This window comes from Bacillus rossius, chromosome 3 (assembly GCF_032445375.1).
Source record: "Bacillus rossius redtenbacheri isolate Brsri chromosome 3, Brsri_v3, whole genome shotgun sequence".
Lineage (NCBI taxonomy): Eukaryota > Metazoa > Arthropoda > Insecta > Phasmatodea > Bacillidae > Bacillus > Bacillus rossius.
This window is the reverse complement of record NC_086332.1, coordinates 59,925,729-60,069,907: the sequence shown is the minus strand read 5'-3', so window position 1 is coordinate 60,069,907 and position 144,179 is coordinate 59,925,729. Positions and strand designations below refer to the sequence as shown.

General features: G+C 40.7%; 1 protein-coding gene across 2 annotated transcripts; it reads right to left on the bottom strand.

Annotated features, from left to right (window-relative positions):
* Positions 1-46,812: 46,812 nt before the first annotated feature.
* LOC134530759 (gametogenetin-binding protein 2) lies at positions 46,813-126,260 on the bottom strand. 2 transcript variants are annotated; one of them, XM_063365905.1, is made up of 10 exons: positions 126,005-126,260; positions 119,909-120,099; positions 117,106-117,249; positions 111,439-111,648; positions 94,105-94,308; positions 87,616-87,790; positions 79,511-79,681; positions 70,994-71,459; positions 69,916-70,016; positions 46,813-48,200 (listed from the first exon to the last, which is right to left on the bottom strand). In XM_063365905.1, the coding sequence occupies exons 1-10, from the start codon at positions 126,092-126,094 to the stop codon at positions 48,003-48,005; spliced, it is 1,950 nt and encodes a 649-aa protein (XP_063221975.1). In that variant the 5' UTR covers positions 126,095-126,260; the 3' UTR covers positions 46,813-48,002. The 2 variants fall into 2 exon arrangements, with proteins under 2 accessions (XP_063221975.1, XP_063221976.1); XM_063365906.1 differs by having other exon boundaries at positions 87,616-87,787; positions 126,005-126,238.
* Positions 126,261-144,179: the final 17,919 nt, after the last annotated feature.

The window sequence follows — 144,179 nt, the reverse complement described above, 5'->3', positions numbered from 1 at the left end:
CTTGGTATGCACTGGCCAATCAACACAGCACTTATTAATTGACCATATAATCACAAATTATTTTATTCCAAAATTACAGTCAGCTTGCCCTACCTCCCCCAGTTGGCTAGCCCTTTTACCCTTCCTCCTTCCTAGCAGATTAGCCCTTTTGCCCTCCCTCTCCCAGCATGCCAGAAAGCCTGCATTCCCTCCCCGAGCAGACCATCTGCTTGCTCTTCCTCCCTGCCAGAATGACCCACCTTACTTTCCTCCCAGCAGGCCAGCCCTCTTGCCCACCTTCCCACCCAGCTGGCTGGTTTACTTAATCTTCCTCACTTCAGAAGGTTGGCCCGCTTGCCCTTTCTCCTCCCAGAAATCTGGCCAGATTGCCATCCCTTCTACTCAGCAGGCTAGCATGCTTACCTTCCCTCCTTCCCGCAGGTGGCTGGTCTGCTTCCTCTTCCTCTTCCTCGCCAGTAGGGGGAGCGTGCCACTCTGGTGGCACAGTAAACAAAGAACAGCTGATTGTCTGAGCACATGGGGGGCGTGGCACCACGTGGCCGGGTGGGCGTTGCCGGGAGCCACGTGGAGGGGATCCGCAGGGGGTTGTTGACGTCACATGGAGGGGTGTGTGTATGTTTCTAAATGAGGAAGGTAGGTAGCGCTAGTGTCGCGCGCGCCGGAATTATTTTTACAAGTATAAAAATGTGAGGGCGGGTGGCGGGGATTCGAACCTTCGTTTCTGGATCATTAGTCCGTCACGCTAACCACAGGACCATGAGACCATGTTGGAGCAAATTATTTCAGATGTTGTATCTATGCTTATAAATCATTTTTTTAAAGAAAATGTATATTTTTTAAAGTGCTAAGCGGGAAATTTTAAATATATAGTGTCGGCTGCTATGCGGCCGCCATGTTAATTTTTTTATAGTGGTAAGTGGTAAATTTAAAAAAGGCGCATCGGCTGCTAGTCGGCCGCCATGTTTTTTTTATAGTGATAAGCGGGAAATTTAAAAAATATATAGTGTTAGCTGCTAGTCGGCCGCCATGTTTTTTTTTTTTTTTTTTAGTGGTAAGCGGTAAATTTAAACGAGTCGCATTGGTTGCTATGTGGCCGCCATGTTTATTATTTTTATAGTGCTAGGCAAGAAAATTTAAAAATGTGCCGGCCGCCATGTTTATTTCAACATTGGAAAAAAATAATAATTTCGGCTGCTAGGAAGTAACCATTACAGCCAACTTTGAAAAAATAAATAATATTATATGTATGACAATCGATTGCTGAAAGTCGCCATCTTGTAGTACAGCATACCAGACCACCGTCTTGTAGCATAGCACACCAGGCCGCCTTTTTTTTGTTCCCCATTTATAGTCATTGTTTTTTCATTTCTCAAGTTTGAATAGAAAAAGTATTATTTCGGCAGCCACTACTCTATGACTAAAGTAGTAGTAGTAGTAGTAGTAGTACTAGATGCCAAATTTCAAAACACACATGAAGTGTAGCCATGTTTTCTTATAGTACTAGACCAGTATAGTCATATTATGCTTAATTTGTTGTGTAGCATGTCTGTCTATAATAATAAAAAAGCTATAGGCATTACTTATGCTTATAGCGTGTTAATAAAAAAATTATACTTTACGTATTTCAGCGAATTCAAACACCGTTTTTTTTTTATGTGTTAAATGTTCTCTTGTAGTGTGTATTGTGGAAATGAAATATACAGTAGGATTAATTACTTAAAAAAATAATATTATTTATAATATATCACCAATTTTATTTTAAAAAAAGTATTCTTATTACATCACTTGTCATTTAAAAGAAATGTATTGTGCATATAAAGTCATTATATATTTTTAAAAAAAAATTCCCAAGGGCTGTAGTCGCGAGGGAGTATGCGCCTTTCGCAGACGTGTCGGCGACGGAAACGTTCCCCACCCCTCTGCCTTGTTAATTTTAATAATAACCCAGACACTGTCCGCCCGCATAGGGAAGCCGCTCGCAGAGGGTTGGAGTCGCAGACGTGTCGGCGACAGAAACGTTCCCCACCCCTCTGCCTTGTTAATTTTAATAATAATAACCCTGCCAGATGTCCACCCGCATAGGGAAGCCGCTCGCAGAAGGGTGGGGGGTGCAGTAGTCTACACCCTAACCCTTCAAAAGGACTCCAGACATCCGCGATTAGAGTCTGTTAAGGCCGGTTCACTCCATCAGTCTTCCACATCGGTTCTAGAAATCCATGTTTTTACTGATTCTGGGAATCCATTCCAGCTGACTAGAAGACGTGTAGGAAGTTGCTTGTGGACTTTATAAATTAAATAAGTGTCTATATACTTCGTCACTTGAATTTCTTGATAGTAAAAACCGCCCTTGATTTCATTTCCATCTAGATCAGACAAGTAGTATGTTCTAGGGTAAGTGTTGCGTATTTGTATCACCTTAAAATTCTCGTGGGACCTATTTACGGAATAACCTTTTGCAAATAAATCCTTATTTCTTGAGATACGTACATGATCTCCGACACTAGCTTTAAGTCGCCTGTGGTCTATTTTTTTCACAACATTGTAAACCGTTGGGGCTCATACCGATAGTCCTATGAAATCTGCCATTGTATATTTCCATAACTTTTGGTAAGAGCGGTAGCCATTTATAGTTTCCCTGAGCGGTCATTTCCGTAAACAAAAGCGATTTTAAACTTCTAATGAAGCGTTCAACTACCGAGGCCTTCAGCTCGCTGTTGGTTGAATAATGGTTAATTCCATGTTCTTTCATCAATGTCTGAAATCTTCTGTAATAAAATTCGGTACCGCGGTCTGAGTGCACGTGAGTGAAACCTCCAGAATCCTTTAGAATATGTTTCATAGCTAAAGCCACAAGCTCCGCAGTTTTTTTCAGTACCGGAACCGCGTAAGCCCGCTTGGAGTAAACATCAATCGCAACCAATATATATCTGAATCCTTTATTCGCATGGTGATAAGGTTGCATTTCCACCAAATCAATCTGTAAAAGATCGCCGAGACCATTAGTGATTACACGTCTCCGAGGAAAGACTTTGCGTGCGCTTTTGTGGAGTTCAAGCGCAATACCGCATCTGGCAGTCATTTTCATTTTTTTTTTTACTTAATTTTTTTAAAGTAGCCAGATTCAATGAGTTCTTCTAGTATGGCCAACACTTCATTTGAATGACTCGTGTTCCCGGATTGTTGGGATGCAAGTAATAATCTAAGCCGATCACATAATTCATTTACCGAATTCCAGTAAACATATTCCTTTCGACGATTTAAATCTAGTTTTTCAACTAAACCACTGCCTTCATGGGAAGCAATGACAGGACAAAGATCCTTAATGAGCTCGAACTTTTCATGATCGGTGTTTTTATAACGTTTGGATGACGCATCATTTCTTTTATAACACGCTCTAGTAGACCGCAGCAAGTGTGTGTATTGACGCAATGCAGCTTCTGAATACACCTTAGGTTCTTTCGAAAACAATAGCTCATATAATCCCGGCGAAGGTTGTATTAGTTCATCATCTATGCGAAGTAAATTATTAGGTAGGAAAAAAACTTCCTTATTTCCCAAGAACCAGCGATTGTTGCGTTTGTAAATTCCGTAGGTCATATCATTTATTTTAGAATTGAATCCAGTTAGGTAGGACCGGGCTTCCTCACCCAACGGCTCACGTGACCCAGCCGAGCGTTTACGGGAATGAACAATCAGTGGTAAATCATCATCATCTTCTTCACCTTCGCTAGAGAAAGTCTTAATCTAAGGTTTAGCGATAGGTGTAGCGGATTCTTTTTTCACCTCAGCCGATAAATTATCTGCGGCAGCAGAAGAACTCTCGAGACGCGATGTGATCGGTTTGAATACTGGTTCATTAACTGCATCCTGCGCCAGGCACGCGCGTTTGGCTAGCAAATATTTTTCACGAACGTTTTGTATGACGTGATGGAGCTTTCTTGCTTCTGAAGCCATGACTGACTCATGTTAGCGTAAATAGAGGCTTTTATACATTAAGGATGCCTTTTAAGCGTAGTAGCTGTAGTTGGTATAATGGGAAGCTCAACCGGTATGGTAATACGCGGAAGCGGAGTTTAAGATGGTCTTACACCAGACAAATTCACCGACGGACTTCTTAAAACCGGAAGCGATACAGATGGTGACTGTGCTGGCTGGTTTTCAGGTCTGTCCGCTAGCTTCCTTCCCAATAGGTTATACAATAGGTCTAGACAATTTCTCATTGCATTCAAGGTTTGATTAACGATATGTGGAAACTGAGAACATGAAGTAGCTCCACTAACGAGACTATCAACTTTATCCTCAATACTCGATAGAGACTCCTTAATAAATTTAGCATTATCTTCGCATAGAGAACTCATCAAAGTATTAAATTGAAATTCCATTCCGGACACTATTTCCTTACTTACAAGCTTCGGTTGCTCGCCCACGAGTGTTAAAAGCTTTGTAAATGTCGCGCGATCCGTGGCATCAACCTGCCGTAGGTACGCAGTCGTATCAGATTGTTTTTCGTTTGTAGACACCAAAGCATTTTTGATTGCTTCAAAGTGTTGTTTGTGTATACATAAAGCCTCGTTGTGTTTAGTCAGAAAAATATTCTTTAGCTCGCTAAAGTTCCTATTGCAACCGCCACTTGACAGAGCCTTCAACAGCTCTAGAATCTTGGCAAATGACTCGCGTGTATCGCTATCTGCCTGACGCAAGTAACTTCCCAAACCACGTTGCAAGTCACGTGACGAGCTAACGAGATCCTTCACATCCGTAAAAATCACTTTCAGCTCATCACTACTGACAGATAAAAGATTTTTCAACTCGTGTAAAACTTCCTTCTCGGGTAAATTTGCTCGAATTTTATCTAAAATATCTGTACTCTTCTTTTCAAACTGATGTAGATACGTTAGCAAATTGTTATTAAGATCCTGTGCGTATGAGAGACTGTTTTTTAGTAGACCAAAGTCTTTTTCTAAATTATTCGCCATTGTACTAATTGCAAGTGCGGTGGCACCGGAAGCTACATCTACGTAATTCTTTGTGGCAGCATCCGTCGCGTCACGTGGATCGGCTACACCGCGCAACCGTTTCCCGCCAACCTGACAGTGCCCATCTTCCGTAAGAGTCAGACATGACTGTCGCCGACGTTTATTACCGCCGCTCCCAAATTTGGAGATGTCCAAGTTCATTCTTCACGAAGGTAACACTATGAAGTGATCGAAGCCACAGCGATAACGACCTTTTTGTAGAGGAAAATCTTTACCTATTACTAGGAAACCATAACCATCATTGCTATTCCAACAGCGAGCACAAACATCTTTAAATTTATCGAATGACATGTCGGTTGTGACGTGCTCGTGGTAAACATGTTGAAGATTTAGAAGATCCATTTTTAATAAAATTATCAAATTAGCATTATCCCCAACCAACTGTTTTCGGGTTTGACTATACGTTTGAATTAAATAAAAACAATCGCACAAGAAATGTCGCCCCATGGAAAAATACTGTTGAACTATTGCCTGTTTTTCACACCCGATATCATCGAAAATTATAATCGAATTTGGTAGAACTTTGCTTGGTGGCACTACCTCTTCATTTTCACGAAATTGGAAACATTTAATACCTTGAACATGAGACAACACCTGCGCTAAACATTTATATTTTGGTTGTTCTATGCTCTTGCTATACAAATAAATATTCTCGAAACGCACTCCGTTAGGATGCTGTATAAGCGAAAGTAAAATACATGTTTTCCCGCTGTTTGAAGGTCCGGCAATTAAACATCTTATGGTATTCGGCAACAGCGGTCCGTGACGTTGTTCTCGTTTGCTTATCAAATCATCGTGAATAATTTCGATCGGAAGACTGTCATGTTGCGGGATTACTTCCATCGTTACAACTGAAGCGTAAAAAGTATAAAATCGTAATATTTATACCCCCCAAAGTCATTACGCTGATATGCATCGTGCTGGAAGGAGGGTGAAGGATAAAGGTCTTATTAACTCTGCCATAAATAAATTACCTTTCGAGCTACATTTGCAAACTTATCAGTACTGTGGGCTCGGTACAAAACTTGAAAAACGTTTAGCACGCGGAGACCCAGGCAAAAATCAATTAGATAGAGCGTGCAAAGAACACGATATTTCATACGCAAAGAGTAACGATTTGGAGAACAAACATCAAGCGGACCGCATTTTAGCACTTAAAGCTAAACAAATTGCACAGAACCCTCAAACAAAGCTAGGTGAAAAGATCGCGGCTTGGAGCGTAAGTAAAATAATGAGTGTTAAGCGTAAACTAGGAGCCGGCATAAGAGTCGCAAAGAAAAAAAATAAGAAAAATAAACGTGATAAAAAGGGCGGTGTTATACCATTTCTATTTCCAGCTCTGGCAGCGCTCGGTTCTTTGATCGGAGGCGCAGCCGGAATCGCAAAGAGCGTGACAACCACTAATAATCAGACAAAACTGTTGCAACAAAATCCACAGCATCACAGACGTATTCAGGCCTTAACAAATCGAAGCAAAAATGGTGCGGGGCTTTTTTTTAAGACCATTCAAAGCCGTGGGAGGAGGCGTCTGAGGACGCCGCCGCCGCCGGAAGCGGAAGGGGGGACAGGGAAGGGTGGGACGCTTTTAACCCTGCCACATGGCCTCACGCGGGGAAGGGGCGCTCTCGCCGCAGCGACTAAGAAAGCAGTAAAAAAAAAATGAGGAAAGGGTGATTTTAGCCTTGCCTCACAGACCGATAACTACAACGGATTTAGAAAATGCGGTATTCAAGTTGAAAATCAAAAATTTCCGAGGCGTTTTCATGAGAAATAACTTACCTTTAAAACCGAAACAGTACGAGTGTGGGATAATTAATCTAGACGTATCGACAGGAAAAGGAACTCACTGGGTTGCATATAAAAAGTCTGGCAGCACTGCGCTGTATAATGACAGCTATGGCGACCTCAGACCGCCTCCGGAAGTAAGAAAATACCTGAAAGGCACAATGTTAAGTAAGAATTACGATAGACAACAGACGATCAAATCGTGGAATTGCGGTCATTTATGTTTAAGGTTTCTCGTGTCCGCGTATAAGAAGCAAAAGAAATAATTTCAAACAGCACAGATACACCAGCCATTGACGTGTCCAGTCTATACCAGAGTGCAACCTATCCTGGTGATCCATACTATAGTGCAAGTTAACCTGAAATGTCAATTTCACTTATATTAACGGGGAAAAATTCGGAATTGCGGTCTGTATATTTTCCACCCCTTGACCTTACGAATGGAGTGGCAGATTGGGCTAATCGACTTTCAAACATACCATTCCATTCCGAACGTTGACGAAAAAACAAAAAAAAAAAAAAACAAATTCCGTTTTTCGAAAAACAATGGTCCTGTGTCTCAAATTATTCTTCCCGTAGGAAGTTATGAAATTTCAGATTCGGAAAGTTACATCGGAGATCTGTTACCACACGATGCGACATTTATTTTGAGAGGCAATCCTAATACATTGCAATGTAATATGCATTGTAATTACGATATCCATTTTACAGGAAGCGATACAATCGGAAAAATGCTCGATTTTGAACCTAAAATTTACGTGGCAGGTCGAATGCATAAGTCAACACAACCGGTCAATATTTTCCCTGTATCGGTCATACGTATAGATACAAATATCGTGGGCTCCAGCTATTTAAATGGACAACCTAGCTTGAGCATATACGAGTTTTACCCCAGCATCCCGCCTGGTTATAAGGTCATCGAAGTACCTAAATCTGTCATATACGTTCCGGTGATCGTTAAACGAATACACGAGTTGTCTGTGAGGATAGTCGACCAAAACGGAAAGCTCATAGATTTTAGAGGCGAAGAAATAACGTTACGTCTGCGTTTAAAAAAATATGGGAGTGAAATACTTTGGCATTCATAAAGGCTCCGGCGGTTTCGAAGGCAGCACCAGTAGTCAGCGAGACGCCAAGCGGTTAACACGTAAAAATATACGTTTTCTCAAGAAACTAGGATTCAAAGTATTACAAAATGGATTCCAGCATTCTCCAAGTCGACCAGCCAATTCAATTTGAAAATGATATCACGAAAACGGAAATACATAGCTACCGGCCATTCATTTCGGGTCCTTATGATTTAAATTCCGAGATACGTATTGCAATCCAGAATTCTGATATTTATTGTCTGCCGTGCAAAAGCCTGTTAAGAATCCGTGGAAAATTCGTCAAACCGGATGGCCAGACCGCTACATACGCAAAAATTGTTAGAAATGGAATTTTACACATGTTTAACAGAATTGCGTACGAGGTAAATAATTTACAGATAGATGAATGTCGCGACGTTGGATTAGTCACTACGATTAAAAACTATCTTTCGCTAACGCCCAGTGAAAAAGCCGTTTCCAAGATGGCCGGCTGGGGGTTGTCTGAAGACTATAGTGTACCCATTAATGCAAACGGCGAGTTTGAAATATGCATGCCTTTGAGTCAGCTCATGGGATTTTTCGAAGATTATAAACACGTTTTAGTTAACGTTCGACAAGAATTAGTGTTACTGGTGTCAAACTCTCAGAACAACGCGGTGTTAGACACGGCAGCGCAACCGTTTCCTGTGAAACTAACACTCACGAGCATCGATTGGCTACCTAATGCCTCATGTAACCGTTTCTACCGCACAGATGATTCGTTTGCTTAAAATGGTTGAAAAAGGAAAAAACATAGACATTGCTTTCCGATCCTGGAGCCTCGAAACATATCCGGCCCTGCCGCAATCTCAATCGGTACATTGGTCCGTGAAAACATCATTTAATACGGAAAAGCCTAGATATATAATAGTCGCATTTCTAACAGGTAGGCAAAACAACGTCGCCCGTGATAAATCAAAGTTTGATCATGAGGACATTAAGAATGTGAAAGTTTTTTTGAATTTGGAATCCTATCCGTACACAAACCTGGATAGTAATTTTCCTAATGGTAGCTATCTGCTGGTGTATAACATGTATGCGGAATTTCAATACTTGTATTACGGCCGTCAATCATCACCCCTTCTCGACCCGGAGAAATTTAAAGATATGGCTCCTCTCTTTGTGTTTGATGTGTCTAAACAGATCGATAAGATGATTGGAGGAGTCGTGGATTGTAGAATAGAAATTACCACAATGAGAAATATTCCCGTTGGCACTCAAGCATTCGCACTAATTCTGCACGATCGATTGGTTTCGTATAACCCGAGAGACAAGTCTACTAAAATTCTAATGTAATGTAAGTGATAACGCAGTTTTCCCTAGGACATCATGCTGTATGCCAACCTCCAAAGATGCTATTCTCAGCACGGTTTCGTCTTAAAAGAGATAAGCCTGGCTAATGACGAAGGGGAGATAATTACGAGAACATTTCAGCCGCCATACTTGTGGAAATACCTCCACATAAATTACCAGAGAACAAATTCTTGGTTAACTAGACATTTCCACTGCATCCATTGGGATGACAGACTGTTTCCGTATACTTCATTGCAAAACATCCTGTCAGGACATATTAGCGGAACCGTAATGGTGGCAGGCGTAGAGCAAAAAAGGTGGCTTGCAAAGTTGTGTAAAAAAACATGTTAATATTCAGGATGCTCAGACCGAGCTCGGATGTCCGTCACTGAAAGAATTGAATAAAATGTATACGCACGATAATAGCCGTGCACGGCCCGTTACGTCACGACATAACGCCGCGCTGCTTAGGGCTTGGGCGTTGGAGCATTGCCAATCGACGCCAGACACTGGTTGGTCCCCCGATGCTATAAATGGAACGCGTCGCTCGTAGGGGGGAGCCTGGTGGGTTCCCACCCTCGGTGCTATAAATGGAACGCGTCTTTCCTAGGGGAGCCTAGTCACTCTCCAAGTCACTCTTCGCGCCAGTGTTCACATCCCGATGCAGTTTAATCCGGCAACTTTGTATCGGGATGTGTCGCTCGGCTATGGTCGGGTGATATTCGAGACGGCGGACGGTCGGCAGTGGTTGCACATGTGCACAACGTTGGGACACCTGGTTCGCGATGTCGCAGACGACGATCTGATAGAGCTGCCTTTCACTCAGCAAAACTGCAGCGTAAGCCTCCTATGGCCGGACACACATCTCCCATGCTCTCCGAAAGCTCTGCTCGTCGAGGCCGCAGATGAGGTGGTGCAGGTGTGGTCCGGCCAGGAGCAAGGTTTTGTTGAGTGCGAGCTGCAACATCCCAACGGCACGGTGGTTGCCTGGAGTGAATCGTGTGATTTGTTCACACATTCAACATTCCTCGACGGGGGCAACCACTCGTGGAGTGTGCCGTGCAACTCGGACATCTGCCACCTCCAAACCGCGGTCGACTCCGACGAGGAGGAGGAGGAGGAGGAGGACGCAGAGGACGCCGACCAGGTTGCCCACCTGTGGTCCCGCCGTCGCGGCTAGACATCAGCCGCCAGCCGCCAGCTGCCACCCGCCCGCCAGCTGCCACCTGCCCGTCTTCGCCAGTAACAGCTCCGGTGAGTGATGTCCACCATGTTTCCACCCGTCTGGGGTCGAAACCCCATCAAGACCAAGAGGGAAAAGTCTAGACACATCCGCAGGCCGTATCCCGCAGGCTTAAGACTAGCTTCCGGTGAACATTTGGACGTTCCCATGCCGCTGTTCGAGGATGTTCGTTATTTAGATACGAACCCAGAACAATTGTCAGATGATGGTTTTAGTGATAATCAAAGTGTCCGAAACTTCTATGACATTTCTATTTCTTTGGCTTCGCGCCGATGGCGAGAAAAAGCGAAGTAACACAGAATAGCGGATCCTAGGTTAACTGACACTTTACCGCAGATAATGTACGACTGTCAAGAAACTAGATATCTTTACGTGCATTCTAGCCTGTACTGTGTCGAATACCGTGTTAGATATTACGACATTGAGAATGATTGTGAACGACTGCCTGTATACTTTGAATCGTGTCGCAATAATATCCATTATCGCATGTGTTGGGATAAATCATTCCCATATACTACCGTGAGACTGTTAACATCGTTTCACTGTGAATATAAGAACTGTTACGTGCACTTATGCCATCCGCTGGCTAAACATCCAACATCCGTTGATGAACTCAGGACCTCTAGAGTTAAAAATGATGAAACTTTCATAGAGCGCTGTACCGGAACCAATCATTGTCGGAAGAAAACGTACGATGTTTTGTTGGGAGACGATGACGACCTGAACACACCGTGTGTAGGACACCTTTGTCCTATTTACCGTGCAAAAGTAATAAAAGAGTCAAACTTTTCAATGTCTAAATCATTACCTCTTGCGCCATATGTCGGATTCAAGCTATCGACGAAACGTAAACTTTTCTAAAAATAAAAATAAAAATCATGAACTGTTGTGAGTCAGCGTGTTGTAACACCCTCTGTGAATACATTACAAGTTTATTTATGGAATTCATACGTATAATTGCTAAAAGACAATCAGAGTCTCAGCTCAGTGTGGACTGAGCCTCGGTCGAGTAAACATGTCGTTTAATCCAGGTAACCAGTATGAAAACCTGGCTCGTGGTTTATCTATGGTGGAGTACTCAATCTGGAATAATGGCATCCTGAAGAACTAGTATGTGGAGAGTTGTGACGGTCACTTTCACACTGTTCAGATTATAAACCCGGACACTAACGATCTACCCCTGGAAGTTAATCAGTGCAAGCCGTACGGACGTTGTGCAGTTAATTACATGCGAAAAGACATTCCATTACCTTGCAGTGTCGACGAAGTCTACAATCACGCCTTGCAAATGCCAGAACTGCATTCACCCGACTGTGCATCAGCAATCATCGAGCCTGCGAAACCAGCGCGCATGAAATGTCAGCGGAGAATCCCCGCAACGTATGCACCGCGCAAGACTCGAACCCGAGAACTCAGCAATCTGGGACCCGTTAGTCAAGATGGTGATCACAACGTTCAGCAGAACCAGCACGAAAGAGACCTAAGCAATGCCAAAATAGCCCTACGTACTGTACTCATAGAAATGTATAACAAACTGTAAGTTTTATGACTTGTGTTTTTTTCAGTTAATACATCGTTTTGTGAAAAAAGTCATAATGTAATTTTTTTTGTTGTAATTTAAAACACACATAAGTGTGGTCTAATATCAAAAGTATTCTACGTAATTATGTAATTTTGGACTCTGATTAAAGAGTCATAATTTTTTATGTGTTTTTCAGTTTATACGTCGTTTTGTGAAAAAACGTCATAATGTAATTTTTTGTTGTAATTTAAAACACACATAAGTGTGGTCTAATATCAGAAGTATTCTACGTAATTATGTAATTTTGGACTCTGATTATAGAGTAATAAAATTTTTATGTGTGTAATTTATTTATTTTATGAGGAGTGGTTTAAAGAGTGACTTTTGAATAAAAACTGTAAATATTATTACTTGTTAGATTATTTGAATACTAGCCTGTTCATTGTGTTTCTGGGGTGACTTCCATCTGGGGTGAGATCCGTCTGAAGGGAGAGGTGGTAAGTTGTAAAAATAACCAGACACAACGCGCTGCGATGTGAGCGCTCGCAGAGTAAAAAAATACACTGGCAGCCATTTTGAAACATTCTTGTAATATATACTGACGCCGACCGCCGGTGCTCCCTCTTGTTCGCACAGGCCGTTATGTCACAACAACACCTCTTAAGTGCATCGAACACGCCCGAGCGTGATTTCCGCCGAGTGTGTAAAAGTGCGCCGCGATGAACACCAAAGCGATGACAGTGCCCGGCCGGGTGTGGCAATGCGCCGAATTAAATACGTATTATTATGTTCAATTGAAAAAAACCAATTTAATAACAATTTAAAACATAATTAATTTAAGGGAAATCATGTCCAATTATTGTATAATCATATATTGTGTAACATGTCTTTTAAACCCAAAACTGGCCGGATCTGTTTTCCCGCGCTCCACGCGTTTAGGCGCGAGGCCGCAGGGCGGTCTCGAACTCAGTTACCATCGGGAGCTCGCAGGGGTCGAACGCTCCGCGAACGCAGAGCCATCAACTTTCGCGCTACATCCACATATCAGCAATAGTGTAAGTTTTAAAATCCTTTTACCAGTTCTGCGCCGACCCAACCCAGTCGTACGATATTTCGTGCGACTCGTAACTAATTAATTTTTATCCCAACAGGGAATTTTACATATTTTACGTAATTCCATGTCCAGTTTAAGGACAGCGTAATTGAGGTACGCAGCTTTTCGGCTTCAAAGCCAATTAATTGTTATCATCAAAGACTCTTAGCAACGTGTGTCGAGTTCTTACTCGTGAATTTACGTATCTTAACTTTCATCGTCTGTAAATGTGTAACTTGTAACGTGCAGACTGTGAGGGAACACAGTCTCTGATCAGTCACCGCACTGCTGCTGCCTCACTGCTACCTCGACGAGCAGTGCTGCGCCTCCAGTGTTTTCCAGCAAAGGTAAGATAGATAGATACATTTTACTGTAAATTTATTTACTAAGCTGTTTGTAATGTTAGGAAGATCTTATTATCATTTTGAATGGAAACATTCTCTTTTTTTCATTTAACATGAAAATAATATTAAACTTAAACTTTCTTCACCTTTTACTACCACACATTTTTCGCATTTACCATCTATAATTTATTATCGTTTCCTATTCATTAATACGTAAATGTTTTTTAGAAAATATTTCCATCTAGAGATATTCTCTAAAAAAATTTTTTTTTCATATCTTGAAAACGGATGGGAGATTTCGTGTACAATCTAACATTGTTTTTGAAGCAAATAAAAAAAAATTAATTTTAAAATATTATGTCAAACCCATACTCCATAAATATGTCTACTAAATTTTATTCTTTTCTTTTTGTTTTAGCTTTGTGCTCACTGTTGAACGTAATTTCCCTCTCTCTCTCTTTCTTTCTCTTCTCTCTCTTCTCTCTAACTATGTCTTCCCGTTCTTCTTCCCCCGAGGCAAAGCGATTCCGTCTTAATGAAGCTGAGTCTTCTATCTCTGCCTCTCGCGGTGGTGGGCGGGGGTCAGGGGTGGAGTTGGCGCAGGGGCCCGACGTCTTGCCTTGCCTGGAGGGTGTTACCTTGAACACTGCATTTGCTAACAAGATAGTGGACTTTCGAATTGGAAATGATAATGAAAATGTCGATCCGGACTTGGACCGGTTTCTACAGAGATGTAGGGTTCCCTTTCTGGACTTAACTAACGAATTAATTCGCCCCTTTAAAGTTTACGTTTCACTCTCGGCTTCATTTGTTAAGGAATCTGCGGAGGGAAACGAGAGTGAAACTTTTCATTTCACAACTCACTCAACCGCGATACTGCACTCTGATGAGGTAGGGGAAATCTACGATTCAAATTCATTCCGGAAATCAATAAACACGTTAGTGATTTCGGTGCGCCTGGCAGTGGCTGGGCTCTAAAAGGATTGATAAACATGGATGTACATGTTTCAAGCTATAGAGTTTTCACGGTTGGTGCAGCGCACACGAAATTGCCGGCGTTTTTGTCCAAAAGGAGAGCTTGTGTTAACATTGAGAGTCCCGAGCAGCACTGTTTCCTGTATGCCATCATGGCAGGTGTGTCGACGGTGGAAGGCAAAGTTACTCAAGCCACTTCGTATCCAAATCCACTCGTGTATTATAATACGAATGGCTTGACGTTTCCCTCCACTCTGCATCAGATTAAAACATTTGAGAGGAACAATGATATTTCCATTAATGTTTACGCTTGCGTAGATTCTAAGGGGAATATCGTTGACGAATGTTTTAGTGGCAAATCTGAATCCTCGATCCAGCCTCTTCACGTATCCTCTGAGCGAAGAGAGAGACATGTAAATATCTTGGTGATTCGTTCGAGTGGCGCGACAGAGCACCTACATTTTGTTTACATAAAATCAATGTCCAGATTATTGCATTCACAATTGACCAAGACACAACATAAGAAATGGATTTGCGAGCGCTGTCTTCAGTATTTTAGAAGCGAAGACAGATTAAATTCACACACTGTTCTCTGCAGCCAGCATCAAGCAGTGCGGACCTGTTTCTCTACAGAAGAGAACAAGTATTTGCAATTTACAAACTTTTCAAAACAGGACCGCCTAGGCTTTATTGCGTACTGTGACACTGAGTGTTACCTTAAGTCTTTCTCCACCTGTTTGCCCGGTGACGAGTCTTCTAGCACTACACGGGTAAACGAACACGTGCCTTATGCATGTAGCATTTTGTTAGTATGTGGGTACGATAGCTCTTTGACCAAGTATGTGCAATTCGAGGGTGATAATTGTATTGCTGAAATGATCGCAGAATTAGTTTCAATGACACAGTGGGTTTGCGATATTTATTCAAAGACCATTACTATTAAGACACCGACCCCGTCCGTCTCTGCAAGGCTTGCGAGTCAAACACATTGCCATATCTGTCAGAAGGTATTGGCTGGGCAGACGGTGCTCGATCACTGCCATTTGACTGGTGAAATACGTGGTTATGCTCATTCTAAATGCAACCTGGCTTTCAGGTTGCAAAAGAATCAACTCGTCGCGGTTTTTCATAATTTGCAAAATTACGATGCCCACTTTTTAATGCAACATTTAATTTAGATTGCAAAGCCGGACGGCTCCTTCGTTGTGGAGAACCCCGGCAGTGTCAAAGTCCTTGGAGTTACAATGGAGAGCTACAAGTGCATTACAAAATACATACCCATTTCAGATAATGCGCAAGGAGGCATGCACACTGTGCGTCTTAGGTTCAAAAATTCACTTAACTTTTTTCATTCATCTCTGGAAACTCTCGCTGGCAATCTTACGCCAGATAAATTGAAAGTCACCCGTTCAATGTTTCCAGATGACACACAGTTTCAGTTAGCTACTCGTAAAGGTGTGTTTCCCTATGATTTTGTTAAATCTCGTGAACAATTGCAGACTGCCTCGCTACCCCCTAAGGAAGCGTTCCATAACGTAATGAGTGGCATGGACGTGAGTGATCTGGACTATACTCACGCTCAAAATGCTTGGGATGTCTTCCATTGTGCCACATTGAAAGAGTACGCACTTAGTTATCTTAAGTAAGGTGGATACTTGTTTGCTGGCCGACATATTCGAGTCGTTTCGTTTGCTTACAATATTATTCATTAGATCCTACCCATTACATTACCGCTCCCTCGCTCGCATGGGATGCACTTTTATTTAAAACCGGTGCGCGTCTTGAGCTGATAACCGACCCGGATATATACCTCTTCCTAGAGTCAGCCGTTCGTGGAGGTATAACAAACGTAAGTCGACGTCACGCGAAAGCCAATAATGTTCACATGTCCACTCACGACCCGAGCCTTCCGTCTTCGTACATCTGCTATTTCGATGTAAACGCTTTGTATGCTCACACAATGTTAGATAAACTTCCTGTGGGCAAATTTGAGTGGGTTCCCAGGGATGAGTATGCGAGTTGGGATTTCAACGCCATTGACATAGATGGCAATACTTCATATTTCGTGGAAGTTGATTTGACCTTTCCCGATGATTGTCATGACTGCCTATCAGATCTGCCTCTGGTCCCTGTGAATGGCGTTCCGCCAAACGGGCGAATGAGTAAATTATTGTTAACTCTCGCGCCGCGTAATAATTATGTTGTCCATGCTAAAACACTGCGGCACTACGTTCAGTATGGGGCAGTCATCAGCCAGGTTCACCGCGTGCTGCGGTTAGAACAGGCGGCCTAGATGAAAGAATACGTAACCTTTAATGCTGAGCGTCGTGCCCAGGCTGCGAATCCCTTCGAAAAATCGTTTTTTAAGTTACTTTCGAACGCAGTGTACGGTAAAAGTTTAGAGGATTCTTGAAAACACAGAGATATTCGCATCGCTTTGTGTTACAAAACTATTTATGGGGCAGCCGAGCTGATTGGTCGTCCGACATTCAAGGCTCGGCAAATCGTCGATGAAAATTTAGTTCTCATAGAGTTGCAGAAAGGTTCGATAACCTTCGATAAACCTTTGTACTGTCGCCATTTTAGATTTGTCAAAATTGATTTTATACGACTTTCATTATAACTACATGCAAAAAAAATCCCTCCCCAGTCTCTGCATCTCTTGTACTCGGACACTGATTTGTTGATTTACCACGTTCAGTGTGATAACATTTATGATTCAATTCGACCCGAATTAGCTTCACGTTTCGACACATCAAATTATGCGCCTGGTAATGATCAATGCTTCCCCTTAGTCAACAAGGGTGTAACAGGGGTGATGAAAGATGAGGCCGCTGGCAAGATCATTACAGAATACGCAGGTCTTCGCCCGAAACTCTACGCATACAAGATGGAGGATGGTTCTTGTATGCGTAAAGCGAAAGGAGTTAAGGCCAACATAATCCAATCACTTCTGTTCCCTCAATACCTGGATTGCTTGCTTAAAAATTCCCGGATTCTAGGCAGTCAATACCATTTCCGTTCGCGAGGCCACGCCGTGTTTACGGAGGGAGTGAACAAGGTAGCACTGTCTTCAGGAAACGATAAGCGTTGGCTTTCTGAAGACGGTGTCAGCACATTACCTTGGGGGCATAAAGATCTGTGTCCTTCTAAAACTCGTGCCTCGCCCGATACCTCCTAATAATTGTACATATTTCCATTTTTTTTCCCTCTGATTACGTTCACCAGTGAGACGAACACTGCTGACGTAACCTCCGAGCAGTGGTTGCAGGAACACAACAGCGCTCACCACTCCTCCCCTGCTCGGAGGGAGCTTCAAGTGTATATATGTGTGTGTGGGGGGGTTGAAGGCAAACAACAGCGCTTCTTTCGCCTCCCCCCACACACAAAAGAAAAAAGAATTATCCTGAGAGGGGTGTGTTCACCTCCCCCCACTGCGCCGCGCCATGTCATGACAACTGATCCTTTCCATTATGCATGTGGAGAGAAAAACTGTCGGTATGTTAAAGAAAATGTTTAGAGATGTTTGAAAAAATATTCCACTGTTACCATGATAGCTTCCATATTATACATGCTAAGCTGATTTAACGTTAAAAAAATACTAGTTTGTTTCAAGTTGCCTCTCAAAGTATATAAATTTACATGCTATCCTGAATTAACGTAAATAAAATACAAGTTTGTTTCAAGTTGCAGCGTCACGAATATTCAATCTATCATGATTTAACGTAAAAAAATACTAGTTTGTTTCAAGTTGCCTCTCAAAGTATATTAATTTACATGCTATCCTGATTAAATGTAAAAATTTATTCCACTGTTTTTTTTTTAAATTTATATAAATAGTCCTCTTGATAGGATGCCTAAAATTTGTGTGACGTTATACAGATCCCCCCAACCCAGACAATGGAACGTATCCCATCAGCGTTGGCGGCCTATTTCTTCGAGAAAGAGGTGGAGGAGGGGACGAGTATTCCAGCCGACATTGCGGCGGCCTTCTTCGCAGAAGACCTGCAGGGAGGGCCGTCGTCTCCCCCTCCTCCTCCAACACCGCCGGCCAAGACTTCACCGCTGCTGTTAGCGGCCGGCCCCTCTGGGACATGTCCCTGGGGTCGGCCGCTAACAGCCGACGAAAAAATAGGGTTCCGGCTACCTGCTACACACCAGCAGGTGCCGGCTATGCCTAGCGGCAAAGTCGTGGCCAAGCTGATAGCGATGGACGCCCAGCGTGGTAGGGGTGGATAATAAATAGTTTTTTTTAACTAAGTAATATCGATGTGTTGACTACATTATTTCAATATCCATTATGTGTTACTTGTGGCTGGTAACTTAGGATGCAGAAAATTGGTAATACGTGTAAAGAACTATGCGGTCATGGTAGCTGGCCTGCTGTAGACTGGTGTTAAGGTTTAAAACTCGTTTTGTTTGGAAAAATACACATAATATTTAATATAATTTTGTAGCAATGCGCTACTCGTAAAAAAAAATGCTGTGAGAAAACAAATATATACATACATTATATTTTAACAGAAACATTACGTAAACGAGACTATCGCAAAAGATTATTATTACAAGTTACTTTTACCTGGTATTAATCAAATGGCAGGTACAGGTAACTAACACAACAGGTAGACGTAATATATATTTTTTTTAAGTATTGGGGAAATATATATTTCAACTTTGGAAGAAATTACATTTGTATACAGTTCTCTGCGGTTGCACCCCCCACCCCTCTGCGAGCGGCTTCCCTATGCGGGCGGACAGTGTCTGGGTTATTATTAAAATTAACAAGGCAGAGGGGTGGGGAATGTTTCCGTCGCCGACACGTCTGCGACGGCGCGTACTCCCTCGCGACTACAGCCCTTGGGAAATTCTTTTTTTAAATATATAATGACTATAAATGCACAATACATTTATTTTAAATGACAAGTGACATAATAAGAATACTTTTTTTGAAATAAAATTGGTGATATATTATAAATAATATAATTTTTTAAAGTAATTAATCCTACTGTATATTTCATTTCCACAATACACACTACAAGAGAACATTATGTCTTTAACACATAAAAAAAAACGGAGTTTGAATTCGCTGAAATACGTAAAGTATATTTTTTTTTATTAACACGCTATAAGTATAAGTAATGCCATTAGCTTTTTTTTATTATTATAGACAGACATGCTACACAACAAATTAAGCATAATATGACTATACTGGTCTAGTACTATAAGAAAACATGGCTACACTTCATGTGTGTTTTGAAATTTGGCATCTAGTACTACTACTACTACTACTACTACTACTACTACTATAGTCATAGAGTAGTGGCTGCCGAAATAATACTTTTTATATTCAAACTTGAGAAATGAAAAAACAATGACTATAAATGGGGAACAAAAAAAAGATGGCAGCCTGGTATGCTGTGCTACAAGATGGCGGCCTGGTGTGCTATGCTACAAGACGGTGGTCTGGTATGCTGTACTACAAGATGGCGACTTTCAGCAATAGATTGTCATACATATAATATTATTTATTTTTTCAAAGTTGGCTGTTCTGGTTACTTCCTAGCAGCCAAAATTATTTTTTTTTCCAATGTTGAAATAAACATGGCGGCCGGTATGTTTTTAAATTTTCCCGCCTAGCACTATAAAAAAATAAACATGGCGGCCGACTAGCAGCCGACACTATATATTTTTAAATTTCCCGCTTAGCACTATAAAAAAAACATGGCGGCCGACTAGCAGCCGATGCGCCTTGTTTAAATTTACCACTTACCACTATAAAAAAATAAACATGGCGGCCGCATAGCAGCCGACACTATATATTTAAAATTTCCCGCTTAGCACTTTAAAAAATATACATTTTCTTTAAAAAAATGATTTATAAGCATAGATACAACATCTGAAATAATTTACTCCAACATGGTCTCATGGTCCTGTGGTTAGCGTGACGGACTAATGATCCAGAAACGAAGGTTCGAATCCCCGCCACCCGCCCTCACATTTTTATACTTGTAAAAATAATTCCGGCGCGCGCGACACTAGCGCTACCTACCTTCCTCATTTAGAAACATACACACACCCCTCCATGTGACGTCAACAACCCCCTGCGGATCCCCTCCACGTGGCTCCTGGCAACGCCCACCCGGCCACGTGGTGCCACGCCCCCCCGGCCACGTGGTGCCATTGCCCCCCACTTGCTCAGACAATCAGCTCTTCTTTGTTTACTGTGCCACCAGAGCGGCATGCTCCCCCTACTCTCACCCACTGTAAGCAAACCCCCTAGGCCTCACTCCCTCCAGCAGGCTGGCTCTCTTGCCCTCCTTCTCCCTACACCACAAAAGGCCAGCCTGCCTTCCCTCTCTCCCCCAGCAGGATGGCCTGCTTCCCTCCCCCCACCTAGTAGGCTGAACCGCTCACTCTATCCCGTTACCCCAGCACGTCAGCTGTATTGCCCACCCTCACTCCCTCCAAGCAGGCTAATTATTTTGTACTACTCCCACCCAGAAGGCCAGCTTGTTTGCTTCCCTCTCTCCTACAGTCCAGCCCACTTGCCCTTACCCTCCACTAATGTCAGGCTGCAGGCAAACTTGCTTCATACCATTTTCTTGACATAATCCCCTACCTCAGCACATCGCATGGCAAGTGCTTCATTTCCCTGATCCCAGACAATTTCACACTGTGTTCAGAGGTGTTTGCAGTCACCAATGTTCATGCTGGGACAATGGCAAAGCTACCCTAAAACAAGGTGTCTCCCAAGTATGGGTTTCCGAAGAAGCTACTCAATGATATCAAGATGCAGTTCACAGGATGGTGCTGGCAGGCAGAGTGCTGCTGCTGGGATGTAGATTATCACACCAACCCAACATATCGCCCTTGGGTGAAACTTATGAAGCATCGCAACAGAACATAAAAATTAAAATGCACCTTCTTCTAGGGAAATGAGATATTTATCTCCAAATTAGATATTTATCTCCAAATGAGATATTTATCTCCTTAAGTTACTCAAATTTTCTGCTGATGCGGACTAACACTGTCACAGATTATACCATTACTTAAATGCTCCAAAGCTAAAACCTCACTCTGCCAGGGGAAATGTGCATCGCAAAGGAAGAGTGGTAGTTATCCGAGCTCAAAACATTGACCACCAGGAAGAGGCAAGATGCCACCAGGCCCAATTCCTAGCCACCCGAACCCCTCAGGCATAGAACATACCATCTTTCTTTAGGCTGGCCAGATGGTATGTGCCCAGTTAGATCACCTGTCTTCTATCATTTGGAGCTACTGTGCGGATCTAATTTCCATTTGGGTCGAATGTATGAGGTTCTGTTGTAGCTTGATCCCACACACTAATCAGACTACTGAACAGCAAGTCAGCAAAAACACACTCGGACGACTTACATCTCGTATTGTCCATTAGCACTCTGAACACCCTATTTGGGGACTTCGAACACCCAAGTCACCCCAATCCAAATAAATAAAATCCATGGAGAAAACACCTGACCTGCAGACAATGACAACATTCGTGCTCAGTTGTTCAGTCGGTTTCAGACCAAAGCGATGAAAAAGAAATCAAACAATATACTTTGGCTTCTGAAAAACTAATTGAAGCAGACAAAAAAAAAGACAAAGATTCTCTTACTGTATGTCAAGAAAGTAATGAAATTTGTGCTAATCTATAAATCTTAGTATGAGTACTCATGACAGCAACAGTTGTATTTTGGACGATCCTGGTACTTAGACTCCAGTGATGAGTGATAAACTGCGTCAGGAAATAGCATCTTCTTACGCTGGTTTCCCAGCTTTTCAGACCAGATCCAAGTCTTTTCCAACAGAACTTTCAGGGAAACGTTTTCATGAGACACTGATGTACATGAAAACAGCAAACAACAGATCAAGTAAACAATTTCCATGTGAATGGTTTATGCGGAGCGAGTCTAAAAACCGTATTCTTTGTTAACCCTGCAGCATTTTGAAATCAAATCAGAGTAAACTTGCAACAGAAGGGTTTTCGCCAAAAAAAAAAACCTCCCTACAAAAGACTAAACAGGTTATTACCGATCATTTATTACCTCCATGTTACCGATGCATTAAAAAAAGCTCTGAGCATCGAAAACACTACAGAGTCTTCAAACATAATTGAAAGGATGATGTGTCGACAGTAACCTTTAACATATGATTTAACTGTGAAGCAACGAGTTGGAAAGCTATATTACAAAAAAATCTGAACAAAATTTTATTCTTTAATAGTGAGGTTTGGCTTTCCAAAGGAAAAATTCTCATATTGATGTTCATAATGGAAATCTTTTGGGAATATTGACGAAATTGAAATGGGGCGGAGATAAGTAGTTCAAGTAACCGTGAATATCTAACCAAAGTAAAAGAAAACCAACTGATGAACAAAAGTATATGATAGGTCAAGTTCACTATCTATCATGGTTTTCACAGAATGAGTTTATTTCTCTAAGGGCGCGGTTACACGGGACCCTGAACTACTTCAGGTGAACATGTTTAAGTAAACACGTTTACAAACGCGAAAGTGTACGGTTACACGGTAGTTGCTGAAAAGTGTGTTTAGCTCTAAAACCGATTTTCTACTGTCAACGAATGACTGTGTTGTTGATCTCTATTTTGTAATTGTATCCAGAAAACGCGGGATTTTCTCACTTGTTTATACAGCATTATCAGCAGAAATAGAATGTGTTTACATATTGTTCAATATTTTTTTACAAATCGGGAATTCAAACAACATGCACAGTAAAATTTTTAAACTTATTTTTTATTATTTTTTGAGCGAGAGTACCTATCTCAGTTTTAAGAAAATTAAGGTCAGGATCAATTAAAAAATATATATATAATTATCTGTTGATTTTTTTTTGTTGCATTCGGTGAAATATTACTCGAACTTGTGCCAAGGACTGTTTATATTTTAACAGCCAATCAGAGGCTAATGTAGAAGATATGTCGATCTGAACTACTTTGCCAACCTGTTTAAGTTAAATGGGAAATGGCCTCGAACGAAACATGTTCAGACTGTGTGTAACCGCACTCAACAGCTGAACATGTTCACCTGAACTAGTTCAGACTCCCGTGTAACCGCACCCTAAGTGGTGAAAAATGTTTTAAAACCAATTTACATCAAAGAGAAGAGTCTGTCTTCTATGGAATTATTGTTGATGCAACTCTTGATATTTCCCACCAGCAGCAGAATGTACTTATTCTGCACTATGTATTTCAAAATACGTATATATAAAATTAATTCAAAGTTTGTGAAAGATTCATTGAATTTATGAATTTTAGCGGGGAAACAGGCGAGGCAATAACTGATAAAATACTATCCACATTAGAAACTCTTCGAGTATCACTTTAGTGGTGTTCAATAAAGAATACTTGAAAAAAACAAGTCTGCTAATTTTTCTCACTGTGGAGCAATACTCTGAACAGTTAGTGCCAATGCTGCTAAACTGAATCATTAAGTTCTGACATTTTTTGAAAACATTAAAAGTTTTTATTTTTGGTTCTCTAGCAGCCCTGGTTGTTGGGAATTGTTAAAACAGCATGTCCCTTTGTCTTTGCAAAGCATATCTGAAACTTGATGGAGTGAAAGACTACAAGCTGTGCACCCGATTGTGAAGCATTATCCTTCGATCCTCAAAGTTTTAGACCTGCTCCTGAAGGATAAGGTTGACGTCGAACCAAGTGCCTACCTAGCTCCCTACAGGCCGTTATGACGGGGCAATGCCCCTCCTGCCAGTTATGCATGTGTGGTGCAGTGTAGTGCTAAGGGGAGTGGGGGTGTAGGGGCCAGTTAGGCGCAGTGGTACCAACAAGTACGACAGTACTTCTCGGCGACAAGGGCGATGTTTTTTTTTTAGCAGACAATTTATGTATCACAGAAGAGACTGAATATGTATATATTTTTTACTTTTATTAGAAGGGTCTTCTTCTGATTGTGCACTGGGCGACTTAGGTCCCGCCCTGCCAGCGACACGTCACGAGCTCCGTGGGAGACGGTGAGGGGAGGGGGAAACACGTCAGGAGGGGTAGCGCCGCGCGCGGATGGCGGTACGCGGCAGTCGGGAGCGAGTCACGGGCCCGGTCGGTCACGGGAGTTGAGAGGACGCAGTTTTATCCCCAGTGCGGGTAAGCATAGTCATTCAGCGTCGCTGGTCAGGACGAGGACAGGCCTTTTGCTAGACGCGCGGAACTTTGTGGCATCGCCAGTAAAATCTCGGCTGTCGTAATTAATTTTGTATATAAATATAGGTTGTGAGAACCGCGATTGGCCCTCGTGGCGCGAGCGTCCAAACAGACAGTCACGAGTCAGACGCGAGAGACACGTCTCGCTACCCACAGAGATTTGGAGTAAATCCTGAACATCGTGTAGCCAGTAGACTTCATGTCAGAGCCAGTAACGCATTGACTTGCATTGCGGCACAGATCGGCGTGGCACAGCTCACGGAGCCGGGCTTCCCCCTTAGACGTGCACAGGCGGGGACGGGGTCAGCCTCATGTATCAGGGTCGGTGTGTCAATAAACCAGCAGTCGCTTATTGAACTTGGATGTTGTGATTACGAGCACCAGGTTAGCTTTCCCCGGAGGCCACGAGGCCTGAACCCCCCTCTACCTCGAGCAGTCGGGCAGCTGCACCCTTCCCGGGGAATAGCCTGGACGATGATACGTGGCGCTCAACTTGTGTGGCTACGAACTTTACACAGGGCAACGAACAGTAGTGCGTAATTTCAGTGACGTGCAGAAACGTAGGACGGGCTATGAAAGTACGCAGGGAAGCAAGAGATATGGGGAGCGGAAGCAGGCGCGCCAGTGTGGCGCGACAGCGGGCGATAGCATGTCGCGTCCCACGCCGGGATCGGATCGCGTGGCGAGATAGCGAGCTGCGGGCGATAGCATCTCGCGACCCACGCCGGGATCAGATCGCGCGGCGAGATAGCGAGCTGCGGTCGAAGTGTCGCACGGCGGTGTTGAATGTCTGCGCGTATTCGCGCACAAAGCTTATCGCGCGAGCGATAATGGACGGGCCTGCCAGCTCAGCCGGGTCGGAGGGACGCAGTGGCGGCATGGATTCAGACGCAACAAAGACGGAAGGGGGAGATAGGTGCGCGTGGTGCTAGCTAGTTTTTACCGCGAAACTGAGCGGTGTAAAAATGGAGGACAGTGAAGTGTGCACCTGTTTGTGGAACAAGACAGGGAATCCGGGAGTGACGCGGGAGAGTGGCGGACAGAATCACGGACATTCACCTATAGTGATGCGAGTTACAGAGGTCGCCGTCGTGTTGCCGGAGTTTTCGGGAGAATTACAGGAATGTCCGCGGGCGTTCCTAGCCGCATGTCGGGACAGATTGGCGAGTGTGCCGAGGGACAGTTGGGTGCCCAAGGTCAGCGGGCAGCTACGGGGCCGTGCACGAACTTGGTAAACGAACACCGGCTATTACCTCACAGGATGGGAGGAGTTTGTGCGGACATTCGAGAGGCGCTATAACGGGCCAAAGGCGCGGGCCAGCTGTCATCGGCAGCTGTACTGCACGATGCAGGCGGACAGTGAAAGCGTCGAGGCATTTGTGCACATGAAAATGCGACTCTATCGCCGTTTGGACACTGGGAGGCCGACGAGCGAGATCCTCCCACTCATCTGCGAGCAGCTGTTACCGGACTTGAGACCATTCATGCGGGGCACGACCGGATTGGAGCTGTCCGAGTTTGTCGAGCGGGCAAGGGAGGTGGAAGGCGACTTGCGTGCCAACCGGGAGGATAGGACGCTGTTGCGCCCGAGGCGCGAGACTCGTGTTCAGGGACAGGTGGCGCCAGGGGACGCTATGGCCTTGGTGCCAGACTCCCCCACGTCACTCAAGACTGCAACTCAAGGCCAGACCGGAACAAGCAGCCAGGCGGGACGGGCGATGCGCGGACAGAAGGGCGAGTGACAGCAGGCCTCCGCAGTGTCAATATTGCACCTCTGAGCAATACCACTGGCACGTGGACTGTCCGACATGGGAACAAGTGTGGCGGAAGATGTAGGCCGAGGGACACCGGCCGGGAAACTTCCAGTAGGGGGCAGCGATCCAGTCGGCCACTGTCCCCAACGCTCCCGCCCGACGATCACGAATCAGTCACTGCCGGCGAACAGAGAGAGAGGTCGCCGGCAGGAATCTTCAGCCAGATTCACGGGGAACTGGACGAACGGGCAAACGTCATCAGAGGTCGCGACGTCATCCGCAGCACATCAGGGCATACCAGCACAGCTGGCACCACCAGAAGACGTCAGCGGCGTGCTGGTACTAGCAGCCACCGGCATCACCTCACCGGCCGGCGCGGCCGAACCCACCCGGCCGCCAGGCACCCCGGCAGCCCCTGCAGCGAGCTGGGCCGCACCTGACTGCCTAGGATGGCTGGGGGACTACGAGGCTACTCAGGTCCGGGTCCCGGTGCTCCTAAACGGGCACCCCGTCCATGCTCTGGTGGACACGGCGGCGAGCCACTCGTACGTCGCTTCCCACCTGGTGCCGGAGGGGGACCTGGAGCAGTACGAGGGGACCGTCCTACTGGCCACTGAGGGGACCAGCGCGCCCACCTCTGAGCGCGCCCAGGTAACCATTGGCATATGTGACCAGTCTAGTCAGACGAGCGCCCTAGTCGTCCAAGGACTCCGAGATGACCTGATCCTGGTCCTACCCTGTTTGGTCCATGAGGACGCCACCATCGACATCAGACAAGGTAGGCTGCACGTGGGTCAATGGGGCCGTTGCACGGTGTACGGCGTGGGTCGAGCACTTCCTGCCCCTCCAGCCAACCCAGTCCGACTGGTGGACATTTCCAATGATGTGCCCCCTGAGTATGTCACCCTGTTCGAGGACGTGTTGTCACAACACCCTCAAGTCTTCGCAGCCACAGACATGCTAAGACGTACGACAATGGCGGAGCATTCTATACCTACCCGGCCCCACCAACCCATTTTTGTAAAGCCCCATGGTTTTGGACCAGTCGAGCGGGTGGCCATACAGGAGCAGATTACAGAGATGCTCAGGGACGGGGTGATCGAGCCAACCAAGTCCCCATACAACAGCCAAGTGGTTATGGCAACCAAGAAGGACAGGTCTCTTCGTTTTTGTGTGAACTTTAAGCCGGTGAACTCAGTAACAATCCCTGCAGCCCACCCCTCATAAACATTGCAGATTCCTTCGAGGGGCTGGGGGACGCCACTATTTTCACATCACTATAGACCTAAAGAGCGGGTACTGTTAGGTCCCTGTTAAACCTGAGGACCGCCCCAAGACAGCCTTCGCCGCCCCGGATGGCCGCCGATTCCAGTTCTGCCCCCAGTAGCGGATCCAGAGGGGGGGCTAAGGGGCTCAAGCCCCCTCCAAAAGCATCTGGGTCCACTATTGTTTCAGTGTTTGCCTTGATAAAGCCTAGCTTCAGCTGGGTCAAGCCCCTCCCAAACCAAAATCCTGGATCCACCACTGTCTGCCCCATGCCGTTCGGGCTGATGGACGCCCCCACGACGTTTCAGACCATGATAGTCCGCGTTTGGATGGGTTCATGGGCGAATTCGTCACTGCCTATCTGGACGACGTGATCGTCTGGTCCAGGACGTGGGAGGACCATGCACAACACTTTGCCTTGGTCCTCGAACGGGTGGCCAGGCACGGCCTCACATGCGCGCCACGTAAATAACGCATCGGGGCGATGGAGCTCGAATACCTTGGGCATATTGTTGATGCCGAGGGCTGCCGACCACTGCCAAAGGACTTAGACCTGATTGAAACAAAGCCAGCACCACGCACGTGGAAGGAGTTGCAGTGCCTAATGGGAGTCTTGAATTGGTTACGCTCCTTCGTTCCGGATTTCGCGACGGTGACTGCTCCTATCACAGACTTGCTCTCGCCCAAGACGAAGTACAGGTGGACAGCCGAGTCAGACGGCGCCCTGGCTGCCGTCAAGCGCCTGTTCCGGAGAAGTCATGTCCTCGCCTGCATTGCACCAGGGGAGCCTCTGTACCTGCAGACGGATGCCAGCAAGGTGGGTATGGGGGCGGTGCTATACCAGGTCGGCCCCGACGGCGAGCGGAGAGTGTTGGAGTATGCCAGCTCCAAATTCAGGCCGGCCGCGAGTAACTATGACGTAAATGAGCAGGAGTGCTTGGTGGTAGTGTGGGCAGTCAGTCGCTACCGGTACTACCTTGAGGGCAAAGAGTTCACCCTGAGGACAGACAGTCAATGCCTCAAATGGCTAAACACGATGCAGGGCTGCAAGTCTAAGTTTACCAGGGAGGCCATGACGTTCCAGAACTATGCCTTCCAAGTCGAGCATGTGCCAGGGAAGGTGAACCAGCTCGCGGACGAACTTTCCCGGCACCCTGACCTGACAAACGCCTACGAGGACGGAGGATCCTGGGAGGACCTGGTTCCTCCACAATGCCACTCCTCTGCCATAGGGGAGTCATCCGGACATGCTGCCCTGTACACTGTGACCCACCAGCCCCAGAGCACCAGTCCCGAAGTCGTAGACACTCTAGCCGACCTCATCAGTGCTATCAAGCAGGTACAGCTGAGAGATGCCACCACCAGGGCTGTTGTAACGCTGTACCAGAGAGTAGTAGATGGGGTCCCGCAGGGTAGGGCACCTGGGGATATGGCGTCATGGCGAATCTACGCCCCGGAGGGAGCTCGAGCCGCCATCCTCACCTACTTCCATGACCACCAGCTAGCGGGTCACCCCGGCGCAGAGCAGACGGCGGAGGCGCTGCGCACCACATTTCACTGGCTGGGGGTAACCAGGGACGTCCGGGAATATGTGAGGAATTGTCTCCGCTGTCAACACTGCAAGGCGAGGAGGGCAGATGGCGAGGAGCAGCAGCGACCCAGGCGGCCCCAGTACCCCTTCCGCACCATAGCGCTGGACATCATGGGCCCTTATCCTCGGTGCAGCAGAAGGAAAGGGTTCCTCGTGGTAGTTACAGACCTGTTCACCAGGTGGGTGGAGGCCTACTCTGTCTCCAATGTCCATTCGGGTACACTAGTCGCCCTGTTGGACGGGGAGGTTTTTCCCCGATTTGGAAACCCGGCAGTGATCTTGAGTGATAATGGATGCCAGTTCACGGGGGCCAGGTGGAAGCAGGCGCGTCGGAGGGTGGTAGGTGTACCATCATACTACCCCCACATACCACCCAAGGGCAAACCCAACCGAGAGACGGAACCAGGAAATCAAGGCGCAGTTCCGTCTCCGGTTGGGCGAAGACCATAGCAAGTGGGACATGCATATTCCAGCCCTCCTGTACAGTCTGAGACGAAGGGCGAGCGCGGTCACGGGGTACACACCGGCAGAACTAGTCCAGGGGCAGAACTTGGCGCTGCCGGGCGAGTGTCGCGTGGTGGCGGCCGAGTGGGGCGAGTCGCTGCGGGCGGAATTATCAGAGAAGCGGGAGCAGGCCAGGCAACATCAAGAAACCTACCTCCGCAAGCACAAGCCACAGACGGACAGACCGCCGCCCACGCTGGCGCCCGGAGAGCAGGTGTTTGTGAGCCAACATCACCTGTCATCCGGAGCCAAGAAGTTCTGCGCGGGGTTAACGCCGAAATGGGCGGGGCCCCGGCTAATTCTGCGTCAGGCTGGACCATCTTACATAGTACGGACGCCCAAGGGAGGCCGCGCCAAAATTCACAGGGACGACCTCAGACGTGCAACGGACGTGGAGACGGACACAGGGCAGCACAGGAGTCGGGACGGGCCGCCAGCATTGCCGGCGACTACACCCCCGGGAGCATTCCGGACATCAGAGCCACGTGGTCCAGTACGCCCACAGGCCCCAGGGGAGGCAAGGGGCAATGTGTCAGACGCTACACCCACAGACGTTACTCCAGCACCAACTTCCATGGACATAAAAGACACTAGGCTGACAGACGCGACAGAGGACATGACCCCAGGTCACGTGGCACGAGACATGACTCCTGCGGCTGCGGGGGACAGAACACCAGGCAGGGACGAATGGGAGGAGGCAGAGCAGTGGCCTTATAGACGGGAGCTGTGGCAGTACTTGGAGACAATGTTGGACTCTCTGGAGAGGGGATGGAAGGGGTGGCCCGCCCTTGACACGGGACGGCAGGTGTACCGGGGGCAGTCAGTGGTGGTGCCCAACGACAGGAAGTGGGAGGGTCGGAAGGGGCGGGTAGCTCAAGCGCCTCTTCGACCTGGGAGCCCCAGGCCGGGGGCGGATGGGTCACGGAAAATTGTCACGGAACCGGATTCGGAGGATTGATGGGAGGTCAGTGAGGAGCAGGGCCTTCCCCACCAGATCTCTGGGGTCGGTTGCAACATATCTGAGTGTCTTGGGTCTGATGTCAAGGCGGACACAGGGGACGAGGAGGAGCGCTGCCCGCGCCAACAAAGGTGGTTGACCGGGAGTGAGTGCTGTTCGAACGACACAACCCCCACCCTGTTCGACATATTCCCACAGGCGGCATCCACACCTAAGGCGAGTCCGCCCATAGCTGCCACCCCCCCCCCCCCCACCCCCTCAGGCAGACCCGGCGACGCTCGTGGTGAGCAAACCCGCTACCTCAATTCGCCCCTCCAGGACCCGCAGGGCCCCTGAGTATCTGAACGACTATGTGTGCCCCACCCTGACCATGCCAGTGCGCCGCGACGTGCCCAGACCCAGGTGCAGCGCGAGGATGATGGCCTCCCAGATTTGACCACACAGTGTTCGACTTGTCCCCAAGTACGTCGAGTGGGGCCTAACTGAGACATGTTACCGTGCATAACGGCCTCATGGGAGGGGGGGCATTTGACCACGAACCAAGTGCCTACCTAGCTCCCTACAGGCCGTTATGACGGGGCAACGCCCCTCCTGCCAGTTATGCATGTGTGGTGCAGTGTAGTGCTAAGGGGAGGGGGGGTGTAGGGGCCAGTTAGGCGCAGTGGTACCAACAAGTACGACAGTACTTCCCGGCGACAAGGGCGATGTGTTTTTTTTCAGCAGACAATTTATGTATCACAGAAGAGACTGAATTTGTATATTTTTTTACTTTTATTTGAAGGGTCTTGTTCTGATTGTGCACTGGGCGACTTAGGTCCTGCCCCGCCTGCGACACGTCACGAGCTCCGTGGGAGACGGTGGGGGGAGGGGGAGACGCGTCAGGAGGGGTAGCGCCGCGCGCGAATGGCGGCACGTGGCAGTCGCGAGCGAGTCACGGGCCCTGTCGGTCACGGGAGTGGAGAGGTCGCGGTTTTTTTCCCAGTGCGGGTAAGCATAGTCATTCAGCGTCGCTGGTCAGGACGAGGACAGGCCTTTTGCTAGACGTGCGGAACTTCGTGGCATCGCCAGTAAAATCTCGGCTGTCGTAATTAATTTTGTATTTAAATATAGGTTGTGAGAACCGCGATTGGCCCTCGTGGTGCGGGCATCCTAACATACAGTCACGAGTCAGACGCGAGAGACACGTCTCGCTACCCACAGAGATTTGGAGTATATCCTGAACATCGTATAGCCAGTAAACTTCGTGTCAGAGCCAGTAACGCATTGACTTGCATTGCGGCACAGATCGGCGTGGCACAGCTCACGGAGCCGGGCTTCCCCCTTAGACGTGCACAGGTGGGGACGGGGTCAGCCTCATGTATCAGCAGTCGCTCATTGAACTTGGACGTTGTGATTACGAGCACCAGGTTAGCTTTCCCCGGAGGCCACGAAGCCTGAACCCCCCTCTACCTCGAGCAGTCATGCAGCTGCACCCTTCCCGGGGAATAGACTGGATGACGACAAGGTACCCACATTAACTCCTTCAGCAAGAAATACTGTTTTAAGACTAAAGTATTTTGGATCTTTCAAAAGCCTCTCGATATCATCATTTTGGTACAAGATCTTGGCCACTTTTGATCAGAAAAACATCATTATACAGAGCAAAGCAAATTCCCTCAATATAGAGATGCAACTAATTAAAGACTTACTTAATGTGATGCAGGTGTTACTAGATTTATGGGAAACCACTTTAAATGAAGCTAAAGTTGTTGCCGAATTAGTTGGCATTTCACCAGAATTTGTTATCAAAAGGAAACCCAGTGCAGATGAAAAGTTGACTGAACAACTTCAGCTAGAAGCATCATTAATTCAAATCTTCTGTTCTTCCTGTTTTGGATTTTTCATAGCAGATTTGAAAATAAGATTTACGAGCTTTGAATGAATTTGTGATCAGTTTTCACCAGTTTTGGCTTTAATGGGCCAAGAAAATTTTGAACTGAAATTTTAAACTACCAATCTTGTCTCAAAGCATCCTTCAGACATGGCAGATATAGACAGTTTAGTTTAAGAAATTCTACACATAAAGAGTGTATATAGTAGAGTCTTCCAATCAGAAAAGGACCCAATGAAACTTCTCAACTCCATATATGAGAAAAGCCTTAAAGCAATTTTTGTACCCATTTACTGCAATTAGACTTTTTTTGTACAATTCCAGTAATAGTGTCCATGGCTGAAAGGTTTTTTAGTAAGCTGGCGAACTCTTTAAAAACTTGGCAAAGGAGCACAATGGGCCAAGAATCTTGACTTTTCCAATGTAATTGATGATTTTAGTCAAAAGAAAGCTTGAAAAACTGTTATTAATAAAGTAGTGTTATTTTGTAGCCAGTGTCTATGATTTACATAGATCCTAATTTTATTTTTCTGTAAATATTTTCAATTTTATCTCAGTGTGTGAAATAAATATACATACTCACTGTGGTTATTTTAAAGTAAAATAATTTTATAAATAAAGCTTAGTTTGGAAATAGCCTGTATTTTCAGGTTAAATAACATTCTATAAAGTGTGTCCGTAAGCAATAACCATGCAATTATAATGTAACACGTGACTAAAATTGGGGTGGAGGGCCTGTCACCGACCATGGGTCCAGGGCCTGTAATCGAATGTGGGGGCCATGACATCACGGACAAAATGACCACGATCCAACCATAAAAAAAAAAATCAAACAAATCACACAAACACATAATATTTTTATGGTATCACACTACTCTGTAGGTATAGAGCTGATATTCCTTTGTATTGTATGGTGTGTCTGCTACACACTGAAATTTAAATATTTGTGGTACGCAGCCAACAGAACTGGCACAATGGCCCTGACCTATAAGAAACAAAATATTGTGCACTAATGGATAATATAACAACTTTAAGATTTAAATATACTATGTTCTATGTAGGACTGGCAAAATTCCCCTTAAACTTAAGGAACCACAATATTTTGTTTCATTAGTTAAAATAATATTTTTAATATACACCTATCCCTCACTTAGCACGTCTTCAGATTGCGCGGATTCATTAAGCGCAATGTGAATTTTACTGCCCGTCTTGAATAGCACGTCTGTACATTTCAGTTAGCACAAAATCTCGGCAGGCAAAGAAAAAAAAAATGTTGAGCACGACGCCACAAAGTCTGTTTCATTTTCTGTAAACAACAGATGTACCGTGGGATACAGATAGCCAAACAAAGGGGGAAGAGATGCAAGCGTAGGTCTGTCTACGCTGTCGGCTGTTGTACAAACATCAGCTATGGTAAGTTAAATAGCGGCTATGAAGTGTACAGGACCAAATATTTTTACGTCCGCGCGTATACCGCCGTGCTGTACCGTTGTCGCCTGGCCACAACCGGGCCGTGAACTCAGTCTAGCCAGTGGCAAGGAATTCACTCAAACAAAAGCAACGTCTGCCCATTCAGCTGCTGGTAACTGTGCCGTCGTCCGGGGTCTCGGGCTCGAGTCCCGGTGCGGTTCCTAGCGGGGGTGGCTGCTGTGAATGTAATGTTTCCGGGTGGGCGCCAGACTAGCTCTGGTTCTAGTTGATAGGTGGGTCGTGGGGTCGATTGCCCTGCGTGGCCCACTAGGACCGTCGGCGATGTTGCGTGGGTTTAAGGAATTCCCTACTCGGCGGTGGTTGGGAATCGAAGGGTTAAGTAATCATACGCTGACATGAGGCAATAAATGACGTGCGTCATTTATTCAGGCGACTGTGGTCTAGGTGTAACGCCGTTGGTTACACGCCACGTCGTACAACAGGTGACGTCACAAATACAAAAACTACACAATTACACAAAACTGAGTCTGAGGGTTACTTAATAAACGTGGCACAAGTTTACAAAGAAATGTTACACGAGGGTGCGTTACACAAGTTTATGAATGTTACGTGGAGTTGCGTTGCACAAGTTTACAAAAGAAATGTTGCACGAGGGTGCGTTACACAAGTTCATGAATGTTACGTGGGGTTGCGTTGCACAAGTTTACAAAAGAAAAACGCTCAGTTCCAAGGCGTCGTACAAAATCACTAAATATTCCGTATTAGCGTGGCACTAGGCGTTTCTGAGCCTGGTTACTCAAACGAGGGGTGAGGGTGATTGGAGGCGGCCAATCCCGTAAATCTACGTATCGAGGCAGTGCTCGCGTCCACGGTCGTGGAGCGCGGACCGCGGCTAAATTCGCTCAAAGTTTCCTTACGGGGTGGTGTCAGTGCCGGAGCGACTGATTTTAACTAAAGTCCTGTTCCTCGGGAGACGGCCCGTGCCGGATGCTTAACCTACCCCGCGGACAAAGTGTGGTGCAGGGGGGGGTTTTAGATTTGGACCGGGTACGCACGGAGAGATTAATAAAAAAGAGGTTTTAAGAAGTGACTATATTTACCAGAAGTGAACTCCGTGTGGACAAAGGATGATGTCTCTCCGTGGGACGTGCGTCCGCCCCGGTCTACGAGTCGTGCTGTACTGGCGTCATGTCATGGCGCCCGGCCGAGGCTCGGTGGCCCTCGCGCCAGGGTTGACCTCATTACGTTAGTTTCTGATATGATATGTTAATAATAGAATATAAGGGCGTTAAATTCTTACGTTAATTATTAAAGCTGAATCAAGATCATTCGTCCCTTCTACAAATTGAAGTTATTATGTTTAGAAATTATTTCATTTAAATTTTACGTCACACCAGCGACTGTTCGTCTCTTGCCGGATTGCTCTGGTGGAGGTAATAACGTAACACGAGGGGTGAATAATTATGTCATATGGTTTCATTGACTAATTCAGGCAGAAGGCCGCCAGGGGAACACTCACACACGTATCGACGTATTACACACGTGAGTGCCCGGGCACTTCTACGTCGCACTTTCGTCAACCAACTTCAAATTAATATTCAATACTGTTTAATAATCCGTGTTTGTTTTTAAACGTGGTTGGTTGAAATGACGGTCTGTTTATTTGGGGGGGGGGGGGGGGGGGGCCGGGTTCTACCTTGGTTGCTGGTGCCTCGCCTGACTCGGGTGGGCCATAGCTAGGGGCGCGTTCCGTTAGCAGGGTTGAATACTGGCGGTTGCAGGTCGGGCTTTAGGGTGGCCTTCGGTCGGACGACGTCAACTGTACGTGCTTGATCACTCATAATGCATCATGTTCAAGTATTTGAGACAAAACTAGAAGCATTATGGCGCACAGATTGTCATGAATGCCACGCTTTGTTGGTCACATTTTAGTTTTAAGCACGTCAACTGCGCGTACGAAATAAGTACTCTTACCAAAAGTTTATATACATAAGTCTACTAGCGGGAATATATTTGACATTAGATACCAGAACAGAAATGAACAGATGATTCACGTGGAAGAGGTTGTTTAATGAATGTTGCAATGAAAAAAATAATCTTTGGCCTGACCGGATTGGTGTGAACGAGGTGGTGATATGCGAATAAGCACATTAATTTTTGAAAAATTAAAATGTAATTATCCAGACAGTAATGTCAGTTTCACTGTCAGTAAAGGATGGTTTGGAAAGTATGCGACGTGAGTTGAAGGTCACGCCCAGGCGGGCAAGTCAGCCAGCCGACTGACGATAAAGTACATAACCACGTATCTCCCGTTACACGGTGTCATATTTATCATACAACGTGCGATGGGAGGCATATAAAGATAAATGGTGTGACATATTTATAGTTGAGTGTTATTCAACGCATTTATATTATGTAAAGTATATTTTCCTACATAATTTTGGAACACATTAAATAAATTATTTTTGCTATTTATGGAAACTAATGCTTGAGAATATGTGATTTCAAATAACACAAGCAGTTTTAGGAACAAATTAGTCGTGCTAAGTGGGGGATAGGTGTATAATAATAATCTATAGGTATAAAACTGATATGCCCTTGTATTTTGCAACGTGCCTTTTACATATAGAAATTAAAAAATTTGTGGTTCGCAGCACCCAGTACTGGCAAAATGGTCCTGAACCCCAAGGAAAATTTTTTTTTAGCAATAATGTTAAATATAATATTTTTAAGGTATAACAACAATACTTTGTAGGTATAGAGCTGAGATGCCATTGATTCATGCGACAGATCTGCCACACAATAAAATATATTTTTACGTACCTAGCGTAAATTACAGGCAAAATGAGGCTGAACCTTAAGGAAAAACATTTCACACTAGTGGTTAATATAATATATTTAATGTACAACAATACTCTGTAGGTATAATGCTGATATGCCCTTGTGTTTTATGACGTCTGCAAAAACATAAATTTAAATTTTTTAAGGTATCACAATACTTTGTAGTCTGCTATATTGAGTGTTGTGTTGTGTGACGTGTCTACTACATACAGATATTTAAAAATTTGTAATACACAGCATATAGCACTGGCAAAATGGCCCTGAGCCATAAAAAAAACAGTATTCCGCATAAATATAAAATATTTTTAAGGTATAAAATTACTGTGTAGGTATAGAGCTGTTATGCCTTTGTGTTGTACGACGTGTCTCTTACACACTGAAATTTAAAATTGGTGGTTTGCAGCATACAGCAGAGGAAAAATGGCTCTGAAAATAAAGGAAACACTATTTCGCTCTAATGTATAAAATATTTAAGGTATGAAAATACGTTCCAAGTATAGAGCTGATATTACCTAGAATTTCTCAACGTTTCTGCTACATACTAAAATTTAAATGTTCGTGGTCCACAGCGTACAGTACTGGCAAAGTGGCCCAGAACCATAAGTAAACCAAATATTTCGTACTAAATTATAAATAATAATACTCATGTAAGTATAGAGCTGAAATTCCATTGTGTTGTGATCCCTGTGTGATACACAATTAAATTAAAATATTTGTAGTACGCAGTGACTGCACTGGCTAAAAGACACTGAACCATATGGAAACATAAAATTAGGAAATAAATGTTAATTTATAATATTAAAGGCATAACAAAACTCTATAGGTATCAAGCTAATATGCCTTTGTGTTGTGCAACGTGTCTGCTAAACATTTAAATTTAAAAAATTTGTGGTAAGCAGCATACAGCACTGGCAAAATGGCCTTGAACCTTAACGAAAAACAATATTTCACACTAGTGAGTAATATAATATTTTTTATGTATAACAATACTCTGTAGGTCAGTGGCGAGGCGTGAGGTTTACATGAGGGAAAGCAACAACTCCGTTCACCCCAAAACATCGGGGAGGGGGTGGGGGGTCCGGGGGCCCTCCCCCGGGAAAATATTGATTTCAAGGTACAAAAGGGTGCTATTTAAGTCGTTTTCTTAACTGAAAATTGACTATTCCACAGGTAGAAAAATTGACATTTTTTTAAAATTATAAACTATTTTTGAAAAATAATAATGTTTGGCATACATTATTCTGATAATAAAATACCTACTCTACATTATTTATATACTAAGTGGGAGTGTAGTATCATCGATATCTGGTACAAAATATATAAACAGACAACACATGGCAAAGTAAGTACTTAAAATAAAGAGAAGAAGCTCATAAAAATGTACTAGAATAGTAAAAATTAAATGTTGGTATTTTTTGTACCAACACGAAAGAAACTATCTTCATACGTATTCAGAAACACTGTTAACTGGTACGTGGTTATTCACAGTCACTCCAGCGAGATTGCAACTCTCGAGCTGGGCTCCCGTATCTGCCACCCGCGGGACGCGGTCGGTAGCAGTTGGCACTGCTAGGCCGCCTCCCGTACGCCCACAAATCCCCCACGCACTGCCAGCCTTTGGTTACCCAATAGGGCGCAGGGAACTCCCAGCCAACAGCCCGCGAGAGAGATGCGCGCGCCCCGAGAGACGACCGCCGACTGAAACGCGACCTCGCCACCTGCCCTGCCGAACTGTGGCAGACATAGCCGAAGCAGTCGGCGGAAGAATTCCACCGTCTGCTTCGGCCATGTTCGCTTCAGTTCGGCATGAAAGCGCTACCTTCGTAGCTTCTACCACGTGTTTTTACAGCCAATCCCCTCCTCGAACCTTTGTACCATGCCACCCCCCTTCCGAAAGGAAAGTACTGCGACAGCTTTCTTGCTGAAAGCGGTCCTACCAGCGCTTCTAAACCTAGCAACGCTTCTAAAACAGCATGTTTTGTGTGTCAACAAGTTCTTTTCTTATAGCGCACAGCGCACAGTATTGGGTCCCAAGAAGATAATGTAAAAAATACATACACCTAACTGCACGAGCCAAAGTAAAATACTATTCTGAATAAAATATTTATTTAAAAAATACATTGTCTGCAAACTGCCTGGGCAAGCACTGCTTGCCTTGCTTGCCCTGACGAGACGCCACTGCTGTAGGTATAATGCTGATATGCCCTTGTGTTGTCCAACATGTCAGCTATAGAATGAAATTTAATAATTTGTGGTATGCAAAGTACACCACTGGCAAAATAGCTCTGAATGATAATGAAAACAATATTTTGTACTAGTGGATAATATTTTTAAGGTATTACAATGCTCTACATGTATAGAACTGAAACTCTTGTAGGACATGTCTGCTGCACACTGAAATTTAAATATTTTTGGTCCAAATCACACAGCACTAGCAAATTGGCAATGAAACAAAAAAAACCCCAAGATTTTGCACTAATAACTAGTATAAATATTTTTAAGGTGTAACAATATTCTCTAGGTATAGAGCTGATATGCCATTGAACTTTTCGTCATTTCTGCTACATACTGAAATAAAAATATTTGAGTTATGCAGCGTACAGCACTGACAAATGGCCGTGAACCATAAGGAAAAACAATATTTTGCTCTAATGTATTAAATAATAATTTTAAGTATAACAATACTTTGAAGGTATAGAGCTGATTGATATGTCTTTGTGTTGTGTCACGTGCCTGCTACACACTAAAATAATTTTTCATGGAATGCAGTATATATGGTACTGGCCAAAAGTTCCTGAACCATAAATAATCACAACATTTTTCATTAACGTACAATAATACTCTGAAGGTGTAGAGTTGAAATGCCTTTGTGTTGTTGTACGTGTCTGCTACACACTTAAATTAAAACATTATGGTAGACAGTGTAGAGCACTTACAAAAAAGCCCTGAACCATAAGGTAATACAATATTTTGCAGTAATGGTTAATAAAATATGTTTAAAGTATAACAAAACACTGTAGGTATAGAACTGATATGCCCTTTTTTGTGCAATGTGTCTACTACACACAAAAGTTAAAAAAGGTGTGGTATGCAGCTTACAGTACTGACAAAATGGCCTTGAACCATAAGGAAAAACTATATTTGGCTCTAATGTATAATATATTTTTAAGGTATAAAAATACTCTCGGTATAGAGCTTATATTCATATTATCGTAAACCTTGATATTAGTACAAACATTTTACATTTTTAATCGTCTACAATAATTTTTTATTTGGTAAAATGTATTTTGATAAATATTAGTTGACAAAAACAGAACTCTACTTCCCTTCTAAATAACACAGACCAATGTAGATCGTTCTGTAAATATAAGTGACTGTAAATATAATTTAAAAGAAATATTTAGCTCAGTTTCATCTTTTAAAACCACCCATTTTTAGAAATTTTTCTGAATCCAACTGTACAAACCTATATGTATTTGAAGCATATTAACTAAATTAAGAACAATAATCTAATGGTTAAACATTTGAGTGTTTCACATTACTGAAAAACTTTTTCACAAAACTTTTTAACTGCTATCAAAATTTATTTTAAAATATTATAAATCACACGCAGACAGTACATATCACCTTAGACAACCCATACTATTAACACTGAATTAAATCATGTTCATTTAGTTTTAGTTTAAAAATCGTCTACTCAGAAAGCAGAGGAATTTGTATTAATTTATTCTACAAGTATTATCGTTTTACCTAAATGAAATGACGAGATTTAACACTAACGTAAATTAATAACAAATATTTTCTCACACACTTTACAATGTGGTTTACCGTGGTGCGTTTTGTCTGTTGTAAAATAAAAATATAATATTACTATGTAGCATTTTACAAGATATAGTAATATGTACTAGTATTTTCTATTTATTAGTGGTACTAATTCTCATCAGGAATAAACATTAAGTAGCATTATTCAAATTAAAAATAAGAGTTTAATTTTTCTTCGTATTCTTAATAGGTTCTACAATTCAAAATTGTGGATTCATGTGAGCTTAAAAATTAAAAACATCAATTCATCATTTTGATAGGCTTGTTTATGTGAATGTGGGTTTTCTAAATAATTTAATTTCAAAAGCACAGTTACAATTTATAGTAATACCATAAGTGAGATAAGGTACCCCACAGTAAACCAAACATTGGAATATACTGCTTTTTGCTTATATCTGATACTGAGAACAGAAACTAAATATTTTTCAAAACTTTTCTCCGATAATAATTTATCTTGTGCAATTGCACTACAAATATTTAAATAGAACACTTATCGTCAATTTATTACATTTGAAAAAATAAATATTACTGATGTTAAAATAGTGTGTACTTAAAAACTAAAATTTAAGACTTACTCATGACCATGGATTTTTTTTTTAAATTTTCCCAGAGATATCTATAAGTCATTTCTTTTTAGCCCCAACATCTTGAACATGTGCACTGTTTGTACGTTCATATAATTTTCTCCGCAGTTTGGAACACACTTTTGTACAACATAATTATAAAAATATATATCTTTGTAATATAGTATTGACAAAAATGCACATTAAAAACAGCTAAAAACTAAAATACAAACTGCCGACTGCCACAGAAATCATAACAACACGTCTAGGTAAGGACAAGATGACTGCCTTACTAAGGGCTAAGGGTCTGACCAGGAATGTCGGGTTGGCCTACAATGTGTGACTTTACACCTTCAACTTTCACCAGTGCTCAGACCTTCTATTGAGTCGGTGTTGGTTTAATGCATTCATTGCCACACCCAACTCAGATACCACCTGGCCTAAGAAGATATCACAGCCCAACGTAACCCAGGATTCAGCAATGAAGTTAAAACAATAGAAATGGTTCAGATTTAGAATAATAGTAATTAAAACTCACATGTTAAAGAGTTTAAACTTATTGATGTAGAGGGTCAATTGTAAATGTTGTCCTTTCTAATATTGCATTTTTATACAAGATCTCGAGAATGATTGCCAGTATTCTAAACTGTTATTATAAAAGAATTACGTATTAAATGTGGGGCTTTAAAATGTTACGAAAAGTTTCAAGTTTTATACTTGTCTAAGTACACTTCAACATGACCATCATTTAAGCTCTGGTGATGTCTAAATGATATTCAATCTCATGCCACGTTTTCTTCATTGTGTCTACAGTTAAGAGTTGCACTTTCTGCAGCGACCCTCTCTTTAATGTGTTACAGGTACCCGTGTACCCAAACATAAATTGTGTGAGCTCGTAATAAATGTGATACTGTCCTGCTGCACACGGAGCATATGGGCTATTTGATTGTCGCGACAACTGCCTCGTAGGGTTCGGGGAACTTCGGAAATCTTTGAACTCCCGACCAATGGTCAGAAGCAAAAATGATGCTCATCGAAGCCAGCTATCCAAACTGAAGGTATCTCAATCATCTGAAGGGATATATAAACCCATGCTTGCTCGTTCAGCATGAGCCCAGCGGACGACACCGAAGACTGCCACACTGCTCGAATACCTCACGAACTACACTGTCAACAAGCTGCCCCCACTGTTGCCGCCCCGCCAATGACATCAGGAGAAGATAGACTTAATCAATGGTGAGCCTCATCAACTACACTTTGCGTGAGTTAAAGCAATAGACTGGTTACTGTAAGTTGCAGAAAAGACTCAGTAATTTGGAGCCAGTGGCAGGAGTAACGAGTGGTAATTTATACTTGTTTACTAAAGTTGAGCACTCAAGCTACTACGTGGTTAAGGTCACGAGGGCAGGTGGTGGTGGTGAAGTTTGCAAGGTGCCAGCCAGCAAACCCTAAAACACTTACCAGACTTAACATTGTTCCCAGTGGAGTTGCAGACAACAAGAAATACGTTGTACATATTCTGTTACGTTTACGTCTTTGTATAGTCGCAGACATCGAATTGAAGTTGCGAAAGGACAGACACTTTGTAGTTACAAGACTTAAGACATAGAGAGTTTTGCTAAACTAAAGGAAGGTGCTGTTTCAAGGAACGTGTGTAGCAGCGTCGCTGGTTACCAAGATCCAGTATTTGCGAGTGGCGAACTGGTTCCGCTACTTGCAGGAAGCATCGTGATTAGCAGAGGCCGCCATCAGCAAGTTCACGGCAGAGAGTCGAGGTCCTGTCGCTGAAAATTTGCTGCAAAAGTCATCCCCTGGAATGGACAAGGCTTCGAGCTATGTGTGGCACCCAGGAGAGGACGTCGACAACCCGGAGGACTTTGCTGCAATATTCCAAGGCGAGTATTATTTAGATTTCAACCACTTTGGCTGGCGGTGTACTCCGTTGACAACTTTTTAGACTTACCACGGCAGATTTTGGGTCGCCTACAGTCACAAGAAATTTTGTATTTTTTGTAAATAATAGTCTATAAATTTGTAAATAATCAATGTTAGATAATATTTAGTATAACATGTTAAATAGTACTGTAAATTCTAGTTTGCCAAGCTCTCAGGTTGCTGTGGAATTTAATGTTAACTTGTTAATAGCCCTATGTTTTCTCAAGTATGCTAGCATAGCTGTTTTCTCTTATACCATAAAATAATATTTTTGGAGTATATAAATTTATGTGAATATTGTTTTACATGAGAGCTTTAATTTTTCATTTGTTAAAGAATCATTCGCTGATTAAGTTTTCAGCAGTCAATACCAGGATGATAAAATGAGTAGTTTACTTTTATGAAATAATCATCCACACATTTATACAGATTGGTAGTTCTTGTTACAGCGTGGTCTTTAGTAGAGGCAGTAGCAGGGCAAAAGCCAGAGCATTAAGGCTCTTGCTTGCCTTGATATTCAGGCCCTTGCAGTTTAATATTTCTCTAAAATTGCATTTGTTATGTTTCCAGACCTGGTGCCGTAAGGGAGGCAAGCATATACGGAAGCCTAAAATTTCAGATTACAATCTTTTATCATGCGACCTCGTGTAACCAACAGGCATAGAACACCACATATGCAGGGAGAGGTAGTAGGGCTGCGGAACTACTCTGTTCAATCCACTTTAGTGTGAAGTAGCGCGTGACAGGATGTGGACTATTTGACTGGAGGCTCAGTTTGGGTTGTGGTATGTCAAACTGAAACTGGTTGTCACTTTGTGACAAAAATAGAAAAAAACCAGAAAAACCTCCATATGACAAAGCTTTTAATCTTGCCACACGCCACCTCATACTAAAGTTGAGTGAACAGGGTAGTCTCGTAGCCCCACTCCCACTCTTACATGTGAAGTGTTAAGCCCAGTGTTGTTAAAAGTACTCGGAAAAAGTAATTGGGCTCAATTACAATTACTGTGGTGATAATGTAACTAATTACAAGTAAAAATTACTTTACATAGAAGTAATCAGTAAAATTACAATTACAATTACTTTCCGCTACCAATTTAAAACTGACCTACGATTCAATTTTTTTACACTTTGTTACATTAATAAACATACATACATACATACATACATACATACATACATACATACATACATACATACATACATACATACATACATACATACATATATGTTTGGTTAAAAAATGATTTCATGTAATGATTAAATTTATTATCTTTAATTAAATGAATAATATTTGAGGACAAACTTGTTTGAATAACATCAAAAGACTTCATACAAGTAGCTACCTGTAATAAAAGTAACACTATTTAAATTTTGGAATTGACCTTACAAAACAATTGCATTTTAAAGTTCTCATCAGATAGATTCCCTCTCTTGATGGCAAAAACATCTTTACCAACACTAAAAAGACGCTCAACGGGAGCACTTGATGGCAGCGATGTGTTAAATTCTAAAAATGCAGATTTTAGGATAGGGTAATGTTGGAGACACTGCAAGTCACTTTGGCTCTTCATTTTTGATCATAGATGTTGTGCATACGATCGTAGCACTACAAGCGTAAAATTATAAACTTTACTAATACAAAAGTGTATGATCTTCTTGTTCTTAATTGTATTCATTATACGTTCCGAGAATAAAAGTAACGGCAAGTAAATATAAAGTATCGATTACCTTAATGTATCGATTACAATTAATGTTATGTATTCCGATTACAAGTACGAATTACATTTTTTAAATGTAATTCGTTACAAGTATAAATTACTTGGTAATCGTTACAAGTAATCCGATTACTTGTAATTCGTTACTTAACAACACTGGTTATGCCTCATGGTCACACAAGGTCACACGTAGCTTTTTCCTTTCTTTGTGTATGCTGAAAAGATAAAGAACACCTAGCAGCTTAAAGAGAAAGTCGCTGCAGAAATTCCAATTGTAACTATGGACACGATGCAAAATACATGCCAGGAAGACTGAATACAGTCTAGACATCACCAGAGCTAAAATGGCCTCCATATTGAGGTTTACAAAGCTAAGTCTGAAACTTTACACTTTTCTGAACCTTAGATGCCACACATGTATATCCATTAAATACTTCTTATAACAATTTAGAATCCTGGTAATCATTCTCAAATTTCTTTTATAATATTAATAATGACTTTTATTTTTATAATCTTGCTTATCAACTCCTTTAGTCATCACAACCTTATTTAAAATAAAATTAAATAAATATGTAAAACATATAAATAGTCTGGTGTTCATGAAGGTTTATTAGTTCTAAGAGCGTTTTAAAAATTGAAATTCCTTGCAAACAACATTGTTTAACATTTATTACAGAAATGTACCTACACCATTCACAGGCAAGTAACATAACACAGAATAAAAATACCTTTTCATAACTTCAGTCAACTTTTCAGCAAAACAAAATTGTTTATAACTGTTCAGCTTAACATTATCAACTCTTTTTCTTTACATTAATTTCCCTCCTCTCTTTCTCTTTGGAATGAAATTCTCAAATAATACAAAATTATTATTTACAGTATAACTATCAATAATACAAATATTTTCCTTACAGTAGGAATATTTAACCTTCACTGTACTTTATCTTTATATTTCATAACTGTCACCAAATTCTAAAAAAAAAAAAAAAACCTTACATACTTTTAGGAATGTATCAGTACAATGATAGAAGCATTGCCTTAATAAGACCATATTACTGGGATTACTGACAGTCAAAAAATCATGACAAAATAATTTTTCATATGCATACTATTAAAAAACATTATTATAACCATTCATATATTTGAAATCTTCATGAATGCCAATCCTTCAGCATTCAGGCCAATATGACTCAATTTATTTTCTTGCACAAGTTTATTGATTTATCCAAATTGAACAAATTCCTTTTAAAATACCACTTTCATGTTTCAAATACAACTAAAAATAAAACTAAGTATATATATATATATATTTTAAGGATTGGACATTTTTTAAGTGTAATTTTGAATCGAACATAGCCAGTATAAAAGAGACTAAATGGAATGATTTCAAGTATCTAAACATATATTTTCTTGTAAAATAAAATACTGAGGGATCATTTAGCTAGATCTGAAAACAATCAAAGTGAAATTTTTGAAAGTGTATTGAAAAAATTTCCATAATGTCTCTTAAGCTCATAAAATTTTTTCTTCAAACTACCAAATTTACTCTACAAAACTGTGACATTAACTTGGAAAAATTTATGAGTTGTTAATGGAAAGCAAAACATGCAAAAAAATCAAGTTATTGACACACACTACACTAGAAAAAATGCTTTCAATATGTGCAGTGCAACACACTGACTACCTGTAACATTATGTATTTTCACTAAATGCCAAACAAACCAAAAGCACTTGCAAAACAAGATAATTAACAATTTCTTACCATTACTAATAAACAAAGTTCTGCATCCAAGTGAAACCACAAGTGCATAATTCTGATATTTTAATTTATCTGAGGTGACAGCAAAAATAAACAATACCTATGATCAATCCATAGTAAAACGTAGGCAATTTGGATCACTTATTTTTTTTGGCATATCCAATCATTTTTAGAAATATTAAACCAAATTTTTCATTTTTATAACATTTGTTTAGTGCTTACTAAAATACCCTAGAAGCATGGATGAGTATACTTGATTGCAGTTTAATTTAATTTCATTAACACTGTGAATAAATATTCAATTTGCAATAAACCATTCAAATGGCTGGCACTGCACCGACAGATGCAAACATAGAACTTTCAAACAATTTTCATTCAGCATAATAAATGTGTGTACTCAGATTATTTAATATTAGTTTTTTAAGTCCATTGACTTTGCACCAAAAACCAGGCTTTTGGTGAAACAGACACACCTGAAGTGTTAGTTTCATGGAAAAAGTAATTTTAACCCCTTGAATTCTCTAGCTTTCACAATATTTGTCATGATTCCGCTTTATGTGCACTTCATGCATTATTACATGGTTATTTTGTAGGCCAACGCTAATTTTAATTTAACGAATTTTCTAGAAAAATTATAATCTTCAAAAAATTTAAAGAAGCTGTTTACATCTTTTTTTAAACCATCGTAATCCTTCATTACTCTTTACTTGTTCTTTTAATTTGTTATAATGCTTTTTTTGTCCTGATAAATTTTTAATCATGAAATGATAAAATTTTTGACTGCTTACAATGCATGTACTGTGGCCAGCCACACAGCCAATTCCTTCCGAGCACACAAAAAAAGGAAGGCATACAAGCTGCCACCTTAAAATGGATAAAGTACAAGAGCACAATCTTTACTTAAGGTATAATACAACATGCTCATTCTAAGGCTGTAATGAAATTTGTTTTCAAAAAAGTATAAAAAAATTATCAACTTATAGCTTTACAATGAGTTTAACACTTCCTCAGGTAGAAGTAAAAAACAGACCTTCAGATAACACTCATACAAGTTATCCATAACACAGCAAATAAAAAACTACACGAGATGTACATGACACAGTGAGGAGAAAAAAAAATACCACCCACCTTAATGAAGGCCACATAAGGCTATCATTATTTTGGGAATGTATGCAAGGAAATCCAACAGACACCAACCCCCTAAACAAACGCAACATAAGTAACTACTCAAAATTTTGGGAATGTATTATAAGTGAAGTAACACGAAAGATAAATAAGACGAATAGCACCAGTTAGGGTAGACGTGGAGAAAGAGAGGACCCACTATAGAGACATGACGGTAGCAAGCAAACACCAGCACGTGGTAACGAAACATCCGCTAGTGAGAGACGCAAGGCGTTGTCAGGCGGTGCACCGGCACGGGCAGTTTGCCCGAGCACAGCTGATCAAAACGCTTGCGCAGTTGCTGCCGCAGCTTCAAGCGCTGCTCTGTCACGTGACACATCTTAGCTTTGAACGCACGCACTTCTTCCACGGGTATGCACCCTTCCTCACCGTTGTCACTCGAGAAAGACTCCTGCAACACACAAGCCACAAAACTGTTGAAGGCCTACCGTTCGTACAAGTGGCATGATATGAACTGATATTTTTAACATACCATGGCTATCACAGTTTTTCCTCGTTCAGTTTTCTATTACACAATCCTTCAAAACATTTTCCTTTAGCCATCAGTGTGATCATTAAAATTTCTATGTATGCATTGATATTAAAACACATAATTAATTTTAATTACATAATATTGTTTGCTTTGTGTTTTAAATGCATTACACTAATTTAAATCATTCAATCTACCACTGTTCAAACCACCATTATTTTGACATAAATTTATTCAAAAAAGGTTTGCCTTCCAAGTCAAAGGTCAAGGTAATGGCAGTGGCGTGTGGTGGGGTTATTGTGTGGGTAAGCTGTCTCACCCATCCCCGATCTTGAGGTGGGGGGTCAGGGGGCCCTCCCCCGGAAAAATTTGTATTTCTAGGTGCAAAATGGGGCTCTTTTTGCAGTTTTCCTGGTAGAAATATAAAATGCACTTGGCCAGCAAAAAAGTTTTCCAAGTAATGGGCAGCCTGTTAACCACTCATTTTTTCGAATATAAATTACAATTAAAATGTCTAACAAAAGATTTTCCAGTTGTTTTCATGTCTCTTATCAGGAGTCGGTCTCCCCACTGCCAAACACTTTTTTTTATCTTCAAAAGAAAAAGAATTAAAATCAGTACTCAAAAAATTGCAAACAACGCAGTGGCTGTGTCCTCGGCTGGAGCCGGGTTGAGAGTCCTGCTCCATCCCGGACAGCATACGCTGCGGAACTCACAGCTTACCTTGTTGGCACATGGACGGCAGTCGCAGATGAAGTTTACATTCTCACTGGCTAGCACTTAAAACGAAAACAGTAAACACCAAAACAGAATAAAATGTTCTTAAAACGGACACTGTTGCCTTATAAGTTGTAAAAATAAAATTTGTACCGGTATTTGTTTGTTGCACGACGCGCGCACACATAGCTAAGGCCAGCTGCTCTGGGTAGAGCGGGCCTTGTGGATAAAATTTTTCTCTATGTGTGGGTGTGCATATATAATAGTTTGTGTTATAATTACAAAATAAAAAATTAAAAAAATTACTTATAGGCTAATCCTCAATACTGGAATACAGATTATACACAATAAATAAAGTTCGAACAATATGGTTAGCTTGAATACTTGATAGTATATGGAAAATTATAATTAAGAATGTAAAATTATGAACAAATAAACCATTTGTGTCAGCTCAAATGTTTGTTAAACGACTGGAAGTTAGGTTGGGCACATCATTTAAAAAAACAAAAGTTATTGTCAATATTATAATTGGGTTCCAACATTAATGCACACCACAATATAGTTTATATTATAATGTTTTAATTATAAATCCCGGCCAACTGATGTCAATGGTAAAGAACGAAATTCATACCTTAGGACTTCTGAAATTCTGACGAGTACTCGGTACTAATCAACAGACTCGATTGTATTTAATTATTTTTCTTCACTCATCAAATATAACCTCATACGATTATCACTTCAAAAAGAAAAACACAGCCTTCGTATTTCTTTTTAATTATTTCCTAATCGGGATCTCAATTCTTCTATGCTTTCTTTTTTTTTTAAATCCTCCCCAAGCATAGAGTAATGTACACACAATATGACCATTCCAATACCATAGCACAGACTTCAATATAGCAAACAAAACATGGCACTGAAAACTAAATATATATCCGATTCACAAAACCAATGCAAAAAGTTCATCTGTAACAATGTTTTGTTACAGATTGCCGCTCCCTGTTGTGTATATAAAAAAAGTCGCTGTTATATTGTATCATGTGTATGAGTTTTTCTTTTACACAACAGTTACAAACGTCGCAACTTGCACAACATAGGTTGTTAATCAAAGTTTTTGACTACAGTAGAATCCCTCCCGAACGACCCCCCTCTGGAACGACCATTCCGTAAGAACGACCAGTTTTCGAGGAACCGTGAAAAAATTCGAAAAAAAAAAAAAAAAAAATCGGATGAAAAACAAGTGCGCTACACACTATGTACGGCGCTGCGTGTCACGTTTTTCTTGGCGAGCGCTGTACTGTTGGCAGGCGCACGCATGGCTAAAAATAGATACCACCCCTCCAGAGTCCAGACTGGCCACCCTAGCTATAACGGTAAACAGTGGTGCGCATGCGCATTTCTGTTGCCGTCTCGATCCCGTGTCTTTGTCTTGTGGCTTGTTAGTGTGATCTTGCTCACTAGTGGATACGCTTCTTTTGCTTGTTGATTCGGATATTTCTTGGTTTTTATTATTGTTGACGACTTATTACGCTTTGTTTCTTGGACGCCGATTTGGTTAGTGGTTTGATTTTGTGAATTTTGTATATTGTTGACGACACACGCATTTGTTTTTGGATTTTGATTTGGTAAAATTATTGGCTTGATTCTATGAACGATCGTTGACGACACACGCAGTTTTACACGGATTTTGATTTTTTTTTTTTGGGATTTTCGTTTCGCATTTGTGAAAATGAGTGCCAAGCGAAATACACTTTCGCTAATGAAAAAATATGAGTTCATCCAGCAAGTGGATAAGAAAACAATTTCCAAGACTAAGATAGCGCAGCAATACAACATTCCGAAATCTACTCTCTTCACGATTCTCAAACAGAGAGAAGAAATTGTGAATGCAGTACAGAAGCAAGGCCGCAATGTGCAACTGAAAAATTTGAGGGGCGCGACGTACGAAAACTTGGACGAAGCTATGTTGGAGTGGTTTGGTGAGCTGAGAGCTCAAAATTTGCCTGTGAGTGGGCCAATGATGTTGGCAAAGGCGGACGAACTTGCTTTGAAGTTAGGTTTGACAGACTTCAAGCGTTCAGTCGGGTGGCTGAATCGTTTCAAGGCTCGGCATGGAATATCCAGCCACAAGATAGTCGGCGAAAGTGCGTCGGTTGATCCGAAGTCTGTAAGTGAGTGGTTGCCCTTGCTTCAGAACATGCTCAGCCGATACCAGCCTCGAGACGTTTACAACGCAGACGAGCTGGGGATGTTTTATAACCTCTTGCCAGACCGTACTCTTGCGGTGAAAGGGGACGTATGCAAGGGTGCGAAGAGGAGCAAGGAGCGTCTCACAGTCCTCCTTTGCTGCAACATGGACGGCAGCGACAAAATAAAGCCCCTAGTAATAGGAAAGTCAAAAAACCGAGAGGTTTCAAGGGGAACATTCTTCATTGCGACTACGACTTCAACAAAAAAGCGTGGATGAATACAGCAGTTTTCACGAAGTGGCTTCGCAGCTTTGATGCGAAAATGGGTGTGATGAATAGGAAAGTTGTCCTGTTCGTCGACAATTGCCCTGCGCATCCTCCGCTCGATAACCTCAGAAATATTGAGCTGGTGTTCTTGCCTAAGAACACTACCAGCGTGCTTCAGCCTCTGGACCAGGGGATAATCCAGCAGGTGAAGCTGAAGTACCGGGAAATGCTTGTGCGGAGCATGGTGTTGCAGCATAACATCGGGAAAGAGATGAAGAAGTGGGACGTGTATAGGGCAACGGAAGCGATTGTTACCAGCTGGAGGGCATTGAAGCCAGAAGTAATCGCCAACTGTTTCCGACACGCCAACTTCGTCACACCAGTCGACGATGTGCCTCTTGCTGCCACCAACCCTGAAAACCCTGACGACCCTGACGACCCACCCACAGTGGACGCCGAGCCCCAGCCGGGCCCCTCGATGAAGCCGCAGCATCAGATTTTCACTCTGCCATGCGACGACGAATCGTGGCAGCAATTGGCCCCAGACTGCATGTTTGCAGAGTTCGTGACAGCGGATGACAACGTTGCAGTTTGGGGTAAACAAGATGATGATTCCGATGACGTCAAGGGGCAGGAGCCGAGCGATGGGAGGAGGAGGAGGAGGGGGAGGGAGAAGCAGAAGAGCCAGAAGTTGTGCCGACGATGAGAGACGTCCTCAAAGCTGGGGATGTCTATGAATATCTTCTGAGGTGGCATGGTGCGAGTGATGCTGTGTGGTCCTGCTTAACGCAGTTGAAAGAGTTTGCGGAAAATGCCATCTTGAAAAAAAAGCAGGCAACGATAAAGGACATTTTTAAAAAGTAAGGCGATAAATAAAGTGTTAGGTGTTGTGTATTTATTTTTTTTATGTTCGTTAATATTTTTTTTTTTTGTTTTACATCTCGTCGACGTGTCTAACATGTGTGACTTTGAAGAACAAAAATGCTTAAAAAAAATTAATTAACAGCTGCCGCATATATCATGTTGGATAATACTGCAATCTGGTGAGTTTTTTTTTTCAATTGTTCTTTGTTGTTATTATTACATATAAGTATACACTGCTCCACTGCTTACAAGCATAGTTTATTGAACTAAAAGTGTATTTGGAATTAAATTTTTCAGGTTATCTTGAATATAGCTGAAATATATTTTTTGTTTATCATTATCTGAAGCTGTAAAAAAAAACGTTGCCATCGCTTCGGCCCATTTTTGTGTTTCGGCCGCTCTATATTTCAAACCACCCAGTTACGTACCATGTAAAATAGCTTTTTGGCCCAACCCTTATTTATAACAACCTCAGCTGTCACACTTTTAAAACCCAGGGAAAATACTCTGACGTCCGCTTCCCTTCTCACGTCGGTTGGTTATTATGTCCGCCGCCCGTTAGCTCGCCTGGCGCCGAGAGACGTGTCTGGCAGGCATCCGGCGCGGCGGGACGAATGGTGACGCCGAAAGAGAGGGAAGGGGGGGGGGGGGGCGGCAATAAATGGATAAAAAATAAACTACCCACGTTACATAACGTTAGCACGATGTTATTTAAAAGCTGCCCAAATAAAGGACGGTTCTTCCCGTGAAACAGCCGGGGGGGTTGGGGAAATTGGCCAAAAATTGCCCAAATTCTCTGGAACGACCCTTCCGTAAGAACGACAGTTTTTTCGGGAACCGTGAGGGGTCGTACCAGCGGGATTCTACTGTATATATATAACAAATCTCGCAAGACTTGACCACTGATTTAATGAGAACAATAGGACGGTTTTAAGGGAGCAGTTTGACATCATCCGGATGGCGATTTTCCCCAACAATTCAGCAGACAGCGGATCACCAGAGGAGAATCCTTGTTGGCGGCGGCTGATGCAGGCTTTGATGTAACAGCATTTGAGCGATTGGGAGAAAGTTAATGCATCTCACCCCGGCACTCCTGTTACTTCAACGTGACTCCATTAGAAGGGTGCCTTAATGATGAGGTTCCCGAACAGCGTCCAGGAAGAAAGGCATACTGGCTGCGAGACGGAAGACATCCCGCTTCCATGGCACCGCTCCAGCACTCGGACAGCATTTTGCGGTCCGCGGCAGTAGCAGGGGTCGTGACTACGACCTGATGTAATTGCTGATGTGGTGACGTGATACTGTCACGTCATACCCGACGTGGATCCTTCAGGTACAGTTTTTCCCGTTCGGAACATTATCATTGTTACATATTTAGCTTTCGCACTCGAAGTATAGGTGTCCCAGCATGATCTCACTTCACTAAGCCTAATTATGTGCCAATTACATGCTTGCAAATGTAAGTTAATCACCTACCCTCACTTCTGTTTTTGCTGTTGCTGACACAACAGGTTTAATTGAACTACTTAAATAACCCAAAACTTAGCTAGTTTCAAATTAAATTTAAATTTTCATAAATTACGACAATATTCAATACTAACTTAAATAATAATTGTAATGCTAACCTTTGCTAACAATAACTGATTGAACATTAAAACACGTGTTAAAATTCATAATATCTCAATAACATAATAGATTAATTTTTTGGGATTTACAATTTCTTTTTATTATGTTTAGTCATTTCCTTATGTACAATAGGTGTCATATTAACTATCATTAATTAATCTTGGTTAGTGAATTGTACACAATGGTGGGTGTACTTTCTTAATTTGGATACTTTTGGAGTATCCCATACTCACGTTCGGTTATCTCCTGGATATAATAGAAGGTGTATATGTTTAAATCAAATTGAGAAAAATATTATTATTTCAAAGTAGTGATGTGTTCTAAACATACACGGGATTCATCATACATAATATAACTGACAACTAATATATGCATGTGCTTTGTATCTGCTTGACTAACTATAAACTTTAAATGCTGTCATGTATATACTACTACACACAGTAACACCATAGGCATTTTAGTTCAAGTCACAACATTTAAGTCAATACATGGAGTATGCCGAATATCATTGTTAACTATGACTAAAACTAAGCAAATCAGCTGGTTTTCGTGTATTCAATTGATGCCAATTACTAAAAATTCCTTAAAACAGTAGGTTTCTCTCAGGTTGCTTCCTAATAGTTTCATCATATGACCTTGACATAATACATCAAACACTATGTTTGACTGCCCACCTGCAGCAATAGCTCTTCGGCTATATGTTCATAGACACTGCAGTATCTATATCCCGGCGAGGGTGGCATATCTCTTCACCTCTTCGCAGGACGACATACACGATGCCAAGCTCACATTAGTGCGACTCCTCGGTATACTGCCAACTGGATTATCACCTCACTACACACAATGTGTAAACAATACGTCTCTAAACCCCAGACTAAGAATTAAATAAAATTTCGTTAGAAAGCTTCTGGACTCCATGTTGACATTATACTTGAGTGATGGGCGTTTTGTACTCTCGCAGTTGTGTTAGGTTGTATCTGCCTATGACTTGATTAGTCTTCAAATCCTTTAATGTGTATCAATTCGAGTTCACGACTTCCGTGACGACATAGGGACCTGTGTAGAGTAGAAATAGCTTCTTAGTTACGAACTCCCAACTCTTGCTTATGGGTGCGGTTTTCCGCAATACTAGATCTCCTATGCAGAAGCTCTGATGCTTGGATGCTGGTTTTCGCCGACATCTGACTGCAGCCTCTGATACCAGCTTAGCATGTACTAGTTTACGAACTTCTCCACTGGGTAGATTGTCTTCTGTTGGTGGTATGTCATATTTGGGTAAATATGCAGGGTTGATCGTCAAAGACCGATCTAGACACACAGTTTAATAGGGTGTTTGTCCAGTTGATCCGTGCACAGTATGATTCAAAATACATTCCACATAGGGAAGCTTATCACGCCAAGACTGTTGGGACTGGTGGCAATATGTAGTAGCAATGTCCCGAGGGTTCTCATTTGACGTTCAACAGGCTTGCTCTGAGGATGCCGTAAAGAAATAGTGGTTGGAACGGCACCATATTGCGCACACCCTGTTGCCGAATTTCGCTAATGAATTGTGTACCTCGGTCAGACAGAACGTCCGTTGGCTTACCAATTTCTTCAGAAAATAATTTTAATTTTTCAAACAATGTTTTAGCTGTTGTGTTAACAATATACTACAGTCTAGTGTATTTGGAAAATACGTCATGAACGACGAAAATATGTTTTACCCTTCCTTTTGACCTTGGCAGAGGCCCAAATAAATCCAAGGAAACAATCTGCAGTGGCCTCTCGGGTATTAGGGCTTGCAGTTCTCCGTGCAGATTTTCAGGAGCATGCTTTGTCTTTTGGCAAAGGTCACAAGATGATGAAACTTGAGTAATACTCCGGGGCATGTTGGGCCAGTATAACTGTCGGCTGATGGCATCATATAATTTGCGTCCACCAACATGTCCGAGTGTACAATGTACTTCCCAGATCACAGCTGTTCTTATCTTCACTGGTAGGACAGGTTTCCAGTCATCTTCATAAATATTACGTTTGCGAGTTTGTGCGAATAAAATACCATTACTCGCTACACAAAAATGTCGGTGTATTCGGTGTTCTTTAGGCATGTTATTCAGTTGTTTTATTATTTTCTGACAAAATTCATCTTCACCTTACTGTCGGTATAGGTCTTGAAGCAGGATCTGTAATTTCGGATTATCCTGGATAGTAGCTGCAGTGATGGGTGCTACAAGAAATTCTCTGGCTTTACTCATAGTTCGCAAATCATTAGCATGTTATGTATTTCCTCTCTGCGGCTCAGGTAGTCCGCTGCTGTATTGTCGGCTCCTTTAATATGACGAATTTCTAGATCATATTCTTGTAGTAATAAACACCATCTAGTTAGACGACTGCCGAAAAGTTTACCAGCTTTGAAACACGTCAGAGCCTGATGGTCTGTCAAAAGTAGAATCTTCTCGGCTAGCAGCAAGTCTCTATACTTTTGCAAGGACCATACTATAGCTAGTGCCTCGCGCTCTGTCACTGTATAGTTCCTTTCCGCTGCGTTCAATGAACGGCTCGCCATGGCTACTGTTTTCTCAATGTTGTTGTCGCACTGTGCCAACTTGCATCCGAGTGCGTATTCAGACGCATCTGTGTAAAGAAAAAATTCCTTCCCTTGTACAGGATGGAATATCACGTGCTCTTTCAAAAACAGCTGCTTGAGGTTTTCAAAAGCTGTTTGATGTTCTGCAGACCAATTCCAAATTTTGTTTTTCTTAAGTAACTCGAATAGCGGTACGGCGATCTTCGCTACTTGATTAGAGTAGTTGCTGTAAAATCCCACTACACCAAGAAATGCCCTCAGTTGTCGAACATTTCGAGGAGTGGGGAATTCCTGTATTGCTTGTAACTTAGCTGGTGAAGTTTTGATACCCTCTGGTGTAAGGATGTGACCCAGAAAAGGCAGCTCATTTCTGCAAAATACTGATTTTCGGATTTTTACAGTCATTCCAGCATTCTGTAGTTGATTTAACACAATGTTGATATGTGATATATGCTCGCTGAAGCTTGCAGAAGTGATGAGAATATCATCTACATATACACGCGCAAAGCCAGAACACTCAGGGCCTAATGTAGCAGCTAAACACCTGGTGAACTCGGCCACTGCATTGCAAAGGCCAAATGACATGACCTTGAAGACGTATTGTTGGTTCTTGAACAAAAATGCGGTATACTGGTAGGAGCTGTGTTCTAAAGGAATCTGCCAGTATCCTGAAGACAGGTCGAGTGTGGTTAGGTATTTTATTCCCTGGTACAAGCGTAGGATTTCGCTTGTCTGTATAGGAATCTCGCGATCCTTTATGGTGATACGATTTAATTCTCTCACGTCAAGACATAAACGTACCGTACCGCCTTTCTTACTGACACATACTATAGGGTTCGCATAGAGACTAGTCCAACATCAGTTGTAAATACTTGGTCGCCTCTGGTAAGTATTTAACTGGAATCAGGTACGATTTCTTATGAAAAGGGTGGTCTTGATGTATCTTGATTTTTGCCTTATAGTACCGGTTCAGTCCTGGTTTATAGGAGAAAATTGACTGGTGATCGGTCAACAAGTGATACAACTGTTGTAACTGTCCAGCTGTCACTGTCGTTACCCCCTGAAGTGATAGTTTCAAATCTTCTAGCGAAGCTGTTAGATCCTCAAATGTTTGGCAGCAGAAAACTTGTTGAGGCATTTCAACATTTTGCAGGAGACCTACAAACATGTCACGCACGTGCCATTTGTCTGTCATACAGAATGGTTGTTGCCTATCACTGGTATAAACTGTCCAATGACTTAAGTCAATCACAATGCCATACTTGGATAAAAAATCAGTACCTACAATAAGAGGTTTCGCTAGGCCTATCACCACTAATGCTGTCATAGTTTTTTCTTCACCTAGGCCTTCTACAGTGATTAGAGCCTGTTGGTTGACAATAGGGCTGGCTCTAGATGTAACTCCTACAATTTTCATGGCTGGGACTGGAACTTTAGGTAGTGGTGGGCCATTCATTTCTAATTGTAACAATAGCTCCCCACTCATGCACATCACTTCTGCACCTGAGTCTAGCAGTACCAATGTCTCGTACCCATTGACTCGTAGTACAACTTCCGGGCACACTGTCCTTGGTTGTGGAAAATCTTCTCTATTTAATTCTTTGTATAGAAATTCTCGCTCGTTTTCATGTAGAATTACAGTGCACAGGTATTTTCTATAACTGACACAAGTATATACTGGTGAATGTGACAATGCTGCTTGCTGTTTTACCCCTCTGTCCGTGAATCGGGCCTCGGTCTGGGGCGGCTTAACCTCAACCCTTTTTAGTTTAACTCGCTCTTCGTATTTTGTCGGCCCTGTCCTGTAGGTCTGACAGTGTTGGAATTAATCCAGTCTCCTCCATTCGTGGAGTTGGCTAGGGCCACCTGAAATGCCTCCGGCGCAGGATTCAATGGCTCGTTGCGTGCAAAGTACCCTAACTGCTGCGCAGTTACTGGTGGTGAGAATGCTTTCTGAAAAGACGATGATGCTTGCTTACTGCCCTGAACGATGCTGCTGTTCCCTGAAACAGTGTTGACTTGGTGTGATGACAGTCGGTCCTCTTCTGTCTTGTCGGTGCATTGACTGTCGAAAGACTTGTGATATCTCTTCGCATCCTTGTATTCTTCGTCCAAATGTGACTTGCGTCATCCTGACGTAGATTTCTTGGGTGGCCGCTCCTCCGGCGATAGGGAACGCCGACTTCTGTTACCTCGTCGAGGTTCATCTCGGTACATTTGACTGTCTTTATTGTCACTGTGGTACTTTTGGTTACTTGACCACCAGGTCTTGCTCCTGTATGGACGTGAATGTCTGGGTGGACAACTGGAACGTTGGCTGTGGTAGCCACCTTGCCTTCTGTGGCCTTGCCGATTGCGTCGTGGATTCTCTTCACTCTCCCATCCTAGCAGGTTGATGACCGCTTGTCTGTCTTCTCGCTGCTTACTGTCACGCGACTGCCAATAGTTGAGTACCAGCTGATGCTTTGGGTATGTCACTTTCGTTTCAGACTCTTCTTTGTTGAATTGTGACTCGTGGAGCCTTTCCAAATTGTCCAGTAACAACAGCTGTTCCCGGAAGTCGGTAACATCTTTATAGCTTCTGCCACTCAGTTGCATTTGGTACTTTAAAAGAAGCTTGTGTTGACACAGTAGCAATGAACTCTTCATCTGTCATAGCCAGGTCCAGGTATCTAGTTCTTTCATATATACTGGAAATATGTGCTTCCAGCGATGCTACGCGCTTCGGATCGTACCGTTCAGTGTGAAGTTGTGCGCGTAAGTTCCCTTGGATCCTGAGATTCCAATACTGTTGTCGAAAATTCTCCTTGAAATGTTCATATGAGTGTGTGGTGTTGAGCTGTATTTCCCGCCAGTAAAATGCATGACTCTTTAGAGCCGTGCTCAAACATCTCAGTTTCTCTGTATCGGATAAACCAAAGGTTTTTACATACTCTTCAAATTTGTTTAAGAATCTTATAGGATTCTCGGATGACTTGCCAGAAAACGTCGGCATAGACTGCGACCATTGGCGAGCAGGGTGATGAATAAGTGCAGCCGGGTCTAGGCTGGTCAGATTGGCAGTCGTGTTCAGGATCTGTCTGTCACCAACTGGCATGTCTGGCGCAGTATCCTGACTCCTACTCTCCTTTAATGGACTGCTATTTTCGATTTCTGTTCTGGGAATATGGTTGGTAATAAGCGCTGATCCCAGTTCATGTAATCGTCGCTCCAATGATTGTACATGTGCTGACTCAGGGAGAATACAAAAAATTCTGGCTTGTGCAAGAACATTATCCTTGTTCTACAAATAAGTTCACAAGCTGACAGAAGCTGATTTGTATTTTTTTTTATTATTATTATTTTTCCCTGTGATTTTTTTATATCAAAGAAATATGTGTGACGGTTTTCTCCATGTGGTCCCGATATAACGAAGGCTGGGCTGCAGGTAAACACTCAAAAGTGAATAATTAAATTAAGGCCTTGGAAGCATCAGCCCAGAAAACAAAACAATAACAACAATAATCACAGAGGTGCCCAGACGTCATATAAAAGAATTTTATTTATAACCTCCTAGCAACTCTAGTAGGCTATGTGGATTGGGGATGAATACTAATGAAATAACAAGACTGGTTGTTTGATTTATATAAGTGCCCTTTTTACTAAAATAATTTACTTTTTTTTTATCTTTTAAGTACACTGGTATTAAAACATATTGATTACAAAATGGAGGGAGCCCCGGGGCAACAAAATACATATAAAAGTAACACCATAATACATCTTAAACTTAATACTGGTTTTAAGTTAGCTCGCAGGCTCAAAAGAAAGAAACAATTACATTGAAATTTAATTATATCCTGTGTCCTGGCACCGGAGGTTTCGGCAGATTAAAGTCCAGAAGAAATCATTTTGAGTAGAAACTTGGAGATAAACTCGGAGTTAAACTTGCAGCTAATTTTGGAGCTTGCAGCTAATTTTGGAGACAATCTTCGAAGCTGAACTTGGAGCTAATTTTGGAGCTAATTTTGGACCTCAACTTGGAGCTAAACCTCGAGGCTAATTTTGGACCCCGCCTGCAACCAAAGTCCCAAATTACTTAGACTAGTTAACAGGCGGCTAAGCCTGGGCAAGACTATGCCCAGTGAAAGGCAAAAAAAAAAGGGGGGGGGGGGGGTAGGGATGACGACCACTTACCCAAAACAGCGGGGTGAAGTTCATGTAGACTGCCTCCAGGAGCAGGGGATGCAGCTCGCGGCACGGAAGTTCTCGGTAATCATGATTAGAGAAAATGAAATAATTTAGATTAACCAAAAAAAACTATTGCGGGCAGCAAAATTTAAAAATTAGAAAATAGAGGCCTCTAGCCTTGACGTTGGCGACTGCATGACGTAGTGTCGAGTCTGGGACGAACAACGGAGAGAACTCTCGCGGATCGCGACGCGTGGTCCGCACAGACCAGATGCTGCCCGCCGAATCTTCAAAAAATGGCGTCGGGGCGCCTAATCAAAGGAAGCAACTGCCTCCAGCCAAAGAAGGGGGGGGGGGGGGGGGGGTGATTGCCCGAAGGTGTCCGGAGATGCCCGAAGGGGCGAAGCAGACTGCAACATGTTCGCTGCGCTCTCACGCGAGTCGTAGGCAAACTAAAATCGCAATCGCACTGCGACTGCTGCCAAGGTCGATTGTGACAAGCTGTCTCTTATGGGAGGGATGAGTATTGCACTCTGGCGGGCAAGACGAGAACCTCCCTGGAGGGTCACAGAAACATCCGCTAGAGTGCAGTGGGCGCGCTCGTGACCAGCGCTTAGAGCAGGGTTAGGGATTTTTCCCGCCGCTAGACTTCGCTGAGGGCTATGTTTGACAAGTGGGAATGTCCTTGGGGAGACAATGTCCCCGCCTGGGTTCACTGGGGGTCGATGCTCCGGGTTGTAGTTCCCGTGAAGCCACCGGTGGTTGATGAGGGGAGGGGGTTTTAAATTTGCTAAGTCGCCTGGGAAAGGCGTCATGTGGACCGTCCCGAGGCTTCGCCGCTGGCTGTAACTTGGTCCAGAGGCGTGCTGGCAAAACCCTTACGTATGCTTGCCTCCGAGAAATGAAAGTTGCTAGCAGTGGGGTTGGGGTAGCGTTCGCTAACACGAAAGTCATTCTGTTACATGGAGAAAACGTGACGCGAACCGCGGCCGAGATGCTGCGATCACAAATCGTCAGCAAACAGTATCTAATTGAAGCCTGCGAACAAGCACAGGTGCACTGGGTAGCACAAGATTACGTCGGAGTGTACAGTAATGGAAACAAAATAAAATAAAATAAAAAAATACAAATTTATTATTTGGTTTTCTTCTTTAAAAATTAAAAATTAAATTTAAATTCGTACATTTGTGCCTGAAAGTGGCACTGAAACGGTACACCGATTATTATTGTCAATATTTTTTGATGGTGTTCTCTGTGTGCTCCCGATTATTCCTGTGGTTTCTCCAAGTGCTTCTGGTTGTTTCTGAGAAACCGTTCTATGCAAGAAAGATTATTTACTTAATGAGTTATGTCATTTTATTCTGAGTTAAATTTAATTAATAGAATTTCTGCTACTAAACCATCACTTCTAATATTTTTATCAGGTGGATTTCAAACGACAAAACCATTACATCCCGCATAAAATAACTAAATAATATTTACCTGTAAGCAGCATGAGGTGTCATCTGTTGACAAGAATCGATACTACTTTTAAACAGGTTATTTTGCATGAGTTAAATTAACTCTCACCGTTGAATGGTGCTATTGTAGTCAGTTAGAGCCAAGTAGTCTAATAGCCACATAGCCTCGTGTCCTGTTAGCTTCGTAGTCCTGTAGCCTCGCAGTCTCGTAACCTTGTGTTCTGGAAGCTTCGTAGTCCTATAACCTCGTGATCACATAACCTTGTAGACTCGCAATCGAATAGTCTCGTAACCTCATGGCTTGTAGTCACGTAGTCATGATGCCTTGGAGCCTCGTAGACTTGTAGCTATGTAACCAAGTAGCCTTGTAATCTTATAACATAATGCTGTTGGAGCTGTTGGAACAAAAGAGAAAATTCCGTCGAAGACAGATGCGGCAATTGGAACCTTGTAGACGTGTAGCTTCGTAGTCAAGTACTCATGTATACAAGCAGTTATGTATTATCATAGCTTCGTAACCTCTTGATGTTGAAGTCAAATAGCGCAAGGCCGAAGACTATTTGGAGTCAAATACTTTTGACATCATTGATTGTTGGAGCTATAGATAGTTGGAGGAATTGTAGCAGATGTAACTTTGGAGATTTGGAGCTGTTGGAGCTTTAGACCTATGGAGCATTTGGAGCTGTTGAAGCTTTGGAGCTGTGGAGATTTGGAGCATTGAAGCTTTTGGAGCATTTGGAGCGTTTCGAGCTGTAGGAGCTTTGGAGCTGTTGGAGATTTGGAGCTGTTGGAGCTGTTGGAGCATTTGGAGCTGTTGGAGATTTGGAGCTGTTGGAGATTTGGAGCTGTTGGAGCTGTTGGAGCATTTGGAGCTGTTGGAGATTTGGAGCTGTTTGAGCATTTGGAGCTGATTCAGAATTTGGAGCTTTGGGAGCATTTGGAGCTGTTATAGCTTTGGAGCTTAAGCGCTGTTTGAGCTTTGGAGCTGTTGGAGATTTTGATATTTGGAGCATTTGGAACTGTTGGAGCTTTGGTGCTTTTGGAGCTTTGGAGCTTTGGAGCATTTTGAGTTTTTGGAGCATTTGGAGTTTTTGGAGCATTTGGAGCTTTGGAGCTGTTGGAGCATTTGGAGCTGATTCAGCATTTGGAGCTTTGGAGCTGTTGGAGATTTGGAGCCGTTGGAGCCTAAAGTAAATTTGTGAGATTGAATTATTGAGACGAGGACTTATCACTCTCCAATTAATTTTTGCAATTATATGTGCTTCTTTTTTAAGGATGTTTTGACTCTAGTATTATAGTAAATGGTTCTTGATTTGACTAGCATATTATTCTATCAAGTGCACGTATATAAGCATGTTCTTGACAGCAGACCGTTTAGTTTGTTACTGTCGTCGACGGTGTAGGGATCACCTAGTTTGTTTCTTCTGGTGCATAAGTCGCATAATTACCTGTTCTTGCGAACTCGATGGCATCTTTACCGTCTATAAAGGCAAACATGATGGACGTTTTAACATCGTCCACGGGAACCCTGATGACAGCGGCGACGAAGAAGGAGCAGATCCCATTGGCAACGACGACGTCAACATTGGAGGAGTCTACAACAGTCGCGGTACCACCAGCAGAAGAGACTTCAATGCCAGTAGTGCTGGCTGCACAGGAAAACTCGGCGAACTTAGTTTTGCCCTCGATGGAGACTTCAATGGCTGGTGATTCGACAACAACTAACGAACATCGGTGCCGTTACTGCGACAAGATTTTCTCAAACAACAGCAATGCTCGTTGACACGAGAAGAGAGAATGTGACAAGAACCTTTATCGAAAAATGTTTGGCTGTGAGAAATGTCGCAAGCAATTTACAAGAAATGCTAATTTGCAGCAACACTTGGAGACATGCAAAGGACCTGTTGCGCGGCAGAAAGTAAAGGTTTCTACACAACAGCGAATGATTGATGTGCATAAGACAGGGTTCCTACAGCCTGAGTCAAATTTATTTCCCTGACTTTTCCCTGACCATTCATTGAAACTTCCCTGACCAATTACGAAAAAAAAAATTCAGTTTTACAAAAAAAATTGATGTTTTAAATGTGCCCTAATTATATTGGCCTCCTCCTTTCCTTCAGCTAACCGTACCACACCTTAAATATAAATATCAGAAAGCAGACACAAACTTAACTAAAACTTCCATTTTTGACATGAATATTAAAAAATTCAAAACACTGTGGTTCAATAAATATGTAATTCAATTACAAAACAAAATGTTAACATGTAACAAATAAATTAAAAAAAATTTGAAATACTAGTTACAGCAAAGCTCTTTTTTTTTTTTTTTCAAGTTCTTTTAATTCCCTTTCCATTGCTTCCTTTTTTTCTTCTATTTCCCTCATTAATTTTTTTCTTTCTTCTACTAACTCTTTCACTTGTTTTTCTAACAATCTCTTTTCTCCCTTTCTTGTTGTTTCCTCACTTGTTTTCTGTTTTCTAAGTTCCAAATAATCTTGATATCGTTTTCGAGCACTTTTCACATAATCTAACATCCTTTTATCTATTTTCACATTCTCAATCCCTCCTGCCTGTTGCACTTCATCTTGAATATGGCGTTGTGCTATCACTGTCTTTTATAGCATGTTTTCAACCAATAGTGACTTATTAATTGAAAAACCCCCTTCCACAGTTGCATTACCATGGGAGAGCACAAGACATATCTTAATAACTTCCCACAGGTTTTTGTACACTTCACTTCCTCTCATGAAGTTTCCATAGGTACTATCGAGTCTTGCCTCCTCATTATTTTTGCAGTGTTCTTGAAACATTTCACTAATTACAGTTTTCTTCATATCACACAAGTTACAGTATTCTTTTTTAGCCTTTTCTGCAACTTCATCATCTATTTTGTTTGAAGCAAGTAGCTCATCTAAAAGAAAAGAAAACCTTTTCTGACCAAGCGAAGGTGAGTGTTGAATAATAGAGGGATCTAGAGAAGACAATCCTCTAACTGCTTTGTACTTCAAAGGACATCTTTCTTGAAGTTTGGCAGTCCTGGCTGTCAACATACCCCGACATTCATGCATAAACTCAAGCTTTTCTCTTTCCGTTACAGAGGTTGATACTTCTGCAAGAAAGCGTTTTGCTGCAAATCCAACATCAACTTTATTGCTTAGGATCAATTTGTCTGATTTTTTTACATCAATAGAGAGCAGATTTGTGCTAGTACACTTCATCACGTCAGGCTTTACACAGCGGTTCATAATTTCTCTCAGAAGTTTCTGCACTGCTTCAAAAATAAATGGACTCGTGGGTTTTGAAGTTTGAAACTTCTTAAGAAAGGGCTCACACTCATCTGCAATTGTCTTGCAGAATGCCAATTTACACTTTACAAATGGATCACGAACGGCTTCAATCAAGGTTTTTGCAACTTTCGTCTTCGGAAGCTTGACTACATTAACAAATTTTGCAACATGATCCCATATCTCTAACGCTCTTTTAAGGCACTTGGCATTGTCTAGCCATCGTACATTACAGAACTTCAAAGGAAATATTGTGCATTCCATCAGCTCTGTAAATAATGCTCGTCGAGCTGGAGAATCAAGGAAAAGAAAATATAAGTGTAGCAACAAGGTACTAATGTCCCATCCAACAGATTCAATGCCAGTTTTCAAAGCACCATGAACCACATGCAAACTACACGTTCCCAGATTCAGTAATGTGAAAGTTTCATTGCTTGTGGTGGATCTGATGTGTTCTTGGAGCCATTAAATACTAAAGTTTATTGCAAACAAAAATAATATAGTTATTGTTGTAAAACTTTATTACATCAAGCGTTGACTTGAAGAATAATTATATCTATCATCATGTAGTTTTTAGTAAAATTTTACTTTCCCCTCAATTACACTTTCCTCCGAATTACACCTTTTTCAGTTTTCCCCTTGAAAAGTGTAATTCAGGGGTTCCACTGTATTTTTAAACAAACTAGTAAGTGTGTTGGCAAAACACTACAAATGGTAAATACAGCATAATACTTAATATATCTCAAAACTTAAGACATACAAGCCGAGTTAGTGAACTTCTTTACTACTTTCACATCTACATTCACTACTGCATGTAGAAGACTGCAGTAACCTTCAAAAGATACAGTGAGCGGAACAGAATTTATTGCAACTAGAGATGATGTATGTACATAGTTAATAGCCAGACCTATGATGTTTTTTTATTAAATATATATTTCTTTCAGGGTTATTTTTCGAAATTTTACTTTCCACTTCATTTCACTAACTATATAGCTATCTCCCTGACTTTCCCTGACTTTATAGCTATCTCACTGACTTTCCCTGACACCTTTATTTTTCCCTGACTTTCCCTGACATTCCAGATTGTAGGAACCCTGTAAGAGTATGCCTGGAAATGGTACAATTGCAGTAACATCGACATCTGGATCGGGTCTGAAAGGCTTGTCTTCATAACCGCGGTATCCTTGCAGCTACTGCGATATGACGTTTGCATTTGCTCATGATGTACGGAGACATGAGAGGAGTAAATGTACGAAGAATCCTTCTCGCATGAAGTTTCGCTGTGATGAGTGTCATGAATGGTTTACTCGAATTGATAATTTGCGACGACATGCGAAAAGGTGAAGTCCGTGCGCCTACTGCTGAACTACCTGCATAAATTCAACTCCTCGCTTTAGATTGGAGACTTGAACGCGTACAAGCAAAAAAAAACAGATGCGCAGTAACCGATTACTATGGTATCTGGACATGGAACTAAACCTAAGACTGTAATTGGTGCCCTACTTGGCGCAGTCTGCATTTCGTGGAACATTATAAGACTACTATTATCTAAATACGCTTAGTGAGTCGAAATACATTTGTAATTTTCTTGATGATATATCAGACAGAACATAATCAATCAGCTTACTGATGATGTAGCAACAAACGGACCTTTAAAATATAACTTGTGGTTGGACTGTATGTATGGAAAGCCATATCCGTTCGATGAAAAAGTGAAGAAGTGTGCATTCAAGACATCGGCTGCAGTAATTTACAATTTACAGTTCTGACAATGTGAAGCAAACTGTTAAACACGGTATCCAGAAACTCTGTCAAGATGAGGAGGAATATTATTAGTAAAGGTTCTGGTTGGTCTCTGTCTAGTATAAACCGATTGGAGCTAAGAATTAGTCATTTCGTGCCTATGCAGGGCTAAATGTTTGTAAGATTGCTGGCTTTCACAAGTGATCCTGTAGTAGAATAGAAATTATGTAATAAATATTATGTTTGTAAAGAACTTGTGGTGTTTAATTTCTCAAACCTGACACTTTTCTGGTATTTAAATTAAATTAATTTTTAGCTTCGTCCATAGATCAAACCAAGAATCGATTCAATATGTAAAGTAATGTGTGATTTTTTCGGTGAATTTTCTAATTCTTCCTGTATTTATAAATCAATAAATATAAATATGTAAGATGGTGGTCATAATGGTTTATAGCATGATGGTAGTAGATGATTTTACATCTCTTTTAGGACTTTGGTCATGATTTATATAAATAATTAAGTTTTACATAAAATTAATTTTTTTTGTATCATCCAGGGATCGAACCAATATCAGGAATGGATATAATCAATCATTACTTTAATGAAAGAATTTTTTGATGAATTTTGGTTTTTTTTCCAAATTTCTAGCTAAATAATTACGATTTTCCAAGATGTATGACGTAACGAAAAGTGCAACAAAGGTTTTAAAGATTTTTTATTAACTTTTAATTAATAATTTTTTATTAATTTTTTTAAAATTTTCCCGAGTTACTAACATAAAAATTACGGATTTTCAAGATAGCGAACATGACGTCATACTAGGTGACAATATATTTTCTTTGACATAAGTGTTGGGGGAGTCAGCCTGCCAGCGGCTTCCTTGGAGGAAAATTCTGTCATTTTTATTTTTATTTTTTTCCCTCAACGGGTTAGAACCGAGGACTTCCAGCTCCATGTCGTAAAAGTATGTTTTTATAAATATTTTTATTAAAATTTTATTAATTGATTATTGTTATAAATTTTAAAAAATTTTCATTAAAATTGGATAATAAATAAAGATTTTTAAGATGGCGGTCGTAACGGAAATTGCAATGGTGACGTCCATCCTAGATGACATCAGAAGCTTATCGGAGGCTGTAGACATGGATGCTTAAGCCTCTATATGGACATTGTGTTCTTTCTAAGGCAAAAGTCTTTTGAGGTTTTTCGAAATCCTAATTTTTAAATTTTTGAGGAAGAAAACGAGAATTTTTCCCACAAAACAGGAAATTTTGAGTCATTTTGAGTCAATTTTGAGGAATTTTTGAGTCCAAGATGGCCGCCGTGATGTCAGAATCCAAGTTGGCGGACCGACAATCACAATCCACAGCCATAAGCCAGGGCTCGGAACCCCATTTACACACTACTTCTACCATTACAAATTTGAAAAAGTTTATTTTATTTAAATGGTTATTACATACTTCATAACTACAAGCATACCTCTACTTAAGGGTGAGATGAAGTCATGTTTACATGTGTCAGTAAACACTTAAGACTTTTACAAATGGAATATTATTTTAATTATAATTTAAGTTTAAAAGTGACTGTTTTTTATGCATCCAAATAACCATCCCAGATATTGTGGGATAAATGTCAAAGTAGTAAAATATATATACTCTATTGCAATATTCATATTTGTATGCCACATTTAATGCCAAACATGTTGAAGCAGTTGCTCCGTTTTTCGGCACTGTACAGCATTCCTTCCCCTCCTTTCCCCTCCCTCTCCAACTTCCCCTTCCTAACCCCCTCTTCCTCACTTCCCCGCTGCCTCACCAGCGCTCTCTGTCGGAGTGTTCTCCCGGCCTATATATACTCCGGCCCCTAGCGTATTCCTTGCAGTCGTTCGGTCTCTGGACTCAAAGGCTATCACTGCGGCGGTGGCTCTGCGTCTCGGTATGTACTCGGCTGTGAAACTTAACGTCTGTATTTTGGTATTGTTCTTGCTTGCGCGTTGTGGCCGCGCCTTCATTTTTTATTGCTGCCCTGTTAAATGTAATCGCCACCAATGTTTGGACCCTTCAGGTCATTTTATTTGTGTTTGTCTTGCTCACGCCGAGTACTGCCGTAGCATAATGTAACATTTCTGCAGCTGTATATGGGCATGCCACAATGGCATTGGACATTTCTTGTCAAGCCGGGTTATAAGTTCTCTCTTGATTTTGCCTTCAGTTTTTTCGCCTAGCGGCCCATATTACTTGTTCTGCTACTTTACAGCGCTTTGCCACCATGTCTGCTTTACTCTTGCTTACCTTGTTTTATTTGTGTGAATGATTGTATTTATTTTGCGTTTTATAAACTGTAATTTTTTATGTCATGTTCCATTTTCACTCTAGAGGCATTTTATTATGAATAAAATTGTAATGGTATTTTCTAAAGCTTTATATTATTGCTTTGCACCAGATTTCCACTGTCGTTGGGTTTTAATGTAAACCCCCCCCCCCCCCCCCCTTGCTTTTGTCTATGTTAGTTGTAGTCGACTGGACTTGTCTCCAATCGGCTTCAATGTTTACACTGATAATATGAAAGTGTCAGACAGATTTTGAGTGATATATAATTTCCAGTGTAAATGGGCCTTTAGACCATGTTTTACCAACGTTATTTCCAACACAAATTTAAGTAACATTATTTAAGGTCATAATTTTTCAATTTCTTCTAAAAGGGATATTATGTGGATGAAGAAATTTTATAAAGTATAAATATTTTCCTACTCACCTCAAGCATCTCTTGCAATGAAAGCATTTGTGATTTGCAAGTGATTTTCAGCCTTCCATCTGAAGATGAATGTGAAAAATGGCACTCACTGATGTTATCTCCTAAAAAACAAAATGTTGTAAAATGTGTTACATAGAAGAAATTCATAAAGGACAATTTTAAGATAAAACACAAGACTGGAATGTCTTTTAAAACAATGAAGTGCAGATTCATTAAAATGATGTTGTACAACTAATTCCTGTAAATGGAGAGTTAAGAAATAACGGAATGTCAAAATTATTTGAAAACTTAATGCCATAGTTAATGAAATTAAAACTTTTTTTTGTTTAACATAAAAAATAAACCTAAATTGTTATGAATTATTAAAGCAGCGCAGTAATGCAGAAACTTAGGACAATTACCATAAATAAACTTGAATGTCTTGATTACAAGCTAGAAGGTATAAACAATTCATTATTTTTAATCTCTCACTTTAAACTTTATTTAACTAAGAACACATTTAAATCACTTAGCACAATAAAAATACAGGCAAATTTATTAATCAATATTTAAACATTTATTTTAAACTTCAAAATGAACTGCTCTTCATTTCTTCTAGTGAATTGAGACAGGAGTTACACCGGAATATCTTTCATTTTAATGCTGAACTCATGCATACAATCTAATGCTCTGGTTACATGTTTTTATGGCACTGATCGACTGTTGTTTTCATACATCTTAGTTAGTACCCCGATCCGTAATTTGGTTTAGTCAGAAGTAAATGAATTCCTTGAAAGCAACTGGAAAAAAGAATGAAAATTTTCAAGCCACTTTCAAGGAATCAGAATAATACTTTTTACTACATGTTTTTCAAAGTTATAATAATTTGTGCCTTCAGTAGTACAGTAAAATCAATTATTTGGTGTGATAACATATACAAATGTATAGCCTCATAAACACAAACCCATCACTCCTGAGACAAAAATTGCTTAGTTCAAGCCCAATTTTAGACGGATGTGCATCCATATCATATGCTGATCTACAAAATGACTGGTGTAAATTAAAAAATCACACACACTTTTACCATAAGAGCACCAACCTTCATGATTGCAGAAGCCATCAGAACATCCAACCTCTGAGCCCTCTCTGGAGCTTGCTAAACTGGACAGCTCAGATTGCGTGGCACAGCTACCAGTAGTGTTTTCCGAGGAGTAGCCACAGTCATGTGACTGATCGCTTGAACACCAGCTACCACTCTTCTTCTTCCCTTCTAGACAATCAGCCTTCAGCACAGTCTCCTGGTCGTCGTCGCACGTACAGCATATCGCGGACAGTGACTCAATGGAAAGGTCGGTACAGCCGTCAGCATGACCGTAGTCCCTGTCCTCAACTAGGTTCACACCACTGTCTGACCTCTTTTCTTCCCCACAAAGTGGCTTTGTATCTTGCTTCTCCTCTAAGGTACCCACCCACCTCTTCGAAGAGCTTCCATTCTCAGTGCGCTGCAAGCAATCTTTGCAGTTACAAAGAATTGTTCTGTTTGCTTTCCTGTCAAGAAACTGCAGCTGTAAATAAAGATCACGAATCCTCAGCCACCTCCAAATAACACAAATGAATACAAACTTCACTCTACATTAATTTCTAAAATGTAAAACAAAGCTAAGTTTTGGAAAATCTAAGTTGTCTCAAAAACTAATTTTCATAGACTTTGGGAAAATTAAAACCCTTTGAAAACCAGAAGATTTTTAAAAATCAGAATACAATAAAAAAAACCTATTTAATGTGGTTGTTTGGAGACATCACTAACAACAGTGTTATCAGCTTTACGTGCAAGTAAGACTCAATACATGTATGCAATGCAGCAAACAACATAGGTGTGGAAATTTTAATTGTTAGGAAATTAAATATTGTATAAGATTTATTAATTTCCTTTTCATTTAAAAGACTATAAATATGGCATGCAGACTCATTTGTATTCAGTGCCTGCTTGATAACTGGTTTCCTTCAAAATATGGTGGGGGGAAAAAAAAAAACTTTAAGAGATTTTGCTGAAAAAATTTAGCCTCAAATGTACAGAATTAGGTATAACATAAGCAATCCTGACATACTATGACATATTTCTCAGGTAGATGATATACAATGACCGATTGAATGCTGACCTACCCTCACTACCCTAATTTTGACAGCTCATGTAATTAATAATCACTAGTAAGTTTTTAAAATTTTACCATCTTGTTACAGAACATACATCTGTTACAGTCATTCCAGTGCAGTTCATCATCTTAAGAACGAGCACTAGAGGTTGGATAACTCACCTAGTGTAACAGAAATCCAGTGTAAGGGAGGCCTGGTTCCAGTATGTCAACTGCACTAACTGCGCAGTAATAAATTAAGTGTCATCCAGGGCAGTCTGGTATGAATAAGGGGCATGACGGACTCTCGCAGACTCTGGTGACATTGAGGTTATCAACGAGGCCAGCAGGGCAGACTATGAGAGACTACTTGAGGTCTCATTTACAAGTCTGCTCTTCGGGTGGACAGCCTGTATTTATACCCCGATTGCCCTGGATGACATCATAACTGCGTAGTTAATGCATTTAACCTTCTAGAACCACACCTCCCTTGCACTAAGTATCGGTTACACTAGGCGAATATTAAACCTCTAGTGCTTGTTCTGAAGATACTGCACTATAACCCTCGAATGACCATAACAACTGCACACCCTGTTAGAACCTTCAGAATAAGTTTTACAATTTTGTAACCTGGCAATAGAAATAGAGAAATTGTGACCTGCTTATTATATTATAAACAGATAATGTTTCTCACAGCCAGACACACTGCTATTTTTCCCTCTCTCCCCAATCAGATGCCTCCTCTGAGGGGGACAGAGAACTAGTAACAAATGGGAATCCTTGCAATACAATATTAAGGTTATAATAGTTTTCAAACTGTTGTGTAAGCATTTTCAAATTGTCATATATGATTGCTTGGAAATCTGAGTCTACACTTCACATGTAATATTTTCCTTTGTTTTCTTTCCTTTTTTATCCATCTATGTTGGTTGTATTTGTTTCATATTTGTATAACGCCAGTCTATTTTGGGATATGTCTGTTGGCCAGTCCTTAATACATGTATAAATAAATACTTTTTTTTTTTTAATTCTGTTGCAAGTTCATAATATTGACAGTTCATACATTATATATATATATATATATATATATATATATATATATATATATATAAGAGCATGTATGTGTGTATGTATGTTCACTGAAAACTCGAGAACCGTTAGCCCAATTTATTTTCTAATATTTGAAAATCACATTGTTCCAGGTTTAAAAAAAAAAAAAAATCAGCATTACTGTACGTATATGAAAATTCTAAGGTGAAATCATTTAAATTGGATACAAGACCAAAAACAATACTAATTTTTAACAGAATCTAGTGAAATAAAATACCCAGTTTTAAAAGATGTCACAAATTGGTACAATCTTATATATTATTTCTCTAGCCTGTTTTCTGTCAGTCCACGAGATCTTCCTTATTCCTTTATCAAATTCCAAGATTTACCCCTCATTTTAAAGCTTATCATGCCGGCTAATGACGAAAAATAGACCTGCTGTCTAAAAATGTACCACTTCTCTTAAATTTCAGATTTAAAGTAATTTAAGAAGAGGTCGTTTAATGGATGCATTGATTTTTCGATAAATATTGAATCGGATATCTTCTTGAAACATCAGCGTTTACATATTTCTTTTTTGAATTGCACTTCCGTCATAATAAACAGAACTTATGATAAAGAAATCTTAGAGGATGTGTATATTATTGGTATGTTTGAATATAATACTTCTGTAAAAAAAAATGTGTAACAGCTATTTGTACTGATGTCTTCAATTACATGTCTTCTTTTGTACTAAAACCCGTTTACTTTTTTCTATTCTTCAAAATGTGATTTCTCCCAAATTTTTAAAGAATTGAATGTCACACAAAACAATTTGGTGGGCACTGTGAAATTCCACACGGGTCGATTAGTATTAGTAATTACATATTTTACTCATTCAATTTACACAAAGAACTTTCACGAAGAAGACATATATATACACACATACATACTCTAATATAGAGCTAATGGTACATAATAATCAACATTACTATCAGGAACAAAAACCTCTTCTTAAATATTTCTACAAATACTCAAGCTAGACTCGATTTCTGAGGATCTGACTTGACTCAACTAAAAAAAATCAAATGTGGACTCCTATCAAATATGTTATTACAGTGAAACCTCGTTTATCCGTTCCCGCATTGTAGAATTTCCCTGTTTTATTGTTCAATGTCCGTGGTCCCGAAAAAATGCCGCAAGAACAATGTTAAAAAAATCCAGTTTCCATCGTTTACGAATATTTTTTAACCCGGATTAACGGGTTGAACTTTACAGGCTTTTTACCGATTTCACATTCAAATTCCCGAGAAATATTCCAGTTTACGCGTGTCTACACGAGACGCAATACCAATATTTACATATGGCAGCCATTACTAAAAGAAAACGAATAAAGTGAGCATGACGATGTTGCTAACAGGTTCACCAACTTCGATAAAACAACAGACGAAACCTAACGCTCGCACGATAGTTCTTGCTTTGTGCGATAATCGACACAACAATATAACCGTGGTCGATATACTGTACATACTAGCCCAACGTAAACACGTTTCTATTTAGCGACAGTGAAATCCTGCGAGAAACATAGACGAAATTGTTCATCCTAGCGTTTCCGTGGCCGGCCGTATATGCGCGAGATTTTCTTTGTTTACGGTAAATTAGCTTTACGCATTTAACTCTAATGCACGTGTGAAATTTGTAAAGGTTCATTGATATGTATCGGGCTACAAAAGAGGTTAAAACCATTAAAGAGCGTTTAGAAATTATAAATGCAGTTGAAAAAAATCCAGGCGAAAAACGGGTTGATTTGGCAAAGCGCTATGGTATTCCTCCATCGACTCTTAATTCTATCTTCGCTAGAAGAAATGAGATTCGGAAACAAGCAAGTCAGTTCGGCCAGTCTTCAAAAAAACGGAAAATGGCAAGACAGTCGAAATACAGTGAGCTTGAGAAAGTTTTGTTTTCTTGGTTCCAGCAAGTTCGGGCATCAAACATCCCAGTGGATGGCACACTGATCAAAGAAAAAGCTCTTCAAATAGCTTTACGACTTGGAGTTGAAAACTTCACAGCTTCCAATGGGTGGATTTGTAGATTCAAGGAATGACATGGGCTTGCCTACAAACAATTGTCCGGAGAAAGTGCTGTAGTAAATAAAGATACTACTGAGCAGTGGCTGGAACTTCCACAGTTATTAGATGGATATTCTCCAAGGGACATCTACAATGCTGATGAGACAGGGCTGTTCTTCAACTGTCTCCCCGACAAAACCCTTTCATTAAAAGGTGAATCTTGCCATGGAGGAAAGCAATCGAAAGAAAGAATAACTGTGTTGTTATGTGCAAATAGTGATGGAAGTGACAAAAGGAAACCCATTGTAGTGGGAAAATCAGCAAAGCCAAGGTGTTTTAAAAATGTTAAAACACTGCCAGTTACATACCACGCCAATAAAAAGGCATGGGTAACTGCTGATATTTTTAGATCATTTTTGTGTGAACTAGACTCCAGCATGGGCACTTACTGTCGCAAAATCATTCTGTTTGTGGACAACTGCGCAGCTCACCCGAAGGACATGTCTTTTTTACGAAATGTGCGAGTAGTCTTCTACCCTGCAAACTGCACTAGTGTGTTGCAGCCATTGGATGCAGGAGTAATAAAGTGCTTCAAGCAACAATACAGAAAAATGCTTGTGCGGAAGGCAGTGGGTCTGCTAGATGCCAGAGAGGAGAAGTAAGGTAAACCATTGAAAATCAATGTGTTCCAGGCCATCCACTATTTGTCAGTTTCGTGGAAAAACATAACAGCGACAACAATTTCCCACTGCTTCCAGAAATGTAGCGTTGGAAAGGTAATTTCACCAGTTTGATGAAATTGTGACGGAGAGTGACAAGGAGTTTGAAAAAGATTGGGAAAAGCTGGGTTAAGATGTTGCATACCTGCCAACTTTGGCCAGTCCAAAAGAGGGAGGTTTTTTAGTGGTGTAAATACTTGTTCCCCCAATAAAGCGGGGGGTCCGGGGGCTCTCCCCCGGGAAAATTTTGTTTTGAAGATGCAAAATAGTGCTTTTAAGCATATTTCTAAGTAAAAATTATAAAAAAACAGCTGGTTGAAATTGTAATATTTTTATTGGGCTAGTTGTTATTTTTAAGAATTGTCTGCACGTGCCTACTGTAGAGAGTTCAAAAGAGAAAGATTTTCCCATTTACAAAATATAGGGTAGGGAGGGCCACAAAAAGAGGGCATAGTACGTGCACACCATATAAAAACAAATTTAAAATTTACTCATCTTTAACATGCGTTAATTCTAGATTGTTAAATTTTTTTTCCCAATTTTCAATCAACATCTTTAAGTTTCTTGATATTTACTATGCCTAAATAAGTCCTATGTCATTATCAATATTTTATAGAAATTTACCACTTTACAAAATGCAGCATGTTCACCTTTCCTCGATTGCAAAATGCACGGAAATTCGTCACTGAATGTCTTCTTGTACACAGCAAGATACTTCACTGTAGGCTTACTTAGCGCCATTTCTATTAAATACCTATTGCGAGGTAGACCTACAACTAAACAAAAATACTCATCACGCAACTGCTTCACAAAATAATATTTTTATGAATACACCGTTGAATAAATTCAAAGACTATAATGCTAACTCTACACTTTGTCTGTGAGCACACACCACAGACGCGAACAAAGGCGAATTTGTTCGGGCACAAACTAACAATTCACACATAGCCGGCTTACAAACCGAAGCGAATTTGGGCACGAATGTAAACAGTGGTATAATAAACTCATTAATTCAGTCCATCTTTATTTCAAACCACCACCACCGAAAACACAGTTTTCAATGTTGACAACACATGCCATCTTGGAAAACAAATGAAACCTTTTTCTGGTTGGCTAACAAACACCAATGACGAACGTGTACCAAAACAGCTCCCATAATTATCGTAAATAACTACGTTTCTTTCTACGCTTAACCAAGAGTTTTAGCCGACAATTGTGGGCATTGAGGCTATTAAAATAACCACACGTTATGATACGAACCGTAGTTACTAAACGATTGTACGGATTAATGGTACAAACATATTAATACTATAAATTTACGGCATTAAAAACTTCAAGAGAAACAGAACCAAAAAGCGGGAGATTTGAATGACAAATCGGGAGGGCGGGAGAAAGGTTATAAAATCGGGAGTCTCCCGCCTAAAGCGGGAGGGTTGGCAGGTATGATGTTGGCTTCGAAACCTACTGCAGTCTGGACGATGATCTTGCTACGTGTGGTGAGGTGAGCATTGAGATGTTGTGTAGCGATGCTCAAGGACAAAAGGAAGAAAGTGAAGAAGAAGCAAATGAAGATGATGGAGAAGAGGTACCCTCATTCTCGGAAGCACTAGCTGCTTTCGACAAAGAGAAGGCATTTTGCTATGGACAGAAGCTCGGAGATTTGGAAGAAGACAGAATTTCAATGATGCAAACCTTGCTGTTCAGTCTTAAAAGAAGTTCTGATACCAAGCAAACAAAAATACAAGACTTCTTCACTAAAAAATAAGTGTCAAGGAGGATGTGAGACTTGTGTTAATTACAGTTCATTTGTACATTATTTCCCCCTTTTATTTGATTTAAATAAGTGTATTTCTTATTGTACATTGTATTAATAACAACAAACTTGTGATTACCAACACCAAAAATATTTTGCTGCATAAAAACTCATCTTATAATTTCTCTGCATTATAAATAAGAAAGAAGTGTGCATCTTATAACATGTGGTGAGTATGTACCTTTTAAATTTTGAATAATACATACGTAATTACTTGCTTAAAACATACAAATTTGAAGTTTATTTTGTTTTGTTCATTTAAAAAAAATAAGGAAGTATAATTTTCCAATATTGATAGTGTATATACAGTGTGCTGCTGGTGTCAGTTTATGGAAATACCTAACTGATTCACTGAAAGTTTTTGCAATAGTACATACATTGTGCATTTGGTAACTTTAGAGTGTGTTCCCACATTGTAGAATTTCCTGGATTATCCGTTTTTTACTCATGGTCCATTGGAAAACGGATAATCAGGGTTTCACTGTACTGAACTCAAAATTTTGCAGACTCATCTATCTACAGTCAAACCTCTATCTATCGTTTTTCAGGGGACCAAAGATTCAGTAGATGCGGACATTCAATAGATATGGACTTCACTCTTAGATTTTGAAAAAAATATTTCAAACTCAAAATTAGTGTCAGAAATATAAAAAAAATACAAATTGAAGCATTTTACTTAATTCAATTTACACTTGCAAAAAAAAAACATACGCACAATAAACCTACATGGAAATTAGTCTTTTTCAATATCCTGAAGTCTGAAATATGTTTACTCATGTCATCAAATGTAGAGCTGTACTGAAGAAGCCGATTTTGCCAATATTTAGTTGAATCGGCATTTATGCCGACTTCCGATACGCTTGTTAATTTTCGGCAGATATTACTGAAAAACGAAACAGACTGCCATAACCTAAAAATCCACGAGTACCATTTTCACTTTTCGTAGTAGTACTGCATTCTTTCAGATCACATTATTTCTTAGCAACATGTGCCAACCGTACATATCAAAATTTAACAACCTTTTTTTTTTCAATAATGTTCTTTAATTTTAATGTCATAAATAAATACATTACCATCGCGGTAAATATACATAATCTCTGTTGTTACGGTAACTATAGTGCAAATGTGGTAGCTATCGTGCTTCTGTAGTATTATGGTATCTACAAAGAATATTTAGTTCTTTTTACGGTAATTATCGTAAGATAACAATTTGGTTTGTACTGTAGTTATGGTACATCATCCATATTTCTTCGTAAGTTGATCATTTGTCTTTTCTTCATGTTTACGTGCTCCATTACTTGGCTGCAGATTTAAGGTGATTTTACTTCTGTATACAATCGTTACTGTTTTTATGACGGTTTCTGTCTAAGAAATGGTCATTTCTGCAAAATCTTTATGGTTAAACGATCATCTATTATAATTTATTGACGGGACCACATATTTTGTACGATCAATGCGGACAAAATGATAATTCGAACATAGGTACAAGCGGACTTTTTTAACCTTAGTTGTATGGCAATTTTGCTCGGACCGTAGAAAGTATACGATAAACACGGACAATCAATACATGCGAGTTCGATAAATAGAGGTTTGACTGTATAATAAAAGGCCATACACTGTGCACATAGTGTGCCGGTTATACGGGAGCTGATTGAAATAGCACTTACATAAATGCTTTTAATTAAATGGCAGAACTTGCATTTGTAGACAAAGCTAGTAACACAATTCAACCTAATTTTAATTGCCATGTAAATAATTTTACCCAATTAATTTAATAAGGTTTAACAGTACTTGGTACTAAGAATACCAAATTTTATTTTCTTCAAATAAAAATGCAATGCATCAATAACATACCTCACAACTATTCTCCTTCACATCCTGTTCTTCCAAAACTCTCTTCTCTCTTCTTCTCCTCCTCCTCTGCTTCTTGTATTCTTTCCTCTGCAGCTTGGCTATCTCTTCTTTGCACATCTCATCACAAACAAGCTCAAACTGTGAAACTCCTCGAGTTAAGTCGACTTTCACCTGTAAAATAGAAGCAACCATGCTGAATAGGTATGTTACCATACAAGTGTAAACAATAATTTGAGAAAGCAAAGACAGGATATACTTATGAATTAAAAACTGGAACTATAGACAAAAATAAAACTGTATACTAAATATACTAATAAGAGGAGGGGTGGCTACAGTGTAACATAAACTACGTCAAGTTGTGTCTTGGCAAGATCCCAGTTTATCAATGTGTTTTTTCCGAAACTTTGGGCACGAAATTACTTTTCCCGGTTTCCTGATTTTCTTAGGGTAGTATACACATCCATGTAACTTATTAACAAACTACCGTGTTTTATCGCATAATCGTCACACATTATATACTAAAATCAAGTTTGAAAAGTAGTGTAAGGAGGTTAGGCACAGACCTACCCTAACATTGATTCTTTAGCGTGGGGTTATGAGAAGATAAAAAAATATTTATTCTTGTGTTATGTTTCGTGTTGAAATATTTGTCTCTGCATTCCTTAAATGTTTTTCTATAAGTCCTTTGTTACTGTTGGTGATTTCTGGCAGAGATGATTTATAAATTGAAGTTTAAGCCGGGTTTTGGGAAGAATGAGTAAGGAAGGGTCGTCCAGCTGGCGCCAAGAGGTGTTTTAAAGTGTTGTGATGTGACCTAGTTAGCTGTGATTGGCCAAGTGACGTTTCACTTTATTTGAGAGAAAATCGCTGTAGGCTGCCGCCATATTGTGCCGGAACTATTTCTTTATAGGTTGCCAGAAGTTATTGTAAGCTGTTAAATAATGGTAAAGTAAATGAATTTGTGGTTTAAAATCTTGTATCTTTTTTTGTTAAACTTATGTTACTTTGAAGTGTATATCTGGTTGAAGTAAGTGCAAATATTGACCGTGGAAGGATATGTAACATTGTCTTTGGAGGGAGAGAGAGGCTTGTAACGGTGTTTTGGAAGAAGCTGTGAAACATGTGGTGAAAATAAAGTTTTTCTTTGTAGTTGGGCATTATTAAATTTATTACTGGAGAGTTACCCACTACAGTAGGGTTGCGACTTATATGTAAAAAAAAAATTTTTGTTTGGTAAAGTTATTCATAAAAACAAAATCCATTCATGGAAAGTACGTTTAATTAAAAAGTGGAGTGTACAAGAGCAAGCCAAACAATTCAAATTAATAACCTTTGTTCAACTTTAAATAGAAAAGCAAAATCTGTGACCCGAATGCGAGCCTGAACTAACGCATAACTATCGTCGTAGTACACACCATGGTGTGTGGGTCAACAAATGCAGTTGACTCGGCACTCAACAGAGCGCGCGTGCTGCATGAATCGGCGAGATATCGGTATTCAACTACGTGTGCACTGTGCACGCTCTATACAGGAAGCAACATAACCAAACATGAATGATGCCAACTAGCGCTGGCGGCGACGACGCAGACGAACAGATAAAGGTTATAATGTTTAAAAAGTCTTTAAAAGAAAATTTACACATCAGACAACTTCGTATTTCCGTTAATTATATAAGTAAGTGGTAATGTCCGATAAAATATTAGATTTCTACTTTAAAATGCATCGTTTTATACGGAAAAGATAACTACACAAAGCGCTCGGAAACTAATAGCGGGACCAAAAGAATAATGCGACGTTTATACTATAGCATTTTGACGCCCTAAAATATGGGTGCGACGATTATGAGCATGTGACGATTATATGATAAAAGAGGGTATCTTACAAATAATACCCACTACTATTGCGAAACATATCTCATCCATGATTGAATATGTACCGTAATCACTCGCGTAATGTCCGCAGTAATTTGACCACATTTATGGCCAAAAAAATGGGGTGCGGACATTATGCGAGGAAAAATACAAAAATAAAAAATTTTGTGTTCTATTCAAGTCGTGCGTCTTTGTTCGAATGAGGGCGGCGGGGCAGGCAGCGACGCGGCAGGAGGGTGAGAGAGGCAACGACTCCGCAGGGGGGAGAGAGGCAGAGGCAGCGCTGAGACAGGAGGGGAGAGAGGCAGAGGCGTGGCTTAACCTCCCTCCTGCCAGCTAGCCAGCCAACCAGACAAAGGAGTGTTAGAATCCTTGACCCACTTCCCTTCCTCCTTCACTTCCCCTCTTCTTCTCCGACAACACTCCACATCAACACAGCGGCAGCGAGCGAGGGCGAGACCAGCTTTCTTTATCTTTATGTCGTTTGAGATAGGACTAACTGCTTACGTCTGGCATGCCTCACGACGGTCCTACTGAGAAAGGACAAACTATAATACCAGTCTCTGTATCACTGCCGCTTCCAAAATCACCTCCCACCGCTCACAATACATGGCTTGTTGTTTGATGCATGCCAAGCTGCCCTGCCCTCAGATAAACCCAGAAAAATGCGTTTTTACATTTTTTCTCAAAAATGTTTACAAAACAAGGAGGGGGGCTTATACGCGGGCGGGGCCTTTACGCACTCATGCCTTGAACTTGCGTGCGTGTTGGTCATTGGTCAGCTGTGTTTACCGTTACCGTGCTTTGTTCAGTTCAACGAATTTCCCCACCCTTTCAGAACAGGAGAGAAAGGACAGCTCAAGGTCACGGCTTTGTTTACAGAGCCGTCAACTTTCCATTCGTACTGCGTCCTTTAGGGGTGGCCAAAGTTGTGTTGCCCGCCGTAGACGACTGGTGCGGACATTATGCGAATTTTTAATTTTTTCTTTTAAGGATATATAAATAAAGGGTGCGGACATTATGCGAGCGCGGACATTACGCGAGTGAATACGGTAACACATTTAACATGTAATAATCAGTTTATGCTTGTTTTGTATCATGTACCATTATGGGAAAAAAATAAAATTAGCTTAAACCAATTGACTACATCAACAAGATCACCGTAAACGTTGTGTTATGGACAAAATGTGAACACAATTTAAATCATTGTTGCAATTGATCTATCACCATGTTCACACAGTAGTAGTACCGTATTTACCTGGATATGAGTACACATTTTATCCCGATTTCTAGATTAAGTGTCTTGTGCAAGATTTCCACTTTGGGTTTATATATATATATTTACACTGTGTGGCTCAATACATGCACAAATTAAGCCTTGTTGGTTTTTAATAAATATAACTCCACAAGTAAGTATAGTTTGTTAAATCAAAATATCTCATTAGTAGGGATATGCACTTTTCGTGTTTATTTGTTCACAGAATTCAAGGTTATTTTTCTGGAAAATCGGTGTTATTTTTCTCTGAAAGGGAGATTATTTTGACTACCAAAATGGATAACAGTAATACCAATTTCATATCTCAAGTGTCATGAAAATTGTTTTAACACTTGATATACACCAAATACTAACTACTTAATATTAAAAAAGATGACATTAAAAAGGTATAATTGAAATTGAATGTCCAGTATTTGGAGAAGTATGGTCATTTCTCAATTCTTATTTAAATACTTACTGTAGCAGGTTTCGGCATTTTTGTCAACTAAAGTAATTACGGTAAATGAACACATTTTTTTTTTAAATATTTATTACTTCGGATAAGTATGTAGGCCTACGTCACGTAAGTATTAGAGCACAACTACCACGCCACGCAAGTTCAATTCATACCGTTTACAAGTTTGTCGTATTCAACCACGCGCGGGCACGGCCGTAAACAGCTTTGTTTTGTTGTGACTTCGTATGAGTGTGCGTGAGCGTGACTACGCGCGCAGCCTACTGGCTGCCAGCTGCACTGCTGCTGCTAATTGCATCATTGTGTGAGCTCAGCAAGTAACAACGTGTTGTGTAGCTACTGCGTATTTGTTTGATGTTTTGTGTACAAGTGTATCAAACTATACACACATCTTTGCTTACATCGTTCAAGTTATTCAAAACATTCAATTTCGCCTCTATACATGTTTACACCGTTTTTCTTACCATAAATACTAAAAACATCATCACATGTTCGCGTGTGAGAGGAAGCAGCGCATCGTACTCTAGTTGAATTATGGCGGCCGTGTTGATTTACTAATTCTGCACCAGGTTAGGCCTACATTACGGACTTCGTCAGAAGTACGTATTTTTAACATAGTTTAAATAGTTATGGATATCGGGTTTATTTGTTTTCAAACGTTAAGAATCGCGTAAAAATAGTATCCTATAATGTGGATATCGGGTTTATTCGTTTTAAACTGTTAAAATTCACGTAAAATTGATTTTATTGCAAACTCGTGATTATTCACTTTAAAAAGTCAAAATTCGCGTAAAAAATCTGATTATCGCAAATGATAATTTTGCATACCCCTACTCATTAGTGTAAATCTCAGTAAGCAACGCAGTTATTTTATGTCTGCCGTATCTGACGTCCTGGCATGCGACATGTCTGCTGCCCTGCCCTAGCGTGGCAAGTAGGGGGAAATATTAAAAAAAAAAAAAAAAAAACACCTCAGCGAGAGAGAGAGAGCGAGAGAGAGTTTAGGTACATGTGTATGTGCATGTGAATGAGGCCATGTGGCAGTCTTGATAGTTCTCCCTCCCTCTCATCGTTGTAAATGTCCCGTGAATTGGCACCCAACAAAATTATTCAATTAACGTGTATATCTTGACAGGTGTTTATTATGCAACTGTGCTTACAAATTATTGTTTTCGCATGAGATTTCCAGAGTTTTCAACTGAATATTCCGAGACAAAAATTGCAGCCATCGCTGGTGTTTATAGTGCACCTTTTATATTCCTCCAGCCCACACAAGTCTGCCTGAAATGTAAGTGCTGTTTTTTATAGAAGAAACTGACAAAAAGTAGCTTTCCGCCTTTTCTCTCTCTGAGGCAAAGGTATCTTTAAAAAAAAATAACATACAATAGACGAAAGGGAACCAAGGGTATAAAAAATAGCAGTCTTTTCCTTTGTCTTTGTTGTTAGATAGTGCCCTAATTGGAGGGGTCAAGGTTGTAAAAATGTGGCGGGGAGGGGGGGGGAGGAGGAGAGAGAGAGAAGTGGGCCTTCACACCCTCCCTTAGTAAACAAAGAAGAAGGAGGGTCAAAGTATCCATGGAACTCTAAAGTGAAGACAGATACAGTGAAACCCCGTATTTACGTTAACGGTATTTACGTTTTCCCGTTATTTACCTCCTTTGTTTTTGGCCCAATTTATTTTCCATAAGGCGGTATATGTCGTTTTCACGCTTGTTACGTCGGAAAAGTTGCTTCATTCCCGTTATTAACGTCTCGTTCAGTGTTTACAAACACCGAAACATGGCCGCCATAGAAGAAAGATACAACAAAAGCTGCGTATGTGAATGCGTTCGCGTCGTGAACAGTGCAAGTAACCTTGCACTATTCACAGTACTTCTATTTCCACAGCTTTCCGCTACGAGCGCTGGTAGTATCATTGGCTTTAGCGGTAAATGTATTTGACACATCTTTAACTCTTTGTCGTTATTAATATCTGTGAGAAAATGGAGAAAGTGAAACAACGAAAAACTATTACCGTTGCCGATAAAATTAAAATAATTGCCAAATTCGACGAATATGTTGGATCACGTGTGGACCTTGCGAAAGAACTTTCAATCCCTGTGAGTACTCTTAACACCATCATCAAAAGCCGAGAAACCATCACTGCAAATGCCGCGCAATGTGGGCCAAGTGCTAAAAAACGTAAATATGTGAAGGACTCGAAATTCAAACAGCTGGAAGATATTCTTCTTGAGTGGTTTTCTGGTGCACGTGCCGCAAATTTACCAATAAATGGTACAATACTGAGAGAAAAAGCACGTGTTATTGCCTCTAGGCTGGGAATTCAAGATTTCTCAGCTTCCAATGGATGGATTGATCGGTTTAAGCAGCGTCACAATATTGTTTACAAGGTGGTTTGTGGCGAAAGCAAAAGTGTGGATGTGGAGACTGTGGAACATTGGAAGGAAACGCTACAGGAAAAAATTGCTGGGTTTGACCCGAAAAATGTTTTCAATGCCGACGAAACAGGGTTGTTTTTCAATGTTCTACCAGACAAAACCTTTAGTTTTAAAGGGGAAACGTGTCACGGAGGTAAGCTCAGCAAGCAACGGATTACTGTGTTATTGCTTACCAATGCAGATGGAAGTGAAAAATTCCCCCTTTATGTCATTGGCAAAGTGAGGAAACCTCGATGTTTTAAAAACATCAAGTCACTCCCAACAAAGTACGAAGCAAACACCAAAGCCTGGATGACCAATGCTTTGTTTCAGAGCCAGTTGCATGCATTTGATTCGAAAATGGCTTTGCAAAATAGGAAAGTTCTTCTTTTCATAGATCAGTGCTCTGCTCACAAAGCAACCATCCAGCTTCGCAACACTGATATTGTCTTCTTCCCAGCAAACTGCACGAGTGAGCTACAGCCCCTTGACTTGGGTATCATTCAGGCATTCAAGTTTTTGTACCGCAGATACCTAGTTTCAAGGGCAGTAACAATGCTTGATGTTGGAAAAGACCCTTCTTTGATGAAGATAAATCTGCTGACTGCATTGCATTTTAGTGCAAGAGCCTGGAAAGAAGTGAAAACATCAACAATTCAAAACTGCTTTGCAAAAGCTGGATTTGTGTTCCCAGAAAAGCCTTACACTCTCAGTGAAGATGATTACAGTGACATTGAAGATGTTGAAGGACATGAGAGGGTGTTGCAGGAGAAAATATTTCAAGATTACGTGGATGTGGACAGTCAGGTGATCACTTCGGAAGTGCAATGTATAGAAGATATTGTAGAAAGCCATGTCAGTAATTCTCAACAGGATACTGACGAAGAAGATGATGATGATGAAGTGACAACACCCACGAGTAAAGATGCTCTTGCTGCTCTTCAAACTCTGCGAGACTACATTGGAGTATCTGCTGGTGAAAACTGTGATGGTGTTTTTGATAATTTTTATACTTTAGAGAAGCAGATCATGTGCATGAACACTCAAAGATGCAAGCAAACCAAGATTTCTGATTATTTTACAAAGAAATAGACCTAAGTTAGGCATGAAAGTTTTTGCACATAAGCCTACAAAACTTTTTTATGGTAACATTTTATCATGGCACACATTGCTTCAGTGTTGTATTCACACAATTTTATAAGTTATATGTTGTAAATTTATTTTGGTTTACATAGGCCTAATGAAGGATTTTTTTTAAAGATATTTCGTTCAGTGTCTTTTTTTGATGTCTCTGACTACTGAAGTAATAGGAGTGCATTAAACCAGGTATGTTACATTTTAAAAATATGTTTCCCTCAATTTACACTTTCCTGGTATTTACACTTTTTGTCTCTGTTCCCCTGAAAAGTGTAAATAAGGGGTTTCACTGTATATGGAGCAACCCTTATTTGAGGGAGACCCTTACAGTGAAAATGTTAGATTTTTTTGGCCCAAAATTAAAGCTGCGACCAACCCATATGCAGGGACAATCCTCCTGTGGGTAGATACGGTAGCTTACTTGCTGCATTTATTTATAAAACTATACCTTGAAAGCAACATAATAAACCAAAACGAAAATAAAAGTGCCAAAATTTATGGAAATTCGCTGAAAATATGTTTGTAATATTGCAAATTGGGTAGGTGGCTATCATGAAGCAAGTGAACTATTTGAGTTAAAAGTGTAAATTGAGATAATTTCAAAACTATTTTAACAATAAGAAATTCTGTTTTATTTTCACGGTTATTATAATATATAAATAAGATTAGCTTTGTGGTCCTTGGAAATTACCTGCCTATGATTTGGACCTACATAAACAAAAATACATTTTCCCCTTGAAATAGTATGGAAATTTTTGTAATCGATAACAAACAATTCCCAATCTCTTGTAGCAACTCTATCAATGTAGCTTTCCCTAAAAGTCACAAATTCCTGTTCAAAAACCTTCTGGCTCTAAGCACAGCCATAAATTTTCTATTACTGCCATGTCTCTCCCCTTCCAAAAACCACAGTAAACATATTTTGGCAAAAACTTCACCCAGCAACTTACTTGGAAAGCACGGGCTATAGCTTCAACTGCAACAGCTGCCAACATCATGCAGGTAGACTGTTCTTCTCGCAGACGATTGTTAATCTTGTGCAAGCGTTCGTACACACACAGTCCAAGACACGTCAGCACCTCCTCCTGGGCAGTTTCCATTGTTTTGGCATGCCGTTCACGCCTGCTGCAGGAAAACCAGCACAGTTTTCAACCACCAATTGAATAAACAATTGTTTGGATTTATACCTGTAGTGTGACTAAAGAACCAACTGTACACTGTGTATGCACCTATAAACAAGAATCTCAAACAAATGAAGTACCTTGGATTGAATTATTTTTTAAATACATCTTAATGACTTGACAATGCAACAAGAGAAAAATGAACACAACACAAATCAGAAATGTGGCATGACCTGTAGTAAAGAACCATCCCCACATTATCTCACACACCGTGCATGAGACAGTCGCAGCCGCTACTCACCATCATAAATGAATATGTATGCCACATAGCAGAGACAGGCACTTTTTTTTTAGGATAACAGCAACATGAAACTTAAAACAGCAGTTATAACGTTATAAGTCATCAAGTTTCTACCTGTTGGTAACGCACTAGTGTTGAAGTAAACATGTTATGCAAGGCAAAACTGTGCAGGTATATCTGTACAAACACATTTGTAAATACAGTAGAATCCCGTTATAGCGAGCACGGTAATAGCGAGAACACGGCTATAACGAGGTATTTTTGAGGAATTTACGGCGTGATCACTTGAAGCACGCTTTTGTTATTTGTCTGCTTTATCTCCACCCCTCTTGCTCGCCACTAGACATCTTGCCTTTCACGCCTGTCACATTCTTCAGCCTTGCAGTCGCCACCTAAGTGCGTGGCTTTAAAAATAGAATCCCGTCCTTTCTTTCTTTTATCAAACTTCCGTCGGCACTAGAGCTGTAGCAAACTGTAGGTTTGTTTGACTCGAGGTCTCTCGTGCTCCTCGGGAGTTGAAAGAGTTGGGAGCAAGTTGACCTGAGGGCAAAAAGAGTCGGTAACTTTTAATACACGAAGAAAACGCGATTTGTTGTAAAACAATGATGGCGGAAAATATAGCAGACATCGTGAGAAATTTGTTTGGAAATGGAAGATTCATCTGAAGATGAAGTAGCTATTGATTTACCATATATTGGACTACAAATTATGAGAGAGCTTGATAAAGGTAAAAAAATATATATAATTATTGCTTTTTGACTTTAAACCGCCTGTGGTATGCATAAGCTAACCTGTACTAGGAAACTATTGCAAATCTTTTGATTGTTAAATAAAGGACGCCGAATAAGTTATATTGTAATGTTTTTCCGCTTCAATGTCGTCATCTATTAAAATATTACCGTCATCACCAAATGTAGCTTGATAACATATTGACTCCATCGTCAAAGTCACGCCAAAACAACCAGCAGACGACTTGCCCTCGCAACTCTTCCTCGAGAGGAGGAGCATCGAGAGCATGACCTGAGTGACCTGAGAGCAACTTGCCCCCGCGAGTAAAACGACCATCCGCCATACTGCTTCCGGAAAAGGGCGCCCCGAGAGTTGACAGGTCAAAAAGAGACCTCGAGTCAAACAAACCTTGTATGTATTCGGTACTGAGTAACGGGTGCGCCATCTAGTACCGAGTAACGAAACGTTAAACACGAATGCATTTCGTTACTCGCATTTTTCGTATGTTTTACGCATGCGCGCGCATATTAGATTAATTTACGTTACAAAGAACGAGGTTTGTTTATTAAGTAAAGTATAATTTGGAAATTCGTCGTCCAAGTTTTTTTACTGTTTAGTAAAGGTATTGTGTGTGTAGACAAAGTTTGAGATTGGAACAGAAACAACGTAAGAAAGTATTTTTTTACAAATTAGAAATATGTATGTATGGTTTTGATTTTATAATCGCGTATTTTCACATTTTTTTGGTTATCATCTTAAAAAAGATAATATTAAAAAGCCGCTCTAATGAGATTTAATTGTTTCTTAGTTAACATAAACTATTAATTATCAAATATTGTTGTTTATATTCTATTTATTATTATTAACGCGACGTCATACACTGTACGCGTACGACTGGATTCGTTGCTGCAACATAACATAGCATCTAGCATGTTATGCGGTATCAGAAGTAACGAGTAACGTAACGATAGTAACGAGTACTATTTGTTATAGTAACGAATACATACGGGTACACATTTTTTCGTTACTTTTACACCTCCAGTAGGCACTACCGTATTTATTTCCGAATTGCTAGGACAGTTTTCTTGTAACTTTTGTTTCGGTCAGTTGTTGGGGTATCTGTCCGGGAAATGGGTGGTGATGGTTTGAGTTTAATCCCAAATTTATTTTCTAAAAAAGTTTACAGGTTTCTTTAAATGAAAAAAGTATAGTTTTCCAGCGACTATTTCGTTTGAGGCGTTCGTGGGTTGCCGCACTCCTGCTTTTTTGTAAGGAATTAAATCGTCGCGCTACACTAGCACCACCTGTTAGCAACATCCCGAACCAACATGGCCGCCAGCAGACAGCCCGCATCGACAATAGATAGCAGCACAATGCTGCGTCGGCCGCGGGCTGAGATGCTATACTTACGTGGCGTGGTAGGGTATCCTATTCTGGTTATTTTGACGCAATCGGTGATCGCATCCGTACTTATGGGGTATCGTTTTAAAGAGAATTCACACATCTGCTCACAGAAATTAAGATTTCGTTAATATAACCTGTTATTTTCCAATTATACAGGTTAAAACACAATTTTTATGCTATTTTCGGTTAATTTTTATTTTTTGGGGGCCAAAATTTGTCCAATTCGGTTATAGCGAGGACACGTTATAGCGAGGATCAAACCCGGAACCGTGACACCTCGTTATAACGGGACTCTAGTGTACATAAAACTGACGCTGCTAAAATGTAACAAACTGACTCAATATTACACAGACTTTTGTCAGTCAGCATTAAGTTCTGTTAGTATAAATGCTGCATGAATGAAGTTCGGACACCAGACTGCATCTGTTAGCTAGTGAAATAGAAATAAATGACTGCAAAATATAAATGTGGATAATGTGCTGTGTTTTTGTTTGTCAGGTCAAGTTTTAAAAATAGCACCAGTTTCCCATTGGCAAAAATATACGACACTCGAGCTTTCAAGCTGCGTATGTATCTATGTACTAGGAATCCCGTGAGTGATAACACATAGTTCTTAGGGACACTCGACCCAGTCAGAAATATAATGAAATATTTGTGGTGGATGCAGGATATCATGTTCAAACCACGCCTGTACTGGTCGTGACCTTGTGTGAATAACACGTGCTTGAAGTTAGGATAGTGCTTGCAAAGACAATCACAATTCATAGTGCCCAAACTAAACACCCCCATGTAACTTTCCAGCCTGTTTCTTTCAACTATTCAGGAAAAACGTTTACAGCTCCAAAAAGAAGTCATTACTCTGATAGGGTCATTATTTGTGCAGTTGTAGGATCAAAAGCTGACAGTATTAATAATGGTAACAAAAAAATAAATAGATTCCAAGTTATTTTTTCATAAGCTTGTTAACTATCTATATTCTACTATCCGAAGAACTTTGGTCCCAATTAAATTCATCACTTGTTATGCAACTAATCAAGATTCTATTCTTTCTCTCTATTTTTCTTTAATTAGATCTAAATTATGATAAAATATTGCTCTATTATTTGAAACAACATAAAGATGACTGATAGTAACACAATTGAAAGCATTCAAAATAGTGATGGGTCGATTCCGATTCCGGAATCGGTCGGTTCCACCGATTCCAGTATAATCGTGGGATTCAGAATACAATGGTTTTGGAATCGACCATGACCGATTCCTGCATTGTTTTTAAGTTTGCAAAATACATCTCCCACGCAACGTAAGAAAATATTAAAATGCATGCAAATATAATTTTTAAACTACATAATACAATCTTTTTTTACGTTACTGATTTACGAATTACGGTGATTAACGTATTTATTTACTTGCACCGCCATTTTCCCTACAGTACAAATGCAGTATCTACTTTCCCGCTTTAAGCGAAAACATTTTTCGGAAATTACGTTGCAGCAGCACTGCATTTAATAGTAAACCTTCAAAAATAATTAGACAAAACCATAAATGTTAAAAGAAAATTATGTAAATGTAAACGGCAAGTAAAATAATGTAAACGTTAACTATTTGATCATGGCAGCTACATTTGCCATTGTAAACAACCTAATTTTTTTTTTTTTGTTTGTGCTACCTGCCATGGTAAACCATACGGCCATGAACCAAATCTTTGGTGACGTGAACGTGAAAATTAAGATGTTTCACATCTCTGCACTTTAAACTTTAAAGAATTAAAATTAAATAATTTTTGAATGAGATTTTACCCAAATTCACAGTGGATTATTGCGACCATATTAAAATAAGTGTAAAAGCAACATAACCAAATTGCTGTAATTCGGCGTTCTTGTGCGTGTTCAGCGATGCTCATTTTACATTAGATATATTTTGGAAAGGCAGTTGGCTAATCTGAATTACCAAACATTGCTGCTGAAACGTTCGTAAAGTTTTATTACCAAACATAAACAATCTTTTGAAAGTAGTTGTGTTAGTTTTACAGAATTGTTTCCGATAAATTTCTGAAATAAATTAAATGTTCACACGCGATTATTTGAAGAGTTTAAATATTTTATGTAAGAAAATCTCACCATAAAATGTGGAAATTTTGAGATGCTAAAACATGCACAGAACATTCTTACTCAAGAACCTAAAATTTATCTAAAATTTATTTTCTCTTTACGGTTGTGAAGAACTGCAAGACTGGATGGATTTATTCTTTTCACCAAGTGAGATAATTAAGTTCTAGGTAATATATTAAAACGTAAGCATTTCTGACATTTTATTTTAGTGTGGTGCATATTTGTTTCTTATCATTTCCATCATAATGAGATAATAAAATTTTATTTTTACATTTCCCACTTTTTATTTTTTTTCGCCCTGGTCCCTTGAAATATGTATAATCGAGGTTATATTGTCATTTTATTTGGATCATTATTTAGTTGTGCTTGATAAAATTCTTAACCTAACCGTACAAACCTCTTTTTTTTTACAATTAATTAATGTAAGGTATCTAAAGTTGGTTAAGTTATAACATTCACGTCATAAGACATCTTTGATTATTGGCAGTGTTTGAACACGTGTTTTGTCTAACTATATGCAAGGTTAAAAGGCCAAATGTGCTAGAAATTCAAGGTAGCGTAACTTGATGGTAATGAATATACTTTTTAACATTATATAAGCTGTATATAATGTTAATTTCTGCACAGAAAATGAAAAACAACGCAATTACATTTTTAAAATCATAAACAACCTTTTTTTTCTGAGTATATTACTCTGTTGAACATTGTCAGATAAAAATTAAGGAATCGGAATCGGATTCGAAGAATCGACCCTTTAATTTAAGAATCGAAAATGGAATCGGAATCGGTATATTTTAGGAATCGGCCCAACACTAATTCAAAATAAAGTAATTGAATTAATTAATCTAAAGAGGTTCCCTGATCCTATGTTTACACCTCTCTCTGTTCGTAGAGACCATTTGGATGCACTGTTTATTCAAAATTGTTACAACTCTAAACTTCAATTTAATTTTATCCTTGATAACTCTGGCTTGAGAGTACCTCAATTTAAGTCACTTAAAATACACTTTATGTACTATTAATAATAATAACAATAATAATAATGACATCTATAGAATGATTTCTATTTACAATAAATTAGGTTTGTAAATCTAGTAGGTGAATCATTTGGCATTTGTAAAATTAAGTCATGCATTTTATTTAGTTATAAACTTAGTTAATAATTATAATAGAGATTATTTAAATTTATACATATATTTTTTTGTATATTTCGTGTTGTCTGTAGTTATTAGTGTTTATTGTAGTTTTGTATTTTTCGTGTCTGTTGTTGTGTTTGTGTATTTGTTATCACCCCTAATATGTGGTACTCTTCCTTCGTGTGTTGGCCATGTGTTGTTCTTACCTGCTATGGTACCACCGGTGAGGGAGTCCACATGTTTGCGGTGATAACCTTATGTTTGTCGATGTATAATTAATTATCGTGCCCACCACCCAAGTCTAACAAATGTCGGTGGGCATGTCACAATTTTAAATAAATAAATAAAATACAAATAACAAAAATATTTGTGTGTTGATACAAGTTGTAAGGATTTTTTTTATATAATCAAGGAAATAAAAGTAGTAAAATTCCAGTTTTCCAGGTGACTTCAAGAACCAATGGTAGTGTCTGGTACCCATCCCATCACATTACTTAATTATACTCATTACATACTTACTCATACAGAAAACAAATTACTTTCAAAACCTTTAAAAAAAACCTAGATTTAAAAAAATAGGGGGAAAAATACACACTATGACTAAATTAAAACCTAGGTGAAAAACACTTGAGACAATTACCTGCCCATTAGTTCAGGTTCAGCTCGAGTTATAAGGTCATCAATGTATTCAGTCTCCCTCTGCACATGAAGGTGTTTCTCATGGAGGCACCGGCGGATGCCTTGATACAGTCCAGGCACATACCCTTTCTCACGGGTTGGCTCTGGCTCTTCTGTCAGCAGAGTGTAGGCACGCATCACCTTGGTACGACACTCTCCACAGAATCTGCACACATCCATACAATTTATCACAATAATCTCTTTAAATAAGGTGATCACATATAAATAATGATTATAATTCTAACAGCTATGTTAGTTTCCCATTTCTTATATTTCAATTTAAAAATTTTCCTCACTACCAATTCTAAGTTTCCTTCCTTTCTGAATGGAAACCACCCATCATATATTATATAACTCCACATATATATATATATATATATATATATATATATATATATATATATATATATAGAGAGAGAGAGAGAGAGAGAGAGAGAGAGAGAGAGAGAGAGAGAGAGTTATATTCATGACTGACTCTGTAATGCCAAAGTATACGTTTGAGAGACAAGTGTATCATGAAACACAAATATTGCTCTACTCCATAGAGATGTGTATTAAATTGAAAATGGAAGTAACGGCGTAACATTTTAAATACAGTGAAGTAAGTAGAACTTGCCTTAATTATTAAATTAATGTGTTTGTTATATTCATCATTTTTCAATGGGCACCTTAGACACCTTACGAATAACTGTGATATTACTAAAAAGGCTAAGAAAGTTTAACTCTAAACAAAAAACAGTGAAAATTTTTTCCTTTAAGGAAATCTAAGTTTATGTTACTGGGAATCATTTGATATTGTGTACATTCGTCTTTTCGAAAATCTTTGTTTATATTTCTAAAATATGCTTTTATACATTAAGTTTATAATTTTATTATAAAACTGTTGGTAGTTTTGTCTTTTATGTATATAATATGCTTGCATGCACAAAAGTGTTTTTTGACAGACTTTCTTTTTGTAGTAATGCCCTTTAAAAATTTAATTTTAAATTCTTCTTTTGTAGTTACTTAATTTTTTGGTAAATAGCTACAGATGAACTTATATATATATCTGTGTGTAATGCTTTTGTCTGATATGTTTTATTACATATATAATTATTTTTAATATTTACACATTAAAATAATTCAATTTTTAGTAAAAAATTTTGTGCATATTAAATTAAAGAGATTTTTATATTAAGCATTTGTAAACAGGTGCCTTAGGCATCTTACAACCTCCTAATACTTATATAAGAGAACACCAACGATGCCTAAATATTATTTTCTGTTGAAACAATTATTCTTTGTTTGGACTTTTAATCCGAGTCAAGTACTGATGAAAATTTTCTTCAGCTGCAACAGAGTTAACTAAACTACACAAAAATAATTACATTTATGTGCGTGAAGATTGCATTATGTATTTTGTGGTAGAATTATGTTTGCTAGAGCTTCACGTCACACATGCAGAGACGTAAGGCAACGTGACCTACGAGATTTTAGTGAACTCCAAAAAGCCTGAATACCAAATAAATGCTCCTTAATTTGAGTAATGCTGAGTTGTTGGAATCAAACTCACGACCACTGCCCCACGAATGTGATGCATTAGCAATCATGACATCTGCGGTAGACATAAAGTTAAAACACCTTAATAAGAAAAATAGCTAAATAAGGGCGCGGTTACACGGGAGTCTGAACTACTTCAGGTGAACATGTTCAGCTGTTGAGTGCGGTTACACACAGTCTGAACATGTTTCGTTCGAGGCCATTTCCCATTTAACTTAAACAGGTTGGCAAAGTAGTTCAGATCGACATATCTTCTACATTAGCCTCTGATTGGCTGTTTAGAATATAAACAGTCCTTTGCAGAAATCCAAGATGGAAAGTATCCTGGCACAAGTAGAGTAATATTTTACCGAATGCAACAACAAAAAAAACAGGTAATTATATTACTCTTTTAAAATTGATCCTGACATTAATTATCTTAAAACTGAGATAGGTACTCTCGCTCAAAAATAATAAAAAATAAGTTTAAAAAAATTTACTGTGTATGTTGTTTGAATTCCCGATTAGTAAAAAAAATATTGAGTAGGTAATATGAAAACACATTAAATTTCTGCTGATAATACTGTATAAACAAGTGAGAAAATCCCGCGTTTTCTGGATACAAAATAGAGAAGATCAACAACAGTCATTCGTTGACAGTAGACAATAGGTTTTAGAGCTGAACACACTTTTCAGCAACTACCGTGTAACCGTACACTTTCGCGTTTGTTAACGTGTTTACTTAAACATGTTCACCTGAAGTAGTTCAGGGTCCCGTGTAACCGCGCCCTAAGGAAAAACAAGTAAATCACAAGCCCAAGCCTCCTGAATTTTGTATACTGAGTATAAATATAAGTACATTACAGGCATATTAACTTTTTTTAAAGCTATAATCATTTTAGATGACTCTAGGATAGCAAGATTATACCAAAATTTTTTGAAGGAGGTGATACAAAGAACTCTTATCAAATATTGTACACCTATCGCTCACTTAGAATGACTAATTCGTTCCTAAAAATGCTTGTGTTAATCGAAATCACGTATTCTGAAGCATTAGTTTCCAGAAATAGCAAGTATAATTTATTTAATGTGTTCCAAAATTTGTAGGAAAATATACTTTACATAATATAAATGCGTTGAATAACACTCAACTATAAATATATTACACCATTTATCTTCATATGCCTCCCATCGCACATTGTATGACAAATACGACACAGTGTAACGGGAGATACATGGTTATGTACTTTATCATCAGTCTGCTGGCTGACTTGCCCGTCCAGACGTGACCTTCAACTCACGTTGCGTACCTTTCCAAACCATTCTTTACAGACGGTGTAACCGATATTTCTGTCCAGATAGTTACATTTTAATTTTTAAAAATATTATAGTGCTTATTCGCGTATCACCACCTGGTTCACACCAATCCTGTCAGGCCAATGGTTATATTTTCATTGCAACATTTATTTAACAATCTTTTCCACGTGAATCATCTGTTCATTTCTGTTCCAGTATCTAATGTCAAATATATTCCTGCTAGTACAAGCAACAGCATCAGACTTATATAAACTTTTGGTAAGAGTTCTTATTTCGTACGATTGTGCACACAGTTGACTTGCTTAAAACTAAAGGGCGACCAACATAAGCATGGCCTTCATGACAATCTGTGCGCCGTAATACTTCTAGTTATGTCTCAAATACTTGAACACGATGCATTATGAGTGATCAAGCACGTACAGTTACCAGCAGTTGAATGGGCAGACATTGCTTTTGTTTGAGTGAATTCCCTGCCACTGGCTAGACTGAGTTCACTGCCCAGTTTGTGGCCAGGCGACAACGGAACGGCGCGGCTGCATACGCACGGATGTAAAAAGATTTGGTCCTTTACACTCTATAGCCACAATTTAACTTGCTATAGCTGATGTTTGTTCAACAGCCGATAGCATAGACAGACTACGCTCGCATCTCTTCCCCCTTTGTTTGGCTATCTGTATCCCACGGTACATCTGTTGTTTACAGAAGATGAAACAGACTTTGTGGGGTCGTGCTCGACATTTTTTTTTTTTGCCTGCCGAGATTTTGTGCTAACTGAAATGTACAGACGTGCTATTCAGGACTGGAGCAGTAAAATTCACATTGCACTAAACGAATCCGCGCAATCTGAAAGCGTGCTAAGTGAGGGATAGGTGTATGAATGTTTTCCTGTCCCTTAATCTCTTTGATACAGCAATAAAAAGTAGGCTTGTGCAGTTCCCCAATTTTTCTGTTCGTAAATAAACACATTTTTTCAATGTAACCAATGTCTAGCAAAGTAATAACGCACAAAAAATGTATGTCATAGGGTGTAGTCTACAATGAAGGAAGACAGGAACCAAAAGATGCCATCTTGATTTCAACCATATTTTGTAGCCATAATATATTCTACTAATTTTTGTATTTGTAAATTAAATTGTATACTTAAATAGAATTTCTTATGTTCATAGTTACTGGCTACTACAAACATTTTTTTTATCTCCGATTTAACACAGCACATAATGCAATTAACAACAAAACTAACTGTTATGACACAAACACAGTTGAAACAATATACTAGTGTCTTAGTGACCCTCATAAATTGAGAGTACTGTTTTATTCCAGTTGGACGGTTACGATTTCTGGCCGTTTGTACATTAAAGCCTAATAACAATATAAACAAAGCATGTAAGCGAAACATATTGTGTTACAAACAAAGTACGTTTAAACTGTAGACTATTAAGAACAAATTATATTTCAATTATAAGAAAATTATATAAATGATTACCAAAAATGCTGAATAGGATCTATCTTCACCGTCAGGATTTCGACACAAGCAACGATTGGCCTACCTATTCCAAGGTTTGAGGATAGCAAATAAATACTTCAAATCTAAAGTTTTAGGCTAAAGCAAGCTGTGTTTTTGAATTTTTTTTAATAACCAAATGACCCAAAGAACCTCATTCATAATATTTTTTTATAAGAACTGGAAACAGTACAGAGGTTCTTGATGTAAACTCAAACTGAAACCGAACCAAATAATAAATATTAGGAACACACTTATCTCCCTAATATAAATCATACTGTTCAAATTGGAAGAAAAACATCAATGACTTTCGAAAGAAATGAGACGAGAACAATAATAGCAACATACTTTATATATAAAAATTATATGTATAAGCAAGAGATTTTAACAAAAATTGTGACCATCCATTAACTTGAACAAACTTTCTGATTCAGTAAAAACTATACATTTGATGAATTTAAATAACATATACAATAGAACCTTACTTTTATGTACCAGGAATTTAAAAACTCCAGCGATTTAATTATTTTCTTACATGCACAATCATTTTCCCTGTAGTATTAATGCATTATTTTGTTGCTTTATGCAAAAAAAAAAAATTCCAGCAATTTACTATACAACAGCACTTAAATAACAAACCATCATAAAAGTTTAGATGAAACAATAAAAGTTGAAAGTGAATAGCGTTAACTTTTATGTTTATTATATGTTACTGGATGTGATGTGGTCATGGCAGCTTTGTTTGCCATTGTAGATTGTAAATAACCTAAAATATTTTTGTACCAAGTGCCACTGTAAACCATACAGCTATGAAGCTAATTTTAGCGACCAACATGAAAATTGAGTTCAGTTTTATATCTATTCCTTTTAAACTTCAATATATTATGCATGAAATAAAATTTAATGTAATTTTTACAAAAATAAACAGTGGATTACTGGGCCCTTATTAAAATAAGTTTTAAAGCAAAGTACCAAATTCCTTTAAACATCTTCATGAATGTTTGTAATGCTAGTTTTACCACATTAAAAATATTTTGTAACAGCAATTGGCAGCAATGATTTTTTAAGCATTACAACTTGCAACAGAAATGTCTGTAAAGTTTTCTATTCCTAAACGTACACAATCATTTTGAAAGCAGTAGTGTTCATTTTATAGAATGTTTTATGATATAACTCTAAACTTCATTACATGTTAACAGGTGATCATTAGACATCTGCGAATTGTGATTTTTCAGTTCGAATCGAATTTCAAAAAAATTCATGAGTATCAAATTTGAGAATATTTATTAAAATAACATAGATCATTAAAATTTTTTAAAATACCACCATAACATATCACAGCTTACCTTATTTAGCATGTTTGACTTTCAAGGATAAAAGTATTAATAAAAATATCACAGCATAAGGAAATTGTACAAAAGAAAAATAACAAATTTACCGTTTTTATCGCTTAAGCATCGCACATTTTATTCTAAAATCAAGTTTGAAAATTAGGGGTGAGAACGTGGGTACTACTATTATGCAAAAAAAAAAATGTAAAGTAATCCATAAAAACAAAACCTATTCATGGAAAGTACGTTTATTTAAAAAGTATACTTTGCGAAAGCATGCCAAATAATTTTAATTAAATAGTGATGCAATAAAACCTTTTTATTCAACGTAAAAAAAAAAAAAATCAGTAACAAGAACAATTTGTAACTATACGCATAACGATCGTGCGGGTTAACTCGGTTCCCGACAGAGCGCGCGCGTGCATGCAGTCTGCGAGCTATCGATAATCTTCGACTACGTACGCGCGCACTATACAGGAATACAGGAATCAACACAACCAAACTGGTGCTGCTTACGTTTTTATAAGCGGTATAAAGTGACTCCCGAGACGTTAAAAATGAAGTTTATAACTTTTAAAAAGTCTTTAAAACACAATTTACACAATTTACTTTGTAAGTAAGCAGTTTTATCGGAACGAACGGCGTAAACTGCGTAAAGCAATAGGCGCGTTGTAAACAATGGGAATTTATTGCATTATATCAAATAACGGGAAAACGGGATAGAAATAAAATGGTTCAAATAACGGGAAAACGTAAATAACGTTAATGTAATTAAGGGGTTTTGCTGTATAATTTTTGTAAGTGGAAGATGTAATTGTCCATTTACATTTATTTTAAATTTGGGGGGGGGGGGGGGGGATGGTAAATTGTCTTATATTAGTGTATCCGGGCCAGTTTTTGCAAGTTGAATTATTGTAAAATGAATTTGATTCGAACTGACGAATCGAATATCAAAAAATTTGAACTCGAATTCGGAAATTTCGAATATTCGCAGAACCCTAGTGATCATACACAATGTCCAAAAAATAATTAAGAAAACCTAACAATATAAAGTGGCCATTTTGAGATGCTTCAACATGCACATCTCTTACTCAAGAACAAAATTTAATGTTTAACTTTTAACAAATGTAAAGAACTGCGAAATTGGATAAATTTATTGTTTTCACAATGTTAAAGAAGTTCTAGTTAATATATAAAAACATTATTATTTCTGAAATTTTATTTAATTTGGTGAATATATACTGTGTTTTATCGTATAATCGTTGCACGCGCATAATTGTCGCACCGTTATTTTAGGACATCAATATTTGGAGAGAAAAAAATTCCTCGCATAAACGTTGCATGTTTTTAGATTCCAAATGCCTTGTGTAGGTAGTTTTCCCGTATAAAACAATGTATTTTAAAGTTAAAATCTAATATTCATTCGGACGTTACGACTTATATCTTTTCGTCTTCGTCGCCGCTGTGTGCCACTTACAAAAATGTAGCCAGCGCTAGTTGGCATCAATCATGTTTGGTTATGTTGATTCCCATATAGAGCGTGCGTACGTAGTCGAATATCGATACAGATAGTACATTGATTGTATGCAATGTTCGCACTCTGTCTTGTACATTTGATATCCCACGCTTTCTAGTGGTGTGTACTATGATAGTTATGCGCTCCAACTCACGTTAGCATCACAGTTTTGGTTTTCCTATTTAAAGTTGAACAAAATGTTTTTGTTGCATGACTTATTAATTTAAATTGTTTGGCGTGCTTTTGTATACTTTACTTTTTAAATGAACGTACTTTCCTTGAATAGGTTTTGTTTTTATGAATAACTTTACCTAACAAAAATTCTTTTTTCACATAATCGTCGCACCCCTACTTTTCAAACTTGATTTAGTATACAATGTGCGACGATTATGCGATAAAACGCTGTATTTGCTTTTTATTGTTTTCATTAGTGGTGCACCGATATGGCTTTACCGATTACTGATTCAATTACCGATTATGAGAGCAATAATCGGCAGATACCGATTCAGTTACCGATTATAATGAAATAATTTTTTTAAGTGTAATAATGCACACAAAATTTTTTATTCCCATATGAATTTAATTACAAGAGTAGGTAAAATTGAGAATACAGTTATAATAACAGTATAAAAATATATTAAATACACTATTATATCATTGCAAAGAGTAAATTTAATTAACTTCTATTTATATTTGTTATTGTAAACAACTTGAACTACAGTCAAATAATTGTAATTTACAATGGGTAAGTTTTTGTTGCGGAAAACTAGCATTATTATCGACTATCACATAAAGTTGCATCGAGAATTTACAGTTTAACAATGTAAACATGTTGCTATAATTTGTTCACTTGAGTTTATATAAAAATGTTTCCGCACTTCACTTTTTTTCTCCCTCGTCGCCATCTCACTTTAATTATATAAAAATGACTCAAAACCAATTGACGCCCATAACGAGTTTGTAAAACGCAGTGATAAACTCTGAAAGGTATCGGGACCACGATTTTGAACCGCTTCTACGACTCGAAAAGATTGATTCTCATAGAATACACTGCAACTGCTTGTGGTATTTTGATTGCGTGTCATCTATTTTACGTCTCTGGCTATAGGTAATGTACAAGACCACTAAACAAAAGACAGAACAAAAGACGAAACGTAAATAAACGTGTAATTGTTAGAGGCAATGAGATTAATTAAACTTAACGAAATATCTGTAATCTTGATATGTCGGAGTTAGATGAATTTTGTAATATATACAAATATTACCGTATTTCGTCCTAAAATATGTAACAAAATATTACACGGTAAAAACCTACTTAATTACGCCGGGACGTAGATAATCGGCAAAGTAATCGTTAAGATAATCGCCGATTACGATTAATCGGTAAGTACCCATAATCGCCGATTACGATTCATCGGTATCCGCATCGGTGCACCACTAGTTTTCATCATAGTAAGATAACAAAAAAAAATGTTACACTAACCTGTTTTTTTAAGTCTTCCTGCTTTTTACATATATTTTTCCTGGTTACATGAAGAATGTAAAAATATGGTTCTACTGTAAATAAACTTACAGAATGACTTACTAGAATTAAAATAATTCTATGAGCAGCAAAAATTAAATACCGTATTCACCCGAAAATAAGACAATAGTTTTTTCCTTCTAGAGGATTCAAAAAATTGGGGGTCGTCTAACAACCAAGATCAAACTTTTTTTGAAGATCGTTTTGTTGTATAACCTACGTATAACAAAGGCTGTTTATTTATTTATTTATTTATTAATAGCCTCCAATATAACCGAAACAATGGGTTTCTCATAAGCCAAATATTGCAGCACTTCATGTTTTCCATAACTTCCTCAAAAATTCCGTAATGTTACACCAGCTAAGCAATGAGCATTTAAGCAGCTAAGTAAACAATAGCCGTGCTCATAGATAACTAGAGCCACGATTATATGGTAATGCGCGATAAAACGAAATAACACCGAAAACAGCTTGAAAACACGAAATAAAACGAAATTGTGCGAAATCCGCGATATGTCACGAAAGTTCGTCTATCCTAATTATTTACTTTTTTTTTCTTTTTTTTTTTTTCCATTCTGTAAGGACAATTCACATCTTCAGCACAATCAAATATTTCTTACAGTAACTAGCAGCCATATATATTACATGCGACGGTGATTCATTATAGATTTTAAAATGAAGTCTCGGAATTAACATACCGTATTTACTCGTGTATAGCGCGCCCTCGTGTATAGTGCGAACCACGATTTTTGCAACTAATTCCAAAGAAAAAAAAAATTGAAATTTTTTTTTTCCCATAAATAAATTTTACTAACATTTTGTGGTACCTGATTATTTAAATTGATGTGTGGTGATGCATCAGGAAAATACATAAACTCTGCTGTGTAAACGGAAGATAATGAAGCGCTATATCGTCACAACTGGTACGTGGAAGGAAGGAAGGGAGGGAGGCGTGCCACGCTACGTTGCTAAGCTGGCGCGGAGAACTAGATGACTCACCGGTCGCTGCTGGGACGAGGAATGGAGGAAGCGAAGAAGGTGGCCGGGGGGGGGGGGGGGGGACTGGTGACAACATTCTCTCTTTCTCTCTCTCTCTTTTTACTAGCTTCTGAGCTGGCTTTCTGTAAAGGGGGGAAGTCTAAAAATAAACAAGAGACCATGATGTGCGAGCTTGCGCGCGCGTGTGCATGTGTGTGTGTGTGTGAAACAGAGGCCTTGTTGCTTGTGCGTATGTGTGGGGGCTGGCCAGAAACGTCATCCGTCACCCGGCAGTTAACGACTTTCACTCCTCCCCGCCTCCCCCCACCAAACTTTTTTTTTTCGTGTATAGCGCGCATCCTTATTTTTTTCCTTTACTTGAGGGGAAAAAAGGGCGCGCTATACACGAGTATATACGGTAATATTTTCTTTACACGGTAATCTTGTGTACCATAATAATTTAAGATGTTGATAACTATGATACAATGGCCGCCGTTCACTTTCTGTAAATACCAAAATAACAAACGTCCAAAATATGTTTTTCTACGATTACGTTTTTAATCATTAAAATATTACACACTAAACCGCATTGCTTTTACTGTTTATTTAAAATAAAGTACGTAGGCTACCAAAATAAAATTAACCCTGCTTAACGTAACGATTGTAAATAATAAATAGTACATGTTTATGTCAGTATTAATTTTCACGTACGTATGTTGGTATTCGGTATGCGTTTGTATTCACATCTATTCTCCATTGTTTTGATCTTTCCAGAACGGCAAGTTTTTGCGTATTGAGAGGTTAAATTCTTCCTATGTGATTAAAATTTTTTTGATAATGCCTAAAACGAAGGTTTCTGCCAATGACAGATCGAAAGAATTTTCCAGCGAAGGATTTTATATCAGTGATAAAATTTTAATGTGCAAATTCTGTAACTGCAGGCTAGACTACGAGAGACGCGATACGCTTGTGAAACATGTCGCGAGTGAGAAACATAAGCGTTTGAGGCAAAACTCATCTGTTAAACGACATCCTTGTCTAAGTCTCTTTAATGCCATTAATTTGCTGTTCAACCCAAGAAATGTGAGTAGGGTTAGCATAGAAGATGCAAACCTACAGAAGTCTCTGCATAACTTGCCTTCTGTTTCCCATCTTCCCATTGATACATTCATACATGGCTATGTTGCTTTCAAAAAAATAATTGAGGATGAACTTTCATTGCCAGAAACAAGCCAAATTGATGTTGCAAAGGTACTTTGCTCCCTTAAAGGGGACTACAGTGAATTTGCTCAAGCCAGTTTAAGGGCAATCTGGTTCCCAACATCAAATGTTGATGCAGAACGTTCATTTTCCAGGTACTCACTGGTAGTTAGTGACAGAAGACAACGTCTCACTCCAGAAAATGCGGAAAATTTAACTATGATAGCATTTCAATAAAATCGTCTTAATAGTAACTTTGAAAGTGCTTAATTGTGTAATTTTGTAGTGTATGTGATTGTAATTAAGTCGTGAAATTTTTAGTAGTTATTTAAATGTTTGAATTTATGAATTTGCAAATGAACTTAATTGTAATTAGATCATGAGGTTTTAGTGTTTATTAATATTTTATTTAAAAATTTGCATGTCGTACAGAAAAGCAAGAAAATTTTGCCGTGGGTATTTTGAGCAAAAAAATAAAACCATATAACACCGAAATCTTTATTTCTTTACACCCAAATTTGTCTTAAAATAACACCACAAAATCTTGACTCTATAGATAACACAATACTGACGTGTATACGACACTTTCTCTGCTGCATGCCATAGCCATGTTCCAGGCTGCCAATATCGCAAAGCGAAAGATCAGTAGTCCCGTCAATATGGAACATACTTCGTGTACTTTTATCTTTGAAGTGGCATATGTTAACCATACATGTGACAAAGTTGTTTTTACATTCGGTAATCGTTATGGCTGACCACGTGGATGAAGACAGTTAAAGTGATGATCATCATAGTGACAATGGAGAAGAGGAAAATGTGTAATGTAATTAACTGAAACTGGAAAAAAAAAAAAAGCAGTTGAAATAACTTAATTCAGTGTTTTAAATGTGTGCTGTTATTTGTAGAAGACAATTTTAGAAATATTTGTAGATATTGCTTATATCAATGTTTTCTTGTGAATCCAGGCAATGGCACCAAAAGAAAGCAGCTAAGATTGTGAGTTTATAATTTTTCCTGAAACATGTTTTCATAATTGGGGGGTCGTCTTACATCCAGGGTCGTCTTATTTTCGGGTGAATACGGTACAGCCTACTTAAATGTGTAAAACTAGTAAAGTTGTAATCCCAACCAGATAAGTGAAAGTAAGCAATAAAGAAATAAGGCATGTACATACTGTGAAATTTCAAGATTTAATAACTGCCAAAAACCTAACATGATCTGAACTCAGAGAATAGCATTATTATATTACAGATACATATGTACCTATTATCTGGCCAAGTAACAAAATAGAAGGTCAAGGCCAAATAGGGGTGATAACTACATGTCTACAAGAATTTATTTTCTAAGTACAATATTACAGAATATTACAGGTCTAATATTACAGAATCCACAAATATGTTCAGATCCGATACAATATCATATTGAACAGGCAAATCAGACCTTCAATTTATCCCACAGACAGTATAGATCAGTGAAGGCCCTCTTTTCGAGGGCCATGTCATTTTCCAAAAACCCTTAAACATTAAGATTGTTTATTTCCTACAAAACATTTTTTGGGGCATATTATTCTGTAGGATAACCAATGAATAAATTGGTGTGGCAAATGATGTAGAAACTTAACACATGTAATTCTCTTAAAAATGTTTACAAAAACAATTTTAAAAAAAAAAAACATAAAATGTAAGAATTACCATGAAACATATTACAAAATACAAATAATATTTCTGAGGGAAAATAATTCTACATGTGCTATTACATGACAGCTTACCTGATAATATTTATTTATAATAAGATTTTTTAAGCCTGCTGTGTTAAAACAATGTTGTGGTCCGGATCGTTGGCCATCACTGGTCTAGAGAAAAAATGAATTGTCATTGCTAGACACATGAATTTGTCGGTGTTTTTAAACATTAAAAAGCAGTACTTTCATTCATAAAAGTCGGTGGCATGTTTTCATTGTTTTCAAATTCACGACAAAACATTTTTTAATAATAAAAAACCACAATGTTTTTTACTGCATTATTCATGCTCAAAGGCTGAAAGAGCAAAACTTAAATATCTATAAATATAACAACATAACACTATTATCTATAAAAAATTTTTAAAAAATCATTAGAAGGCCTACTCACATTCAAAAAAGTTAAAAGCACTTAAATGTCTTAAAATCATTGCATTAAAGACCTTTTTCATGTTACCATAACTGCAGGTAATATAAAAAATCACTGGTGGTGTTTCACTGTAAAATTGAATATATAAGTAACTTAGTACAAAAGAGTCAAGTTAAAAACTTCCACTTCCTACAGATACAGTGTTGATTTGCCTCTGTATATCACTGTGTGCTCCTTTTCTAAAAGTAAACCTTGCTTAACAAGTCAAGGTTACTTGTTTCAAATTGTGGCATTTATCACTAAGTACATTGTTGTATGAAGAAAAAAACCTCTCACAATCAACATTTGTCTTAAGGGCAGCCTTAGCAAAGTCTGAATGATTGATGAAAGAGCAATAAGAACTGCAACTATGTCCACTTTTCCATCCTCAACTAACTGTTTTTTTACCAATACCTGCAACTCTTTGAAACCCTTCAGTATTGTATGGTCATCAAGTTCTGTGAAAAACAGCACATGTTTCAATCGTTTACACACATCCAGTTATATTTGTGAATACAATTTTACTAGGATTGAAAACACTAACATCTCTAAAAAAATTTGGATGATAGATCACTTGCTTTTAAAGCAAGCAATTTTTTGTGTCCATGAGAAGCAGATGTGGTCAACGTAGCTGTCACTTTCCCTTTAGTGACTACTTTTCCACACATTCCATGCTTTTCAGTTGTTTTCGGACCCAAATGACCAGATTCAGCAAGTTCCAACACTTGTTCTATCTTGTGTATGTCACCATGAAGAGCATGACTGCATGGATAGGAAGCTCCTTCCAGCTTTTTAACGAGATCTACTATATCCTGACAAGCTTCTTTGACAAACACTGCCTTTATCTCAATGCAGAAGATTTCTTCTTCAGAAGCTGCCAACATGTACTCAACACCTGCATTACTTATGCTGACAACTTCTTTGGTTTTCATGAACTACACAATTGTATGGAGATGGTCAACTATATAGCACACATAATTGAACCATGATGACCAACCAGTTATGATTGGCATTGGAAAGAGAGAAATGTTTTGACCTGGATACTTCTGATCGAGTAATGCTCTGAAAAGATGCTTTCGCTTCCTAGTATTCAAGAAAGCAGACTTAACCTTCGATGTAGCATTTTGCAGCTGAGGTAAGTGCTTGGCTAGGACATTTATCACAAGATTCAACTTATGTGCCCAGCACTGAATAATCAGAACATGGTCTGACAAAATATTTTTCAGAGTTTCAAAACTTTTGACCACATACACTAGAGTACCGTTATAGCGAGGTGTCACGGTTCCGGGTTTGATCCTCGCTATAACCGTATCCTCGCTATAACCGAATTGGACAAATTTTGGCCCCCGAAAAATAAAAATTAACCGAAAATAGCATAAAAATTGTGTTTAAATATGTATAATTAGAAAATAACAGGTTATATTAACGAGATCTTAATTTCTGTGAGCAGATTAGTGAATTCTCTTTAAAACGATACCCCATAAGTACGGATGCAATCACCGATTGCGTCAAAATAACCAGAATACCCTACCACGCCACGTAAGTATAGCATCTCAGCCCGCGGCCGACGCAGCATTGTCCTGCCATCTATTGTCGACGCGGGCTGTCTGCTGGTGGCCATGTTGGTTCTAGATGTTGCTAACAGGTGGTGCTAGTGTAGCGCGACGATTTATTCCTTACAAAACAGCAGGAGTGCGGCTGCGGCAACGCACGTACGCCTCAAACAAAATAGTCGCTGGAAAACTATACTTTTTTTCATTTAAAGAAACCTGTCAACTTTTTTAGAAAATAAATTTGGGATTAAACTCAAACCATCACCACCCCTTTCCCAGACAGATACCCCAACAACTGACCGAAACAAAAGTTCTTACAAGAAAACTGCCCTAGCGATTCGGAAATAAATACGGTAGTGCCTACTAGAGGTGTAAAAGTAACGAAAAAATGTGTACCCGTATGTATTCATTACTATAACAATTAGTACTCGTTACTATCGTTACGTTACTCGTTACTTCTGATACCGCATAACATGCTATGTTATGTTGCAGCAACGAATCCAGTCGTATTGCGTACGCGTACAGTATGACGTCGCGTAAATAATAATAAATAGAATGTAAACAATTAACAATATTTGATAATTAATATTTTTTTGTTAACCAAGAAACAATTAAATCTCATTAGAGCGGCTTTTTAAAATTATCTCTTTTAAGATAACAACCAAAAAAAACGTGAAAATACGCTATTATAAAAACAAAAACATACATATTTCTAATTTGTAAAAAATACTTTCTTACGTTGTTTCTGTTCCAATCTCAAACTTTGTCTACACACGGCACAGATAACTAACGGAAGTTTGACAAAAGAAAGAAAGGATGGGATTCTAATTTTAAAGCCACGCACTTAGGTGGCGACTGCAAGGCTGAAGAATGTGACAGGCGTCAACGGCAAGATGTCTAGTGGCGAGCGAGATGGGTGGAGATAAAGCAGACAAATAACGAAAGCGCGCTTCAAGCGATCACGCCGTAAATTACTCAAAAATACCTCGTTATAGCCGTGTTCTCGCTATTACCGTGCTCGCTATAACGAGATTCTACTGTATCTTGCAGAATCAGATACTAGAGCCACAACGTCATCATATTCGACTTAATATTTTTTAAGAGATTCTAAAATTTCTCTGGAACAACTTTTAGAATCTGCCATTTCAAGGTTGTGAACATCAGCCACATCTTTAAGAGAGTCAGTAGCTTCAATAATTTTAAATAAAACCACAAAAATGCACTGTCCCCTTGCATCTGTTGTCTCATCACAGTACACATATATGCACTAACCCTTCAGTTCTTTCTTCATTGAAGTTACTCTCTCTTCTTGTAGGGCAGGCAAATATTTTTCCCGCAAAATCCTCACACAGGGAATATCACCACTTCCTTCAATAAATTCATTAAAGAAATGTTGCAAGTGTTCATTTTCAAGCTTTTCAAGGGGTATGTTAGCACTAAGGAATGTCTCGGTGACTCTCTTTCCCAAATACTCAACTGTCTGTTTTCGCTTTTCAGCACTAGTGAAACATGTTGAATTGACGTCTGGAGCTGAGTACTTTTTTTATCACGTTCGCTTACACTACTCACATGTTTAGGTGATTTTAGATGTTTTTCTACTGAATCTTTTCTCTCCCATGACACTTGACAATTACAGAATTTACACATTACGGTTTTTTTGCCATGGCAATAAAAACTGTCCTTTTTGTACTGAAAAGCTCTGTCTGCTGCACAAACTTTTTGGTTAGGCATTTTCGGCCAACCACCGAAGTTCGAAATTAAGGTTAATATCACAGACGCACTTTAAATGTTTACTTACAGCGGTTACATTTAACGTAGGCCTAGACAATCATTTCACCGTTGCATCACATATATTTAATAAAAATACTCCAAATAACCAGTGGAACAGGGAAAAAGTTTTCCTTATTTTGTCAATATCAAATCGCGGGCTCTACGCTGCGGGTAATGAACGTTTTCATTGACGAGCACAAGCATAAAAGAATATGTAAACACGAACAATAATAAATGTTTATTTTCAAGGTATGGTAAATTTGTAGAAACCAAAATGATGTAAATTCAAAACACATTAATTAATATACAGCTGTGTTAAATAACTATTAAAGCTCTGGTTTGCAGCGTAAATTGACAGATATAAACAAGTCAGAAATTCAGTCGGTTTGCTTCTCTTCTATTGGTACTACTGAACTGAACATTTTTCTTCAAGATGGCTTCCAGTTTCCACAGGTAACACAGTGTTTCGTTTTCGTAATTTTGTTTGACTCACTGTGTGGTACTTACACGTAAAATTCAGACCACAATAAAGGTTATTAAATTGTTTCCCAGTATGAAAAAAAAAAAACATGATCTGGAACAACAAACTTCAAAATCTGAGTATATAATTGTAAGTACTTTATCTACAAACAGCGTTACGCCGAAAATAAACAATGTTATGAGGCGTTCTTGGCAGAAGTAATAAAGAATCGCGGAAAACCAAATTTTGTATGTTTTTGCGAAAAGTGATTGATTTTGTGCAGTTGTCTGTGAAAGTAATAAACTCGTGTTTTGATACCAAATTCGCGAGTTGACGCAAAAAATTCGTGCTCACGAAAAATTCATATCCCTAGTCATTGCTTATACTTACCGAAACAGCATTAAATGCTGTAGTTGGTTTCTAGTGAATGTAACTACCTTAAGGTCCACTACGTAGACGTTTAGCAAGAAGAGAACTACCGACCTGTGTTTGCGCAGATAGTCATTGAGACGATTGAGCAGCGTGGCAGACTCAATGATCAGCACCTCCTCTCGACAGCCGACAGCCATGCAGTCCCACAGGTCACGCCAGTCCCCGGACGGGCGTGACCGCTGGGAATCCAGAGTATGCAGCAGGCATCGTCTACTCTTCTTGGAGCGTGGCTGGCTCTCCACCAGCCGGCTGAGGTTCTCACTGCCACACACATCATTGGCATTTGGTCAGACATATGCTTCTGACACAGTAAGCAGACAACATTAGGTTTTATAATACAGTATGTTACTACCCTATTGGTAGGGGCATGCATTTTGGAATTTGTTTGTATACAAATTTTGAATTTAAATTTTCCTTAAAAATAAGTGTTATTTCTTCCTTGAAATGGGTGTTGTTCATAAATTATAAAAACATTAAATTTTAAGGCACTTGGAAAGTAGCTGAAACACTTAATAAAATTGTAAAGAGTAAATACAGTGAACTCTCCATATAGCGATTCTCCCTATAACGATACTTTCTCTATAACGATTGATATTGACATTAACGTTTGGTCTACCATAAGAACAACATATTTTTTCTCTCTAAATAACGATATCGTTCACTCTCTATAACGATGTATTTACTTAGAACACTAATCAAAATACAGTAAAACATTACGATAAAACCAAATTTCCAGTCGTACCACTTGACGAGCGATCGCCAGTTGGACTCAAGGTCAATGCCCGTAACCGGTTATTTCCAGTGTTTAGGCGAGGGGGTGGTCGAGTCCACTAGTCGGCGCGGGGGTGGGAGGTCAGTGGCGGGCGAGGGGGTGGTCGAGTCCACTAATCGGCATGGGGGTGGCAGTTCAGTGGTGGGGAAGTTGAGCGCGCGCCAAGCAGCTCAGTCAGTTTATTCAGTTAGCCACGTCACGCCTGGCTGTTCATATCGGAGCTGTTTTTGTACACCTTACTGCACCGTGTAAGTTAATGAGTGTTTTATCAGTTTTATTCTAACCATTATGCTACCAAGAAAGCGGAAAGTGCTCACCGTGGATGAAAAAGTGTCATTAGTTAAAGCAATTGAAAATGGTGAAAAACAAACTGATGTTGTGCGGCGAACGGGGCTTTCCCAATCGACTGTGGCTACCATTTGGAAGGATAGGCGCAAGTGGCTTGATGCAGATGTGCATGGGGATAAAAAGAAAATGCGAAAACCTCAGTATGAAGACTTAGATCGTGCTATTCTGCAGTGGTTTCAACAGCAACGCATAAATAACATACCGCTCTCTGGACCTTTGATAAAAATGAAAGCTGAGTTTTATGCAACAGAGCTTGGCATTCCTGATTTTAAGGCTTCTGAAGGTTGGCTGAGCAAGTGGAAGCAGCGCCACAACATTAATTATGGACAGATCAACGGGGAGGCTCGTGACGTCGATAGGAACACTACAGATGGCTGGCTAGAAAAGGTATGGCCTGATCTTAAGGCTCGTTATTCAGCCGAAAACATTTTTAATGCTGATGAGACGGGTCTATTTTACAAGTTGACACCAAACAAAACTTTAAAATTCAAATCAGAAAAGTGTATTGGAGGAAAGTTGTCAAAAGAAAGAATTACAGTTTTGGTAGCGGCCAATATGACAGGATCGGTAAAGAGAAAACTTTTGGTGATTGGCAAATCTAGAAACCCGCGTTGTTTAAAAAACATCAAGCATCTGCCTGTCACCTACAAGTCAAACAAAAGTGCTTGGATGACGTCTCAAATTTTTGAAGAGGAGTTGAGAAAATGGGATTCTTGAGTTGAAGGGGAACAAAATCTTGCTTTTGGTGGACAACTGCCCTGCACATCCAATGATTGAAAACCTCGAAAACATAGAACTCTGCTTCTTACCTGCCAACACCACAAGTGTCCTTCAGCCCATGGACCAAAGTGTTATCAAAAGTTTGAAAAGTCATTATAGGCGCAGGCTTTTAATGGAACTCGTCGAGTCTAATGGGAATTTCAAACCTACGATCCTAGACGCCATACAAATGGTCAGTAGGGCATTGCTGTGGAAAACTAAAAAAAGGCAAACGACGCTAAAAGACTTCTTCCAATAAACTGTATGAACTGTATGTCTTGTTGTGTTATGTATGTACATATTTTGACATTCTAAATACAGAGTACTACATATGTACTAATGATTGTATACACTGTATCATTGTATCATTTCATATACATACATATGTAATTTACTACTACATATGTACATATGTGTGTTTGTGGACAATGTAAATATAGTACTGTATATTGTATTTATACTGTTTAATATGGTGTTTTATTTCAGCACACTACTCCATCCAAGATTTAAAAATAGGTTTCTCTCTGTATAACAATCTTTCTCTATAACGATGAAAATCGCTGGTCCCTTGGATATCGTTATAGGGAGAGTCCACTGTAAGGTAAAAAATAAGACAGAAATCTGTCATTCTACACTTTTCCAACATCAGAACCCATGAGGCCAGGACCACGTTAACACCAACTAAGTGTAAATTAATTATGTGGAATGGCAGGCAACCCACAGCCGGCCTGGGCTTGGGCAGTGGCCTTGCATGTTACAGGAATTAACTGATTTACTTCTGAGTAAATCAGGTCAAACAAGAATACGTAACTATTTATTAATTTCAATTTAAATAAAAGCATTGCCAGTTTCTGCATTAAACTCTCCATTACACAAGAGTATGTAAGTGCAAAGGTGATTTCAATCCATGAGAATTTATGCATTTATGCATACACATCAATACACTCAAACCTCAATAATACAAACCAGAAGGTACTTGTTTCACTTTGCAATAACAAGGTTTTTATTAACCAAACTATTACAAAATTTAAACACAATTTTTATAAATTTTTTAAATCAAATTCAAATAAGGTTAAAACTTTCACACAATTTTATACATCATATGTACTTTTTTTAGGGAATTTAAAATAAAAATTTGGGATAGCTACACCTAAAAAAAATATAAATATAACATAAAATATTTTCTCCTGTATCACACTTAAAAGACTTAAACAGAAGAATAAAGCTAAGGTCTAGGCAATTACCTACAAAAAAGACATAGGCACTAACATCAATTTTCAAGGATAAAATTTGTAAGCTTTTCCCCCAACCTACAATTAATTAAACGTATTAACCATCCTTTACGATACATAATCATTTAGCATTGAAACAAAAAGAACTTTGTATTAATAAAACCATACTTGTATACTAAACAAATTACGTGCTTAGCACTGTAACTCCTATGAAATTTTGAGGGACTGTGAAAATTAATTCATATTAATGAGAGTTTTGTGTTAACAAGGTCTTCATAAAGTGGGTTCACTGTAAACAATAAAAATTTTCAACAGATAACTTGGCAGCTAGCTGCCTTGAGACCAATTTAAAAGACAAAGATGGCTGATTATCACACCTCATAAAGAGCAACACAAAATTACTGAGCAACGTTCCTTGAAACTAAACAAAAATATTACAAAGTTAGTACCTATCCCTGAGTCAGTGAAGACTATGGTTCAGAATTTGTATTACCTAATCAGTTTTAGTCAGAAGAGTTCAGGCCTTCAATGGTTACCATAAAATGGAAAAGTAACCATGGAACATTTAAAAAAATGTTCATTTACATTGAGTATTCACACTGTGGTATATGATCTCTTCACCATCAGAAAAAAAGGTCCTGACAAAGAAATTAACGAAATGTTATAATGAATAAGCATGATTAAATCATAACTTTTTTTGTGAATGGTTCTGAGCAATTAATTCCAATGGAACTTATAAACTAATTCCACCGACATTTTTCGTACTTTTTAAAAGTGGTTTTCAATGTATAGTATGACACATTTTTGTTTTTAACACTAAAAAAAATTATTTTAAGTGAGTTTAGAGGTAAAATGCATGTGTGTGTATTTATATTTATACACAATATTTATAGGCATAGGACCAATTAACAGCCTTTTAGGTGCCTTGTCTATCCACATGTAAATCAAAAACACAGTTCATGTGTGAATACCCCTGGATATCATATACTGATTCATTGTTTAGATTTAGCACTGCTTAAGTTTTAAAAAAAAAAATTTTAATTTGAGGCTGATTCATCTCTGCATAGTAATATGTTGTCAGTGCGAAGAGTTTACAGTATGGGTCACAAGTCTTGAGAGCTGTCAACAAGAGAATGAAAGGCATGAGGGTAAGTGGGACAATAGAGGAAGGGAACGAATATTGGCAAGGCACAGCAGTCTCCCTACATGTACTATACCACTATACCCATTTAAAATAAGTTGATTGTTAGTACTTAAGGCAATGGAGCTGATCACCAGAATGATTCATGGCAAAGAATGGACTGCAAGAGATATAATGAAAGGAAAAGAAACAAAAGTGTCAATAAATTAAATGACAGTTCAAGAAAAGCTTTCTTTCCAAGGATAATTAGAGTGCTGGTCTGTTACTACCATAGGTGAGTAACAAATTAGAAAAACTTTGGACTTACATTTAAATATCAGCAATATTAAATATTGAAAAATTATTTACAGATATTAGCATTCAAGAAGCAGTCACCATATTACATTAATTGTAATAATAAGTTTGAGAGGTAGTACCAGTGTGTGTTAATTGACTGCTAAGACTAGATTATGACTGATTACTTAAGAATTATTCCTGTCCTTGAGATATGACTGTGCACACAAGTGGAATGGTTTAGGATTGACAAAGCATAAAACCTACTAAATAGTGCCAGCACACGAACAAAATAGATTGCAACCAACGCAAGGCTAAACGCATCATCACACAAAAGACTAAATGTGAAAAAAAATTGGTTCTTACATCACAAAAGGTAAAGCCAAACCTCAATCTGGAAGGACTGACACAAAACAAGAATTTGGAAATGTTATTAAAAATTAAGTTAATTAAAAACAAATCCTCTACACACCCCACAGAGCTTAAGCTCACCAGAACAACAAACAATTACATTATAGTCATACTATGATTGCCACTCAAAATGAAAGAAGGGCAAGACCTCATTAAAACAGAGCATACTATAAGCAAATAACAGATCCTAATATGTATGTGCAAAGAGGTACCTTGTTGCCAAGCAATCTAAACTAGAGAGTTGTAACACACACGGAAAGAGAGGAGAAGATAGATGTCTTGCAATCAGACCTGAGACTAAGAGGCATGGTGAGAAAAATATGGTGCTCCAGGACCTCGCAACCAGCTCAATATAAATGTACAATTTATCTACAAGTTCAAGGTGTATTATGACAATACATACTTTGAAAATAATTTTCTTGTTAATTTAAAACAAATTTTAAAAGTTAGTGTGAAATATATTAAAAATTCAAACCAATTTTTCTTAAAATTCACCCCAAATAAACTCTACATTCATAACACGCACTGGAATGATGACTATAAAATAAAACTTATCCTTGTAGTTATCATTAAAGAAACTACTTAGTCTAATACAACCACACAAAATTTTTTTAATCTATTAAAAAGTTTTATTTTTAATGCCCCATAACAATAAAAATGTTCTATTTATCTAGATATACTGAAAGAATCTTGGTGCTAATATTTATCAAACTTTTCTACTGAATACAGAAAAAAATCAGGAACCATCCCTGTTCTTGATTACCTCTTACTGTAGAACGCACCTATGATTATGGAGTAAAGTGCACATTAACTGGGGGTTCCGAAGATGTTCAGCATTTATGGATACAACTCCATCACATGACACCACCAGCGGGTCGAGCGTGGGGTGGCCGGACTTTGCCAACTGCTCCAGTAAGCGCTCCACACTGGACACAAACATTCACAACTAGTGTAAGTCTTCCTGCATGCTATGCTCTACGACAAAAATCACACTCCTTGATACAAACCAGCAAACACATTACCACAAATAAGATGGTCTTTTCTTTTTTTAATTTTAAAGGCCCTGCTACATTCGCAGTCACATCTGTCTCATAATGTCTGACCATGCTGTCCGATTCATTTTTAGTAGCAGTGTGCCACATTCATGTGTCTGATGCATAAGGTTGACTATCAATCATAGAGGGCAGCACTGTTAATTGCTCGACTTTACTAGAAAGAATTATACAAAATAGAGATTAAATGAAATGTATATTAATGGAATTTTAATACACATCTTGAAAATTTGTTTGAGTTATATATTTGGAGCTGGGCTAAACTTGTTATTTTCATGCCTACACACTTTTATAATTTTTAATTACATTTTCAGGTACTTTGTTTTCAATTTCCAAGTAACTTAACAAGAAACATATGAAACAAAATGATGCCCAAGACAAAATTATAAAAACCTAAAAAAGTAATGTTTGTTTGGAAATGATTATTTTTTCACTATCTTACACTTTTGTTTGTACTCATCATGCTTATTAGGAATATTGTTCATGACATAAGATGCAAATGGTGCTGTCTGACCTCTGAAGTTCAAGTTCACTAGCTCTGATCAGACGATCTGCTCCACACTACAGTACAATCACCACATCATCACATCTGCACCATATCTCCGACATGCAACAGCGTAAATGTGGCAGGTCCTTAGTGGTCTTTGTTAACTTGTAGCTTAAGTCCATGCAACACCATTACCATGCCAAAAATAAATTAATTAAAAACCTTGATACAGTTGGATCCTTCCACTAAATGTTAACATTAAAATCTTCAAATAAATTATCAAGAATTGTGAATAATTAATATTTTGCTACAACTTCCAGTACAGAAAAATAGGTTTAAAATTGACCTTGTTTGTAAAATAAAAGCGAAAGTAATTCAAAAGTACTTACAATTTTCTACCCTGATATTTTCCAATGAAAATTCATATTTGTTTAAAATATCAAATAGGCTCAGATGCCTAGAGAGGACATTAACTGGCACAAATCAATTCAACTATGAGACTATTGTTACGATTTACAGCGGGTTCGTAAAGGATAGCCCAATTAAAAATTTTATTACACTACACAGTTTTATTTATTGCCACTACTTATGTCACTTACAAAAAACTTCTAAAATGGCAAATAATTAATTACACCTAAAGAAAGGTCTATTCCCCAGTCACTCGTCCCACACACCTCGCTGGGCCGCACCTCTGGCGCAACTCTCGCCGCAGCACCCCTCGTGGGTCTCCGCCGCGGGACTCTGTCGCCGCACTCCGCCGCCGCCGACACTTGCCTTCGCCGAGGATCCGCTCGACGCCTCGCTCGCAACTTCGCTTGGGACTCCGCCGCGCCCGCGACTCTATCGCCCGGAAACTTCGCCGCGGGAAAAATCTCGACTCCACTGAACTCACTCACTCCCTGCCCTGGAACCTTCTTCCAAGGACTTCGCCACTCTGCCGCACCCGCGGCACTATCGCCCCGGAAACTCCGCCGCGGGAGAGCTCCCGACTGAACACTCCGAACTGACTCTCCCTGCCCTGACGTCCTCGGGCATATATATATATATATAGGCCCCGGCGAAATTCCAGAACTCACGAGGCCGGGGCCAGTCGCGTCATCACGAGCCGTCCCGATGGCAGAAAACTCTCGAAAACACGTGTCGGCAGCTCGCGCAACTCCCAGCTGTCCGGTGTCAGTTACGTCTCAAAGGCAGGGTGCCGCGCGGAGAGTGGTAGGAAGGAGGGGGGAAAGCGACAATCCTTGTTAACTTCCAGGCGCGCGCGGCACATATCATATTGCGGCAGTCGCCAGCCAGCTCTGCACCTGCACGTGTCCCGGCCATTGTCACGTTCGTAACACTATTATCTGAATCAGCAACATAATACATGGTGTGATAAAATGAGAGTACCCACAGATAATATACAGACACACTGCAAAATCCACATTTCCTACTTGTGACAAATCAAGGTTTGATACTACCAGGAGTCTAACCACAATTTCCTCGATGGAAGGGGTGTGATCTGACATTTGAACTACTGTGGCCCTCTTAAACACTGGACTCACTTTAAAGAAAACCTTGATTCAATTGTATGTCCAACCCTCATAATGTCATTTTTTTCACGGTTTTCCAAACTCCTACCAAGCAGATGGCAAAGAATAATTAATTCCACAATTCCATTTAATTTGTGTTATAAAGCAAGTTGTGTGTGTGTTATAAGTTTTGCTGCCGAAACCTGAAGAAAAGCCAAACAAAAAATGTTCAGATAGCAGATCAGAGATTTAATTTCAAGAAAAATCTATTCACATACCTTCTTCAATAATTTTAAGGACATATGTCATAACACTTTCCTACCTATTTGTGCATAATAAATGGCCTCCTCACAAAAATTTCACCTGTAATTCAGAATAACGATGCACATAGATAAGTACGTCACTATCAATAGGGAGAATGCAATATTTATTTGAATACCAAACTAGCATGCAAAAAAAAAATTTTTTTAATAAATTAAACAGCCATTACATCAACAAATGCCACGCTAAAGTAACTTAGAAAGTGAACTCTCACCTTCGCCGGCAGCCAACACAAGGCACTGTCTGACTCAGAACGTGCATCAGATCCGGGAATGTAACCATGAACGCACTCTCCAGCTCCTCTGGACTCAGCACGGTGAACTTGCATTGGAAATTCTCTAGTTCCTTTCCCCTCACAGTGGGGTTGTCACACATCAGCCCCATGTGGGTCAGATCCATCACCATCTAAACAGACAAAAATGCTGTAGCAAATGCTATTTATGGACATGTGTTAGAAATAGCACAATCCAGTTATTTGGAAATTAATTTTCTTCCCTTATCTTGCAAACATAATAACAAAATATGCGAGAACTGCCAGGTAATGTGGGGTGTACAATGCACCAGTTTTATGAGAAGTATTTAAAGATGGCCAATTACAATCAAGAGAAGCGGCAGATAAGTTACTTCCGCACCCCCTACTACTTTACCTGTACTGCTGTCTATTAAAAGCTAGTCTTCGAACCAAGTGCATGAGTCTAGTGGAAGTAGGATTAGGGAGGTGTGGGTAGGGTAAAGAATTGAAGCATGTCGTTATGGCCAAAGTGGCCATTTATGTTTTGTGGACTATAATGGACAATGAATAAAATTGTACTTTACAATTTTTGTTGTTGCAAAACAAATACTTTCCCTACGTTGCAGTCCAGGTATATCAATATGACATACATGCATCACCAAAATTATATAACTGTTTTCTGAAGCGTATTTTCATTTTGTCCTTTAAACTTTTTTGAATTAAAGTGTTTTTGGCAACAATTAACAAGTGCTTGCATCATACTTACGTCTTATTTCTAGCACTTCAGTAGCTACCTATGTATGAATAAATAAAATAAACTTGTCTTTCATTAAAAAAATCATTTACATGATGTGTATTTACTTTGTTCCATACATCTCTGATATTCTCAAATGACTTAACAGGTTGTGACTTAAATCAAACATATCTTAATATTTGAACATTTACTTCTTAAGTGGTTAAAAAAATTGCAAAGTTTTAATAAAGCCAAATTTGGTCACCATTGGTCTTATTTACCCTCCTATCCACTGCAAGTAATATGTCAGTTTGATTTGTTAGAAACAATCCTAAATAATATTTATTGTGCATGTGAATCTGTAAATAATAAAGAGTTTTTTTTTTTAATTTTAAGGTTTCTTTTTCTAGTTTTTTCATGTTTTCTTAAATTAAATTAAAATTGACTTTCTTTCGGCAAGAAACAACTTTTCTTTATGGGCTCCGGATTTCTTTCCTAAAATTTCAATTGTTTCATTTTTTAGAACAAAACTTTAAATACTTTTAACTCACCACAAGGGCATGATTTTTTATCACTTACATTTTTGTTTGAATTTGCATTGAAAGTACGGTAATTTTTTTTGTTTACCATAAATTTAACTCTGTTTGCTCAGCACACATACTTTCCAAGTTTCTACAGATGTTTTAATTTTAAAGTTTGAGTGAAGGTACAGCATTTAGTTTGAGACGTCTTTGGCACAAGTATTTAACAATTCAGCTTTCAAGTCGCACTCGTAACAATCGTATATTAAATGCACTGAATGCATGTCAGATGTTTTAGGATTTCACGTACTATATTGTCCACATTTTTTAACCCTCACTCGCAACAGAAGTTCATAATTCTGGAATTGATATTTGACATGATGTTTTTACCAAATTATATGTACATAGCCACTGTACACAGTGTACTTGGTATTGTAACCAACATCTTAAACTAACAAAACAAATTCACTTCAAATTTATACACAAAACATTTATGAAAATATATAAATGCAATAATAACATTTTATAACACACGCACTTTGAAGATTCAACACTTTTCACAAAAACACTATCTAACACACACTTCCATACTGCAAGACCAAATCTGTCAAGGGTTGAAGGTTGGGTTTGGATGCACCGTAGGGACTCACTGAATTTTTTAAAATTATTATTTATGCTCCATTGAGTCCCAATATCCAAATACAAAATATACACATCCTGATACATGGATAACCACAGGATCGGCAACGCTATTACAGCACAATGGCTACGGCCGCTTCAACAATGACTATGGCCACTTCACTACATAGGCTATCTCATGTGACCTGTAAGAAAATGGTTTATTTCTCAAAAACCAGTATGAATTTAAAAAAGCTGTTTTCAGGGTAAATAGAGGAACGCCTCTAGTATCCAAAAAATGTATTTTCAAAATATTTTTTTATCACAGAAAAGATGAGACATACTAATATTACAGAATCAGCATCTGACATCTTGTAGACATCGATGTCATTTGAAACAATGGGATGTTGAGAATGGAGCACTGATAGAATGAATAGGTGGGGGAAATTTGAGACACCCCTGAAAACCCACCAGCTCTCTGCAATGTCTTAATGTTTCCCACTTGCCAAAAGTATAGGTGTGACCCAAACAGGAATCAAACCCCACTGATGGTGATGATCTGACCACCCAACCACTCTGGCCCCATCATACCTTGAATGTCTAGAACCTTAACTGATTTTTATACAGGATTTAACTTTTTTTTTTCTGGAATCAAATTTCAAAAAATTATAAACAATTTTGTTTATATTTTACATGTAAATAGATTAATTAAGTATTGACATCTCATCTAAATTAAAGTCACTATAAACACAATGAGTAGTGAACAATGGAATGCATGGGTGGGGGAAACTGGAGAAACCCTAAAGAAACCAACAAATCACAACAAAACATCCACCATTTTTCTCACTTGGGAGAAACCCTGGTTTGACCCCATCAGTAATCATACTCAATCACTTTGGTAAATTTTGCATGAGGAAAATAGTGAATATTGTCTCCAGGAGTTACAATTTTTTAATAGTTTACATAATGCAAATCTTAACATTCCAGCAACCTCCCCCCCCCCCCCCCTAAATAATAAGGGCAAGCCCATATACTATATTTGTTTTCATTCCTACTGTAACTAACTTAATAAACAATGAGTAAACAAAATTCATACAGTTACTTTTTATTGAAATTCATGTTTTTCCTTTCAATTTCTTTTTTCTTTAACCTGATAATTTGGGAATTTGTTTCATTCTGCTTTATGAAGTGTGTTGGGAGGTCAAGAATATTGAAAAAATATTCACTTGAAACGTACAACAAATTAAGGTAAAAAATCAGTCTTGGCCCCAAGCGTAATGTATTGACAAAGTCCTTGTCTTTTTGAAAACAGTCAACTTTGTTACACTATATTCCTAAGGATTGCATAATTACATTGCAGCTAGTACAAAGACAACAATAGGGGGGCAAAATTAGGTTCAGGTAAATCACTCGTACAACAGTCACGCTATTAAAGCATAACACAATTAAATTTACTATTTTTGGTAAATTACAAATTTAGAGAAATTTAAATAAATAAATTTATATGAAAAAATTAGGGTCTGAAACCAATTAGGGTGGAAAACAGTTTTGGGTACAAACCATAATGTACTGACATTAAAATCCCTGTCTTTTTTAAAACAACCTTGGATACTCTGTATTCCTAAGGATTTCTGAAGAACCACAAGAGAAAAAATGCATCTTATCAAGTAAACAGTAAGGCAACAGGTAACTGTCCTGGATCACATAGTCAAGTTTATCTCTTGAGCCTGATGGCATGATCCTGTATGACTAATCTTGTGGTACATTATGATTGCTGTTTCACTTTAGTAGCCCCTACCTACCTCGAAAGATCCTTCAAAAAAAAATACAGCAAAACAAACATTGTTATGAGTAAAAAAAAATTAATTTTTTGATATTTATTTGATCTGATAATACGATTGTAATTCATTATTACATCACAATTTTTGTTGTATCCAGAAACTTTTGATGTACTAAATTAAAACAGCAAGCATCATGTACAACAGGATCAATGTATACAGTATCATGCCATTAGGATCAAGGAATAGATTTAGATACGTGATGAAAATTTTTACCCATAACAATGGCCACATTACTGTAAAGGCAGTATAATGTAATTTATAAAAGGTAATTTCTCAGAAATCAGTAAGAACTTTGACAGGCTCTTTTCAGTAAAAATAGAGAAATGGATGTAGTGTTCTAAAACACAATTGTTCCAATTTTTTTTTAATGGAAAAACAGCTAAACTTGAAATTTACCCTATATTTACATTACAGGTAATAATGTAAACAGTCACCCGTTTACAGGTTGATTTCATGTTTATTGTAAATTATTATTATTATTTTTATATGCAATTGTATTATAAGTTGTACCAGCAACCACACTAATAGGGATAGCTAAGGCAAGCCAGTATGTTTAGTCTTTGGAAATTGCAGCAGTTTAATAATTTATTGTCTTCATTTATTATTCTTTGGACGCCTATTCCTTTTTCTGCATTTTTACATGAGTTAAACACAGATGTTTAATCACAGTACATTTGATTTTTACTATGACTGCTTAGTATCCTTCCTGCTAGTTGCGAGCTCGCTGATTGCTACAACAATCCTGGGAAGTTGAAGTTGAAAATTAAGAATGGAGAGAATTCCACGACACCATGGTATATAGAAGACATTTCCCTTGCGATGTTTCGCCAAAAACCTGGTTCCCGCAATGGAAACAAGAAGTTCGTGTCAACCATGTTAGTTAAATACTAGTGTTAGCAGAGTATTCAGATAGGAGAATTCTGAGTTCATCTACTTCAGAATACAAGGTATATGTCTTACCATGACATACGAGGCGTTTCGTGAGTGCTTCCAGCATCGCGACTTCTACATATGATTCCTGTCATCTCGTGGTGAGAACTTTCCTTGTACCACGTTTTCAGGACCATTTTGTATCGCCAATCCAGTCACTGAATCGTAGCCTACAGCAGTCGTAATTGATTTATTAGAACTCTCTTACAGCGTCCCTTTCTACAAGTTCCTGCGACCATCCACCGATCTACCCGGAAGTCTTGAAAGGCCGAAGAACATGATCTACCGCAAATAGAGCTAGTACCGGTAGTTTTAACCATTGAGAATTCAGTAATGACGGTGTAGTATCCAAACTTGGCCCGAGTTCATTTATATCTGGCTATCTGTATTTGGTAGGTTATTTCTAAGCTGGTGCAACGTTAGGGTATCTGAACATAATTTTTCTATTCAGACTTGTTCAGATAATGAGCATTTATTTCAAGTGTTGTTTGTACCTACCTATGTGCTGAAAATTACATAATATATTAATATACTGATATTTATTTAATTATTTGATATTATTGGTTTTGGTACTAACCATACACGAATACAGCCAACCACCATACTTTGCCAGCCAGTTAAAATACTTTACCCTTAACATACACTACACCGTAATATCATCTGTAATTACTCAAATATAAGTAAATGTGACGTGTTAGCTGTGTCAAACGCAGTTGTAATTGCTAGGCAGGCACATACACGCTCACAGAAGAATTGGCTACCATAACATGGGGCCGTATCACGCTCACAATAAGAATAATTGTACACCAAACCTAAATTGAAAATACTATTTTTCACTTGTAGCTGGAAAAGTAGTATATTCTGTTCGCCAGAACTCCAGCATGACGATGCCCATGATACTACACGTTTACTACACATTACTGAACATTTATGGTTTATTACATGCAAATTTCTTAAAATGCACCTTCCAAAAATTATTAAAAAAATAAAACAATGAACTATTTTGGAAGTTTATTTTTATTACTTTCATTAAAGTTAAGCCACAACAGTAAAAATATACAAATTTATTTTGTATTTTTGATCAATGTTACCTTACAGGTGCTCAGAAATCCCTTTCCGCTTAAAGTAAAATGTTATCAATCCCAACAACACATGCTACCTCTAGGTATCACAATTATTCATTCACACAGTCACCGTTATCTTTATCTACGCCTAGACATAATTTGTGCAAATAAAAGATTTTAATTTGTGTGGAAAGGTTGAAAAATACACATACATAAAAACACCAAACCGAAGGCTAAATCTAAAAAAAAAAAAAATTAAGATATGTTGGCACTCATAAAATCACGTAACTACAAATGCACATAAACAATAAACATCAGAGTTTCCAGAATTTCACACAAACAGCAAAATAAATAAAAACATTGTCTCATACCGTTAAAGTTTCGTCAATGAGCACAGGCAGTTGTCTTCGGCCAATTGTAACCTGTTTTTCATGTTGAAATACATCAACCAACTTCGCCATAACAGCATAAATATTATTTATTTTATTTAATACAAACAAACAATTAAACTTTAAATACCAGATTTGTTTACAAAATATCTGTAGCAAAATATTAAACAACACAAGCAACAAGATCAACGCACCCAAACTTCCATATTTTGCTGTTTACGTTCACCAAAGATAAGACTAATGTTAAATCAGAGAATATAAGTTCCTATCATAAAGTGAGAATAACAGTCATTCTATATCCTGGAGCATTTATATCATAGAGTGCTTATTCGTCTTTGGTTTTGTATTATAAGCAAATACTCTACAGTTTAAAAAAGCTGAATCCCAGTAGAATCAATGTAGTGTCCGGCTTTCGTGGGTGAAATTTTATGTTTCCTACAAATTTGTAGGTTTAGTTTATATAGATAAATGTATTAATTAACAAACGTAGATATACATGTCGTATCCTGCATTTGGCCTCAACCTCCTGATACGAGTGCTACATGCTCCTCCCTCTGAAACCAACAAAGCTGCATCTCAAGGAAAGCCGTTTCCCACAGGCTTCTCTACACCAGCCTCGGGGTATAGGCGACGAGTGGTGCCGGAACCCAATAATAGATGGTACTAAGCAATATTGACATTTAATACAGTGCATATGTAATTGATAATTAATGTACAATGTAAGATGCTTGTCAGTGCTATGAGGTCGAAATAATTAAATAGTGTCCTTGATTGCGGGTTACTGGGGGAACAAATGATGACCCTATTTTTTTCATATAAATTTATTTATTTAAATTTCTCTAAATTTGTAATTTACCAAAAATAGTAAATTTAATTCTGTTATGCTTTAATAGCGTGACAGTTCTACGAGTGATACTGCCGATTGAACAGTTTGGATTTCGCAATTCACATTCGACAGTACATCAGTCAGTGCGCATGACTGAGGAAAGCACGAGCGCATTTAACGTACAAGATTATGTTGTTGCTACATTTATAGATGTAGAAAAAACCTTCGACAGAGTATTTCATGCGGGGCTAATCTACAATCTTTACCAAACAGAATTCCCGGACTGCTATATCAAGCTAGTCGCGTCATACTTATCAGACAGAACCTTTAGAGTATTTACTGAAGGAGCAGTGGCGAGGCGTGAAGTATACATGAGGGGAAGCAAAAACTCCGTTCACATCAAACGTGATGAGGGGGGGGGGAGGGGGGTACGAAGGCCCTCACCCGGGAAAATATGGATTTCAAGGTACTGACGCCGACCGCCAATGCTCCTCTGTCGCATAGACCGCTATGCCTCATCAGCGTCTCGTAAAAACGAGTGCACCGAACGCGCTCGTGCGCGCATCAAAGTGCAGTGCGTGCGACGAGGCGAACACCACGCAACGAGTGCTGCACCGGCGGAAGGATCCGGCCGGGTGTGGCATGTCCCTCCGCCGCACTACAACAAATTATTTTAATTATGTTTTCCACAGGTTTTTTTTAAACATTATTTTCCATTAATTAATAATTAAGTCTTTGCAAAATCATGTTTCACTGTGCAATTTGTCCCGAACCTGGCCGGTTCAGTTTCCCGCGAAATTCACACGTTTCCGCGGGAGGGCTGGCGGGGGAGGGGGGTCGCGCGCGGCGACACCGGCAGTGTCCTTCCGGGAGCTCGAGAGGCCGGTAGCCTGCGCGCAACGTGGAACCTTCAACCTTTGCATTCACCGACATGTAGTTTTTCAATAGTGTAGTTTCTCTTAAACCTCTTACGTACAGTTCCGCGGTCGGCCTACATTTACCATGAGGTACTCAACTTAATTCATCAGTGCTCCGAGATGAGTGTTCTACGTCATACGTAAGTACTGTGGGGAGATTATGTGGATTTACGTCGGCGCTTCACGCCCAACCTAGCCTACCGGCTACCTAGTTTTGGCCCGCACGAGGCAGCCAGCAGGCGACGCGTGCCATCAAACTTTATAACGAGTCAGTCCCTGGGACACACCTAGGCACCACGTAGAGTCGCCGGAGACACGGGCCTACGTGTTTCTAGCCCAGTTTAATTAGAGTTAGGTCATAGTGTAGTGTATTGTGCGTCAGAAATCATGTGCCATATCAGAGTGTATTTTTTGTAACTATCGCATCACGTGTACAAGTCCGCCCCTCACGCGCATAACAATCGTGAGCAGCCACTGAGGAAGTGAGCTGCGCGTGTGACTAGTCGCGTCGGGCAAACAGTTACGGCCAGAACGGGCAGCACCATGTATTGGGCTGTGCTGTATTAAATTCACCAATTATCTTCAGAAGCTTTGTGTTATTATTCAGGCGTCCCGAGCGGCCATAACAGCTCGGGGGGCCCTACTGCGTTGACCCCTACCTCTAGCCACAAGGCCGAACCTTCCCTGAGATCTCGAACTGAACAAAAATCACGTCTAAATAATCGGAGGTAGTGGGGACGGCGTCAGTACAAAATGGTGCTATTTAAGTCGTTTTCTTAACTGACTATTCCACAGGTAGAAAAATTGACATTTTTTTTAAATAAATTATTTTAAAAAAATAATGTTTGACTTACATTATTCTGATAGAAAAATACCTATTCTACATTACTTATATACTAAGTGGGAGTGTAGTATCATCGATATCTGGTACAAAATATATAAACAGACAACACATGGCAAAGTAAGTACTTAAAATAAGAGAAGAACCTCATAAAAATGTACTAGAATAGTAAAAATTAAATCTTGGTATTATTCGTACCAACACAAAAGAAATTATCTTCATACGTGATCAGAAACTCTGTTAACTGGTACGTGTACCGAGAAACTGGCACGTCAATCATTCCTGAAACGCCACGATTTTTTTTCCTAGCCTAAATTATTCTAGGTGTGTAAGGGGAGGGTCCAGGTTAGGGGAGGACCTAAGTGTGTCTCAGGCCGAAGCCTATACACTCTACTATGCGAGTTTTTAACCATGCGAGACAAGGGCGCGTGCATCGTGTGCTATTGGGGTTTACTGGCCAGCCATGGCTGTGAATGGTGCCATGACTGACGCCCCATTGGTCGCCTAGCTTAAAAGCTAGCTAATGTGACCCAGGTAAAACCTGCATAGACACAGGTTGACGCCAACCGCCGGTGCTCCCTCTGGTCCGCAAAGGTCGTTAGCAACACTTGCCCCTAAGTGCCTCGAACACGCCCGAGCGTGAGTGTATGAAAGTGCGCCGCGACGAACACCTAAGCGACGTCAGCGCCCGGCCGGGTGTGGCAATGCGCCTAACTAATTATATATAATTATTTGTCAAGTTTAAACAACTAAATTAATAACAATTTAAAAGAGGATTCATGTAAGGGAAATTATGTCTAATTGTTTTATAAGCATATATTTTGTAACTTGTCTTTAAGTCCAAACCTGGCCGGGTCGGTTTTCCCGCGTTTCACGTGGTTAGGCGCGAGGCCGCAGGGCGGTCTCGCGCTCAGTTACCGTCTGGGACTCGAAGGGGTCGGACGCTCCGCGATCGTCGGGTCTTCAACTTTAGCATCTCTTCAACATTTCAGCAATAGTGTAAGTTTTCAAAAAACCTTTTGATTAACTCGGTGCCGACCCCAACCCAGTCGCACGATATTTCGTGCGGCTCTTAATTAATTTAAATTTTTCCCACCAGGGAGCTTTACTTTTCATACGTAAATCCATGTCCAGTTTAAGGACCGCGTAGTAGTGGTACGCAGTTTCCGGCTAATGAGCCAATTAATCGTTATCATCGTAGATCCTCAGTAATAAGTGTTGAGAATAACACTGACTAACTTTCGTCTCGTAAATTTCTCCGTTTTATTGTGCAAAGTGTAACGTGTAATTAAGTAACTAACTTTTATGTGTAAGGAACTTTTACGTGTATGTCTTCAGTCGGCGTGCCCACGTAATTTCAGAGACGTTAATCTCGTAGCAGGCTAGACTGCAAACTATCCTGAGCATAGGATCTTTCCTACGTATTTACATGCCAGCCTAAGTTGTGGCAATAACCATTCATTTACATTGACTTGTCCCAGGCAGAGAAGAGAGGAGCGGGAGCGGTCCCCAAGCAGGGGTCGCTGCCCAAGAGCAGGGAGAGAGCGGGAGCGGTCCCCGAGATGGGGTCGCTGCCCAGGAGCAGGTGGGGGGGAGAGAGCGGGAGCGGTCCCCGAGTAGGGGTCGCTGCCCAAGAACAGGGAGAGGTAGGAAGGAGGAGCGATCCTCCTGAGAGGTCGCTGCCTAAATAATACTGCTCAAGTTTTTTTTTTTTTTTTTTTTTTTTTTTTTTACAAAGGGGACCCCCACTGAAGGGAGTCACCCACCAAAAAATCCATCATTTAATAAAAAAAAAAAAAAAAAAGGGCACAAGGTACAATAAAATATTGGTACATGGGCACAAGGCCTGCAAGGTGACAATAGTCTTTATTCAACAAAGCAGAGCTTCCCCGACGAGGTCGTCCTTGATGCTCAGCTACTTATTGATGGGCGAGTTCTTCACGGCTGCTGGGGGGTCCTCAGGGCTCGGATGGTGCCGCGCCGTTGATGGGCCAGCGCGGAACAGCGGAGAGAAGATCATCATGGCGGCGCCGAGGAGGATGGGGTTCCCACAGTGCTACCAGTCGGCGTGGAGGCCCCAGGGTCATCTGTCTGGTCCACCGGCCGCGCCTACGTCGTCCGGCTGTCCTTCGTCAAGAAAGTGCCCGTAACTAAAAAGCGGACGTCGTGGGTGCGGTGCGTCGGGCGGCGGCTCCGCCAGCTGCCGAATGTACGGATTGTCGCTACGTCGGCAACGATGGAGGAAAGTGTCGGTCGTCTGACAGAGCAGGTGGTGGAGGTGCGGAAGTCCCGTCCTGTCCAACAGTGTCTGGCGGAGCGTGGCGCGAGGGAGGCCGAGGAGAAGGCGGGCACCAAGAAAATATGAGCACGTGACAGGTCGAAGGTTGGAACGAGATGAGTGAACCCAGACCGGGCAGGCGTAGATGAAATGTGAGATGACATATGAGCGATATGCGGTGAGGCGAACTGGGAGCGGAACGGCAGAGGACGGCCTGAGTACGGTGGCCAGCTGGGCCAAGATGGCGCGGGACTTGGTGCGGACGGATTCCAGGTGCGGAAGAAAAGTGAACGAACGATCGAGGGTGACCCCGAGATAGCGGAGGGTGGGCGACCAGGGGACGACTACGGTGGAGATGTGGGGGGGGCGGTCCTGGTGAGGATGAAGACGGGAGAAAATGATAGAGCGTGATTTGGAGTGATTCAAGCCAATGCCGTGCGCAAGGAACTGGGCGTTGAGTGAGGTGAGTCCGCGGGCAAGGCGGTCGCCGAGCAGCCGCTCGGAGACGGAGGAGGCGAGGAGACAGGTATCGTCGGCGTACTGCACCAGGTAGGTCCCAGGCGGGGGCTGCAAGTCGGAAATGTGGAGGGCGAACAGGAGAGGCGAGAGAATGGCGCCCTGGGGGACGCCGGCGAGAATGGGCCGGGGTGCGGAAAGCGTCCCCTCTACTCGAACCCGGAAGGAGCGACCCCCCAGGAACAAGCAGAGGAGACGGACCAGGTGCGGCGGAAGACCGATGGCGGAGAGGCGAGAGATGAGTTGGGAACGGAGTCGAATGCACGGGCCAGGTCCAAGAGCACCATGCCCGTGTGTTGCCGCCTGGCGAACCCCTGCACCACCAGGAGTTCCACACGAGCAATGGCGTGGGTGGTGGAATGACGGGGGCGGAAACCGAACTGGTGATGGGGGAGCAGGTGAAGGGTGTTGACTTGAAGAAGAAGGCGCCGGTGGATGACTCTCTCTGCGATCTTGGAGAGGATGGGGAGAAGAGAGATAGGACGGTAGGAGGAAGGTAAGGATGAAGGCTTGCCGGGCTTGGGGATGGGCGAGACGATGGCGAGTTTCCAAGGAGACGGAAAATGGCAGAGGATGAACATGGCGTTAATGATGCGAGTGAGAAAAACAGTGGCTTTACGGGGAAGATGGCGCAGAACGGGGGCGGGAATGGAGTCGGAGCCAGGGGCCGAACGAAACTTGAGATGGGAGAGCAGAGAGGTGACTTCAGAAGGCGTGGCAAGCGGGAAGGGCAGGACATCAGGGAGGAGGGGGAGAGTGACGTGACGGGACAAGGGGGAAGGAGCATCATCATCGTCCGAGGACTCCGACGACAAGGTGGGGTGGGGGGCGGAGGCGAAGGTGGTGGCGAGGTAGGCGGCGACCGCCTCGGTCCGCTCCGAAGCCGTCTCCGCCACCCCGACAGGAAGAGTGAGGGGAGGGATGGAGGTGGGGACGGAACGAAGGCGACGGACGTAAGACCACAGAGAGCCAGAGGTAGCGGTGAGGGAGCCGAGGCGCCGCGCCTCCAGTCGGGCCCTCCACCCCGCGATCAACCGGCGGCACCACCCCCGGAGCACCAGGTAAACCCGGCGATGCAGCGGGGAGCGGCTCGCCTGCCAGCGACCACGGAAGCGGTTGCGCAAGGACACGGCGTCACGGAGATACGGCGGGAAGGGGACGATGAGAGGGCGCGGAGGCGCGAGCGGAATGTGAGAAGAAGCGGCCGTAGAGATTGCGTCGGAAAAGTAGAGGACTCGGTCGTCGAGTTGAGCAGGAGTGGCGAAGGGAAGCGTGAGGTCCAGAGCAGCGGAGAGTGAATCCTGGAAGCCATACCAGTCGGCGTGGATGAAGTCGTACAGGGGGAGGTGAGGGTTGGAGTGAGGAAAGAAGTGGAGCGAGCCGAGGACAGGCAAGTGGTCGGAAGTACCGGCAGTGATGGTGCGAAGGTGAGAAATGACGGGAAGGGGTGATGAGAGAGCGAGGTCGATGACACTGGGGCGGCGATGGCACTGGGCCGGATAGAAGGTCGGTGTGGGTGGTGCGTGAAGAGAAAGGCGAGTACGCCGGAGGAATTGACGGAGGGAGCTGCCCCGCCGGTTCGCGGCAGCGCAGCCCCAAAAAGGATGGGTCGCATTGTAGTCCCCGGCCAGCACGACGTGGGCGTCGAGCCGCCCGAGGGCCACAATGTAGTCGGTAGGGAAGGGGAATTGGGGCGGGAGATAGAGGGAGACCAAAGTCAGGGAGTACGGAAAACCGTGCAAACGCACGGCGACAGCCTCGGCCGCGGGGGAAGACGGAACGTGACGACGATGGTGGGACAAGGTAGCGCGGACGAGTAACGCCACCCCTCCGCCCCGACCATCACGATCGGCGCGGTGAACGGCGTACCCCGGAATATGGAGGGGTGTGGGGGGGTCGAGCCAGGTTTCTGCGAGGAACACGACATCGGGAGAATGCACCCGGAGAAGGTGGAGAAGATCGTGGAGTTTGGGAGGAAGGGAGAAGGTGTTCCAGATAAGGATACTAAGGGGTGGGGCGTGATTCATCAAAGAAATTGAGGAGGGCTTGGAGGAGCACCTCAAATTTCTCCGATGGGGTCTGGGCACGGGAAAGCGCTGTCAGGACCTGGCGGATGAGTGGCAGGTAGTGGCGGATGAGCGTGATGAGTTCCCTCAACATGGATGTCAGCGAAGTGTCGTCTGAGTCGGCATCGGCGGGGCGAGTGGAAGTGGATGACGTGGCGGGTGGCCTCTGTGAAGAGGATGAGGGGAGGTGAGCAAGAGGTGGTGCCCGGGAAGAGGAGGAAGGCGGGTCGTGGCCCTGCCAAGCAGGAGTCCGCAGGGCCGGGAAAGTCCGAACGTCAGAAGGGAGCGGAGCAGACGGGCGCGGAGCGTCGGTCGTCATCGTCGGGTCAGCAGGTCGCGGCGGGTGTCGTCGGATGTATGCCTGTATGACACGGCAGTCCGTCGAGGTAGCAAAGTGCGGCCCGTCGCAATTGACACACTTTTTAGTCGTAGAGGTGCAGTCTCGCGACCAGTGGTGCCCAGCGCATTTGAAACACCTGGGGTCCCGCTCGCAGCGTGTCGATGGATGTCCGGTGGACTGGCACCGATAGCACTGGGGTACCCTCCCAGAGCCCCGGTAGCGCTCTACGGTCACCACCCAGCAGCCTAGCGTCTTCAGTTTGAGGAACCGCGTCGCCTCCCCTAGACCGTTGGTGCAGACGAGGAAGGGCCGGGTTGTTGAGTCGGCGGAGGTGCGGAGCGGCAAGACGGTGCCCACCGGGAGGCCGAGGTCCAGGAGAGCCTCCTTGACCTCGTCCGCGGTGGTGGAGGAGGGCAAGCGCTTGACCACAACACGGTCGGTGCGCTCGTCGGGACGCAGGTGGGTGTAGGGCTGGTAGCCATGTCTCTTGAGGTGGTCGTAGAGGAACTGATGGTCGTGAGGATTAGCAGTGTAGAAAGACGTACGGTCGTTAATGGAGGTGGCGGTGAGTGGACCGGTGAGCAAGGACAGCAAGTGTTTGATGTGGAGGAAGGGTTGAGCGGTCGGCGAGGAGCGAATGCCAATGGGTGGCATGCGAGGCGGCTTAGGTGCAGGAGGAGCAGAGGTGGCCGGCCGCTGAGACGTGGATGGCTGAGGTTGCGGAGGGGAGACAGATGTAGAAGGTTGAGGCTGGGGCGGCGCGGCAACAGTCTTATGTCTCTTCGGGTGCTGGGTACGACGAGGCTTGGCGGTGAGAGGAGGAGCAGATGATGCGGCGTCGTCGATGTCAGAGTCAGGCAAGGAGGATAAGGATCCGTAGCGGTTTTCCACTGGGACGGCGTCATCCGAAGAGAGCACGTCGCGGAGAGGCCGCTTGGTGGTCTTCCGAGGCTTCACGAACCCAAAGTCGTCGTCTGAAGTAGCTGGAGCGGCGGTGTCCATGGGGTCCACAGGCGCGTCAACGACGAGAACGGGTAAGGAGGGAGCGGCAGTCACGATGGGCGAGGTGATAGAGGCAGTGGTGGTAGTGGTGTAGACAGACAGAGTAGGAGACGAGGTAGCAGTCGGAATAGTGGACAGGTCGATGCCGGCGAGGTGTTTCGAGTCGCTGACCTTGATGTTGGCGCTCTGGGGGCGGACCCCCGCCGGTGCCGAGGGCGAAGGCAGAGCCCCCCCCCCCCCCCCCCCCCCCTGACGCGGAAGAGGCCGCCACACCAGGCGCGGTCAGCTTCGTCGTCGATGGTTGCGAAGATGCAGTTGCTTTCGCTGGTCGTCCATAAGGTTTCGTTGGCGTTGGTCGGTCGGTCAACATGGTGGCTTCGGCCGAAGGCCTCGGACCGAGATCGCCTCCGCCCAGGTTCGGCGTCGTCGGGTGGGGATCCATTCCAGATCCCCCCCTCGACCTCCCCTATAGGCTACGATTCGGTAGCACACAGCACTCACAAGAAGAGCATCTAGGTGCTAAGAGCTAGATCTACGACAAGAGCACCCCTGGTGGTCGACTCAGGAATATGCAGCAGCAAGTCTCGGCAGCTCGCTAAAATCGCTGAAAGGAAATCAGTTAGTATAAAGCCGAAAGTGCACTGTTTGCTTCAAATAGCTTGCAAAAATTCCCCTGAACAATTCTATGCCTTTGAAGGGAATCCAGAGCACTCCATCTACCCAGAAGTACTGGGGAGAGCTTTTCGCCTAGCTTAGATCAGCCAGGGTAAATATACAATGTATGTACATATTCATTAGGGAGGGCACATCTGTACCCTTCCTGTGCATACATATTCGAATTACAATACTTTTACATTCACTTGTATAATTAACAGGTTTCTTGTCACAACACTGGATATTTACATAACTGTCCTGAATTAGGCTGGGCAGGTAGACAAAGTTTCCTTAATTTACATTCCCCTTTGTCTGCCATCTAGGGGCGGGTTGCGAACTAACTTTCCTCCCCATAGATTATGTAGGATGGGTGGCGCACTTGGGGCTTGTGCTATCATACCAGCCGAGGCCAAACTGGTGGACATGACAACATGCTAAACCTTCCATAGGGACGTGAAGCCACGGTTTCAGCGTGTCAATATAACTTTGCAATCTATCTTGGTCGAGCGAACCGTCACGTTTAGAGATAAGCGTGTCATAGCGGTCCGACAACGGACGCGGCCAGTCTCGGGGCGTATGAGTGTATTGATACTGAATAAAGTGCAGTGTCCTATAAATCGTTTACCATTTATTTACAAGGCGTCCTGGGTGGCCTGAACAGCCCAGGTAATTTTTGAACGTAATTTTCAAACTCCGAGACGCGCTCCTGCCTGCAGCCACGAGGCCGAATCCCCGTAAAACCCCTGAGATATTTCACATTATTAATAATTAAATAAAAGCTAAAAACAGGCAGCGGGAGTAGCGTCAAGGTTAAACCCTGGGCCGGGTCATGCGGGGATCAATTAACATGCATTAAGGAAGCAGGTAACTACTGGACAAGAGAGAAGAAGGGTCCAGGTAAGAAGAGTTGGAGGGGCTGAAAAATCAACCATGCTGGAGTTGGGTGATTGGGCCTTGCGGCCCGCATTTAAATGTTGGGTACTCCTGGGTTATTATTAACCAGGGGCGCATGCGCCCCCAGGGGCGGGCGATTTCACTCGTCAGCCCTGCCCAGCTGCCCAGGCAGCCACAGTTAAACCAGATGTGGGCAGACGAGCCAGTAAACCGGCTCGAACTGCGGGCGTACGGGGCGAAAGGCAGCCTGACATTGCACCATCTTCATCTTCCTTCTTCAAGTCAACAGCCAACAACCTTTCAAGCCAGGGTGGGGGTAAGTCGTTCAGGCGAATTAAGTATCTTGCGAGTCGGACCCTCTTGTCCTCCAAAATCCCGGAACGGTTGAAGGTCACGCCGCCCAGGCTACCACTGGCTCCAACAAGGCCCCAACTTAAAGGCGCCGCCATCTCTTCCTTCAGAGTTACGATGCTGTTCAGTTCCGTTGCGCGCGGCAGTTCACAGCTCCACAATTTCCAGCCCGCAGTTCGTCTACACTTCGCATCTAGGGCACATCGAGCTCCCCTGTGGTGCCTTCGCCGACGGAACTGCTTACTGCCACGCGCCGAGCTGCATTCAGGCTACCTTTCACCCCGATAGCCGTAATAACGACTCCACAGGACGGCCATTGGTCCGCGGACTGCTATTGGTTAAATATCCCCCATGCACTGCCAGCCAACAGCCCGCGGGAGAGATGCGCGCGCCCCGAGAGACGACCGCCGACTGAAACGCGACCTTGCCACCTGCCCTGCCGAACTGTGGCGGACATAGCCGAAGCAGTCGGCGGAAGAATTCCACCGTCTGCTTCGGCCATGTTCACTTCAGTTCGGCAAGAAAGCGCTACCTTCGTAGCTTCTACCACGTGTTTTTACAGCCAATCCCCTCCCTGAACCTTTGTACCATGCCACCCCCCTTCCGAAAGGAAACTACTGCGGCAGCCTTCCTGCTGAAAGCGGTCCTACCAGCGCTTCTAAACCTAGCAATGCTTCTAAAACAGCATGTTTTGTGTGTCAACGAGTTCTTTTCTTATAGCGCACAGCGCACAGTACTGGGTCCCAAGAAGATAGTGTAAAAAATACATACACCTAACGGCACGAGCCAAAGTAAAATACTATTCTGAATAAAATATTTATTTAAAAAATACAATGTCTGGAAACTGCCTGGGCAAGCACTGCTTGCCTTGCTTGCCCTGACGAGACGCCACTGTGAAGGAGCTTGAGGTCGTACCGACCGAAGGCCATTAGCCCGGCCTCATCCCGCAGTACTAGCTCCTGCTGGCGGAAAGCACCCCTCGCCAAGTCTCCAACCAGATGAGACGAAAAGCGTAACCTTGGCGCATGGAGGGAGTGTTCCCCCCTCCGCACGCCAACCCCTGACAGGAGTTCTGATCAGCTCGCGGCCCGGAGCGGATGTGCGCGTACCGTGGGGAGCCTTCAAGTTTTGTCTCTCTGATTCCTCACGACTGGTAACTATAGTCATCACCAAATACTGTTTTAAACGCAACTCCCCACGCGACTCCGGGTCGGTTTTTTTTTCTACGGTGCAGGGATTAACCCATCCGTCGCTACTTTCCAAGTCAAGCCACCGAGTCTAGGGGACACGCTGGGGCCGATCGACCCACTCACGGTTCGACGACAGAGCTAGCCTGGCGCCCTTTCGGAAAACACCACAATTTTCACGTACAGCTCCTTAGACTCACCGCGGGAATCGCACCCGAAACCCCGGCTGATGGCAAGCTCTATCTGACCTAAAACAAATAAGTGCAGACATTCCACATGGAAGCATCTTAGGCCCTGTGTTATTTAATGTATATGTCAGTGACATGCCGCGCCCCGCACACCGCCTAGTAAAGCTGGGCTGCTACGCAGATGACACAGAGCTGTATAGCAGGTCCCACAACCTCCAGCTAGCTACAAACAGACTTCAAATCGCGCTCACTGAGTTTGAACGATGGTGCACGTCTTGGCGCATCAAAGTAAACACAACTAAGTCAGAGACTATTGTGTTTACTCGCAAAAATCTCCCGCCTGCAGAACACAGGCCACAAATACGATGGTTTGACGAACAAACACCGCATAAGGATGTAGTGAAATATCTAGGCGTATACATAGATCGGAAGCTACTCTGGCACCACCACTTTGACACTAAGCGAGCGCAAGCGCAGACTAGGATTAGTGCACTATATCCAGTTATGAGCAGGCGATGCGGCAACAAGGTTAAAACCGGCCTACTGCTGTACAAAGCTCTAATTCGCCCAATAATCACGTACGCAACCCCAGTCTGGGCAACAGCTGCCCCTACACACTTACTCAAATTACAGCGAATACAGAACAGGTGTATTTGAATCGCTACCGATGCCCCGAGATACTGTCCAGTAGAAGCATTGCATAGGGAAACCGAGTCGGAAACTCTGCAAGACTTTTACATTCGTACAACACAAACTTTCTATGATAAATGCGAAAACAATTTAAAACCACATGTTTCCTCACTTGGAAATTACGATACAGACGTAGCACAAAAATACAAACGCCCGAAATCCATCCTAGCGCACCGACCCCCAGAGTGGACTGTGATTGGCTGGCAGCTCCGGCCAATCACAGCACACCTGCGCGCAGCCGAGGCCAGACCCCAACACCGCGGTTGCGGACTGGCGAGAAAATTCCGCGCAGATCGACACTCGTATTCTGGCAGCTCCAGATTTAGAATTAAACATACTATTTTTAAGTATAATATTAAGTATTAATTAATAAGATTCTGACCATGTGCCTGACCACGTCCTGCAGTGCAAATAAGCAACATTGGACCAGCCAATGATTGACATGCCCAGGCTGGCAGCATAATGTGTCGGATCCCACCACTCCCAGTACACTATCTGAGTTGTAACCCAGCAGTGAGCCCCGACAGACACAGAGGCACGACACGGTAAGCCAATAATGCCTTCAGCTTTGTGCCGAGTACATTGGAGTGCGTATCCGCGTAGGTTCGGCTACAAAATTTACCTATTATTTTTTAGAAATGCATATTTTTAATTATTAAAGTGAGCAGACTCACCAATGGTTTATCGGTGTTTGACCATGTGTTGACCACGTCCTGAGGTGCAAATAAGCAACATTGGACTAGCCAATGATTGACATGTCCAGGCTGGCAGCACAATGAGTCGGCATACATCGCTGCAGCAACTGGGGCAACATGGGTGCTGCAGACATATAATTATGTTATTTAATATGCGCATATTTTAATTATTAAGTGAGCAGTCTCACCATCGTTTAAATAGGTGCCTGACCATGTGCCTGACCACGTCCTGTGGTGCAAATAAGGAACATTGGACTAGCCAATGATTGACATGCCCAGGCTGGCAGCACAATGTGTCGGGCATACATGGCCGCTGCGACTGGGGAAACCTGGGAGCTGAGGTCATATATTCAAATCTATGTTTTCACTTCACTTGGCTAGCTGGCAGCCTGGTGGGAAACGACTAAAGTAGCCCCCGAAACAACCAGTACCGCCCTAATACAATGCGAACAGCAATGTGCAAGCCGCCAACCACCCGCATGGTAGACTCTTTTCTACTCTGTTCAACTCTTCATCCTGAACCATCCTTCTGTTTCCCGTATTCAACCTGCTTGCCAATAATGCATGAATTTTTGCATCTGCATGTAAGTGCCCAGGGGTTTCCCTGTGTCTATGCAGGTTTTACCTGGGCCTAAACTTATCTAGTTTATAGTCTAGAATAGTCAGTGAGGGGAGTTAGTCATGGTGCCTATTGTGGCCATGGCTGGCCAATCCCCCTCCTAGCACATGATGCATGCTCCCTCTCCCGCATGGCTAACCTGCATGATTAGAGCGTATAGGGTTCGGCCTGAGACACACTTAGAGTCTCTCCCTAACCCAGACCCCTTCCAAATACACTTAGTTTTAATTTGGGTTAGGAAAAAAAATTCCTAGTTAGACGTTCGGCAGTCTCTCTCGCGGGCTGTTGGCTGGGAGTTTCCTGTGCCCTATTGGGTAACCGAAGGCTGGCAGTGCGTGGGGGATTTGTGAGCGTACGGGAGGCGGCCTAGCAGTGCCAACTGCTATCGACTGCGTCCCAGCTCCAGAGTTGCAATCACGCTGGGGTGACTGTGAATAACCAATAGCAGTCTGCGGACCAATTGCCGGCCTGTGGCGTAGTTATTACGGCTATCGGGGTCAAAGGTAGCCTGAATGCAGCTCGGCGCGTGGCAGGAAGCAGCTTCGTCGGCGAAGGCACCGCAGGGGAGCTCGATGTGCCACAGTAGCGAAGTGTAGACGAACTGCGGGCTGGAACTTGCGGAGCTGTGGACTGCTGCGCGCGCAATTGAAATGAAATGCATCGGAACTCTAAAGGAAGACATCAGGGACCTTCAGCTGGGCCTACTGTAGGTCTGGCAGTAGTAGCCTCGAGCGGCGCGACCTTCAACCGTCTCGGGTATTTTGGGTGGCGAGGTTGGTTCCCTCCCCCCAACATGGCTTGAAAAGTACTCTGCTGTTGACCTGAAGAAGGAAGATGAAGATGGTGCAATGTCAGGCTGCCTTTCGCTCCATGCGCCCGCAGTTCGAGCCAGTTTTCTGGCTCGTCTGCCCACTTCTGTTTTAACTGTGGCTGCCTGGGCAGCTGGGCTGGGCTGACGAGTGAAGTCGCCCACCCCTGGGGGCGCATGCGCCCCTGGTTAATAATAACCCAGAAGTTCCCAACTTTAAATGCGGGCTGCAAGGCCCAAGCTTCCAACTCCAGCATGGTTGATTTTTCAGCCCCTCCAACTCTTCTTACCTGGACCCTTCTTCCCTCTTGTCCAGTAGTTACCTGCTTGCTTATGCATGATAATTGACCCCCGCATGACCCGGCCCAGTGTTTTCCCTGTGTCTATGCAGGTTTTACCTGGGTCACATTAGCTAGATTTTAAGCTAGACGACCTATGGGGCGTCAGTAATGGGGCCAATCGCAGCCATGGCTGGCCAGTAAACCCCAATAAGCACACGATGCACGCGCCCTTGTCCTGCATGGTTAAAAACCCGCATGGTAGAGTGTATAGGCTTCGGCCTGAGACACACTTAGGTCTCCCCTAACCTGGACCCTCCCCTACACACTTAGAATTAACTTAGGCTAGGAAAAAAATAAAAATAAATAAATTTTAGTTAGACATTAATTAATAGGATTCTGAGCATGTGCCTGATCACGTCCTGCGGTGCAAATAAGCAACATTGGACTAGCCAATGATTGACATGCCCAAGCTGGCAACACAATGTGTCGGGCATACATGGCCATGGTAGCTGGGGCAACCTGGGTGCTGCGGCCATATAATTAGAATTGTAATTGTACTTTCTCTTTCAGCAAACCTGGCTGGCTGGCAGCCTGACGGGAAACGGCGAAAGTCGCCCCCTAAAAACCAGTCATGCCCAAAACCCCCAATGTGGACAGAAATGTCCAAGTGCCTGCCCTTGTTTAGTAGATATTTTCTACTCTTCCAACTCTTCTTCCTGAGCCATCCTTCTACTCCCGTAGCTAATCCACATATTATTAATGCATGAATTTTTGCATCCCGCATGTAAGTGCCCAGGGTTTTCCCTGTGTCTATGCAGGTTTTACCTGGGCCCAACTTATCTAGTTTTTAGTCTAGAATAGTCAGTGAGGGGAGTTAGACATGGCGCCAATCGCTGCCATGGCTGGCCAATCCCCTACTAGCACACGATGCATGCACCCTCTCTCGCATGGCTAACCCCTGCATGATTAAAGCATATAGGCTTCGGCCTGAGACACACTTAGAGTCTGTTCCTAATCCAGACCCCTCCCAAACACACTTAGTTTTAATTTAGGTTAGGAAAAAAACCTAGCTAGACATCCCCACCCCAGAGAAATCTGGGGGAAATAAAGCAGGAATTGGGAATTTGGATTGTTGCTTTCTGCTCTCCTCTCACTCTCTCCCCCACCTTCCTCTGGAGCGGCCTTCGGGAGCTCCCTCTAGAATCTCTTCCTCCTCCCACTGGAGCGGCCTTCGGGAACTCGCTCTAGAATCCCCTCCCCTGGAGCGGCCCTCGGAAGCTCGCTCTAGGATCCCCACTTCCCCCCCTCTCCGTGGAGCGGCCTTCGGGAGCTCGCTCTAGGGCTCCAACTGACACCCCTTCCTAGCACTGTACCCGACTCCACCCCTCCTCTAACCTTGTCCCAGCAAAAGGGCAGGCAAGTGCCAACATCCGAGAGTCAAGGAGCAGCTGCCAGCCTACCAGCGGGCCTTTCGCCCCACCTCACGCCACTCAAGCACCAGACGCTGTTGCCGGGACACGTCATACATTATTGATGAAGCGTGTCGAAAGATTTTGGAAATTATGTTGTTAACAAGAACCAAGCATTGTTTATCCTAACTCAAATATATTGAATTAATATGAATACTTCTGATGTAGCGTATGGATGTAATCAATTATTTGGAAAAGGGATCAGTGTTTCATTTCATATGTAAGGTTGTGAATAAATATATTTAATTTAAGGGGTTTGAAACAAGATAGGTGAGTAAACTCTTAAGATGTAGCTATTGCCTCTAAAACACTGCATTAATGTAGCAAATTAATATGTATCATTTATTGTAATTAATGTTAATCGTGGTAATTATAGAAAATAATATTTTAAAACGTAAATATTCAGCAGATATTACTTTATAACCCCGCAAATGATGTGTTGAATGTTTCAAATCTATCTCAAGCGACCATACATTTGATCAACCATTTAAATGGTAAATTACTGGTAAACTAATTAAATTACTGCAATGCCATTTTACATAATCATACTATATATATCAGGAATTAGTAAAATTCATTCTGATATCTATTTTCTTTTCAAAGAACAAGCCCCTCTGATTTTTTAATGTGCTTTGTAAGTTTTGTGTCAAACTTTTTGTTTTCAAAACAAAAAATTTTAAAATTTAATTTGTTTTTACTTTTCCAACTTATGAGAAAAGAAATATTTGGGCTTTGGCCCTGAAAAAGGTGTATTTTACCCTCAACATACATTCCAAACTGTGTTAAAAAAATTTTCTGCAGATTGATTTGACAATGAAGCATTTGGCTCGGGAATAAAACTAAACATAGATGCTGTACCATCAATCGTCTGTTTTCCTGTACATCTACTTTCAAACAAGAAAAATAAAATAAAATTGGTTGTCTTGCCGTCACCCGACCTCTGTGAAAGGCCCGGGCAGTGGCGTAGCCATGATTTGTGTATGGGGGGTGTTAAGAAGCATGCCCCCCCCCCCCCCACCCACCCGTATTAACGTGGGGGGTCCGGGTGTCCTCCCCCGGGAAAATTTGGATTTTAAGGTGTAAAATAGTGCTATTTTAGCAGTTTTCAGTACTTAAATTTAAATATTGTAATGGTAAAAATTTTATTAATTTGAATATGAAATTTGTTTGAGTGATGAATAAGAAATTAATTAAAGATTTGGTGCTAGGGGGGGGGGTTTGAACCCCTAAACCCCCCCCCCCCCCGGGCTTCGCCCCTGGGTCCAGGAGGTACCTGACGAGTGCTGCGGGCGTCGCGATGCTGTTGTTGTCCGGAGAGGCGCTAGGCTAGCGGACTGCTAAGCCGTTGATGTCGGGTCGTGGGTACTCTGCCCCCGCGTGCCCCGCCAGATACACGGCTTTAAATCTAACCTGAATGGTTTTCCCTTGGCTGTGAAGGCCGCTCGGCTGTGTGGAGGACGGAAGACTACAGAAATGATTAACACAAGTTGGTGAGAATTACGTTTAATTTAAGAGCTTCACCGGGGTCTGCGTGG

What these genes read in the sequence shown, in the direction of transcription:
- LOC134530759 (XM_063365905.1), bottom strand. Translation starts at nt 126,094, where the DNA reads ATGGCGAAGTTGGTTGATGTATTTCAACATGAAAAACAGGTTACAATT. An exon ending in ACTTTACTCCATAATCATAG is followed by an intron (nt 111,649 to 117,105) that starts GTGCGTTCTACA and finishes TGTGTGTGGCAG; the next exon opens with TGAGAACCTCAGCCGGCTGG. An exon ending in TGGCTTCTGCAATCATGAAG is followed by an intron (nt 70,017 to 70,993) that starts GTTGGTGCTCTT and finishes TTTGTTTTTTAG; the next exon opens with GAGATAACATCAGTGAGTGC.